This window comes from Engystomops pustulosus, chromosome 9, assembly GCF_040894005.1.
Source record: "Engystomops pustulosus chromosome 9, aEngPut4.maternal, whole genome shotgun sequence".
NCBI classification, from domain to species: Eukaryota; Metazoa; Chordata; class Amphibia; order Anura; family Leptodactylidae; genus Engystomops; species Engystomops pustulosus.
In genome coordinates, this window is record NC_092419.1 from 7993429 (window position 1) to 8113273 (window position 119845).

A 119845-nucleotide genomic window follows, 5' to 3' on the forward strand; every position below is an offset into this window, starting at 1 on the left:
TGGTGGTATGGATAAATACCTCTTCCATTTTGATGAGGAAGCTGTCAATGAAATGTCTGGGTGAGCTGGGATCCAGAGACTTCTGGCTGACCTTCACCCTCTCATGGATAAATTCAGCCAATTCCTCACAAAGTTGGATAATCCTATGATGAGGTCCAGGAATGTGGTCCATTAATGAAGGGAGAATGCTCTGCAGCTTTAGAGATGTGAAAAAGACAAAAGCAGATACAAACAGTAAGAAAGTTTTGGTATCTAGCAAATAAGGAACAATTTACCTAATCAAAGGGGTTCAATTGACCAAAAATCCTAAAACATTTTGCCTATATGTATTCACTTTGATGTCCCTTTGACCAGACTCCACCACACGCAGGATGACAAATAGGGTTTCCCTATTCTGAATTGATATCATCCATCACTCATCACCTGAGAATACGCGGTGCGTGGAGGCTCAATCGCGTAGGATCTGCAGATAACACTGCTAAAGATAGTTACCTGTCCCCAGGTAGAGCTTGCAAGTTGGAAACATTCAGCCACAATGTCAAGTAGCTTGGCGAACCGCTCATCCTTGTACTCAAAACGATTCCCAAATATAATCGAACAAAGAACATTAGAAAAGGCATCCATCAGCTTCTTGGTTGGATCTAAGGGGTGACCTGCATCAGAATTTGGTATTTAGTTGACTCACTTCACATTCCATAAGGAAAATAAGTGAAACTGGTCCTAAGTGACTATTTCCTGCCTTGTTTTATCATCTCTGTAGGCTTTATCATCAAGGCATAGACAGTGGCGTAACTAGAAGCTGATGGGACCCAGTGCAAAGTCTGTGCCGGGCCCCCGACTATAATGTAATGTTTATAGTAATAGTCTTCTCATATGGGAAAGTGACACCATAAGGGCTCCCTAAACCTCTTGGGCCCTGGTGCGACCGCAACCTCTGCACCCCCCTCAAGTTATGCCCCTGGGCTTAGACTTGTACACATTACAAAATTGTTTTGTGGTCCTTTTTCCGCCCCCATAACCAATCTAAGGTCAATGTTAAAGATCGGGGAGCCTCTGAATGGTGTTATTTCCAGGTATTAACTTCTCTCTAAGAATCAGTGCTTTGTCATGTAATATAAGTATATTTGATTAGAATAATCTATGGTTGAAAACCCCGATCTGTCTTAGCACTTGACAATTAGTAGTGTAGTCCCATAAAAGTGTATGGACTAATGTAATGTATTTTGTATTTTTTTTAATTTTGTCTTTTTGTTGCCTTACCATCAAACTTTCTAAATTCCTCCACAATGCACTGAGCTTCCTTTTGTATTTTCCACTCATTGCTTTTCTTCCCAAATCCAAAACTCTTGAGTGTTTTCACTGTGAAGATTCGCATGATTTTCCACCTTTCACCATTCGCCAGACTAAGTCCTACAAAAGAAATTCACATACACCTGAGCCAAATGGGAAACCAAATACCGTATACAGACGGTCCCCTACTTAAGGACACCCGACTTACAGACGGCCCATAGTTACAGACGGACCCCTCTGCCCCCTGTGACCTCTGGTGACCTCTCTGGATGTTACTATAGTCCTAGACTGCAATGCTGAGCTGTAAGGTGTCTGTAATTAAGCTTTATTGATAATCCTTGGTCCCATTACAGCACAAAATTTCGAAACACCAATTGTTACTGGGGCAAAAAGATTTTTTATCTGGATCTACAATTATAAAATATACAGTTTCGACTTCCATACAAATTCAACTTAAGAAAAAACCTATGGAAAGTATGTTGTACATAACTCGGGGACTGCCGGTATTGCAATGTTTACTATTATAAACTGCAATATTCTCTCTTGAAATTTGTTTTTTTTTTAATAAAAAATAGCTTCGAAAAGTTAGTCACACTTTATAACAGTAGGCAGATTCACCAAAAATTTCTTAGACAATGGGGCTCATTTTGGGGTCCAAATCGCGCATTTTTGTTGGGTTTCCCGAATATTTCCAATTTCCACCGAATTGCCCTGGGATTTTGGCGCACGCGATCGGATTTTGCCGCATCGGCACCGACTTTCACGTGTCAGAAATCGGGGTTGTGGCCTTCAGAAAACCCGACAGATTCGGGTTCAGCACTCACATGCACCAGGAAGAAGAAGGTGAACTCTGGCGGACCTCGGCGCAGCAGCGACACATGCAGGATATCGGGTGTACGGACCTTAGTGAATCCCGGCAGACCCGAATCCTCATCGGAGAATGCGCCGCTGGATCGCGACTGGACCTGGTAAGTTAATGTGCCCCATTAAGTCTGATTTTGCTTATGGAATATTGGAGTATTCTGAGGATACTTTAAAGTATCTAAAACAATGGCTGAATGATTGACAATGGTACAAGGACCCCTCCCCTGGGGGGTGATTTCCATGGTCTCTCTCTTTATAGGTTTTTAAACTGTAGTAAAATTAATGGGGGTGGGGGCATATAATAGTTTGGTCTGGACGTCTATATACATGACCTTACTTTGTGCAGTGAATAAACTTCTTCCTTACCGTAGCCTTGAGTAAATCTCTCCAGAACAGGAAACCGACCTCTGGCCCCAAATTCTTCCCCTCGATCGATAAGAGCTTCCTTTACAGTCTCATATCCACAGAGAACGACCACTGGTCGTGAGCCAAAGTATAAGGTATATACCGACCCATACTGATCCCAAAGCTGAAACACAGGGTACAAGTAGGGATGAGCGGATCCGTTTCAGGCTCGAGCAGGCCACCACTTTCCTGAGGAATGTCTCTCCCAGTGACTTTTTCGAGGAGCGACGTTCCTCGGTAAGATGGTGGTGCTCACACCAAGGCTTTGAATCTGGTAACACCTTTTTTTAAACTCCGCCTATGTAAATTTCTTCCTCCTCTATATTGCTGAACATAAATGAATTGTAAACAATTTCAGCTCATATCTGTATTATGTAGTTATTACAGAAAAAGTCATTTTTTAATTTCAAAGTCACTTTCCAGTGATTTATTTACGTGTATAAATTACGTTCTTTGGGCCCACAAGATGAAAATAGTTAAAAATAGACCTATTGAAGTTTTCATATATTTGGGCCTGTATGGGGCACATTTACTTACCTGGTCCTGCGCGATCCCCGAGGTGCGTTCTCTGACGATGATGAAGTCCGGCGCAATTCTTCAACAGCATGCGCCCGAGATCCTGCATGTGTCGCTTCTGCGCCGAGGTCTGCCGGAGTTCACCTTCTTCTTCCCGGTGCATGTGAGTGCTTGCCTTGTGACACAATTTGATTTTTAAATTCTGTGGTTTGTCCAAATGCGTCGAGTTGTCCGACGGCCACGCACCCCGATTTGTTTCGCATGCAAGTCAGCGCAAGATTGCGCCAAAATCCGATCGCATGCGCCAAAAACCCCACTTAAATGCGGCACAAATCGGAAATAACCCGACAAAAAAGCGCCTTTTGGACCCTTAGTAAATGTGCCCCATTGTGTCCTTCTCGGCTGTGGCCAAAAATTTTTTTAAATGGAGGAAGATACAAGAGCACAGGACAGGCTTTAGATCTGAGTTTTTTTGCAGTTTGAGTAATGGACATTCCTTAGGATGAGTGTTTTATGGGCTGAGACCTAGGACCCAGTTTCCTTTTGGGAAAAGTTTTAGGAGTAAGAAGTCTAATAGGTCATGAAGCCCTCACCTGGAAAGGGAATGCAAATTAGCACCGGAGTTTTCCTCTATTTTTCATTTTTAAATATTTACTAGCCCCCGGCATTGGCCGCGATAGCAGTTAAATGCTATTAGATAGGACTAAATAGAAGAGGTCAACAACAAATATTTTATCTCTCTCTATCTTTATCTATATCTCTATTTATCTGCATCTCTTTCTGTATCTGTACCGCTCTGTATATCTCTATCTGTATCTCTATCTATCTGTATCGGTCTATCTTTTTACTCTCTATCTGTATCTCTATATATCTATATACAGGCCGGCCCCGGGTTACGTACACGAAAGGGTCTATCGGTTTGTTCTTAAGTTGAATTTGTATGTAAGTCGAAACTGTATTATTTTATAATTGTAGATCCAGACGATTTTTTTTTTGCCCCAGTGACAATTAGATTTTCAAAATTTTTTGCTGTAATTGGACCAAGGATTATCAATAAATCTTCATTACAGACACCTTACAGCTGATCATTGCAGCCTGGGACTATAGTAACATCCAGAGAGGTCACCAGAGCTCACAGGGGTAGAGGGGTCCGTCTGTAACTAGGGGTCGTCTGTAAGTTGGGTGTACTTAAGTAGGGGACCGCCTGTATCTCTATCTGTATCTCTCTCTCTCTGTCTGCCTATGTGTTTCTGTATATCTCTCTGTATCTCTCTACTTGTATCTCTATCTGTCTATCTGTATCTCTCTCTATCTGTATTTCTTTATCTATCTGTATCTATACTATAAAAAACAAAATACAGGGAGACAAACAAGAAGACCACAGAGCACAACCACAAACTGAAGAATAGTCTATGTTATACTCATCTCAGAGCTGAAAAACAGGTGATCCACGTGATTCCTCAAACTATAGAGATAAAACCCACATTCATATGTTTATCTTCTGACGCAACGAGTAATGGAGGTGACTGACCTTCATGAGAGACTCCACCAGCCTTCCCCTTGTTATATGCAGCAATGTTCCTATGAGAGGCAGCGGAGTAGGACCAGGGGGAAGGTTACGGTTTCTGTAAAAGTTGTCCCACGTTGAGTAGATGAAGAGGAATAAGAGGATCAGGATCCCCATCCATGTGATATCCATGTCTGCTCCCGGCACAGAGATAATAAGAGAATAGCAGATGAAGCTTCTGCAAATGAGAAAAAATTAAATATTACATATACATGACTGGGAGGAGGCGACTGGGTCATGAGTCTACCAGAGATTAGTTTTACGTCACCCTGTGATTCTGCGCACCTCTGATACTTAAAGGGGTATTCTGGGAATATGAACGTCTGATACAAAAACCCATGATGCTATAAATAAATGAATATAACAAAACTCAATGTCATTAGTCATAAAATAGAGGTTAAATAGTTAGATTTTTTTTGATTCACAAAATTTTAAAGTAGGTGGAGTTATTACCAAGATGGCCACCACTGGAAACTACAAGTCCCATGATCCTTTAGTTCTCAGTAACAGCTCCTCCCTCTTATTTTCTACCCCCAGTGATGATGTAACAGACTGTCCTGCTCTGTTACCATAGTAATGATGCGTAACTGCCATCCCTGCACATCACCACAACACTAGCCATAGTGGATAAACTGCAACCAACCGACTACAGCCAAACGTAGTGGTGATCACATGACTTGCCCAGGTGATGTGCACATGTGACCAACGGCATCTTCTGTCCTGAGTCTTCTTCGCACAGAGGAAATTAACGGACTGATTAAAGGGCCAGTAGCATTTTAACTCTTCATTGTAGTCTATAGTCAGCAGCATGTTTCTGCTAAAGGGAGCAAAATTTTAAATAACAAACCAATTAAATTTTTATGAAATATGCTGATTCTTGGAATACCCCTTTAATGATGCACGCTTCCATCTTTGTTGCGATCCTCCTCCTTGAACCGAGAGACAGTGATATCAGTCAGCTCTCGGCACTTCTCGTGCATGTGCGGTCAGTGAATCTCGCGCAGCTGCAAAGATTCAGTGACAGCCCATGTACGGATACCCATAAGTATTGCCGCGGCTGTGCTTACCTGTGACACATTGTGGCTTCTCGAGATTCAGTGACCACGCATGCGCAAGAAGTGTCGAGAGCCGAGTGACATCACTGGCTCTCGGTCCAAGGAGGAGGAGAAACGCAATGAAGATGGAGGCGTGCATAATTAAGTATTGGAGGTGTGCGGAATAACCAGGGTGACGTAAGTGGAGCCCTAAGCCTGATTTGCATAGATTATAAAATATTTTTTTTTGGCTATACTATCGGTTTTTGTCCCTAAACAAAATATGTCTTGGGATCAGTGATACAGAGCCCAGAGGGTAGTGTGAGGAGGTAATTTCGGCCAGGATCCAATGGTAAATTGTACACATAAGCAATGGAGGTCTCCTATTTTATATCACAATGCAAAGAAAAATAGACAGTTACGGTAGTTTAGGCGCTTCAGACTCTACTTGAGTCCTTAATCATAACAAAGCCGTAAAAAATATTCAAAATAACACTTAGCCAATCACAAAGCAGTGGTGGGTCTCTTGGATACCCACCACTGAAAATTGGAACTAAATGAGACCTTCATTTCTGGATTTATTCTACTACTTTCTGTATCCATTACACCGGCCCGGTGCTCCCTGACACAAGATCTTCTTTGCACATACGGTTACTCTACTGAGATGTCAGCTGGATCTCATGTGTTTTCTGTCTTCGTGTGCTTAAAATTTACATTGTTTGCCTTTTGTCTCATATCTATATAGTGAGCAGACATCACATGCAGCCACATGATTACGAGGAAAGCTTCAGGTCCCGTATTTTTGAACTGAAACCATCCAGATACTGTAGTGGCCTCCCCAATCTTCGACCATCAGTTGATTTGTTTGATTGGCATATAGGTTCATAGCCAGTGTATTAGAAGATGTTTTTTTCCCATCTCACCCCTAAACAATCTCAACTCACGGGAGCATTAATCAATTACATTACAAAACTGATATCACATGTGATGTAATCTTTGATGGGGAAAATGTTTGCCCGTGTGTAGAAGGGAAAATTTACCAAAATTTACTGTGCACCAACATTCTGAGAAGAGATAAATGTTCCCATCCATACAAAGGCGAACAGTTTCCCTTTAAAGAACACTTAACTTGTGATATCAGTGTTGCATTGTAACTGAGTCAGTGGGGCAGATTTACTTACCCGGCCCATTCGCGATCCAGCGGCGCGTTCTCTGCACAGGATTCGGGTCCGGACGGGATTTATGAAGGTAGTTCCTCCGCCGTCCACCAGTTGGCGCTGCTGCGCTGAAAAGCATCTGAACGCACCGGAATACACCGAGCTGGACCAGGTGAAAGTAATCGCTTCCCAAGCGACACATTTTCGGTTTTTAAATGCGGCGGTTTTTCCGAATACGTTGGGTTTTCGTTCGGCCACGCCCCCCGATTTCCGTCGCGTGCATGCCGGCGCCGATGCGCCACAATGCAATCGCGTGCGCCACAATCCCGGGGCAATTCAGGTACAATCGGCGCAAATCGGAAATATTCGGGTAACACGTCGGGAAAACGCAAATCGGGCCCTTAGTAAATGACCCCAGTGTAGTATATCGATCGGCGGTGAAGCAGCACTCCGTTTAGTAGAGAGAAGATATTTGGTGGAATTAAAATATGAGTGCTGCTTCACCGCCGATCGATATTGTACCTTGGGGTTTGTGTTGGACCCTATAAGAAGACCTGCACCCGACCATTCTATTTACACGGTGCTGCTCCACATCTACCTTTTATGGATTACTGTAGTGTCAGTGCAGTGTAATTCCCCTGCGGTTTGATATACATGGGAGAAATGACCCAAAAAGCTACAAACTGTATTGTCCGGACCAATAACCTGTTACTAACTCTTCCAGTGCCCCTCCCTTAATGTGCAGTAAGGTTCCTATAAAAAGGCAGGGGTGTAGGTCCTGGTGGAAGGTGACGTCTTTTGTAAAGTCAAAGAATTTTTTTTTAACCGCGCTCCAGATAATTATACCATAAATAGCATCTACTGTAATCCTTATAGCGGCATTGGCCGGGATTACCTGAAGTCCTTTATCTTCGGATAGCACGTTCATATCCCGTTGTGGTGATATTTTTGAATTTTCCTCTCGATGCAAAGTATCCTTAGTCCAATAGGTTCCTCTTTCTGGGTACTGGTATAGCCCCGGCCGGTGACTATTTCCGAACGCCAACAAAAAATGTGAGTAGCGATGCAGTATCCACTAGTGATTACGTCACCTGCTCAACTACGGAGAAATTTGGATTGTTATTGTAGTTTCCCGCCAAAGTCCCCTTAACAGGATGAATCACGGCTTCGGAGAAGGGCCTACAATGATAATCAAGCTCTGTCCACACCTCCTTGATTCAGGTCTTGAGTCCTGAATAGCAACCTTTGTGTGGGGTGATGGCCTGGGTGCCCAAAGATAGGGCTCAGAGTGCCACCGTGCCATAGGTTCACCACCACTGATCTAGGATAATGAAGCAGACCCTGGTTGTCTATCCTACTATATCTCTGGAGGACCAGGTTGAAGGTTTGCTTCTCAGGTTTACAAGTGTTACAAAGGGATTTAAATCTTCCTTTCTGGTAGTTAAAGGGGTCGTCCACTTTCAACAAATATTTGATATGGTTTGTGTAAGGAAAAGTTATACAATTTTCCAAAATAAACAAAGTAAACAAAGAAGCTTTCTATCGAAGGACAGCAAGCAGAGATCTAGAAAACCATGATGAATTAATGCAGAAAGTATATTGGAAAACTGGATAACTTTTCCTTACACAAACCATATCAAATATTTCCTGAAAGTGGACGACCCCTTTAAGGACATTTAGGGCCTTACAGGTTATAATGCTAGTATCCCTGGTCGTGAAGAATAGTAGTGGTAGGGGGTTCCCTCTTCCATTTTATGATGTAATTTTACTGATCTGGAAGGAGTTGGATTTATGTTGCACATTGTATATGTGTTTGAGATAGTTGAACAGTCGCTATGAGATAAGGTGTTACTTGTAACATTGCGTATCTTATGAAAAATCTTAACACTACACAAATTGTAAATGTTCTCAAGCTTTGGACATTTCCCAAGACTTGTAACCGTCACAGATCTAATCTCAAGGAATTAGATATTACATTGTATATTAATTTAATTAATTACAGTGGTTCCACATGTAAAAGCAGATTTGTGGTTGGAAATGTTTTCTTGGATGGATTCCTGGAAAGATTCTAGGCAACAAGCCAAAGGCTGTCAGTAACCGGATTGCTGCCTGCAGGATCATTGACAATGGTCTACTGAACTGGAAATCACATGAAGGTCACTTAACATCAGGAACAGAACCTTTGACCAAATGTCTAATAGATTCTTAATAGAGATGAGCGAGCACTAAAATGCTCGAGTGCTCGTTTCAAATAACGAACCCCATTGAAGTCAATGGGAGACTCGAGCATTTTCCAAGGGGACCAAGGCTCTGCAATAAAATGTGTAATTTTATTGAGAAATAAGTAGAGATGAGCGAACATGCTCGTCCGAGCTTGATGCTCGGTCGAGCATTAGGGTACTCGAAACTGCTCGTTACTCGGACGAATACTTCGCCCGCTCGAGAAAATGGCAGCTCCCGCCGTTTTGCTTTTTGGCGGCCAGAAACAGAGCCAATCACAAGCCAGGAGACTCTGCACTCCACCCAGCATGACGTGGTACCCTTACACGTCGATAGCAGTGGTTGGCTGGCCAGATCAGGTGACCCTGGGATAGACTAGCCGCTGGCCGCGCTGCTCGGATCATTCTGTCTCTGGATGCCGCTAGGGAGAGAGCTGCTGCTGGTCAGGGAAAGCGTTAGGGTGTTCTATTAGCTTACTGTTAGGCAGGAGTGATTCTCAAAGAACCCAACAGCCCTTCTTAGGGCTACAATAACGTTCTACTTTTTTTATTTTAATTTGCATCTTTTACCATTTTGTGAGGAATTAGCAGGGGGACTTGCTACCGTTGTGTTTAGCTCTTAGTGGCACACATATCCATAGCAAAGACCGAAGTGGGAAAATTCAGTAGGGGTTGGATTTCTATTAGGCAATAACTCAGTGTCATCTCATCTGGCATAGTAGTGTGCTTCCTTTGATACTTGGCTAGAAAATAGCCATAGGAGAATACAAACAGCTTCTTGAAGCCTACAGTAGCGTTCTATATATTTGATTTCTGGTTGATCTGCTGGTGGCTGTAGTTTCTGCAGTGCATGTACTTGCCAATTCTGAGCAATTTGTAGTGAGACTTGCGACCGCTGTGTTCTGCGCTTAGTGGCGCACATATCCATAGCAAAGGCCGAAGTGGCAAAATTCAGTAGGGGTTGGATTTCTATTAGGCAATAACTCAGTGTCATCTCATCTGGCATAGTACTGTGCTTCCTTTGATACTTGGCTAGAAAATAGCCATAGGAGAATACAAACAGCTTCTTGAAGCCTACAGTAGCGTTCTATATATTTGATTTCTGGTTGATCTGCTGGTGGCTGTAGTTTCTGCAGTGCATGTACTTGCCAATTCTGAGCAATTTGTAGTGAGACTTGCGACCGCTGTGTTCTGCGCTTAGTGGCGCACATATCCATAGCAAAGGCCGAAGTGGCAAAATTCAGTAGGGGTTGGATTTCTATTAGGCAATAACTCAGTGTCATCTCATCTGGCATAGTAGTGTGCTTCCTTTGATACTTGGCTAGAAAATAGCCATAGGAGAATACAAACAGCTTCTTGAAGCCTACAGTAGCGTTCTATATATTTGATTTCTGGTTGATCTGCTGGTGGCTGTAGTTTCTGCAGTGCATGTACTTGCCAATTCTGAGCAATTTGTAGTGAGACTTGCGACCGCTGTGTTCTGCGCTTAGTGGCGCACATATCCATAGCAAAGGCCGAAGTGGCAAAATTCAGTAGGGGTTGGATTTCTATTAGGCAATAACTCAGTGTCATCTCATCTGGCATAGTAGTGTGCTTCCTTTGATACTTGGCTAGAAAATAGCCATAGCAATAGGATAGGATTGTTTGGTTTTAAAAACTCAAAAAAAAACAAAAAACACAAAAAAAAAAAAAACACACAAAAAAACACCAAAAAAAACAAAAAGAAGTAAAAAAAAAAAAAAGTTATAACTCTCATTTTAAAAATGTTTAACCCGAGGGCTAGGGGTAGAGGACGAGGGCGGGGACGTGGGCGTCCAACTACTGCAGGGGTCAGAGGCCGTGGTCCTGGGCGGGGTGAGACACCACCTGCTGATGAGGGAGCAGGGGAACGCCGCAGAGCTACACTCCCTAGGTTCATGTCTGAAGTTACTGGGACTCGTGGTAGAGCACTGTTGAGGCCAGAACAGTGCGAACAGGTGATGTCGTGGATTGCTGACAATGCTTCGAGCAATTTGTCCACCACCAGTCAGTCTTCCACGCAGTCCACCCATGTCACCGAAATCCCCACTCCTCCAGCTCCTGCACCTCAGCCTCCTCCCCCCCAGTCTGCCCCCTCCCAGGAAAATTTGGCATTTGAACCGGCATACTCTGAGGAACTGTTTTCTGGACCCTTCCCACAGTCACAAACCACTTGTCCGGTTGCTGCTGAGCAATTTTCCGATGCCCAGGTTTTCCACCAGTCACAGTCTGTGGGTGATGATGACCTTCTTGACGTAGTGGAAGTGTGTAAAGAGGTGTCCGACGATGAGGAGACACGGTTGTCAGACAGTGGGGAAGTTGTTGTCAGGGCAGGAAGTCCGAGGGGGGAGCAGACTGAGGGATCGGAGGATGATGAGGTGACAGACCCAAGCTGGGTTGAGAGGCCGGGTGAACACAGTGCTTCTGAGATGGAGGAGAGTCCTCGACCTGAACAGGTTGGAAGAGGCAGTGGTGGGGCCAGACGGAGAGGCAGGGCCAGAGCTGGTGCATCAGCGCCACTGTCAACTAGTGAAGCTCCCGTGGTGAGGGCTCTTGCGGCGAGGGCTAGATCTTCAGAAGTGTGGAGGTTCTTTAAGGAAACACCGGATGACCGACGGACTGTGGTGTGCAACATTTGCCAAACCAGGCTCAGCAGGGGTTCCACCACTACTAGCTTAACTACCACCAGTATGCGCAGGCATATGAATGCTAAGCACCCCACTCAGTGGCAACAAGCCCGTTCACCTCCGGCCGTGCACACCACTGCTCCTTCCCCTGTGTCAGCTGCTAGTCAGCCCCCTGCCCAGGACCCTGGCACAAAAACCCCATCGTCGCCTCCACGATCCTCCACAGCATCCACCAGCGTTCAGCTCTCCATACCCCAGACGCTGGAGCGGAAACGCAAATATAGTGCAACCCACCCGCACGCCCAAGCCCTTAATGTGCACATCTCCAGATTGCTTAGCCTGGAGATGCTGCCCTATAGGCTAGTAGAGACAGAGGCCTTTCGCAACCTCATGGCGGCGGCCGCCCCTCGGTATTCGGTCCCCAGCCGCCACTACTTTTCCCGATGTGCCGTCCCAGCCCTGCACCAGCACGTGTCAGACAACATCATCCGTGCCCTGACCAACGCCGTTTCTGACAAGGTCCACCTGACCACGGACACGTGGACGAGTGCTGCCGGGCAGGGCCACTATATATCGCTGACGGCACATTGGGTTAACTTGGTGGAGGCTGGGACCGAGTCTGACCCTGGGGCTGCTCATATACTGCCGACGCCGAGGATTGCGGGGCCTACCTCGGTCCAGGTGTTTCAGGCCTACTATGCCTCCTCCTCCTCCCACCCCTCCTCCACCTCCTCCTCCGAACTACCATCCGTGGGCACGGCGCCATCAGTCGGTAGCTCTAGGCACAGCAGCAGTGCCGTCGCTAAGCGACAGCAGGCGGTGCTCAAACTGCTGAGCCTAGGCGACAAAAGGCACACCGCCCAAGAGCTATTACAGGGCATCACGGCGCAGACTGATCTGTGGCTGGCACCGCTGAACCTCAAGCCGGGAATGGTTGTGTGTGACAACGGCCGTAACCTGGTGGCGGCTCTGCAACTCGGCAGACTGACACATGTGCCATGCCTGGCCCATGTGTTAAATCTGATAGTGCAGCGTTTCCTCAAGACATACCCCAATCTGTCTGATTTGCTCACGAAGGTGCGCCGCATCTGTGCGCATTTCAGGAAGTCCAGCCCAGATGCTGCCACTCTCAGGGCAGCGCAGCGCCGCCTCCAACTGCCCGCTCACCGACTGTTGTGCGACGTGCCCACGAGGTGGAATTCAACACTGACCATGTTATCCAGAGTTTACCAGCAGCGCAGAGCGATTGTAGACTGCCAGATGTCAACTTCCACCAGAACTGGTAGTCAGGTCAGTCAGCTTCCTCAAGTCTACAATGAGGAGTGGACGTGGATGTCTGATATCTGTCAGGTGCTGAGTAACTTTGAGGAGTCAACACAGATGGTCAGTGGCGATGCCGCCATCATCAGCCTCACCATCCCGCTGCTTGGCCTGTTGAAAAACTCTCTGGTCAGCATGAAGTCGGAAGCTTTGCGCTCGTCACAAGAGACGGGGGAAGAATATTCCCTTGTTGATAGCCAAAGCACCCTGAGGTCTGTTTCTCAGCGCATATCGGAGGAGGTGGAGGTGGAGGAGGATGAGGAGGAAGAGGAGGAGAATGTTGGCGAGACACAAGAGGGGACCATTGTTGAGTCCTTCACTGTTCAGCGTGTATGGGCAGAAGAAGAGGAGTTGGAGGAGTTGGAGGAGGAGGAAATGGACAGTCAGGCCAGTGAGGGGAGTGAATTCTTACGCGTTGGTACTCTGGCGCATATGGCAGATTTCATGCTAGGCTGCCTATCCCGTGACCCTCGCGTTCAAAGAATTTATTCCAGCACCGATTACTGGGTGTTCACTCTCCTGGACCCACGGTACAAGCAAAATCTTCCCACTCTCATCCCTGGAGAGGAAAGGAGTGTGAGAATGCATGAATACCAGCAGGCCCTGGTGCACAAGCTGAAACAGTATTTCCCTTCTGACAGCGCTAGCGGCAGAGTGCGTAGTTCTGCGGGACAAGTAGCGAGGGAGAGTAGGCGAGCAGGCAGCTTGTCCAGCACTGGCAAGGGTACGCTTTACAAGGCTTTTGCCAGCTTTATGTCACCCCAGCAAGACACTGTCACCTGTCCCCAGTCTCGGCAGAGTAGGGCTGATCTTTACAGAAAGATGGTGAGGGAGTACGTAGCTGACCATACCATCGTCCTAAATGATCACACAGCTCCCTACAACTACTGGGTTTCAAAGCTGGACATGTGGCACGAACTGGCGCTGTACGCCTTGGAGGTTCTTGCCTGCCCTGCCGCTAGCGTCTTGTCCGAGCGGGTTTTCAGTGCAGCTGGTGGCATCATCACCGATAAGCGTACACGCCTGTCGACTGACAGCGCTGACAGGCTGACGCTTATTAAAATGAATAAAGGCTGGATTTCTCAGAATTTCCAATCTCCACCAGGTGAAGGAAGCTCAACCTGAATAATTGATCCACTCCTCCTCCTCCTCCTCATTTTCCTCCTTCTCCTCCTCTTTGTACAGTAAAGCAGAGGAAACTGGCTATTTTTTGACAGGGCCCACTGGCTCTTGCTATAGTACTTCATGCATTTAATTTTTCTGGAGGGCCACCTACCCGGTCCTCTGTTTGAAACAATTTTTGTGAGTGCCACATACAGGCACTCAATCTATTCCATTTTTCTGGAGGGCCACCTACCCGGTCCTCTGTTTTAAAAAATTTTTGGGACTGCCACATACAGGCACTCAATCTATTCCATTTTACTGCAGGGCCACCTACCTGCTCCTCTGGTTTGAACAATTTTTGGGACTGCCACATACAGGCACTCAATCTATTCCATTTTACTGGAGGGCCACCTACCTGCTCCTCTGGTTTGAAACATTTTTGGGACTGCCACATACAGGCACTCAATCTATTCCATTTTACTGCAGGGCCACCTACCTGCTCCTCTGGTTTGAACAATTTTTGGGACTGCCACATACAGGCACTCAATCTATTCCATTTTACTGCAGGGCCACCTACCTGCTCCTCTGGTTTGAAACATTTTTGGGACTGCCACATACAGGCACTCAATCTATTCCATTTTACTGCAGGGCCACCTACCTGCTCCTCTGGTTTGAACAATTTTTGGGACTGCCACATACAGGCACTCAATCTATTCCATTTTACTGCAGGGCCACCTACCTGCTCCTCTGGTTTGAACAATTTTTGGGACTGCCACATACAGGCACTCAATCTATTCCATTTTACTGGAGGGCCACCTACCTGCTCCTCTGGTTTGAAACATTTTTGGGACTGCCACATACAGGCACTCAATCTATTCCATTTTACTGCAGGGCCACCTACCTGCTCCTCTGGTTTGAACAATTTTTGGGACTGCCACATACAGGCACTCAATCTATTCCATTTTACTGCAGGGCCACCTACCTGCTCCTCTGGTTTGAAACATTTTTGGGACTGCCACATACAGGCACTCAATCTATTCCATTTTACTGCAGGGCCACCTACCTGCTCCTCTGGTTTGAACAATTTTTGGGACTGCCACATACAGGCACTCAATCTATTCCATTTTACTGCAGGGCCACCTACCTGCTCCTCTGGTTTGAACAATTTTTGGGACTGCCACATACAGGCACTCAATCTATTCCATTTTACTGGAGGGCCACCTACCTGCTCCTCTGGTTTGAAACATTTTTGGGACTGCCACATACAGGCACTCAATCTATCCCATTTTACTGGAGGGCCACCTACCTGCTCCTCTGGTTTGAAACATTTTTGGGACTGCCACATACAGGCACTCAATCTATTCCATTTTACTGCAGGGCCACCTACCTGCTCCTCTGGTTTGAACAATTTTTGGGACTGCCACATACAGGCACTCAATCTATTCCATTTTACTGCAGGGCCACCTACCTGCTCCTCTGGTTTGAACAATTTTTGGGACTGCCACATACAGGCACTCAATCTATTCCATTTTACTGGAGGGCCACCTACCTGCTCCTCTGGTTTGAAACATTTTTGGGACTGCCACATACAGGCACTCAATCTATCCCATTTTACTGGAGGGCCACCTACCTGCTCCTCTGGTTTGAAAAATGTTTGGGACTGCCACATACAGGCACTATCCAAATTAAATTGTCTCCATAGCAGCCTCCACACGTTGTCTCCATTGCTACCTCCAAAAGTCGTCCATATAGCTGCCTCCATACATCGTCCCTTTATCAAACGAGGTGTGTCAGGCAGAAATTTGGGTTGTTTTCATGGATTCCACATCAAAGTTGTTAACTTTGTCGCCACCCTGCTGTGTTATCCACAAAATATACTGGCAAACTTTTACCATTTAGGGATATTATTTCAGCGCTTCTTGCGCATCTGTTTACATTCCCCTCACCCGGCATATCCTAAACTTATAAGAACGCTACTACACTTGATCTTATACAAAAGGTTCTTAGAAGTGCTGTTTGGGGAGTAGCCTAGAGACAGGGGCTTGGATTGGCGAAAGCTCGCCTGGCAGCGGAACGCCAGCTCCATGCGCATCATGCGCTTCTTGCGCATCTGTTTACATTCCCCTCACCCGCCATATCCCAAACTTATGAGAACGCTACTACACTTAACTTGGTGCAGGCTGGGACCGAGTCTGACCCTGGGGCTGGTCATATACTGCCGACGCAGAGAATTGCGGGGCCTACCTCGGTCCAGGTCTCAAAGGCCTACTATACCTCCTCCCACCCCTCCTCCACCTCCTCCTCCTCCGAATTACCATCCGTGGGCATGGCGCCATCAGTCGGTAGCTCTAGGCACAGCAGCAGTGCCGTCGCTAAGCGACAGCAGGCGGTGCTGAAACTGCTGAGCCTAGGCGATAAAAGGCACACCGCCCAAGAGCTATTACAGGGCATTCCACATCAAAGTTGTTAACTTTGTCGCCACCCTGCTGTGTAATCCCCAAAATATACTTGCAAACTTTTACCATTTAGGGATATTATTTCAGCGCTTCTTGCGCATCTGTTTACATTCCCCTCACCCGGCATATCCTAAACTTATAAGAACGCTACTACACTTGATCTTATACAAAAGGTTCTTAGAAGTGCTGTTTGGGGAGTAGCCTAGAGACAGGGGCTTGGATTGGCGAAAGCTCGCCTGGCAGCGGAGCGCCAGCTCCATGCCAAGATCCAACTAACATAGTTTTAACTGCAGCACCTTTAATCTACTACTAGTTCACTGCCTCCATACATCGTCCCCTTATCAAACGAGCTGTGTCAGGCAGAATTTTGGGTTGTTTTCATGGCTTCCATGTTAACTTTGTCGCCACCCTGCTGTGTAATCCACAAAATATACTGGCAAACTTTTATCATGTACCGATATTATTTGAGCGCTTCTTGCTCACCTCCTTTGGTTCCTCTCTGCCACCCATTGGTTTGAAGCCTGAGTCCATTTAGGGTATGTCGCCATGACACTCTCTAGCCTGCTGCCGCTGCCTCTGCATGCCGTCCCCTATAGTGTCAGGGTCAATTATTGGATGTTTTAGATGCTATCTAGCTTCATTCTGTCACTCTGTCATGGCCATGCTGTTGCCCATAATTTTGGCATAATGGTGCGATTATGCAGCCTCAGAGGCATCCATGCATGCTGCCCCTGCTGTTTCCTGTCCATTTCCGTGGTGTTTCCATCCTTTTCTGAGGTTCCCAGGTGTTTGGCCAAGCTTCCCTGTGCAGAGCCTTGGTCCCCTTGAAAAATGCTCGAGTCTCCCATTGACTTCAATGGGGTTCGTTATTCGAGACGAGCACTCGAGCATCGGGAAAAGTTCGTCTCGAATAACGAGTACCCGAGCATTTTAGTGTTCGCTCATCTCTAGAAATAAGGTAGTCAGTCCTGTTTCTTCATTTTTTTTTATTCAATGGAATATTCGTGGAACTTCAAAAAGGAGAATGACCCGTGTTAAACATCTGCAATGTGTTCTTCACACATATTGTTCTTCACATACTATTGTGAAGAACACCTTTCTGTACTCATGTCTTCTGATAAGTTAGCAGATGTACGGAAACATCTGCAATGTGCTCTTCACTGTGTTCTTCACTTAAAGAGAACCCGTCATGCAAAATAACCCCCCCAAACTAAATATATTTTCATAAACTGCCATTAGAGAGCATTGCCTCTATCTCTTCATTGTCCCTCTACATGCCTGTAACCCTAAGCAATGAGGTCCTAAAGCTGTATGCAAATGACCTGTGAAATGTCCAATGAAGCATTAGCATATTCAAGCTGTCCACTCTATTCATGAGTGGGAGGCACAGCCACACCCCCAGTGCTTGACTGACAGCCTGTATAATGATGTGAGGCTGTATAATGATGTGCTTCCTGGTGCTGGTGCTGACGCCCCCTGCAGCCTGTGTGTGCATGTGTGTGTATAGGAGAGATACAGCAGCTCCATGCAGCCATGTTATAGCAGAACATGTCAGATTCATGTGTAGCTGATGTCTGTGTCTCTCACCTGTATATTAGGAGGATGTAGCATGTCAGCAGATGCAGCACACACACTAGCCATGCTTTACTATACATTACACACAGACATGAGCAGGGGGAGGAGAGGGGAGGGGGAACAGGGGTGACATCACTGCCTCTGACCATGTGACCAGCCTCATTTACATGATAAAGAATAGATGATTTTACAATGAATAATGTATGAAATAACTAGATAAAGGCTGGGATGGGATCCATGTGATCTGCTCCAACAGGTAGTGGTGACAGGACAAGTGACACAGACCTGATGACAGGTGTCCTTTAAATGATCCTGTGTTCACTGTTTTCACTGTGTTCTTCACTGTTCTTCACTGTATTTCTTTAAAGGGAACCTGTCACCAGGAGAGCCATTTTTAGCACTCCCCCAGTCCCCACAGAGCATGGTACATGCACTGCCAAAGTGTTTTTGTATTAAAAATTGGTTTTACAGAAAAAAAGCTATGTTATATTGTCCCTTTCATTAGCATCTGCTGTGTGACTAGGCAGTTGCCTTTTGGGAGGGGCTGGAAAGGAGCAGTTCCCCCCCACCCTTGGGGAACAGCTTCTCCATGTGACCTTTTCAAATATATGAAAACACCCATCACTTGGCTTAGCGACGCCCCCTGCTCCTCTACAGCCAATCCCGAGTGAGGGGAGTTATTCATATATTTGCAAAGGTCACATGTTTCCCAAGTGTTGGGAAGGGGACTGCTCCTTTCCAGACCCTCCTTTTTGGCAACTGCCTAGTCACACAGCAGATGCTAATGAAAGGTACAACATAACAGATCTTTTTTTCTGTAAAACCTTTTTTTTATACAAAAACACTTTGGCAGTGTATGTACTATGCTCTGTGGGGGCTGGGGGAGTGCTAAAAATGGGCCTCCTGGTGACAGGTTCCCTTTAAGTTAAAGCTCGTTCTCGAGCTGGCGAAATACTCGTCCGAGCAACGAGCTGTTTAGAATACACTAATACGTGAACGAGCATCAAGCTCGGACGAGTATGCTCGCTCATCTCTCATTCTTAATCAAGGAACTACAGCTCCAAAAGTTATGGAGACCACCTGGAGGACTCTTTCTTTTTTTATCTGCATTTTACAGGTCTTTATTGTGTGTGATATGGCCTGACCACCACATTCTTATGAATGTGTTTCTTACAGACCATCTGGCCACTTTTGGGTTAATCAAAGTTGAGGAACGGCACTCATCTAGAGCAGTGAGAGGTGCAGTTATCACCAGCAAACTGCACAGGTTAAGTGCTGGATGTCAAATAAATGCACTTCAAAGAATGGTGTTGTATTTGTCCACTCATCAATGATCGTTTTAGGACGTCCACCACCACCCCTGCTAATGCCAATGCTAGTTACCTGTGGTCAATGCTGTACAGATGCACTCACCAAATTTTCCAACCAAAAAATCAAAAGATGTAAATGATCCTGAGGCTGCACAGGATGATTGTTTCTCCCAAGAAAACCACTCTAGGTCTTCACTCTCTGGCAATCCTCGTTGAGCACAGTCCTTCATGTCCTCTCTCCTTTTATGTTTTTTGGTGCTAGTCCTTACCTGCATGAAATAATGCTGTGTACGTGAAGCTTAATACATGTCCATTGAGCAGGTATCTGTCTCTTAAAAACAGGGCATACAATTACCCGCTCTATGGGGGTAATTGACAAAGGGCCCGATTCGCGTTTTCCCGACGTGTTACCAGAATATTTCCGATTTGCGCCGATTTCCCCTGTATTGCCCCGGGATTTTGGCGCACACGATCGGATTGTGGCGCATCGGCGCCGGCATGCGCACAATGGAAACCGGGGGGCGTGGCCGAACGAAAACCCGACGTATTCGGAAAAACCGCCGCATTTAAAAACGGAAAATGTGTCGCTCGGGACGCGCTTACCTTCACACAGCCGGCCTCGGTGAATTCCACCGCGTTCAGATGCTTTTCAGCGCAGCAGCGCCACCTGGTGGACGGCGGAGGAACTACTTTAATAAATCCCGGCCGGACCCGAATCCAGCGCAGAGAACGCGCCACTGGATCGCGAATGGACCGGGTAAGTAAATCTGCCCCAATGTGCATTGGTAAAAAATTGAGGCAGCCATTTTAAAAAATATATTTTTGGAATAATGTTGGGTTTGCAGGAGGAACCGATTGGCGGGATTAAGGCTTTACTTGACTTAAATTGGCAAAAAAAAACACTCATTACAGTTTGGGACTAAGAGTACATTTCATAGCTCTCTGATGCCACTATAGGAAGTCAATGGCCACCAAAGTGGCACCTGGCAGTTTAACAAAGTTCACAAAAAAATGTATCTTTTGCATAAAAATCCTGTCTTGAAGTCTCATAAGGTAATCCACATCCTGATAACAGATAATTCTATTTTTTACAATATTTTGTCTGGATGTCAGACAAGGCAAAGCTTAACCCCCCCTTCTTCCCACTCTTCATCCTTCACGGTGTCGGACAAGCTCTATTGTCTGTAAGTTGTAGTGGGATGTACCTTTTCTATTGTAGTTTATTGTGTGCTGCTCCATAGACTTCCTATGGCTCATGAAAGTTTATTGTAATAAAGGTGTTTCCCTGAATCAAAAGATTTAGAAGGTGTCAGTTTCACGACCCATTTATAATGTTAACAAGATCGTTAAATCTTATATAACAGAAGTTGTTGAGAACTGTTGGTGGTAAAACATTTCCAAGGCTTTGACAGTTTCCAAATCTGATGATTAATGGTGTAAGATCTTCCCTGAAGATAAGGAATCAAAGTGTGTTGATATGTCTTGTTGGAAAAGCATTGAAACCTTCCCTATCAAACTCTCTGAATTCGGTGCCAAACAATTGTGTTTTTTCTTAAAGGGAACCTACCTCCCCGATTCTACCTATAAAGGTAGAAGGGGTGGTAGGTGGATGAATGGGATGTGAGGATATCCCTTTTTTGGGCTAATCCTCACGTCCCGGGTGTCTTTTACAAAACTTTAATGGAGGCATATGTAAATTTTTTTATGCGGCTACTGGGGCGTGGAGTAGCCGGACATGAGTCTACTAGTCGCGGCTACTCCACGCCCCAGTAGCCACGTTACTCTGCCTACCATTTAATCTTCGGTCTGGTCCCCTGCGTTTTGCGCATGCGCAGAATTCAGGCCTTCGGCTGCGCGGCCGCGGCTCCGGGGCCGGAGCTACTGCGCATGCGCAGAAGGCCGCAGATGCCGGGGGACCAGGATGAGGGCGTGTGAACTCCGGTGGACTTCAGCGCAGCAGCGAAACCTGGGCACGACCTTAGTGAATCCCGGCAGAACCCGAATACTCTTCGGAGAATGCACCGCTGGATCGCGACTGGACCGGGTAAGTATATGTGCCCCAATATTCGATTTGTGATGTGACGTACCTTGTCTGTAACAATTTATTGTGTGTTGCTCCATAGCCTTCCCTGTATCACAGTAATTTGTATCAGTGTTTATGAAGGTTTATGTTAATAAAGGTGCGGCCTTTCAAGCAAAAGATTAAGAAGCTATCAGTGTCATCTCCCAGGTATGATTATAATCGGAGCACTAAATCTTATATGACACAACTTGTTAAGAACCTCAGGTTGTAAATGTTTCCAAGGTTTAGACGTCTTCCAACTGAATGATGATTCCTGGTGCAAGATCTTCCCCCGAGGACAAGGAATAACTTTCTATAGATAAAAATATTAAAGTGGATCCAACTAGGAACAGAAAATTGTATCAATATGTCTTGTTACGTAAATATTTGTAAAACATGTTTAAAGGAACGCTCCAAGTTAAAGGAATTTCCTACTTAAAGGGGAGATACAAGGTTATCATATGTTTCACTGTGCAACATACTCATCCCCTAATGCTTGACTACAGGGTCAGACTGGCACACTGATGTACCAGTAAGTACACTGGTGGACCCAGACACCCATAGACTCCACCCTTATTACTCCCATTGCCACTCCCATTGTCACTGACCCCACCCCCGCTGACTCAGGACACGGATTCAGATGTTGCAGAGAGCTGTCAGCTCCCCACAGAATCAAAGGGCAGAAGAGAAGGAGGAATGCTGGTGAACACGGAAAAGTATATATTGTTAATTATAGTGGTAATTATTTTTTCCCTGCTAAGAGGAGAGAGAACCACAACTGAACGGGAAGAAAGAGGGGCCACAATAAGAGGGGGAGATAAGGGAGACACAATGGGAGGGAAAGCGGAAAGGGAGGGTACCCTCAATAAGGAGGGAAAGAGGAAAGGGAGGGGACACTCAATAAGAAGGGAAAGAGGAAAGGGAGGGGACACTCAATAAGGAGGGAAAGAGGAGAGGGAGGGGACACTCAATAAGGAGGGAAAGAGGAGAGGGAGGAGACACTCAATAAGGAGGGAAAGAGGAAAGGGAGGGGACACTCAATAAGGAGGGAAAGAGGAAAGGGAGGGGACACTCAATAAGGAGGGAAAGAGGAGAGGGAGGGGACACTCAATAAGGAGGGAAAGAGGAGAGGGAGGAGACACTCAATAAGGAGGGAAAGAGGAAAGGGAGGGGACACTCAATAAGGAGGGAAAGAGGAAAGGGAGCGGACACTCAAAAAAGAGGGAAAGAGGAAAAAGAGGGGACACTCAATAAGGAGGGAAAGAGGAAAGGGAGGGGACACTCAATAAGAAGGGAAAGAGGAGAGGGAGGGGACACTCAATAAGGAGGGAAAGAGGAGAGGGAGGGGACACTCAATAAGGAGGGAAAGAGGAGAGGGAGGAGACACTCAATAAGGAGGGAAAGAGGAAAGGGAGGGGATACTCAATAAGGAGGGAAAGAGGAAAGGGAGGGGACACTCAATAAGGAGGGAAAGAGGAAAGGGAGGGGACACTCAATAAGGAGGGAAAGAGGAAAAAGAGGGGACACTCAATAAGGAGGGAAAGAGGAAAGGGAGGGGACACTCAATAAGAAGGGAAAGAGGAAAGGGAGGGGACACTCAATAAGGAGGGAAAGAGGAGAGGGAGGGGACACTCAATAAAGAGGGAAAGAGGAGAGGGAGGAGACACTCAATAAGGAGGGAAAGAGGAGAGGGAGGGGACACTCAATAAAGAGGGAAAGAGGAGAGGGAGGAGGCACTCAATAAGGAGGGAAAGAGGAAAGGGAGGGGACACTCAATAAGGAGGGAAAGAGGAAAGGGAGGGGACACTCAATAAGGAGGGAAAGAGGAAAGGGAGGGGACACTCAATAAGAAGGGAAAGAGGAAAGGGAGGGGACACTCAATAAGGAGGGAAAGAGGAAAGGGAGGGGACACTTAATAAGGAGGGAAAGAGGAAAGGGAGGGGACACTCAATAAGGAGGGAAAGAGGAAAGGGAGGGGACACTCAATAAGAAGGGAAAGAGGAAAGGGAGGGTACCCTCAATAAGGAGGAAAAGAGGAAAGGGAGGGTACACTCAATAAGGAGGGAAAGAGGAAAGGGAGGGTACCCTCAATAAGGAGGGAAAGAGGAGAGGGAGGGGACACTCAATAAGGAGGGAAAGAGGAAAGGGAGGGGACACTCAATAAGGAGGGAAAGAGGAAAGGGAGGGTACCCTCAATAAGGATGGAAAGAGAAAAGGGAGGGTACACTCAATAAGGAGGGAAAGAGGAAAGGGAGGGGACACTCAATAAGGAGGGAAAGAGGAAAGGGAGGGTACCCTCAATAAGGAGGGAAAGAGGAAAGGGAGGGGACACTCAATAACAGGTGGTGCTTTTTTGGACCTTAAAGGAAATCTCCCATCAAAATCAAGAATGGGTAAACCAGGGACACTTATTCATACTGTGGAATACACCTCCCTGCTATGTTTGAATTGCGTTTTTAGCAACATTTAAAAAGTTATGCCTACAGTACAGTACGTTCTTTTATTTTGGTAATTCAATTTCTATAATCCCAATATTTAACCCTTTGCAGGGGGATGGTATCAAAAGAGCCCTGAAATTTTGATGCATTGTGCAACCCTACTAACTACTAACGTTCATTATTTTCTGTGTAGCAGCTTTTAAAAAAATAGGGCCAAAAATATCCTTCTATTTAACAGATGGCCCCATCTCCTACAGCTTCTAAGTGATGACATCAGTTATTATCTACATGTTCCACCTACCAACTCATTGACACATCATTGGCCTCTGGGTTCCGAACAGACGGCATAAAATACTTTCATGAGATGTGTCCGGAACACTCTACCTTATATGTCCTATAAATCATAAAACAAGGGGCCATTTTATTAACTCTTTGTCTTCTATATCTATTGTCGAGGGACAAAACGTAACTTAAAAGGAAGAGGAGTAATGTCAATGTCTGAAGGGTCCTCGTCTGATTCCAACTTAAAATTCTGCAGTATGAAGGTGAGAAACAGAAAGATCTCCATTTTTGCCATTCCTTCTCCCAGGCAGATCCTCCGTCCTACAGAAAAAGGCAAAATCAGATCATTGTCCTAAAGAACAAATATTGAAAGAGAAAATTGAATAATATTTTCTGTATGAATTCCTGAATGATACCTGTTGAAAACGGTAAGAAAGCTTCGCTCTTCTGAAATTCTCCCTTTTCATTCAAAAAATGCCCTGGGTCAAATTTTTGGGGGTTTTTGAAGTATTTGGGGTCTTTCAGTACTGAGGTTAGAAAAGGGAACACTGTGGTACCCTAAAAAGTAATAATGAAAGAAAACACACAATAAGAAGATCAGCAGAAATGTGTAACCACTAAGTGTATTTTGTTATCTCAAGGGGACATTATGTTAAAGGGGTTTTCCCACGAATCATCCACAGGATACTTGCTGATCGGTGGGGCCTCAGTGCTGAGACTCCTACAGATTATGAAAATGAGGGGTCCGATGGGGTCCCAGATACCTCAGTCGGACCCCTCGTCGCTCTGGGAGAGTAATGGAGCAGACAGCTGCGCATGACCGTTCCGCTCCATTCATCTCTATGGAGCTGACGGAGATCATTAAGCAGGAACCCGATGAGGCGATAAAGAGGACACAGGGAGTCAGCGCCAGAGGATGAGAACTAACTTTTATTTTTTTATATACCCTTGTATAAACCGAGTGTGGCTTTTTCAAAAATCTAAAAAGAATCTTAGCTTATACTTGAGTATGTCTCTGTTTGTTATGGTCTATGTCTGCTCATTTTGGACTCATGCTCCTTTTTTGGTCCCTCTATATCGGGTCCTGCAAGACCAATCCTTATATGCATTATTCAATGTGTACCTTGTATCTCCCTGTTCCCCTTAATAAAGTTTATTGTTATTTTAGGAAAAAAAGGTCATACAGTCTCAACTGCACATTGAAAGTTTTGAAAAAAAAGCTGATCAGAATATGGCACAACTGATCCAATCACGTTTGGATTTTTTTCCAGCTTCCCAGTACATGGCACAGAATATGAAATTGTTCCACTAGAAAACACAATGGGGCAGATTTACTTACCCGGTCCATTTGCGATCCGGCACGTTCTCTGCGCTGGATTCGGGTCCGGCCGGGATTCATTAAGGTAGTTCCTCCGCCGTCCACCAGGTGGCGCTGCTGCGCTGAAAAGCATTGGAACGCACTGGAGTTCACTGAGCCGGGCTGAGTGAAGGTAAGTGCAAGCTCCGCGACAGATTTTTTTTTAAATTCGGCGCTTTTTCCGAATCCGTTGGGTTTTCGTTCGGCCACGCCCCCCGATTTCCGTCGTGTGCATGCCAGCGCCGATGCACCACAATCCGATCGCATGCGCCAAAATCCCGGGGCAATTCAGGGGAAATCGGCGCAAATCGGAAATATTCGGGTAACGCGTCGGGAAAACGCGAATCGGGCCCTTAGTAAATGACCCCCAATTTGTCTCACACATAACACACCCTCATATAACTTTGTAAGCAAAAAATGTTACAGCTTGTGAAAGGAGCAGAGTATTAAACTATTTATCTCAAGACTGTACACATTAGGCCACGTGTATCTAATTTTTCCTTGGCTTTTTCTTCATTTACAAATGACACTTGTCCACTTTTGAAATTTCTTTTGAGCAAATCACGCTTTAGAGTGTGAAAGCTGTGACATTTTTACAAAGATGCAAAAAGTTGGAAATTTTAGCACAGAACTGCACCTGCTCCACACCAGAAGTAAGAAATTGCTTACAGCTGTTTGCAACTTTTTGTGACTTTTGGCAACAAACTCGCGAATTCACTAAACTCCTCAAATGCCACATGTATTATAAAGGAAAAACCATTAGGAAACAACCGACCTGCAGAAGCGCCAAACAAGAAAAAAAAAGCAGGCGCACAAAGAAAGACTTAAAACATGTGCTTCACTTTATCTCAGAATTGTAGTGTACGGAGGGTGGAACAGGGAGAACAGTGAGCCCTAAGTTTAGCTCCCAAAAGCTGTCACCTTCCTACTTTCCTTTCGTATCCTAAGTCGATATGGGACAACCATGGAGACAGTCCCTCTCTAAGCCACCGTGCAGATACAAAACAAGACAACCCAACATATAACACACAAGAATTACGAGCGGTCCAGGTCACAACAAGATAGCAGGCACAGTACAGAATCCGAGTCCAAGAGGGATAGTCGAAGGTACAACAAAGGTACAATAGTCTAGCAATAGCATAATAACACAGACAAGATACAGAGCTAAGATAGAGTACTATAACCAGCAAGGTGTGATGGAACTGGTCAGGTATATAAGGCAGCTCAAGCTTCAGACTAGAGCACCTGCCTATCTCGCTAGTAACTAGAGATGAGCGAGCACTAAAATGCTCGGGTACTCGTTATTCGAGACAAACTTTTCCCGATGCTCGAGTGCTCGTCTCGAATAACGAACCCCATTGAAGTCAATGGGAGACTCGAGCATTTTTCAAGGGGACCAAGGCTCTGCACAGGGAAGCTTGGCCAAACACCTGGAAACCTCAGAAAAGGATGGAAACACCAAGGAAATGGACAGGAAACAGCAGGGGCAGCATGCATGGATGCCTCTGAGGCTGCTTAATCATACCATTATGCCAAAATTATGGGCAACAGCATGGCCATGACAGAGTGACCGAATGAGGCTAGATAGCATCTAAAACATCCAATAATTGACCCTGACACTATAGGGGACGGCATGCAGAGGCAGCGGCAGCAGCGGCAGGCTAGAGAGTGGCATGGCGACATACCCTAAATGGACTCAGGCTTCAAACCAATGGGTGGCAGAGAGGAACCAAAGGAGGTGAGCAAGAAGCGCTCAAATAATATCGGTACATGATAAAAGTTTGCCAGTATATTTTGTGGATTACACAGCAGGGTGTCGACAAAGTTAACAAGTTTGATGTGGAAGCCATGAAAACAACTCAAAATTCTGCCTGACACAGCTCGTTTGATAAGGGGACCATGTATGGAGGCAGTGAACTAGTAGTAGATTAAAGGTGCTGCAGTTAAAACTATGTTAGTTGGATCTTGACATGGAGCTGGCGCTCCGCTGCCAGGCGGGCTTTCGCCAATCCAAGCCCCTGTCTCTAGGCTACTCCCCAAACAGCACTTCTAAGAACCTTTTGTATAAGATCAAGTGTAGTAGTGTTCTTATAAGTTTAGGATATGGCGGGTGAGGGGAATGTAAACAGATCCGCAAGAAGCGCTGAAATAATATTGGTAAATGATAAAAGTTTGCCAGTATATTTTGTGGATTACACAGCAGGGTGGCAACAAAGTTAACAAGTTTGATGTGGAATGCCCTGTAATAGCTCTTGGGCGGTGTGCCTTTTATCGCCTAGGCTCAGCAGTTTGAGCACCGCCTGCTGTCGCTTAGCGACGGCACTGCTGCTGTGCCTAGAGCTACCGACTGATGGCGCCATGCCCACGGATGGTAATTCGGAGGAGGAGGAGGTGGAGGAGGGGTGGGAGGAGGAGGAGGTATAGTAGGCCTTTGAGACCTGGACCGAGGTAGGCCCCGCAATCCTCTGCGTCGGCAGTATATGACCAGCCCCAGGGTCAGACTCGGTCCCAGCCTGCACCAAGTTAAGTGTAGTAGCGTTCTTATAAGTTTGGTATATGGCGGCCGAGGGGAATGTAAACAGATGCGCAAGAAGCGCTGAAATAATATCCGTAAATGGTAAAAGTTTGCCAGCATATTTTGTGGATAACACAGCAGGGTGGCGACAAAGTTAACAACTTTGATGTGGAATCCATGAAAACAACCCAAATTTCTGCCTGACACACCTCGTTTGATAAGGGGACGATGTATGGAGGCAGCTATATGGACGACTTTTGGAGGTAGCAATGGAGACAACAGATGGAGGCTGCCATGGAGACAATTTAATTTGGATAGTGCCTGTATGTGGCAGTCCAAAAAAGTTTTCAAACCAGAGGAGCAGGTAGGTGGCCCTCCAGAAAAATGAAATAGATTGAGTGCCTGTATGTGGCAGTCCAAAAAAGTTTTCAAACCAGAGGAGCAGGTAGGTGGCCCTCCAGAAAAATGGAATAGATTGAGTGCCTGTATGTGGCAGTCCAAAAAAGTTTTCAAACCAGAGGAGCAGGTAGGTGGCCCTCCAGAAAAATTGAATAGATTGAGTGCCTGTATGTGGCACTCCCAAAAATTGTTTAAAACAGAGGACCGGGTAGGTGGCCCTCCAGAAAAATTAAATGCATAAAGTACTATAGCTAGAGCCAGTGGGCCCTGTCAAAAAATAGCCAGTTTCCTCTGCTTTAGTGTACAAAGAGGAGGAGAAGGAGGAAAATGAGGAGGAGGAGGAGTGCATAAATTATTCAGGTTGAGCTTCCTTCACCTGGTGGAGATTGGAAATTATGAGAAATCCAGGCTTTATTCATCTTAATAAGCGTCAGCCTGTCAGCGCTGTCAGTCGACAGGCGTGTACGCTTATCGGTGAAGATGCCACCAGCTGCACTGAAAACCCGCTCGGACAACACGCTAGCGGCAGGGCAGGCAAGAACCTCCAAGGCGTACAGCGCCAGTTCGTGCCACATGTCCAGCTTTGAAACCCAGTAGTTGTAGGGAGCTGTGTGATCATTTAGGACGATGGTATGGTCAACTACGTACTCCCTCACCATCTTTCTGTAAAGATCAGCCCTACTCTGCCGAGACTGGGGACAGGTGACAGTGTCTTGCTGGGGTGACATAAAGCTGGCAAAAGCCTTGTAAAGCGTACCCTTGTCAGTGCTGGACAAGCTGCCTGCTCACCTACTCTCCCTCGCTACTTGTCCCGCAGAACTACGCCCTCTGCCGCTAGCGCTGTCAGAAGGGAAATACTGTTTCAGCTTGTGCAACAGGGCCTGCTGGTATTCATGCATTCTCACACTCCTTTCCTCTCCAGGAATGAGAGTGGAAAGATTTTGCTTGTACCGTGGGTCCAGGAGAGTGAATACCCAGTAATCGGTGCTGGAATAAATTCTTTGAACGCGAGGGTCACGGGATAGGCAGCCTAGCATGAAATCTGCCATATGCGCCAGAGTACCAACGCGTAAGAATTCACTCCCCTCACTGGCCTGACTGTCCATTTCCTCCTCCTCCAACTCCTCCAACTCCTCTTCTTCTGCCCATACACGCTGAACAGTGAAGGACTGAACAATGGTCCCCTCTTGTGTCTCGCCAACATTCTCCTCCTCTTCCTCCTCATCCTCCTCCACCTCCTCCGATATGCGCTGAGAAACAGACCTAAGGGTGCTTTGGCTATCAACAAGGGAATCTTCTTCCCCCGACAGATTGGGGTATGTCTTGAGGAAACGCTGAATTATCAGATTTAACACATGGGCCAGGCATGGCACATGTGTCAGTCTGCCGAGTTGCAGAGCCGCCACCAGGTTACGGCCGTTGTCACACACAACCATGCCTGGCTTCAGGTTCAGCGGTGCCAGCCACAGATCAGTCTGCGCCGTGATGCCCTGTAATAGTTCTTGGGCGGTGTGCCTTTTATCGCCTAGGCTCAGCAGTTTGAGCACTGCCTGCTGTCGCTTAGCGACGGCACTGCTGCTGTGCCTAGAGCTAGCGACTGATGGCGCCATGCCCAAGGATGGTAGTTCGGAGGAGGAGGTGGAGGAGGGGTGGGAGGAGGAGGAGGCATAGTAGGCCTGAAAGACCTGGACCGAGGTAGGCCCCGCAATCCTCGGCGCCGGCAGTATATGACCAGCCGCAGGGTCAGACTCGGTCCCAGCCTCCACCAAGTTAACCCAATGTGCCGTCAGCGATATATAGTGGCCCTGCCCGGCAGCACTCGTCCACGTGTCCGTGGTCAGAGGGACCTTGTCAGAAACGGCGTTGGTCAGGGCACGGATGATGTTGTCTGACACGTGCTGGTGCAGGGCTGGGACGGCACATCGGGAAAAGTAGTGGTGGAACCCCTGCTGATCCTGGTTTGGCAAAGGTTGCATACCACAGTCCGTCGGTCATCCGGTGTTTCCTTAAAGAACCTCCAGACTTCTGAAAATCTAGCCCTCGCCGCGGGAGCCCTCGCCACGGGAGCTTCACTACGTGACACATTTGGCGCTGATGCACCTGCTCTGGCCCTGCCTCTCCGTCTGGCCCCACCACTGCCTCTTCCAACCTGTTCTGGTCGAGGACTCTCCTCCGTCTCAGAAGCACTGTGTTCACCCGGCCTCTCAACCCAGCTTGGGTCTGTCACCTCATCATCCTCCGATCCCTCAGTCTGCTCCCCCCTCGGACTTCCTGCCCTGACAACAACTTCAGCACTATCTGACAACCGTGTCTCCTCATCGTCGGACACCTCTTTACACACTTCTTCCACTACGTCAAGAAGGTCATCATCACCCACAGACTGCGACTGGTGGAAAACCTGGGCATCGGACAAGTGGTTTGTGACTGTGGGAAGGGTCCAGAAAACAGTTTCTCAGAGTATGCCGGTTCAAATGCCAAATTTTCCTGGGAGGGGGCAGACTGGGGGGGGGGAGGCTGAGGTGCAGGAGCTGGAGGAGTGCCAATTTCGGTGACATCGACGACATCACCTGTTCGCACTGTTCTGGCCTCAACAGTGCTCTACCACGAGTCCCAGTAACTTCAGACATGAACCTAGGGAGTGTAGCTCTGCGGCGTTCCCCTGCTCCCTCATCAGCAGGTGGTGTCTCACCCCGCCCAGGACCACGGCCTCTGACCCCTGCAGTAGTTGGACGCCCACGTCCCCGCCCTCGTCCTCTACCCCTAGCCCTCGGGTTAAACATTTTGAAAATGAAAGTTATAACTTTAATTTTTTTTTAACTTTTTTTTGTGTTTTTTTGTGTTTTTTTTTTTTTTTGTGTTTTTTAGTTTTTAAAACCAAACGATGCTATCCTATTGCTATGGCTATTTTCTAGCCAAGTATGAAAGCACACTGCTATGCCAGATGAGATGACGCTAAGTTATGAAAAAATAAACGTAAAATAAAAAGGAAATGGCAGACTGTGCCTAATTGAAATCAAACCCCTAATAAATTTTCCCACTTCGGTCTTTGCGATGGATATGTGCGTCACTAAGCGCTAAACACAAAGGTCGCAAGTCTCACTACAAATTCCTCACAATTTGGTAGTAGATGCACTGCAGCAAGTACAGCCACCAGCAGATCAACCAGAAATAAAATATATATAACGCTATTGTAGGCGTAAGTAAGCCGTTTGGATTCTCCTTTGGCTATTTTCTAGCCAAGTATGAAAGCACACTACTATGCCAGATGAGATGACGCTGAGTTATGAAAAAATAAACGTAAAATAAAAAGTAAATGGCAGACTGTGCCTAATTGAAATCAAACCCCTAATAAATTTTCCCACTTTGGTGTTTGAGGTGGATATGTGTGTCACTAAGAGCTAAACACAACAGTAGCAAGTCCCCCTGCAAATTCCTCACAATATGGTACTAGCTGCAAATTAAAAAAAAAAAAAAGTATAACGTTATTGTAGCCCTAAGAAGGGCTGTTGGGTTCTTGTAGAATCACTCCTGCCTAACACTATTCTAATAGAACAGCCTAACGCTTTCCCTGACCAGCAGCAGCTCTCTCCCTAGCGGCATCCAGACACAGAATGATCCGAGCAGCGCAGGCAGGGGCTAGTCTATTCCAGGGTCACCTGATCTGGCCAGCCAACCACTGCTATCGAAGTGTAAGGGTACCACGTCATGCTGGGTGGAGTACAGAGTCTCCTGGCTTGTGATTGGCTCTGTTTCTGGCCGCCAAAAAGCAAAACGGCGGGAGCTGCCATTTTCTCGTGCGGGCAAAGTATTCGTCCGAGCAATGAGCAGTTTCGAGTACGCTAATGCTCGAACGAGCATCAAGCTCGGACGAGTATGTTCGCTCATCTCTATCCATAACGTATCTGGTGAAACACCCGAAAAATGAGCTTGACACAGCTGTTTTGATAAGGGGATGACATGTGGAGGCAGCCATGGAGACGACTTCCATGATTAAGAGCGACAGTATGGGGCATTCATATTGCGCTGCTATGATTGCAACTTCAGGTCTCCAGCATGGTGACAGATGGGCCGAGTTCCACTATGTATCTGGTGAAACACCTGAAAATTCTGCCTGACACAGCTCGTTTGATAAGGGGATGATGTGCTGCATATCCTCTCGTGCTCCAGCATCTGTGGTATAGACAGTTGAAAGTTGCACATGGAGACATTGGTGGACGCTGTGGAGGATCGTGAAGGCGAAATGGACAGGAAACAGCAGGGGCAGCATGCATGGATGCCTCTGAGGCTGCCTAATCTTGGGATGGAGCTGGCGGTCCGCTGCCAGGCGAGCTTTTGCCTGTCCAAGCCCCTGTCTCTCGGCTCCTCCCCACCCAAAATGGGCCTGGGGGCCAGAAGCGTTTACTTTGAAAAAATTATAATTTTCAAAGCAGGCCGGGTCGTTTGAATATTTCACCTAGGAATAATGGAATAGCATAGTGGTTCTATTTTTAATTGTTTTTCGGGAAATGGTTCCATGATTAAGAGCGACAGTATGGGGCATCCATATTGCGCTGCTATGATTGCAACTTCAGGTCTCCAGCATGGCGGCGACAGATGGGCCGCGTTCCACTATGTATCTGGTGAAACACCTGAAAATTCTGCCTGACACAGCTCGTTTGATAAGGGGACCATGTATGGAGGCAGTGAACTAGTAGTAGATTAAAGGTGCTGCAGTTAAAACTATGTTAGTTGGATCTTGGGATGGAGCTGGCGCTCCGCTTCCAGGCGAGCTTTCGCCAATCCAAGCCCCTGTCTCTAGGCTACTCCCCAAACAGCACTTCTAAGAACCTTTTGTATAAGATCAAGTGTAGTAGCGTTCTTATAAGTTTAGGATATGGCGGGTGAGGGGAATGTAAACAGATGCGCAAGAAGCGCTGAAATAATATCGGTAAATGATAAAAGTTTGCCAGTATATTTTGTGGATTACACAGCAGGGTGGCGACAAAGTTAACAAGTTTGATGTGGAATCCATGAAAACAACCCAAAATTCTGCCTGACACAGCTCGTTTGATAAGGGGACCATGTATGGAGGCAGCTATATGGACGACTTTTGGAGGCAGCTATGGCGATGACATGGGGAGGTAGCAATGGAGACAACGTGTGGAGCCAGCTAAAAAGACGACATGTGGAGGCTGCTATGGAGACAATTTAATTTGGATAGTGCCTGTATGTGGCAGTCCAAAAAAGTTTTCAAACCAGAGGAGCAGGTAGGTGGTCCTCCAGAAAAATTAAATAAATTGAGTGCCTGTATGTGGCAGTCCAAAAAAGTTTTCAAACCAGAGGAGCAGGTAGGTGGTCCGCCAGAAAAATTAAATAGATGGAGTGCCTGTATGTGGCAGTCGAAAAAAGTTTTCAAACCAGAGGAGCAGGTAGGTGGTCCTCCAGAAAAATTTAAAAAATTGAGTGCCTGTATGTGGCAGCCCAAAAAAGTTTTCAAACCAGAGGAGCAGGTAGGTGGTCCTCCAGAAAAATTAAATAGATTGAGTGCCTGTATGTGGCACTCCCAAAAATTGCTTAAAACAGAGGACCGGGTAGGTGGCCCTCCAGAAAAATTAAATACATAGAGTACTATAGCTAAAGCCAGTTGGCCCTGGCAAAAAATAGCCAGTTTCCTATGCTTTAGTGTACAAAGAGGAGGAGAAGGAGGACAATGAGGAGGAGGAGGAGGAGTGTATACATTATTCAGGTTGAGCTTCTTTCACCTGGTGGAGAATGAAAATCCAGAGAAATCCAGGCTTTATTCATCTTGATAAGCATCAGCCTGTCAGCGCTGTCAGTCGACAGGCGTGTACGCTTATCGGTGATGATGCCACCAGCCCACGGCAGGGCAGGCAAGAACCTCCAAGGTGTACAGCGCCAGTTCGTGCCACATGTCCAGCTTTGAAACCCAGTAGTTGTAGGGAGCTGTGTGATCATTTAGGACGATGGTATGGTCAGCTACGTACTCCCTCACCATCTTTCTGTAAAGATCAGCCCTACTCTGCCGAGACTGGGGACAGGTGACAGTGTCTTGCTGGGGTGCCATAAAACTGGCAAAGGCCTTGTAAAGCGTACCCCTGCCAGTGCTGGACAAGCTGCCTGCTCGCCTACTCTCCCTCGCTACTTGTCCCGCAGAAGTACGCCCACTGCCGCTAGCGCTGTCAGAAGGGAAATACTGTTTCAGCTTGTGCACCAGGGCCTGCTGGTATTCATGCATTCTCACACTCCTTTCCTCTCCAGGGATGAGAGTGGAAAGATTTTGCTTGTACCGTGGGTCCAGGAGAGTGAATACCCAGTAATCGGTGCTGGAATAAATTCTTTGAATGCGAGGGTCACGGGATAGGCAGCTTAGCATGAAATCTACCATATGCGCCAGAGTCCCAACGCGCAAGAATTCACTCCCCTCACTGGCCTGACTGCCCATTTCCTCCTCCTCCAACTCCTCTTCTTCTGCCCATACACGCTGAACAGTGAAGGACTGAACAATGGTCCCCTCTTCTGTCTCGCCAACATTCTCCTCCTCTTCCTCCTCATCCTCCTCCACCTCCTCCGATATGCGCTGAGAAACAGACCTAAGGGTGCTTTGGCTATCAACAAGGGAATCTTCTTCCCCCGTCTCTTGTGACGAGCGCAAAGCTTCCGACTTCATGCTGACCAGAGAGTTTTTCAACAGGCCAAGCAGCGGGATGGTGAGGCTGATGATGGCGGCATCACCACTGACCATCTGTGTTGACTCCTCAAAGTTACTCAGCACCTGACAGATATCAGACATCCACGTCCACTCCTCATTGTAGACTTGAGGAAGCTGACTGACCTGACTACCAGTTCTGGTGGAAGCTGACATCTGGCAGTCTACAATCTCTCTGCGCTGCTGGTAAACTCTGGATAACATGGTTAGTGTTGAATTCCACCTCGTGGGCACGTCGCACAACAGTCGGTGAGCGGGCAGTTGGAGGTGGCGCTGCGCTGCCCTGAGAGTGGCAGCATCTGTGCTGGACTTCCTGAAATGCGCACAGATGCGACGCACCTTCGTGAGCAAAACAGACAGATTGGGGTATGTCTTGAGGAAACGTTGAACTATGAGATTTAACACATGGGCCAGGCATGGCACATGTGTCAGTGTGCTGAGTTGCAGAGCTGCCACCAGGTTACGGCCGTTGTCACACACAACCATGCCTGGCTTCAGGTTCAGCGGTGCCAGCCACAGATCAGTCTGCGCCGTGATGCCCTGTAATAACTCTTGGGCGGTGTGCCTTTTATCGCCTAGGCTCAGCAGTTTGAGCACCGCCTGCTGTCGCTTAGCGATGGCACTGCTGCTGTGCCTAGAGCTACCGACTGATGGCGCCATGCCCACGGATGGTAATTCAGTGGAGGAGGTGGAGGAGGGGTGAGAGGAGGAGGAGGCATAGTAGGCCTTTGAGAACTGGACCGAGGTAGGCCCCGCAATCCTCTGCGTCGGCAGTATATGACCAGCCCCAGGGTCAGACTCGGTCCCAGCCTCCACCAAGTTAACCCAATGTGCCGTCAGTGATATATAGTGGCCCTGCCCGGCAGCACTCGTCCACGTGTCCGTGGTCAGGTGGACCTTGTCAGAAACGGCGTTGGTCAGGGCACGGATGATGTTCTCTGACACGTGCTTGTGCAGGGCTGGCACGGCACATCGGGAAAAGTAGTGGCGGCTGGGGACCGAACACCGAGGGGCGGCCGCCGCCATGAGGTTTCGAAAGGCCTCGGTCTCTACCAGCCTATAGGGCAGCATCTCCAGGCTAAGCACCTTGGAGATGTGGACGTTGAGGGCTTGGGCGTGTGGGTCGGTTGCGCTATACCTCCTTTTGCGCTCCAGCGTCTGGGGTATGGAGAGCTGAACGCTGGTGGATGCTGTGGAGGATCGTGGAGGCGAAGATGGGGTTTTCGCACGGGAGGTGTTTGGGCCGGGGTCCTGGGCAGGGGGCTGACTAGCAGATGACACAGGGGAAGGAGCAGTGGTGTGCCCGGCCGGAGGTGAACGGGCTTGGCGCCATTGAATGGGGTGTTTAGCATTCAGATGCCTGCGCATACTGGTGGTAGTTAAGCTAGTAGTGGTGGAACCCCTGCTGATCCTGGTTTGGCAAAGGTTGCACACCACAGTCCGTCGGTCATCCGGTGTTACTTTAAAGAACCTCCAGACTTCTGAAAATCTAGCCCTCGCCACGGGAGCTTGACATACTGGCAACATTTGGCGCTGATGCACCAGCTCTGGCCCTGCCTCTCCGTCTGGCCCCACCACTGCCTCTTCCAACCTGTTCTGCTATAGGACTCGCCTCCGTCCCAGAAGCACTGTGTTCACCCGGCCTATCAACCCAGCTTGGGTCTGTCACCTCATCATCCTCCGATCCTTCAGTCTGCTCCCCCCTCGGACTTCCTGCCCTGACAACAACTTCACCACTGTCTGAGAGCCGTGTCTCCTCATCGTCCGACACCTCTTTACACACTTCTTCCACTACGTGAATAATGTCATCATCACCCACAGACTGCGACTGGTGGAAAACCTGGACATCGGAAAATTGCTCAGCAGCAACCGGACAAGTGGTTTGTGACTGTGGGAAGGGTCCAGAAAACAGTTCCTCAGAGTATGCCGGTTCAAATGCCAAATTTTGCTGGGAGGGGGCAGACTGGGGGGAAGGAGGCTGAGGTGGAGGAGCTGGAGGAGTGCTGATTTCGGTGACATGGGTGGACTGCGTGGAAGACTGACTGGTGGACAAATGGCTAGAAGCATTGTCCGCAAGCCACGACATCACCTCTTCGCACTGTTCTGGCCTCAACAGTGCTCTACCACGAGTCCCAGTAACTTGAGACATGATGAACCTAGGGAGTGTAGCTCTGCGGCGTTCCCCTGCTCCCTCATCAGCAGGTGGTGTCTCACCCCGCCCAGGACCACGGCCTCTGACCCCTGCAGTAGTTGGACGCCCACGTCCACGCCCTCGTCCTCTACCCCTAGCCCTCGGGTTAAACATTGTCCAAATTAAAGTGTAAACTTTTAATTTTTTTTTTTTTGTGTTTATTTATTTATTTTTTTTAACAAAATGATGCTATCCTATTGCTATGGCTAGTTTCTAACCTACACTGACAGCACACAACTGGATTTTGTGCTGTGCCTGATGACTTTGAGCTATAAAATGAAATAAAGGTAAAAAAATAAATACATCAGCAGACTGTGCCTAATTCTAATCAAACCCCTAATAAATTGTCCCACTTCGGTGTTTGAGGTGGATATGCAAGTCACTAAGAGCTAAACACAACGGTAGCAAGTCCCCCTGCAAATTCCTCACAATATGGTACTAGCTGCACTACAAGTGCCAGCAAGCCCAGCCACAAGCAAATAAAAAAAAAAAAAGTATAACGTTATTGTAGCCCTAAGAAGGGCTGTTGGGTTCTTGTAGAATCACTCCTGCCTAACACTATTCTAATAGAACAGCCTAACGCTTTCCCTGACCAGCAGCAGCTCTCTCCCTAGCGGCATCCAGACACAGAATGATCCGAGCAGCGCGGGCAGGGGCTAGTCTATTCCAGGGTGACCTGATCTGGCCAGCCAACCACTGCTATCGACGTGTAAGGGTACCACGTTATGCTGGGTGGAGTGCAGAGTCTCCTGGCTTGTGATTGGCTCTGTTTCTGGCCGCCAAAAAGCAGAACGTCGGGAGATGCCATTTTCTCGAGCGGGCAAAGTATTCGTCCAAGCAACGAGCAGTTTCGAGTACGCTAATGCTCAAACGAGCATCAAGCTCGGACGAGTATGTTCGCTCATCTCTACTAGTAACCCTTTGCTGGACAGAGCTGAATTGAACAGGGTGCGGCTCAATCAACCCAAACACAGAAGAAACCTTAACCACAGTTCACGCACAGTTCACACAAACAAAAATCAGCGCCTCCTGATCTGCCATCCACGGACACAGGAAGATCAAGGAATGGATGTTACAGCTATCTTTACTTTTTTCAAAAATATCCAAATATATATAAAAAAAATGTAAATAGCTGCTTGTATTCTAAGAATGAGTATTTTTATGTCACTAACCCAATAACAAGTTAGAGCTTTGGCCATTAAAAAATAGACGAGTGGGCGTCCTTGTCCATGTCTGTTCCTTGTTTGCCTTTCTAGCAGCTTTCATCTCTGCATTGTCTATGAATTTGCAGTCTTTTTGGTGCAGGTAGGTGGTGACCTCGCTGCTGTGACTCACTGACCCCCTCCCTGCTCCATAGAACTTACATGCACTGGGAAACCTCAGTAACCTTATATTTGGTTGCTAAAAAATGGAATTCAGTAAAAGCAGACAAAGAGGGAAGGAAGGAGAATGATAAGATCCTGAGTACAGAAGAAGGACTTGTTGCTTAAAAGTATAAATGTGAACATTTCCTCAGACCTTAGGGATCGTGTATCCTCGGAAGATGGTGGTCTCGGTAGTTGCATGAGGCAAACCCAGTGGGACAATGTCTGAGTATCTCTGGATCTCATGAATCACAGCTTCTGTATATGGCATCTTGCTCCGATCCTCTATAGACGGACAACGATCTGGACCAACCACTGCATCAATTTCCTTCTGCACTTTGTCTGTAAAGGAAGAAATCAGTGTAAGTGTTTATTAGCAAAATGAATGTGAAGAAGGACCCTACATATAGCTCCTGCGGCATTACACTGCATGCTATGGACTGATGCGGGTGTGTTTTAGCTATGACCAGTAGTGGATTATAATTTAGATCAGTGATTTTCAACCTTTTTTGAGCCGCGGCACACTTTTTATACTTAGAAAATCCTGGGGCACACCACCAACCAAAATAGCACAAAATGACACTAAAACAGTCATAAAAGGTCTCCCTTTACTAATAAAAAGGCCCTAGCTGCCTCCCTTTACTAATAAAAACCTCTAGCGGCCTCCCTTTACTAATCAAAAGCCCCTAGCGGCCTCCCTTTACTAATAAAAAGCCCCTAGCTGCCTCCCTTTACTAATAAAAAGCCCCTAGCGGCCTCCCTTTACTAATAAAAAGCCCCTAGCGGCCTCCCTTTACTAATAAAAAGCCCCTAGCGGCCTCCCTTTACTAATAAAAACCTCTAGCGGCCTCCCTTTACTAATAAAAAGCCCCTAGCGGCCTCCCTTTACTAATAAAAAGCCCCTGGCGGCCTCCCTTTACTAATAAAAAGCCCCTAGCTGCCTCCCTTTACTAATAAAAAGCCCCTAGCTGCCTCCCTTTACTAATAAAAAGCCCCTAGCGGCCTCCCTTTACTAATAAAAAGCCCCTAGCGGCCTCCCTTTACTAATAAAAAGCCCCTAGCGGCCTCCCTTTACTAATAAAAACCTCTAGCGGCCTCCCTTTACTAATAAAAAGCCCCTAGCGGCCTCCCTTTACTAATAAAAAGCCCCTAGCGGCCTCCCTTTACTAATAAAAAGGCCCTAGCTGCCTCCCTTTACTAATTAAAAGACCCTAGCGGCCTCCCTTTACTAATAAAAAGCCCCTAGCGGCCTCCCTTTACTAATAAAAAGCCCCTAGCGGCCTCCCTTTACTAATAAAAAGGCCCTAGCTGCCTCCCTTTACTAATACAAAAGCCCCTAGCGGCCTCCCTTTACTAATAAAAAGCCCCTAGCGGCCTCCCTTTACTAATAAAAAGGCCCTAGCGGCCTCCCTTTACTAATAAAAAGCCCCTAGCGGCCTCCCTTTACTAATAAAAAGCCCCTAGCGGCCTCCCTTTACTAATAAAAAGCCCCTAGCGGCCTCCCTTTACTAATAAAAAGCCCCTAGCGGCCTCCCTTTACTAATAAAAAGCCCCTAGCGGCCTCCCTTTACTAATTAAAAGCCCCTAGCGGCCTCCCTTTACTAATTAAAAGCCCCTAGCGGCCTCCCTTTACTAATAAAAACCTCTAGCTGCCTCCCTTTACTAATAAAAAGCCCCTAGCGGCCTCCCTTTACTAATAAAAAGGCCCTAGCTGCCTCCCTTTACTAATAAAAAGCCCCTAGCGGCCTCCCTTTACTAATAAAAAGCCCCTAGCGGCCTCCCTTTACTAATTAAAAGACCCTAGCGGCCTCCCTTTACTAATAAAAAGGCCCTAGCGGCCTCCCTTTACTAATAAAAAGGCCCTAGCTGCCTCCCTTTACTAATAAAAACCTCTAGCGGCCTCCCTTTACTAATTAAAAGACCCTAGCGGTCTCCCTTTACAAATTAAGAGCCCCTAGCGGCCTCCCTTTACTAATAAAAAGGCCCTAGCTGCCTCCCTTTACTAATTAAAAGCCCCTAGCGGCCTCCCTTTACTAATTAAAAGACCCTAGCGGCCTCCCTTTACTAATAAAAAGGCCCTAGCTGCCTCCCTTTACTAATAAAAAGGCCCTAGCTGCCTCCCTTTACTAATAAAAACCTCTAGCGGCCTCCCTTTACTAATTAAAAGACCCTAGCGGTCTCCCTTTACAAATTAAGAGCCCCTAGCGGCCTCCCTTTACTAATTAAGAGTCCGTAGCGGCCTCTCTTTACTAGTTAAAAGGCCCTAGAGCCCCCCCTTTACTAATTAAAAGGCCCTAGAGCCCCCCCCCTTACTAATTAAAAGGCCCTAGAGCCCCCCCTTTACTAATTAAAAGGCCCTAGAGCCCCCCCTTTACTAATTAAAAGGCCCTAGAGGCCTCCCTTAACAAATAAAAAGCCCCAGCCTACCTTTACTAATAAAAAAAAAAACCCTAGCTGCCTTCCCCATACAAATGATAACCCTATATACTTACCCTTGATGTCTTCTTCCGCGTACCTTCACTCCTAATGGCGATCCGCTCACCTTCTGTAGCTCCTGCACCGCGCGCCTCTGGTCACGTGACTTACGCGACCTGACGTCAGGTCGCGTCAGTCACGTGACATGGGCCGCACGGTACAGGAGCTACAGAAGATGGGCGGATCGCCAACGCGGGGCTTGGAGGTAAGTATGGGCGCAGAAATACGGGGGCGCGGCGGCAGCTTGACACCGGGGCAGCTTAGTTCGGGGAACTTTCCCCCGCGGCACACTCAACCTTGTGTCGCGGCACACTAGTGTGCCGCGGCACACAGGTTGAAAATCACTGATATAGAGGCAGGTTGGCTTGTAGTCCAGGGCCCAAGCCTTCTAAGGGGCCCATGGCCACCCAAACCACCAACCAAAATTTTACATTGAGAAGGACTTTCACCCATAAAATCCTTGTATATCTGTTTGTCCTCTCAATACACATGTACACAAGAGCCATTTCAGGACCTTTGATAGTCCTCCAAAGGTACTGAAACCGCAGATTGAAAGCCGGCAGAAGGGAGGCATCATCCATTCCCCAACAAGCTTGATTCTAGTACCAGATGTAGGAAGTGAATTCCAGTAGAGTTAGAGTAGAAGTAGAGGTTATAATAGAGAACTATAAACAGAGCTTCCAAATTCCCATAAGGAGTCTTCCTACTTCCCGAACCTAGTTGTAAGCCTCTCACTGAGCTAAACCAGTTCCCTACACTGTACTGATGAGATGAAACCCCATTGAAACAGCGCTGTCTACAGTTGAGAATCTATTCCTTGTAGAATAGATACACGGGTTTGGCTTTTTATCCCGCATCATATCATTAGGTTTTCTAAAAAAGTGATGTTTAATGTTATGGGGGCTGCCTTACAATGTAGTCAAGAGGCAATGTTTTTCTTGTCACATCCTGGAAAACATATTTGCATATTTCCCAGAATTCCCCAGTGGAATTCACAGGTATTTGTAATTCACAAAAAACCTGCAGAGGCTTCTTACTTCCTCATCCTGTTTACTGCTTCATGCACGCAACTCATAGGCCCACACCAGGTAGGTTAAGACCCACTAATAGGCTACATTCATATGATGTATGCTCGCCGTACTGTAGTATAGCCAGCATACATCGGTGCTGGGGAGAGGAGGAGGGGATAAGCGCTGCTCCTCCCCGCCCTTCTCCAAAGCGATAGACGGCTGCAGTGTCATTTTGGGGAAAGATAGGACATGTCCTATCTTTCTTGTGGCTACGGAACGGTACAGTGCCGCCGTAGGGAGCCGTGAGCCCATTGCCGTGTATAAGGGATGTATATACACCATTAGAGATAAGCGAGCACTAAAATGCTCGAGTGCTTGTTACTTGAGTCAAACTTTTCCCGATGCTCGAGTGCTAGTTTCGAATAATGAACCCCATTGAAGTCAACGGGAGACTCGAGCATTTTTCAAGGGGACCAATAAAATGTGTCATTTTATTGAGAAATAAGGAAGTCAGTCGTGTTTCTTCATTTTTTTTATTCAATGGAATATTCGTGGAACTTCAATATTGGGGCAGATTTACTTACCCGGTCCATTCGCGATCCAGCGGCGCGTTCTCTGCGGTGGATTCGGGTCCGGCCGGGATTCATTATGGCAGTTCCTCCGACGTCCACCAGGTGGAGCTGCTGCGCTGCAGTTCCTCGGAATGCACTCAAGTTCACCGGCCTATACCTAGTGAAGGTAAGCGCGAGCCCTGCGACACTTTTTTTTTTTTTAAATGCGGCGGTTTTTCCGAATCCGTCGGGTTTTCGTTCGGCCACGCCCCCCAATTTCCTTCGCGTGCATGCCAGCACCGATGCGCCACAATCCGATCGCGTGCGCCAAAATCCCGGGGCAATACAGGGAAAATCGGCGCAAATCGGAAATATTCGGGTAACACATCGGGAAAACGCGAATCGGGCCCTTAGTAAATGACCCCCATTGTTCTTCACATACTATTGTGAAGAACACCTTTCTGTACTCATGTCTTCTGATAAGTTAGCAGATGTATGGAAACATCTGCAATGTGTTCTTCACTTAAATGATCCTTAAATGATCCTGTGTTCACTGTGTTCTTCACTGTTCTTCACTGTGTCTCCTTAAGTGAAAGCTCGTTCTCAAGCAGGCGAAATACTCGTCCGAGCAACGAGTACGCTAATACTTGAACGAGCATCAAGCTCGGGCGAGTATGCTCGCTCTTCTCTATACGCCATATATACATCGGCCATATATACGCCCCCCTATACTTTTGTGTGAATATATTGTAATAAAAATGCTCAGAAAATGGACAATGTAGGCGGAATGGGCAATATGTGAAAAAGAGGTCCCTGGTGACAGGTTTCGTTTAAAGGGGTTTTGCCACGACGCAAGTTAGGCCCTATCCTATGGGTAGGCTTAACTTGATGATCGGTGGAGGTCTCACTGTTGAGACCTCTGCAGATCACGAGAACAAGGGGTCTGATGGGGTCTCTGGTTGCTCTGTCGGATGCCTCGTTGCTCCTCAAGAGTATTGGAGCTGACGACCCGCATCTCTCTGGAGCTGACAGAGATTGCCGAGCTTGGTACAGCCATTTGCTCCACTCATCTGTGCGAGGAACAAGGGGTCCAATGGAGGTACCTGAGGTACCACTGGTACTCCCAATGATCAGCAAGTTAGACCCTATCCTGTGGATAGGGCCTAACTTGCGTCGTGGCAAAACCCCTTTAAGGCACATTGCAAATACCTCTAAACTATCCTATTGAATACTACTTCTGGGACAGGCCATCAGCAAGCCGTCCTAGAAGTCCTAAGAAATTCATTGGTGTGCAGGACAACGTCTTGTCAATAGGTGAAGAAGAAACAGTGGAGAGTACGAAGTGATCAGATACATGTGATGTATCCTATCATTGGCCTAACTCTTAAAGTGCTTAATACATAAAAAAAATTCTCACTAATCTGTCTACATAAAAATGCTATTAATATGTACCTTGTACGTCAGGACACTTCAGCAGGAGTCTTAAGCTGTGTCTCAGTGTTGTGCTTGTTGTTTCTGTTCCAGCAAAGAAGAGGTTCAAGACCGAGACAAACAAGTTGTCAAAGAAGAATTCTGTATTAGGGTTTCCCTTCTCCTGGGAAATAAAGAAGGAGCTTAAAAGCATAAAAGAAGTAATTCCAGTAATAATCACTTATCAACAATAATGGGACGCATACGGTATAGTCCAGAATCTGATCCCATTTGGTTTTGGGCTCACTTTATTTTCTGGTGGGGTTGTAAACAAAATGAGAACCAGGAAAGGCTAAAAGTATCAAAGGCGCAAAGACACATGTACATAGAGAGACATGTCTCATGGAAGATATCTAGTGTTCAACCCCTTTAATATCTCTTTTAATAATATCAAATGAATAATTATATAATGATAATTTATAATTCTATTTTTCTCACCTCCTCCATCTTGATAAGGAAACAATCTATATAATCTCTGGGACAGTTCTGGTCAAGTGTCTCTTGATGTTCCTTCACTTTGTCCAATACAAATGATTTTAGATCTGCAAGATTTTTGAATATCTTCTGATGTTTTCCAGGGATTTTTGTCATGAGTTTGGGGAAGGAGTTAATTAGCTTTGAGAAAGTAAAAGAAAATACTTAAAGATTTCACCAGATATAACCAGAACCGTTCCCAACAGTCTTCCCAAAATCCATGTTTCAGGATTCATCCTTCTAGATTCTTTAGGAGGGATTTACCAGAGCTTGTTCAACAGTTTATGGATTGAAATTGCGACCTTTTTCCCCACTTCCACCCCCTCCACTCAACCATTGATTTGTCAGACAGCACTGGGTATATCAAGAAGCCGCAGGCTCTGGAGATATCTGGTGTGATGGGAGGGGTGAGAACCGGTCCAGGTTCGACAATTAGTGCAGGAGTAGAAGAAACTGCAGAATAGTTTCAATCGGACAGGATTGAGTATTCTCCTCCCTTGCATGTCCCTGTCTGTTGTCTCAATGAGAGGAATCTAATTAATGCAGCTGCAGAATTAGGACAGAGGGTTCTTAGGCCCAACAGGAACATTCTGGGTAAATTAAATCGCCACATCTGATATTGCTGGGGCCGGATTGTAGGGTGGGCAAGCAGGGCGTGCGCCCCGGGGCCCCCACCACTTTGTCTTTAAATAGGTCCCCACCACTTTGTCTTTAAATTAAGTTATTGCCCAGGGGCCGCCACCGCCTTTAACCGCCCCTGGATATGGCTGTGTGTACAAGTCTGTGTATTTCCTCCCTTCCTGCTGATGAAACCTTCATGAGTTGCAGCTTAGATGGATGGAGCCTGAATGTAACTTAACTACACTGGAGCCATAAGGAAAAGCATTTTTAAAGAAGCTTGGCCCTCTTTCAGAGACTCTGGGGCACATTTACTAAGGGCTTTGTGCTGCTCTTTTGTCTGCGCTTGGATTGTGGCACGACTGCGCTGCTCCATGCGACACAAATTAGGGGACGTGTCATCAAACTATCTGACTTACTTGGACTAAGAGCCGAATTTAACATGCAAATTGTGTTGCCCCCAATGTTAAAGGTGCACCACAAAAAAGATGGTGAACTCCATCTGACCTAATCGGGGAAACGACACCTGCAGGATATGGAGCGCACGATCGTAGTGAACCGCCGCACGGTACATTGTACACGGACAACGCACTTTTAGTGCCCCAGTATGTTATGCAGATGTAGTCTTTGAACATCACATTTTGCACCTCAAAAACAATGAAACTGAAATATATTACAATGTATTATGTCAGGAAGAAAAGATATAACGGAGAAACGTTTACCTGACCAGACTTGGAGTTTACTAAACTGAAATTTTCTTTTAACAAGGCGAGAAGTCGGAGGAATTCCTTGTCTTCATATTCAAAGCGTTCACCAAAAACAATGGAACAGATCATGTTGGAAACCGCCAAGCTCAAAAAGTAGGTTGGATCACAAAGAATCCCTGGAAATCATGAAATAATTATTGTTCTATTGATGGAAGGAAGCTTTTTTTGCATTGTGTTTCATCACACAAAAGCTAAAATACTGTTAAATAATTTTAAGGAATTCTAAGTTAATTGGGGCAGATTTACTTACCCATTCTCTGCGGAGGATTCGGGTTCTTCCGGGATTCACTAAGGTAGTTCCTCCGACGTTCCTCCGACGTCGCTGCTGCGCTGAAGTTCATTGGAATGCACTGAACTTCACCAAGCCGGGCTGGGTGCAGGTAAGCGCGTGTCCAGCAACACTTTTTTTTTTTTAAATGCAGCGATTTTTCCGAATCCGTCGGGTTTTCATATGGCCACACCCCCCGATTTCCGTCACGTGCATGCCGGTGCCAATGCGCCACAATCCGGTCGCGTGCACCAAAATCCCGGGGCAATACAGGGAGAATCGGCGCAAAACGGAAAAATTTGCATGACCCGCCGGAAAAACACGATTCGGGCCCTTAGTAAATGACCCCCATTGTGTTAGGCATACTTGCAGGGATTTTACAGGAACCTCTCTGGAGCTCCAGCTTGAAGGCTCCGGCACCACTGCTACCAACCCACTGCCTCCTCCGATTCCTTCCCCTTCAGCCCTCTCTAGCCGGGGAGTTTCCTGCCTGCATGTCTAAGGAGAAGCCGGCCGGGAACAGACAGAGAGCTGATGAATGAAAGGGAATGAGGCAGAGGAGGTGGCTTGGGGGTTCTGCCTTACTACTATAGTCTTACACCTACAAGCCAAAGGGGCTCATTTACTAAGGGTCTGAACGCCGCGCTTTCATCGGGTCTCCCGAAATATTTCCGCTTTGCGCCGAATTGCTCCGGGATTTTGGCGCATGTGACGGATTCGGAAAAATCATTTGTGCCGCAAGATCACGCACCATGCACCAGGAAGAAGGTGAACTCCGGCAGAGTTCGGCGCAGCAGCGACACCTGCTGGATATCGGGCGCACGACCTTAGTGAATCCCAGCAGACCCCAATCCTTGTCGGACAACACGCCGCAGGATCGCGACTGGACCGGGTAAGTAATATCAGATTTTAAATTCTATGTAACTGTATGGGGGTCTTTGTTTTTTCATTGGCTAAACACTTTTTACGGTACATATTTACTGTAACTTATTACTTGTTTTTGTAATTGAGAGGGGGGGGGGTCATTGTAAAAAATCTTTTTGTATAGCTTTTTCCTTTTCTATTTCAGTCTAAACGCAAACACATTTGATTCCATTTTTGGATGGAGAGAAACAATAAACCACAATTCTGCAGTTGTTTTTTTAATTTACTACTATGCTCACCTGTTTCTTGAAACATTTACTGTTGCAGGTTGTTTAGAGTTAAGTCCCTCGACTACGATCCCCTGTTACTCCCCTCTTCATCCAGGCTCCCAGGCTCCCTCTCCTCCAGCTCCAGCACTGGGCATACCTGGGTAAGTGCCGGGGACCACAGCTGCTGGGGGGGGCCACATAAGGCTGTACATAAGGAATTCGTGTTGGTAAGAGGGGCTGTATCTAATGAATCCATAGAGTATGAGGGGGGCTTATAAATAATAACCATGAGGGGGCTGTTTGGTATGATAAACTAGGGAATATTTTAGGACAGGAAACTTTTTTTAGTTTACGAATTCCAAATGCTGCCAGGTGAGTTCACTGCAAAGAGGCCCACAGAGGTTCTGTCACACAGGGGCCCACTGAAACCTGGAGCCCACCCTGCTCATAGGGTATGGGCAAAAGCTCTCTGTGCCTCTAGTGTGTGCACCAGTTTGTGTGTGCTCGTCTGAATCTATACAACCCAACTTGCCCCCTTGCCCAATGCTTGACCTTAGGTTCCTAGTAGCACTTGTCCTGTGCTGTGGTATTCTTTACTCTGCTAATAACACATTTTTTGACCCTTATCTTGTTTCTTGACTATGCTCCATATCTGTAAACACCTAGTTTCTGATCCAATACTACCTCTCCCTGCTATGTGACATTGCAAGTACATTGCCTGCCCTAACTACGAACTGTCCTTGACCATTGTCTTGAATGATCCCTTGGTGTCATGCATTGTTGTGTCTGTGCCCACTCCTGTCCTCAACAGGACCACCACAAGATGAAGCGACCTTGTGGTCTCTCCACAGCGAAGTCCAGATGCCCGGATGCCGTTGAGATCCAGGGACAATACTGATATTCACTGTAACAAATATGAGTAGTTGAACGTCCTACATATCACATCATTCTTTCACTGAAGTTAATCGTAGTCATATATAGATTATAAAACGTTTTATAATCTACAAACATCTACAATAGACTTCAGTGATAGTGGGGGGGGGGGGTATAATATCCTTAGTATGTGGCCCAAAGTCAAATCAGTAGTGAAGCACAGTGGGTCCAGTCGGTGCTTTCATAAGGTCATATTTTGGAGGCGTAAACATCCCAAATGTTTCTTCTTACCTTTCCTTTTATTAAACTCCTCCCTTAGGTATCGAGCTTCATGTTGAATCATTTCCTCAAGACTTCTTTTCCCCATTCCAAAATTTCTCAGGGTGGTGAGGGAAAATCTCCGAAGTTGCTTCCAACGTTCTCCATTGCTTAAAATGATTCCTATTAACACAAGAGATTATGACTACGAATCCCAAGAAACAATAGCTCTCATAACTTTAGAGACGAAGGAAGGAGGACCCATAGGTGGTGCTTACCAAAATCTTTAAACAAAATCTCAGCAAAGGGCACTTTCCCTCGATCGCTGAAGACATGAGCATTGTCAATCAAGGCCTCCTTAACAGTGTCACATCCATGTAAGACGACCACTGGCCTGGGGCCCAAGTGAAATGTGAATACGTCACCATATGTTTTAGCAAGCTAAATCAAGAGAAAGATAAATATGTTTATCCCTACCATCTTTCTTATTGTCTATCTAATATCTATATCCATTTCCATATATCCTGTATCCATCTATCATCCTCTTCCTACTATATTCAGCGTTCCGAGTAACCAACCAACACTTGGATGTAAGTGAGGTTCATCTATGTATGTGCAAGTGTATGTAAGATATTCTGCCACCCCCACCAAGCCAAGCCGGTAATAATGCTACCGCCACCAACAACTGCCCAACTATTACCCCCTCTAGGTCGCTACACATCTATCCAGTATAATTATTGCTAAACAATCAGCTATAGGTGAAACATTCTTACTTCTATTAATGATTGAGGCAGTTCCTTCATGTTAAGCTGTAGGACGTTTCCTAAAAATGGGAGCGGCGTTGGTCCTGGAGGCATATTTTTCCGTCGACTGTTCCCTGACCACATGAAGAGAAGAATAAGGCACGTCACACAAAAAACAAGTATCATTGATGCAGGCCCTCCAAAATCCATTGCCACGGGTAAAGTAGTTGTCACTAAAAACACAAAGAGGGAAAACAGTTCAGGTTAATTAAATGAGTTACTGGTTTTTCTATATTGTTTAGGTTCTATTGTAAAAAAAAGTAGTATGTAGTGTAACAAAATAGGAACTTTCGCCTCAAATTTGGCAGTGCTTACCCACTGACTCTGCTTCTTCAACAAGCCATGGGAGCAGCGCAGAGGCATCGGGGAGCAGCGCAGAGGCATCGGGGAGCAGCGCAGAGGCATCGGGGAGCAGCGCAGAGGCATCGGGGAGCAGCACGGAGACATCGGGGAGCAGCACGGAGACATCGGGGAGACTTCAGTGGAAGAAGAGGAGCGGATCCCGGGACAGCCGAACATCTGCAATCTATTCTTCACTGTGTTTTTCACTGCGTTTTTCACTTAAATGATCCTGTGTTCACTGTGTTCACTGTTTTTATTCTATTCTTCACTGTTCTTCACATCTGCTAACTTGTCAGGAGATAATATACGCGCGGAACAGTGAAGAATAGATTGCAGATGTTTGCAACTTATCAGAAGACATTCTTTTTCAGTTAAATAACACATTTTATTCCCAAACCATGGTCCCTTTGAAAAATGCTCAGGTCTCCCATTGACTTCAATGGGGCTCGTTATTTGAGACGAGCACTCGAGCATCTGGAAAAGTTCGTCTCGATAACGAGCACCCGAGCATTTTAGTTCTCGCTCATCTCTAGTAGTGATATTGATGTTGAATAGAGTAGCAGCATCCATGCTTGTCCTGCCGCTCCACCCATTAGAGAGAACAGGAAGCCCGTTCTCAAGATACGTTGTGTTCACAGCAGTTAGACCCTCATTGGTAGGGATCCCTAGGGATCCATTTACAGCAGACTGACCGCTATGGAATCACCATTGTCTTATCCACTAAAAGTAAGTACCTGCAATTGCGGATGCTGCCCAGGTCTCACCGGATTTGGGTTGGCAATTGCTGCAACGCACACAGAGGGAGATACTTATCATTAGACCAGCTCCTTGGGAGAGTTCTATGTCTATTTTTGGAGCTTCGCTGCTCATCACATTCATTAAAGTGGTCTTGTTCCTTTAATAAATAATGTTATGTCTATTTTTGTGATTTTATTTTCAAAAAGTCCCAAAAAAGTCTCAAAATCATAAAAAGTCTCAGCACACAGACCGGCAGGGTGCTGGAGTAACTGGAGACGTTTTATGAGACTTTTTGCAAAAGTCTCAGGTCATGACTCTGGCTTTGCACTGTGTTGCCCTAGCGGCAGTTTTATGTTTACACCAGATTAATGAAGAGATGTATATATAGTCATGTGAGACTTTTTAGCAGGGAAAAGTCTCAAAAGACCTCAAGGCAACTAATTTGAGACTTTTTTACACCGTAAAAGTGCAGAAAAATAATGATAAATAACCCCCATCACCTGAATCCAGATGTGAAAGTTGTGATTTTTTATCAAAGTCTCAAAAAAGTCACAAAATTTGTGCGAAAATCTACGGCTGCCCCTGACCAGTCGGAGAGATTACCTGGAGTACTGTTTAGGACTTTTGGAGACTTTTTTAAAATTTATTTAAAAAGTCACAAATTCACTACAGACCAGAAGCCACATGTATCAATAAAGAAAAACCAATAAGATACATCTGACCGGCAGGAAAGACAAGAAAAGTCTCAAAAGTCACAAAGCCAGACATATGATACATGTGCCCCGATAACTGCAAAAAACTAGACAATGGCGAACTTTGATGGGAGAAAGTTTTAGGTGTAAAAAAAAGTCGCAAATGAGCACAAGCCCCATGAAAAGTCTCAAAAATTCAATTAAAATGCAAGCCAAAAGTCTGATACATGTGTTAGCAGCACTATCTGAGCTCACCTTCTGTGTGTGCTGGTCTGCTCTGTGCAGGAGATCTGCAGAATTCCAGGAGTAGACAACATGTGATATTGTTTTGCTAGACTTCCCGATCCCCGCCCATGCAATGTCGGACCTTTAACCTAATAACCAGCAGTGGGAGGGGGAGTTTGTAGTTTTTGAAGCCATAATAAGACCTGGATTGTAATAAAAAAAAAATCTAAAGTATAATTTGCTTATTGTGTTTTTTACCTGTTTAGGATCTATTACAATATTAGCATTAATAATACAAAAACACTAAATGTAGAAATACACCCTGCAGCCTAGCTTACTTTATTTAAGAGTTTTTTACATGTAGATAGAGAACGTTGTGCAAAAATGCTGAGTCAGAGTTGGCTGTATCTTATAAGACTCATAACGTTAGAATAACTTGAACATTTAGACATTTCCTACCGCCCACAACAGGGACCATGGACATATTCTTGACATGTGCAAATAATACAACTAAAATAATAAAATAAATGATGTTTGTTTTATTCTTGTTGATATGAAAATTTTAGACCTAGTTGAAAAAAAATATACACCATATATACTCGAGTATAAGCCTAGTTTTTAAGCACAAAAAATGTGCTGAAAACCAAAACTCGGCTTATACACGAGTAAAGAAAAATATATCAAAACTCACCTTCCCAGCTTCCCCTGCTGCTGGCTATATACTATGGGGCAGGGTCAGGCAGGCTATGTAATGGGGAAGCTGTGACCAATACATTTCCCAACCTTGGCTTATACTCGAGTCAATAGGTTTTCCCGTGTTTTTGTGGTAAAATTTGGGGTCTCGGCTTATACTTGGGTCGGCTTATACTCGAGTACTTACAATGTGCATACAAAAACAATCCGTTCATACTAGTGCATTTTCTAGAAGTAGACACCTAGATTATCAGAGGATCTACTGATAGGTCCCCTACTTAAGGATACACGACTTACAGATGGCCCCTAGTTACAGACAGACCCCCCTGCCCACTGTGACCTCTAGTGACCTCTCTGGATGCTTTATTTCACCCCCAGACCACATTGATCATCTGTAAGATGTCTTTAATTAAGCTTTATTGGTCCTATTAGAGGAAAAAAAATTGTACTTCAATAGTCACTGGGGCAAAGAAAAACATTGTCTGGAGCTACAATTATAAAATATACAGTTTTGACTTACAAATTCAACTTAAGAACAAACTTATGGAACCTATCCTGTACATAACCCGGGGACTGCCTTGTACATACAAAAACAATGGGGGTCATTTACTTACCCGCTCCTGTCGCGATCCAGCGGTGCGTTCTCCGACAAGGATTCGGGTCTTCTGGCGATTCACTAAGGTTGTCAGCCCGATATCCACCAGGTTTCGCTGCTGCGCCGAGGTCCACCGGAGTTCACCTGGTTCTTCCCGGTGCATGTGAGTGTTTGATTTTGTGACACACTTCGTTTTTTAAATTCTGCGGTTTTTCCGAATCCATCGGGTTTTCCGTCGGCCACGCCCCCTGATTTCTGTCGCACCGAAATCCAATCGCGTGCACCAAAATCCTGTGGCAATTTGGCGCAAAACAGAAGAATAGTACTGGTACTGCAATCCAAAGTACCAAGGAAGGATTAACTCATCCATACACAATGCAATGGTTTGACATTGGGATCCGAGACCTATTTTGAACTAATGGTACGTCAACCTGTGTCATTGACCAATCATTCGGAATATTGAGTGGCCACAAAATGTTTTCTTGTGCTGCATGGACAACCCTTACACTTCAGTAGAACCTTTATATAGCAGTAGTTAACATGTGTCCAAATTGATGTGTATCTGTAGGGTGCGTGATTGTCCTCCAACGACTTGATAATCAACTAGAATATAAAATAAGGAGGGCAACTCCAAGTGTTTTTTTCTGCTCATATTTAGCAGTGTGGTCTGTTTAGCAATTTGGGGCCAAGGATCCAAAATGCAGGTAGGTAATGTTCTATATTTACCAGTGTAGCTTTCTCAGACAAGTTTCATCATTCATTTTTCTGGGCTTTTTTAAAGTAAAAAAGTTGCAAAAATGGCATATCAGTTGGCTAATGCAAAGCCATGTAAGGCCAGGTTTATAAACTATAGTATCTCCAGTCCCTTCATGTTCAGCACATGAGACTTTTTATCTATTTTGTGACTATTTATGGAGCTTTATGAGTCAACAGTGCAGCTCACCCCAACCTATGGATGGCCATCCTCCACTGGTTTCAGCTGCTGCCTGGTAATAGTCCCAAAGCCAAGGACTCCACAATATCCACAAAGAATATGCAACTGGTATTCAATGAACATGACATAGAATTGGGGATATCTTGCCCACACGTTTCCACTCTACTGAGTCTTAATCAGGGTCCTCACAGCAAATATAGAAGTGGGAATGACTGACCCACAGGCTTCATAATCATGGTCCTCACAGCAACCCTACTGAGTCTTACTTGTCCATGATTAAGACTCACTAGAGTTGAAACCCATCAGTAAAATATTCCCACACCTGGGTTTGGTGTGTTTTCATGCTATTAATAAAGAAAACATAATTTTTAACCCTTCTATGGACTACCTGACCATCAAGTGCTGGTTGTATCTTCTTTTTGAGCGAAAAGTCCCACAAAGAGCCACCAGTGGAGAAGATCACTGTAGACATGTATATTAAAAGACCAAAGCAGCTTTAATAAATGGCGCAGCACCAAAGCCAGTTCAGAATTGTCCCTAGGAACCTGCCTAACCATAAATAACCCCCTTTGTGTCTATGTGTGCTATGTATAATTTTTAGTTCTGGAAATACATATTGGGGCAAATATACTTACCAGGTCCTATCAAAATCCCCAATTCGGATAGATTGAGAAAGATGAAGTCCGGCTCGATTCACGAAGCTTGTGCACCGGAGTTCCTGCATCCATTGCTTCCCCGCCGCAGTCGCCGGAGTTCACCTTCTTCTTCCCGGTGTATGTAAGTGTGAGTCTTGCGACACAATTCGAAATGTTAAATCCCGCGCGTAGTCCGAATCCGTCGGGTTGTCTGATGGTCTACCACCCCCCGATTTGTGTCACGTGCAAGCCGGCGCCGATGCGGCAAAATCCAAACACGTGTGCCAAAATCCCTTGTTAAATGCGGCACAAAATGGGATTCGTTGGGAAACCCGACGAAAATGCGCTCCGTGGACCGTTAGTAAATGTCCCCCATTGTCTGGGATTAGATTAACATTGCCCCTTTCTACCAGAAACAGTGTTGTCCCTGTCAATAGGTTGTATCAGATATTGAAACTAAATTCCATTGAAGTTAGTAGGACAGAAGTGCAGGGTTTCACAGAACCGTTGGACCATTGTGGCACAGCTATGTGTTTTCTTAACCTGTGCAGCACCTAAAACATTGGCCAACATTTATCAAAATGAAGTGCAGTCTACCTATGGAGTGTGCAGAGTGCGCCAGATTCATGAAAAGATTCATTGATCTGGTGCCCCAGCACTGCTCGGCAAGTGGGCATCAACTTTTTTTTGGTGCACCTTTAACATAGCATGCAATACAATTCTGTTGAGCACCGGAGTACAGAATTTTGTGTCGCGTCGGCCATAGTTCAAGTGCTTTAGCAGTTTGCGCATTCAGAAAACTGGCACAAACACTTTAATAAATGTGGGGCCACTATGCAACATTGGAAGTATATTACTTATAACTTAACCAAAACATATAATTGGCAACACAATAAAAAGCAATAGACCCAAAAGTATAAATAGTAAAAATAACTTTATGTAGGGTTTGGTGTCACAGTGGACGAACACTTATAAAGAGCGGAGTCATTGACCAACAACCCAGTCACCTAATGATTCTATCTGGATTGAGCTCAATGGGAAAGCGGTGGAAAAGATTCCAGAAGATACAATGTAGAAAATAAGGGATTCTTCAAAATAACGGCACAATTTTGTACAGTCACGATCACTCAGTATTGTGTGTTTGTACTTTACTCGCTGCTGTACTTTGGTCGCGTAATAAACCGGTATTGACTTTTTTTTTCTCTTGTAAAAGTCCTTGTTTTTCCGAGAGACGAATTAAACCTCCGAACACAATATAATAGTCTGCATAATGTACTGGGGAACTGTCGTAAGTTTTAAATTGTATATATACGATTATATAAAATTTATTTTGTTTTTTTCTTTAAGGTTTTTTTTTTAACTCTTTTATTGACTCCTATTTTTGGGTGCAATGACAAATTTATATATACACTCACCGGCCACTTTATTAGGTCCACCTGTTAAACTGCTTGTTAACACTTAATTTCTAATCAGCCAATCACATGGCGGCAGTGCATTTAGGCATGTAGACATGGTCAAGACAATCTCCTGCAGTTCAAACCGAGCATCAGTATGGGGAAGAAAGGTGATTTGTGGCCTGTGAACGTGGCATGGTTGTTGGTGCCAGAAGGGCTGGTCTGAGTATTTCAGAAACTGCTGATCTACTGGGATTTTCACGCAAAACCATCTCTAGGGTTTACAGAGAATGGTCCGAAAAAGAAAAAACATCCAGTGAGCGGCAGTTCTGTGGGCGGAAATGCCTTGTTGATGCCAGAGGTCAGAGGAGAATGGGCAGACTGGTTTGAACTGATAGAAAGGCAACAGTGACTTAAATCGCCACCCGTTACAACCAAGGTAGGCAGAAGAGCATCTCTGAACGCACAGTATGTCGAACTTTGAGGCAGATGGGCTACAGCAGCAGAAGACCACACCGGGTGCCACTCCTTTCAGCTAAGAACAGGACACTGAGGCTACAATTTGCACAAGCTCATCGAAATTGGACAGTAGAAGATTGGAAAAATGTTGCCTGGTCTGATGAGTCTCGATTTCTGCTGCGACATTCGGATGGTAGGGTCAGAATTTGGCGTCAACAACATGAAAGCATGGATCCATCCTGCCTTGTATCAGCGGCTCAGGCTGGTGGTGGTGGTGTCATGGTGTCTTTGGGCCCCTTGGTACAACGCCAAAGCCTACCTGAGTATTGTTGCTGCCCATGTCCATCCCTTTATGAGCACAATGTACCCTGTAACATCTGATGGCTACTTTCAGCAGGATAATGCGCCATGTCATAAAGCTGGAACATCTCAGACTGGTTTCTTGAACATGACAATGAGGTCACTGGACACAAATGGCCTCCACAGTCACCAGATCTCAATCCAATAGAGCATCTTTGGGATGTGGTAGAACGGGAGATTTGCATCATGGATGCGCAGCCGACAAATCTGCGGCAACTGTGTGATGCCATCATGTCAATATGGAGCAAAATCTCGGAGGAGCTTTCAGCACCTTGTTGTATCTATGCCACGAAGAATTGAGGCAGTTCTGAAGGCAAAAGGGGGTCCAACCCATTACTAGCATGGTGGACCTAATAAAGTGGCCGGTGAGTGTATATATATATGTTTGCAAAAAGGGGCATTTGAAAATGTAAAAATATTTTCAAAACTTTTAAATCTTGATTGCTTTAATACTATTGGCGTAACTACAGCCGTAACAGCAGCTATGGGTCCCACAGTGTCAGGGGGCCCCGTCATCTGATCTGACACACTAAAGCACACTTAAGTGCTGCACATCTCACAACAAATATCTACATAGCAGAGCACATCTTCCTCACTATACAGCATGAATAAGTAGCTAAGATAAAAAATTTCAGGGGGAGAGGGAGGGGGAAACAGAAAGTCAGAACTAGGCATCTGTTATTTCTAATTCCTGCCTTGTACTTTCCCCATTTGATCAGCATTGTGTATACATGTATATATCAGTGCATTAATGTGTACGCAAAAGTGTATAAGTGTATACAGATATGTATATTTTCTGAGGGTGTAGGGCTCCCATTCAGAAGTCTGCTATGGGGCCCTTGTTCTACTTGTTTCGCCCCTGTGTAATACATCTATATAGCAGTTTTTATTAATATTACATGCTGTTAGGGATGAGCGGACCCACATAGCAACTTCAACCATAATTTCTGGTTTGGAATTTAGGCTCATCTACCTTAGCAACACCCCCAGTGGGGGCTAACAAAGCCACTGGCAACATTTAAAGGGCTAACTAATCGTGGGTGTTATTAGTGATGAGTGGACTGCTTCATTGGTATTTAAATGCCGATCGGGGCTTTGTCATTGCCATTAAAAATGTTAACACCCACAATTGATGCCGGCTCAGATCACAGGTATTTGAACTTTTAGTTGAGATTTGTCTGAACTGGGAATAGGTCTGGTTATCACTGCTCATCGTCTGTGAGCCTTCAGAAGGAATCCAGCTGCCATTGTAAAGGAACAGTTACTGTAATGATTTTCTTCTAAATAAATGTAAAAAGTGTGCCTCATGGGAAGACATAATGGGGCAGATTTACTTAGCCGGTGATCCCGCGGTGCGTTGCCCGATGAGGATTCGGGTCTGCGCTCGTGCGCCTGAGTTCCTGCATGTGTGGCTTCCGCGCTGAGGTCCGCTGGAGTTCACCTTCTTCTTCCCGGTGCATGTGAGTGATCTTGAGACACAATTCCTTTTTTAAATCCCGCGGTCTGTTCGAATCCTTCGGGTTGTCCGACGGCCCGCTCCCTGATTTCTGGTGTGTGCAAGCTGGCACCGATGCGCCAAAATCCAATCGCGCACGCCAAAATCCCAGGGCAATTCGGCGCAAACCGGAAATCTGATATCTCCCAAAATATGAATCCCTTTTCAGAAGGTCCTGCTCTATTTAGGTTTTATTAGGACACCTTACAGAACTGTCCCATTGGTAAAAAATGTTAATTTTTTTACTCCTCTTTCTCATCATTCAGAAAAGGGCCCAGATCCCATTATATTGGGTTGTGACAGGGAATGGACTTCTTTAAGACAATGGTCAGAAGATACAACATGATGGAACTCTCTACAGAGATAATGATATAAATACACACTGATCCATACACCGAGGATATAGGAAGGAGGACTATGGGGGACAAGGAGGATGGAGCCGCCTGCAGTGCAGATAAAAAACTGTAGCATGAGGGGAGGAAAGGAAGCCTTCTCAATGCCCACTAACAGGCAGCTTATTACCGATAAAAGTCATTATAGCCCCTTAGGCAGTGGTCACCACCACCTCCCCTCCCCCACACATACCGATTAGTCATTACAGCACATTTCATCAAGTCATAAAAGTTGAAAAAAAACAAGGGCAAATGTCACAAGTGGAAAATTAAGTCATAATTCTAGGATTCCAAATGCCCTGATTGTAATTGTCTATTTTATGGCCCAATATGGAGCATGACTAAGGGAAAAGTTGGAATCATTGAGATATTTCATCTGATAAGTTTCATTGATTATTAACCATACGTAAGACATGTTTTGTAAACAGTTTAAATCCCTGAACCTATTTTAGGAGTATTCCCATCTTGGACATCTGAGACTGTAGGCAAGGATAGGTACAGGGCCGGCGTCAGCACTTGGTATACCGGGCAATTGGTAGGGCTCAGGGCTGCTGGGGGGGGGGGGCCCACATGAGGCTTTACATAAGGAATCCATAGGGTGTGCGGGGGGCTGTATCTAATGAATCTAACAATTTTGTTAACTCAAATACCTTCCAAGACCACCAAGGATGTTGGCTTTAACATTTATTCCACCAAGGTTCTCTCAAAACCCAGGGTTACCAATAAACACCTCCTGCCCCATCGCTTCTACCCTTCTACGAGGAATGTTCTGACCATCCGTGGAAGTTTTTGAAGATGAGATATGAAACGATAAGGATCCATAGGATAAGTCATCGCTGTCATCGGACCCTTCCAATAAGCTGTTCCAAATGCATAGATGACAGAGATAGAGGTCAGGTTTATTCACTTTAGTAGTTTAACTGCATTTTCTGCATCTGCCCACTATACAGAGAACAGATTTAGATTTCTGGTTCCATTCTCTGTGTGCATGGAACATCTGTACAGCAGGTTCACATGTCAGAGAACCACCTATCTTATATTATTTATCCAATGAATAGGTCAACACTACCTCAAAATTATACAACCCAAAGGAGCATAGAACTGCTCCACGACGTTGTAAGTGACAGCTGCAGCTGTTACTCAGAGCAAAGCATTTGGGAGATACTCCTTCAATAAGTATACTGTTCTTGGAACTGCACCCTAGAGCCTTGGTTTTTGGGAACACCGCAGCACTGAATCATTGAACCAAAAAGCACAGGAAGAACCGATTGGTCTGAGTGTTGGACCCACACTTATCTGAGACTATAAGATAGCCTATGCTGTGGAAAGGTCAGTGTGAAAAATCCTGAGGAACCAGACAACAAATTTATGGTTACATTTTCATTGAACTGTATGTACAATTGGAATTTTTACATTTCATTTTTGCTTCATATGTCTTCTGATATTTACAGTATAAGATATTGCAAGCTGATTCATGGTGCTCCAGAACACGAAGAGTCAAAATTCCTGGGATAAAGAGAAGTCCTTATGTCAAATATTGCATTTATCAATTAGGCAGGTCACAGTCCACACCGGAACCAGTTCTCTAGTCCATAAAGTTGGATGGCCATTTGCTGACATTTCCTTCCACATCATATATTAAACCTAAACTCTATCTGATGGTTCCTACTTGTTCCTTCTTGCCCGTGTGATAATTGCTTCCTTCAGGAAAAGTTGTCTGATTGTTATAGATTTACCGTATTTAATCCATATATGGCCATGGGTCATCTGGTCGTTCAGTTCTCAGCTTTGTAAAGCCCACATAATGGTGACCTGGAGTAACCATAATTTTGATGGCATAATAGCAGAGTTTACTTGTGGAAGGCCAATGCCAAATAATTGTACAATTCATTACACTATTACCAGAGAGGTAGTTATAGGAATGCACAGGTTACACATTGTCCCCAAATGCTAAGTGCGGGCATTCCACATAGATAAGATGCTAGTGATTTAAGATACAAAGGTCAACGAGGCACCAATTGTATGTTATAAGGCCGACGGACCACACCATTTGTATTAGGTAGAGGGGAGAGGTCAATAGAAGAAGGGTCTTCATCTGACTTCAGATTGAAATTCTGCAATATGAAGGTGAGGAACAGAAAGATCTCCATTCTTGCCATTCCTTCTCCAAGGCAGATTCTCTTTCCTGTAGGATAAAGAGGAAAATAGGCCATAGGTTTTGGTAGCTTTCAAAGAAGTACAAGACATATTTGATATCTGCTACACTTGCTACAGGTTTCAGACCTTTAAGGCTTCTATTTGGATTAAAGTTGGACTTTGAAGGTTTTGGTGGCATTGGCCAACATTTGTACCTGGTTAGGAGCCTCCTAACTATCCTCCAACAGAGATAAACTTGGAGATAAAATTGTTGGGGTGTCTTAAGTTTCAATATCCAATAATCCTTCTCTTTGTGAAGGTAAGTGACCACCAGAGGTGACTGATGGAGTCTTACTTCCCAATCCCTTCACTATCTTGGCCTTTTCCCTACTACTTTTGGCTTGTCGATACCTGTTGAAAATGGCATAAATGCTTCAGACTTCTGGAACCCTCCTGTGTCATCCAAAAAGCGACTTGGATCAAACTTCTCTGGGTTTTGAAAGTATTTGGGATCTTTCAGCACTGAGGTCAAGAGAGCAAACACAGTGGTGTTCTGTAAGAGGAAAATAGAAAGGACAGATAAAAAACGGAAACAAGTAAACCATATAACAGAATAATGTAATATCTGAGGGTCCATGCTCAAGGTCTTTTTTGTACAAACATGGTGGATCTAATGGAGTAACCATAATTTTGATGGCATAATAGCAGAGTTTACTTGTGGAAGGCCAATGCCAAATAATTGTACAATTCATTACACTATTACCAGAGAGGTAGTTATAGGAATGCACAGGTTACACATTGTCCCCAAATGCTAAGTGCGGGCATTCCACATAGATAAGATGCTAGTGATTTAAGATACAAAGGTCAACGAGGCACCAATTGTATGTTATAAGGCCGACGGACCACACCATTTGTATTAGGTAGAGGGGAGAGGTCAATAGAAGAAGGGTCTTCATCTGACTTCAGATTGAAATTCTGCAATATGAAGGTGAGGAACAGAAAGATCTCCATTCTTGCCATTCCTTCTCCAAGGCAGATTCTCTTTCCTGTAGGATAAAGAGGAAAATAGGCCATAGGTTTTGGTAGCTTTCAAAGAAGTACAAGACATATTTGATATCTGCTACACTTGCTACAGGTTTCAGACCTTTAAGGCTTCTATTTGGATTAAAGTTGGACTTTGAAGGTTTTGGTGGCATTGGCCAACATTTGTACCTGGTTAGGAGCCTCCTAACTATCCTCCAACAGAGATAAACTTGGAGATAAAATTGTTGGGGTGTCTTAAGTTTCAATATCCAATAATCCTTCTCTTTGTGAAGGTAAGTGACCACCAGAGGTGACTGATGGAGTCTTACTTCCCAATCCCTTCACTATCTTGGCCTTTTCCCTACTACTTTTGGCTTGTCGATACCTGTTGAAAATGGCATAAATGCTTCAGACTTCTGGAACCCTCCTGTGTCATCCAAAAAGCGACTTGGATCAAACTTCTCTGGGTTTTGAAAGTATTTGGGATCTTTCAGCACTGAGGTCAAGAGAGCAAACACAGTGGTGTTCTGTAAGAGGAAAATAGAAAGGACAGATAAAAAACGGAAACAAGTAAACCATATAACAGAATAATGTAATATCTGAGGGTCCATGCTCAAGGTCTTTTTTGTACAAACATGGTGGATCTAATGGAGCCATATTTTATCTTACATATTGTGTGTTGTATGTTGCACTAGATATTTTGCCCCAATTCCCTTAAAAGGGACTTTCTAGTTTAAGAGGACTTGTCAGGTCATTAATACACTATAGCTGTTCATACGAAAGTAAGTAGCTCCCTCACCCACCCCCCAGTAGTAGTGTTAAATCGTTAGCTTTATCAAAACATACCAATAACTAGGAAACAATGCCCTACGTAGCAGTCCGTAGCTTACAGCAATCTGATGTATTCATGAGGGGGCGGTCCAAGGTGCTCCCCTCTTCTCAGCTTTTTCTTTGGACTGCCACTCCCACACCATATGCCGGAGGTGACTGCCAGGCTTGATGCAACCAGCCCCGTGGACTTCCTCCCTTATGTATACACTGGACCCTGGTAATCTAGGTCTGATTATTGGACCGTAGCGCATTGTTACCTAGATTATAGGTATGTTCCAATAAGGTTAGACATATAACTGAGGGAGGGCTAGGGAGCTGCTTACTTTTGTATGAGCAGCTAAAGTGATTAAGTGACCTGACAGGTCCTCTTTAAATCAGTTCTTCCACAGGATTTTTTTTAACAATCAATAAATCAATAAATATTCTTATGTTACGTAAATAATATCTAAAAATGGTCACAACATCTTGGGCTCTTTTAGATCTTGTCATGCTATTAAACATAATTAATACTCATTTCTTCCAACCTTTGGGATTGTGTATCCTCTGAAGATGGCGGTTTCAGATGTTGCATGCGGAGCACCTAAAGGCAAGATGTCCCCAAATCTCTGTATCTCATGAAAGACAGCATCTGTATAAGGCATCTTACTGCGGTCCTCCACCGATGGACAACGGCTTTGGCCAACCACATTGTCAATTTCTTTATGGACTTTAGCTGAGAAGAATTAAAGTAAGTGACATGTCAATAAATTTCTAAAACCCATAGAGACTGCCAATTTTCCTTATTTGTAAAAAGTCAGAGGAGGGAGTGCATCACTGTGAGTTTTCCCACAAAACAAGTTAGGCCCTATCCACAGATCACGAGAATGAGGCGTCCGATGGGGTCCCAGGTTCCTCTGTCGGACCCCTTGTCGCTCCCCAAGACTCATTGAGTAGACGGCTGCGCATGACCGTTTGCTCTATGAAGCATGCTTTGTGGGAAAACCCTTTTAAGCTTTCCTTACCTCAGTACATCCACTCTGTTGTAATAAATATAATTTACAATACTTCAGGAGAGCCAATTGTGATGTCACATGAAGCAGGACTCTAATTTAGTGAATTGGGCAAAAGAGAAAAACTTCACTTCAGTCCTAGACTTCCAGCCTTTACACAACCAATTTACATCTCTACTTTAAAGTTGATTTTCTGTATGATGCCACAACCGCTGGTCATGAAAGAAACATGAACTGGAAGGTGTTAATCTATTTGACAGCAGTGGTAGTGTTTTTTATGTCAAGCTTTCTTTTACTCTCCCTTATAATTTAAAGGGGTTGTCCGAGTTTTGAAAAAAAAATAAATATGTGGCCGGGAGCGGGCTGCCTAAAACAATAAAGCTGTAGTTACCTTCCGGTGCCCTCCCGTATCCAGCGCTGCTGTCGCTCTGGTCCGGGCGCCATGTAAACAAACATGGCCGCCGGAGCAGCGCTGGACTCAGCTTCCGGCCGGACCCGACAACCTTCCGGCCCCCATACACAATGCTGTGTATAGGGACGGATAGGCGTATCCGGCCACGGCCGGCCGGAAGCTGAATGTAGCGCTGCTCCGGCCGCCATGTTTGTTTACATGGCGCCCGGACCGGAGCGACAGCAGCGCTGGATACGGGAGGGCACCGGAAGGTAAGTACAGCTTTATTGTTTTAGGCAGCCCGCTCCCGGCCACATATATATATATTTTTTTAAACTCGGACAACTCCTTTAAGGTCAAAATAATTGATCTGGTTTGAGGGACCAGGGAGCAACGCCTCCAACCTTGGTCACATGGCCTTACTCTTTATTAAACACATCCAGCCCAGTCACAGCAGCGTAAATCACTTAGCAGAGATTCGTAATTCGTCTTAGCAAAAAGAAAGTGGGGAATTGGAAGAACCACGAAATTACTTCTATGCAGTGGAGTAGGTAGCTGAAATCAAATCTAAACAGGTCTGACCTGGGGGAGAACGCTACCGGATCTCCTAAGAGGCCAGAGCAGATGAGGGAAGTATTAGGACTGGTGTTCAAAATACCAGTCTTCATAGATTTACTCCTGTATCTTTTTGCACCGAAATACAAAAATGTAAAATAAAGAGTCTATAAAGATTTTTACTTTTGATAGAATTTCTTGATATAATATATAATATTTCTGCAAATATTTACTTAATAACATTCTAAAACGTATCATAAACTCTACCAAGAACTTCTGGATACTTGAGTAAAATTCTTAGACCGATCCGTAAAGTTGTGCTTGTTGTTTCCGTCCCCGCAAAGAAAAGGTTCATCACGGTCACAAATAAATTGTCAAAGTGGAATTCTGTGTTAGGGTTTTCCTTGTCCTGGGAGTAGAAGGTGACATTATATTAAACAGTTTTTCTAATTACACAATTCTACATGATATGATACAATGGATACAATAGTTGGTGTTGTTGGACTGGAGTTCCTTGGATCATCTCCAGCTATAAAGAACCTGAGTAGAAACACTTACCAATAATTGCATTGTTAATGGGGTCATCATCTGCCGGATCGTTGTGGTCTACTTAAAGGGATTTTCTATAATTGTGCTTGGTCCCCTTATTATATATTGCTAAACTACATGGGACTTCTTGTATAAGATAAAGACAATACAATAAAACCCTTCAATTATGCCAGAAGCTATGCCTATGGATATGGTATTCAGGTAAATCCATGGTAGATTTGGCAAAATTGTTGGCAAAATTTTTTGGCAGTGTCTTTCTCATTCTGTAAATCCTCCGAAAACACAAATAACTTTGTGAGTGGAAGCATATGAACATGAGATGACCATAGCATTTTTCTACAGTTTCACTTACCTCCTCCATTTTTATGAGAAAACAGTCTATGTAATCTCTGGGGCAGTTCCGATCCAACGTCTCCTGGTGTTCCTTCAGTTTTTCCATCACAAACAGCTTAAGAGACATGATTTTCTTTAAAGCTTCCTGATGTGGCCCAGGCAAATGGCGGACAACTCCCGGGAAGGCGTTAAGCAACTAAGAGGTAAGAACATTTTTAGATATAAAATATCAAATAAACATTTCTGGATGGACAAACTAAAGAAAATACAGTACACAACGGGAAGTTAAAGGCTTTGCATTGGGAAACTTGAGCTTGTTATCTCCACAATGCCGGCTTCCTATGTTTTTAACTAGTTTGGTCAATAATTGGAGGTCACATCTACAGAAGCTCTCACCCCTCACCATGTGAAATGTCGAAGACATTTATTACCTGTCCAGCTGATGAGTTTACTATCTTGAAGGTTTCTTTTAACATAGTCAATAATCTAAGAAATTTTTCATCTTCGTACTCAAAACGCTCCCCAAAGACAATCGAACAAATCACATTGGAGACCGCCAAAGTCAGCAGGTAAGTGGGGTCGAAAGAAGAACCTGACAAGATTAGTGAGACAATCATTAAATTAGATTACTTCTTTGTTTCCATGTTGTGTGTATACAAGGATCTATGAGGTTCTTCTTGACTATGGTGAACTTTATTTGAGCAGAATTCAAACTTAACACATACACGAGTATATACAGTATGTTGCAGCAGAGTTTTTTAGAACAAAATAATGTGCTGAAAAACTTCGCCTCAGCAATAAAAAAACCCCCAAACTTACTCACCCTCCGGTGTCAGGATCCTTGGCACGGCTCCCAATCCTGGTGGTTCCCCCTCTTTCTTCTTTCTTCCCTAGCCTGCAGAGTCACGTCCATCTGCCGGTGAGCGCACACTATGCATCCGCTGGCAGATCGCATGGACATGACTCTGCCGGCTAGAGAAGGAAGAAGAAAGAAGAAAGAAGAGGAGCCACCAGGACCCGCGCAGAGTATTGTGGGTGAGTATCGCTGGAGGGTGAGTATTACATTTTTTTTAATGTGCTTGGCATACAGGGGGCAGGCTGGCTGTATAATATATGGGGCTGGCTGTATACAACAGGGAACTGGATGGCTGTATACTACTTGGTGCTGGCTGTATACTACTTGGGGCTGGCTGTATACTACAGGGGGATGGATGGCTATATACTACTTGGGGCTGGCTGTATACTACAGAGGGATGGCTGGCTATATACTACTTGGGGCTGGCTGTATACTACTTGGGGCTAGCTGTATACTACAGGGGGATGGATGGCTATATACTACTTGGGGCTGGCTGTATACTACAGGGGGGTGTCTGGCTATATACTATGGGGGGATTGCTGGCTGTATACTACAGGGTATAACTGGCTGTAAACTACAGCTAGATGGCTGGCTGTATACTACAGCGGGATGGCTGGCTGTATACTAAAGGGGATGGCTGGCTGTATACTACAGGGGGATTGCTGGCAGTATATTACAGGGGGGCTGGCTGTATACTACAGGGGTGGCTGGCTGTATACTACATGGTGGTGGCTGGCTGTATACTAAATGGGGGCTTGCTGTATACTACACCCTTGGCTTATACTCGAGTCAATAGGTTTTCACAGTTTTTTGTGGTAAAATTAGGGGTCTCGGCTTATACTCGGGTCGGCTTATACTCAAGTGTATACGGTTTATGGGTTGGAGGAAGTACCAAAAGTTTGTTTTACAACTAACTTAGGTGGAATTTACATTTGCTCATGTTTTCTTGCTTCCTACCCAGAATACACTCTTTGACTTGGTTTTTCACAAACTAACCTGTATGTTTCCTAAGCTCATCTCTCAGGCAACGTGACTCCTCTTGGATCCGTTCCTCCACACTTCTCTTACCCATGCCAAAATTTCTCAAGGTGGTAAGGGAAAAACGACGGAGTTGCTTCCAGCGTTCTCCATTACTGAGAAATATACCTGTAGGAAAAAATAATATATCATAAACGCAACACCTGTTCTTTCACCATTGTCCTCTTGCCCAAGCGCTCATAGGGTTACACTGTATAATTTCTGTGAGTATTTTTAATAAGCGTGTACCCTCACCTGGGGTAGTTATGATAAGCGTCATCAGTAGATGACTTGAATCCACCTCGTGATTGCTGGATTCCACCGGGCTTTGGTGTCCAATGTCATCTTACATTGGAGATGTGACTTATCTGTAGTTTTTCACTTTAGTATGAAGATCTTTCAGATGCTACTACACATAATTCTGGCAGTATTGGATACTTTGTAGAGTAACTGTGGCTTCTATTACCAAATTGTTTCAGTATTTTTCCTTTCTCAGTTGCAGTAATATTAGATATCATAACAATGGGGGTCATTTACTAAGGGCCCGATTCGCGTTTTCCCGACGTGTTACCCGAATATTTCCGTTTTGCGCCGATTTTCCCTTTGTTGCCCCGGGATTTTGGCGTACGCAATCGGATTGTGGCGCATCGGCGCTGGCATGCACGCAACGGAAATCGGGGGCCGTGGCCGAACGGAAACCCAACGGATTCGGAAAAACCGCAGCATTTAAAAAAAAAAAGGGTCACCTTCACTAGGAATAGGCCGGTGAACTTGAGTGCGTTCCGAAGCTCTTCAGCACAGCAGCGCCACCTGGTGGACGTCGGAGGAACTGCCTTAATGAATCCACCGCAGAGAACGCGCCGCTGGATCGCGAATCGACCGGGTAAGTAAATCTGCCCCAATATCTTTTTATTACTATTTATTGTCTCTCAAAATAACCAAGATTATGGAGTAAGTTACTTACCATAGCCCTTGAAGATTATGTCCGCTACAGGAACTTTCGCTCTGTTGCTGAAGACATCAGCTCTGTCCACTAGAGCTTCCTTCACCGCGTCATATCCATGAAGGACAACGACCGCTCTCGTCCCAAGGTGAGCAGTGAAAACATCTCCATAAGTTTTTGCAAGCTGTGGGGTGTAAGCAGACAAGCATTTACATAGTTGTTTAAGGTCCAGTCTATACTGGTTGACTAATCTTAAGAAAACAAGGCAAGTTCCTTCCCAAAATAGACCCATGCCTGTCTACAAGGTGATACCTGGTGTTGGAACCCAACTCAATTGAAGCGAATGAGGTTGAGCTTCTATGTTAGATACAATGAATGACTTGCTATTTGGAATAAGCCGCCATGTTATCCTATTGCTGCTCCTTTACCCAGTCATGCCGAACCGTTTATCGATTCGAAGAAAACTTTGGTCAAACTGCTTCGAAGAAAAGCGGATAATGTGGTAGCATCAATTTGGTCTTTCTCACCTTTGTGAATGATTGATGTAGTTCTTTCATGTTCAGCTGTAGGATATTTCCCAGAAGGGGGAGGGGGGTTGGTCCAGGAGGCATCTCCTTCCGCTTCCCATTTCCTGACCACATCATGAGAAGAATGAGACACGTGACACAAAGAACCAAGATAACGGTCCCGGCTCCAGTGATGTCCATTGTCCCCAGTGAAACTACAATGAAGGAATAATACATTTAGCCACCGGACGACACCAGACGTTGCTGGAACACTAATGCAAATTCTGTACCAAGGCCCCGCCTATTATGAGGTATAGTCATAGACTTCACACTTTCTTAAAGGATAACTTGATGTACAGTATATATCATTATTCGTGTTGAGTGGACATGAATCACAAAGTTTGCGTTCATACTAAACTTTGTGGGTTTGGGTCTCCTAACTCCTACTTCATTGGAAGTTGGGTCTGGGTTCGGATCAACCACCCTGCCATTTACAATAATGGTTGTTGCTGGAGCTGGTGTTAACTCTTCAGATGCTGCTGGGCAGCTGCATTGCGTGACGGCGCTGCATGATGCCATTTTGGGAATGATTGTTTCTCCTCAATAATGTCACTGGGATCGATGACTCCTACTAAGATGCTGGTGTGTAGCGCTACAGCAGTAACTTAATTACTATACAACAGCACTGGGTGCCAGCACAGATTACCGGTGTTACTGGTAGTACTTTGGGTTCAAAGCATATTTTTTTTTCAAAATTAGGGATCAGCCGAACTCGCGCAAACCCAAATTTTAACCAGTCCACTCATCACTAATCACTATTATTTAGCCTTAATGGAGCTAGTACCCTGCCCATGAGGCCTCAAAATCTATACGGGAGGGAAGGTGGAGACACGAGGTGAGGGAGCAGAGCAGTGCAGCTATTGTGTATTGTAGCTGATCCTCTATGGGTGGGTTTTCCGTTATGTTTGCGGGTTTGGAGGTAGACAACCTGACATTTGGGAAGAGAGTTCTAGAGTATGGGGGAAGCACGGGAGAAGCCCTGAAGGCAATTGTGTTAAGAGCGGATAGTAATATAATGAAGCAGAAGGTCCTGTGAGGAACAGAGATTACGTGTGGGGCGGTATTGGCTGATAAGGTCAGAGATATATGGAGAGGACAGGTTAAGTCATGGTTAATATTTTGAACTGAATTTGTTGTACAATGTGTAACCAAAGGAGAAATTGGCAGAGAAGAGAAGCAGAGGAGAAGTGAGTAGACAGAGGGATGAGCCGGGCAGCAGAGAGGAGAAGCCAGAAGACAGAGGGATGAGCCGGGCAGCAGAGAAGAGAAGCCAGGAGACAGAGGGATGAGCCGGCAGCAAAGAGGAGAAGCAGAGGAAAAGAGGAGGAGACAGAGGGATGAGCCGGGCAGCAGAGAGGAGAAGCCAGAAGACAGAGGGATGAGCCGGGCAGCAGAGAAGAGAAGCCAGGAGACAGAGGGAAGAGCCGGGCAGCAGAGAGGAGAAGCAGAGGAGAAGCCAGGAGACAGAGGGATGAGCTGGGCAGCAGAGAGGAGAAGCAGAGGAGAAGCCAGGAGACAGAGGGATGAGCTGGGCAGCAGAGAGGAGAAGCAGAGGAGAAGCAGGAGACAGAGGGATGAGCCGGGCAGCAGAGAGGAGAAGCAGAGGAGAAGCCAGGAGACGGAGGGATGAGCCGGGCAGCAGAGAGGAGAGGCAGAGGAGACAGAGGGATGAGCCGGCAGCAGAGAGGAGAAGCAGAGGAGAAGCCAGGAGACAGAGGGATGAGCCGGGCAGCAGAGAGGAGAGGCAGAGGAGACAGATGGATGAGCAAGGCAGCAGAGAGGAGAAGCCAGGAGACAGAGGGATGAGCCGGGCAGCAGAGAGGAGAAGCAGAGGAGAAGCCAGGAGACAGAGGGATGAGCCAGGCAGCAGAGAGGAGAGGCAGAGGAGAAGCCAGGCGACAGATGGATGAGCCGGGCAGCAGAGAGGAGAAGCAGAGGAGAAGCCAGGAGACAGAGGAGAAGCCAGGAGACAGAGGGATGAGCCGGGCAGCAGAGAGGAGAAGCAGGAGACAGAGGGATGAGCCGGGCAGCAGAGAGGAGAGGCAGAGGAGAAGCCAGGAGACAGAGGGATGAGCCGGGCAGCAGAGAGGAGAGGCAGAGGAGACAGAGGGATGAGCCGGGCAGCAGAGAGGAGAGGCAGAGGAGACAGAGGGATGAGCCGGGCAGCAGAGAGGAGAAGCAGAGGAGAAGCCAGGAGACAGAGGGATGAGCCGGGCAGCAGAGAGGAGAGGGAGAGGAGAAGCCAGGAGACAGAGGGATGAGCCGGGCAGCAGAGAGGAGAAGCAGAGGAGAAGCCAGGAGACAGAGGGATGAGCCGGGCAGCAGAGAGGAGAGGCAGAGGAGACAGATGGATGAGCAAGGCAGCAGAGAGGAGAAGCCAGGAGACAGAGGGATGAGCCGGGCAGCAGAGAGGAGAAGCAGAGGAGAAGCCAGGAGACAGAGGGATGAGCCAGGCAGCAGAGAGGAGAGGCAGAGGAGAAGCCAGGCGACAGATGGATGAGCCGGGCAGCAGAGAGGAGAAGCAGAGGAGAAGCCAGGAGACAGAGGAGAAGCCAGGAGACAGAGGGATGAGCCGGGCAGCAGAGAGGAGAAGCAGGAGACAGAGGGATGAGCCGGGCAGCAGAGAGGAGAGGCAGAGGAGAAGCCAGGAGACAGAGGGATGAGCCGGGCAGCAGAGAGGAGAGGCAGAGGAGACAGAGGGATGAGCCGGGCAGCAGAGAGGAGAAGCAGAGGAGAAGTGAGGAGACAGATGGACTAGTCGGGCAGTAGAGTTGGCCGACCTTGGTTCCAAATATAGTCACAAATTGTTTGCAAAAGTCCAAAGAGATGTTTATTTAGACGCAAAGAACGAGATGTATGATTTGTGCAGCACAAAATTCCTACCACCAAAAAAAATCATTCAAATCATGATACAAGCCACAATTCTGTCTAATGTCTCTATCGGGCCAGACCTGACTACACTGCGCTCCACCGCACCAATGTCCTCCATGTTATTTGTATGTTCTCCTTTTTCTCTATAACAGAACAGGCAGTCCCCAGGTCACATACAAGATTGGTACCATAGGTTTGTTCTTAAGTTGAATTTAAGTCAAAACTGTATATTTTATAATTGTAGATCCAGACAAAAATAATTTTTTGCCACAGTGACATTTGGAGTTTCAAAATTTTTTGCTGTAATGGGACCAAGGATTATGAATAAAGCTTCATTACAGACACCTTACAGATGATCAGTGCAGCCCTAGACTATGGGAAAGCATCCAGAGAGGTCACCAGAGGGTGGAAGGGTCCGTTTGTAACAAGGGGTCGTCTGTAAGTCGGGTGTCCTTAAGTAGGGGACCGCCTGTATATACTATATCTAGTGTACTTTGTATTTTAGATTACAGCAGGTTTATTAATCAGCGATCCGCTGTGCTCTAGTGAACAGAATTTATCTTTTTTAAATTTTCCAATCCAATGATAGTTACAGAGAATCTCTTTAAATGGACCTTAGAGACACAAACTGCGCTCATCTCATTTAGGAGAAAAGGTTTTTATGGATTACACAGTAAGATTAGAAGACCTTGAATTTGACTCCAGAAACAGCGCCCCCCCTGGTCTATGGACTGTGTCTGGTAATGCAGTTCTGATTCTCTTCCTACAATGTTCTGATTATTTAATACATTTTTTGGAAAAGATTAAGGATCAAGGACCAACTGTTACATGTCTTGGTCTTCAGCCGCAGTTGGGCATTTGGGGACAAGACCGTAGAATTTTTAATGCATAGAAGTCAGGATTGGAGAATAGCTTTATCTCATGCTATCATCTTACATATATGTTACCTGCACTTTAAAGCAGACTTATATCCTTGTCTGTATTACTTACCTTCTCCACTGACTTGTGTACTGTAACCTGCTTATTATCACTGTCTACTATGTAGCATACAGCAAACCTGCACCTCCCCCTGTATAAAGGCGTCCAATGTAATATTGAGTAATAGACATCCAGCACCTCCTCCTTTTATTCCACAGCTCAGCAGGTCATTGCATGTAACAAGGATTCACACTTTGGATCGCTACAGTTACCAGTGAGAACCTTGTTGGACCCTATTAGGCAGAATCCCGGTGGACCGCCCCTGTGAAACCACCTTTCCAGTAGTGTCAGGGTTACTGGCACAGTCACAATACATAAAGACCTAACACAGCGAAGAAATACTCACACAGCACGAACGCCCTGGCAGCTGACTGTTTCCTCCTCCCTCACTGTCTCCTCCCTGATTCTATTAGTTGTGTATTTCCCACACAGACCGGTTGGCTCTACACTATCCGCCTCTGTGTAGAGGTGAGGACTGGATTGTCTGGTTCTGATATTAGATAATGAGGTGGTCAGGGCAGAGGTGGTTATGGCTGCACGGACATTACTGCTCAGGTGATAGAACTGGTAAAACTGCTGCTATCCTCCATGGGACAGGAATTCAGTTTACGAGCGAGGGTTCATGAATGTATACGTGAGAGTGCGTATAGACGTATATACATGTAGAAATGTGCATGGACATACATACAGTATGAGTGTAGAAGAATGAAATGTATGTACTTGTATATGTATATATGTGTGTGTATGACTATGTATTGCAGTATGGCGGTTGTTGAAGCAGCACATTTATAACAGAAAAAGGACTTTGCATTTTTTTTGTAGAGGACAGGAGAGAAAACACAAGTAATGACCCAAACACGAAGTTTGAGTTTGTACCAAATGTTGCGGGTTCAGGTCCTCAGGACCCAACCACGGGCTTCATTAGAAGTTCAGGTTCAGCTCAAACTCCTTTGATGTTAACGGCCATGACTGCCGCTTGTACCGATCGCCAGTCTTAACTCTTTAAATACCGCTGGCATTCAAATGGCTGAACCCCACATGATGGCAGAAGCAGCTGACGCCATACGGTGCAGCGATTTTGGGGAGGTCCCGAATGATTTTGGGGATGTTGGTTCCCAATTACGCCATCGGTAGTCATGATCCTTCCCAAAATGGTGGTGGGCAGCGCTCATGGCATATCAGCCACCAGAGTAATTTAAACGTCAATGGCTTGATAGGTGGATTTTAACGTTCTGACTGGTCTGCTCATTTTGACACAAGATAATGAGCATTAATTAGTTTGATACAATTTTCAAGCAGATTTTCCATAATGGCTTCAACCTGGTGAAAAATATCCTGGACCTAGTGGACTGCAAATCATGTAATTGTTTTGCTGCATAGTAGTAGACCAGCACCTGGTGAGGTAGGAGACCTCTTTTTGGTAAGTTCCAGAGAGGCTTAGGCTTTATATCACTTTTTGTTCATTTTATAAATGTTCCTAATTCTGCCAAATAAAACTAATATCAGTTGTACCCAAGTTGCATGAGGTGGTCTATCAATTTTCTTTTGTGCCTTCCCAAATGTACCCATCCACTCCAGGCAGGGTCAACTCCAGGTTTCAGTAGGCCCCTGAGTGACACAGCCTATTCTATTGTAGATACCTGAAGATTTCCAGCTACAAACTTGGTCCTCGATTCTTGGGTCCAACCCCATGTCTTATAAGCTTCATCTTCCTCCCACCATGCGCATGCCGAACTCCTTTTACGTCTCTCTTCTTAAGCCAGTTGTCTTAAACCTCTTCTCCCTACAATTCATAGAATGGACCTAGCACAACCCGCAAGAATAAGAGATATGTCGACACACAATATATTAAGCTCAAATACACAATAGAAGAAAGAAGTGTGTCACATGACAATTCAGTAAACAAAATACAAAAATTCTTTATTAAAGTCAGACAACTACAGAAAATATCACCCGACAAACGATGGCAGACATGATAAAACCAATTAAAAGTGTACAAAATACACAGAATATGTACAGCTAGTCAGGACAACCATGTGAGGTTGGCCGACTAAACACCTCCTCCTTTATATAGTACATATGTAAACGTCAAGAGCAGCGCATTATAGAGGTCATTCAGAAGTTAGGTGGAGGGCTCCCCACGCGTTCCGTCACCTATTGGAGACTTCCTCAGGGATAGAAGTCAAAACTCTTTTCCCTGCAACTACCTCCTCCTGCTCCTGAGGCTGATTCCACTGATGTCTTTGAGGTAAAAGAGGTCCTGGATATGAAGTTGGTCAGAGGGAAGTGGTTCTTTCTCATCGACTGGAAGGGGTTCGGGCCGGAGGAGAGGTCTTGGATGCCCAAGGACAACGCTCCCTAGTGCAGATAAGCGTGATTCCTTCTAGAGGGTGCTCATGGTATGGTGAAAATAATTGTGCTCACCTTTGCTTGTTGTGCAGGCAGGCACAACATTGTCGATGCATATCACGGGTGCTTCCACGTCCTTGCCGGTGAGAGTGTCTCCGAGTAGTACAAAGATAAAAGAGCTGTGGATCTGGAAGTGAGAGGAGCCTAATTTCCCTAACCAACACCAGACAAAAAATACTGGACTGTGGTCCTCTGCAGAAGTTCCTCCAGATCAAGAAGAGGGGGAGGCTGGAGGTGGCGGTTACTGTCACGGGTACCCCTGCAACCCAAGTCCCGGGTTGCAGGCACATCCATGCACCCCTCTCTCTCCAAGCGCGGCGGGTCTCCACTTTGCCTCCGGCTGCCCAGCGCATGTGTTCCTGTCTCCTAGGGCCACCGTGTGGCAGCTTTCTATCTCTTCATTACTGATTGGTGTCATCCGCCCCGGTAATTTAATAAAAAGCTGGCCCCTTCCTGCATACCCTGCCAAATCTTTGTGCCTCATGCCATAGAGAATGTTTGTTACTATGTCCTGCGCTTGTATTGTGATTTCCCATTGTGACCCCGGTTCCGTTCCTGAATACGTTCCTCTGCAGCCAGCCCTGACCTTCTGCTTTTCCTTTGACTTTGATCCTGTGGTGCCTGTCTTGACCTCCTGTCTTTCCCTGGCCACTATTCTGCCTCACAATTCTGTTCCCCGCCTTGGCCGCCACTGTGAGGAAACTCACGCCTGTGGAGCAACCTGGTGGTATCCCGCTGCAGCAAGTCCAACCCTCTTTGCGGCGGGGTCTCGTGAAAACCGGGTGCCATTTAGACTCTGCTTACAGGTGTCGGCTTACGTCATTGCTTGCGGTGCTACAGTGGGTCCACTACCCCTGAATCCTGACAACCACCATTTATTTTTTTACAGGCCAATGACCCCAAAAACATCTACACCCTGTGTAAGGGCTATTTGGCCAAGAAGGAGAGTGATGGGGTGCTATGACCTGGCCTCCACAGTCACCAGACCTGAACTCAATTGAGATTGTTTGGGGTGAGCTGGACTGCAGAGTGAAGGCAAAAGTTCTCAGCATCTCTGGAAACTCCTTGAAGACAGTTGGGAGATTATTCCAGGTGATTACCTCTTGAAGCTCATCCAGAGAATGAATCAGTAATAATAATCATCGTTCTGAGAGCCACAATCAAAGGATCAAGGGTAAAGATATACCCCATCTTATGGTGGGAATGAGCTTTGGCTGCCTGACCCAGAGAATTTGCCAATCTGGCAAACTGATGGCCCTAGCTACTAGCCATGGCCAATCATAGCAGCTAACAGCTGTTCAACTGCTAAACCTGCAATATGTCCTGGTCAGGCATCCTAACCCGAATGCCAAATCAAATATCTTCCTGGATTCACCTACATCCATCCGGCTTCATATTGACCTGGCGGAGATTTCAGAGATAAATTTTGTAGACTATAATAAAAACAGCGGGCTGGGTTTTTCATGCTCCAGATCCACTTCCTTCTTTAAAGAGTGGAAAATATCACAAATATGGCTTTTTAGATTCTTTCTCCGCCACAAAATAGGACAAGGCGTGTTTAATTCACCCTACTGGGCTAACAGCTCATCAACATTTTTGTTTCCTGACTTCAACTCATCATCCCCATGACTCATCAAGATGAGTAAAGAGACCCACAACACATCTTGCAACCAAGTACACACATCTGGGCCCATTGCCTCTTCTGGGCTAATCACATTAAATAATTTATGGCACTTACCAAAGATTCAATTAAAAGGCACTCAATTTGTGCTTATTGGCCACCAGTAAAATCAGTAATTGGGCCCACCAAGGTGTGTTTTACCTGACAACCATTCTCCAATTCATTAAACATGAATATTACTTTCAGTACTTTGCTTTCTAACCCTTGTGTTTAACTGTTATAGTAAATTAAGATAGACAAGAGGGTGGTGCTTACCAACATAAGACATAGGAGCAGAACTCTTTATTTCAGTAACTTGCATGTACAGTAGTACCAACATTTGGGTGAAAATATACTTAAAAAGTCAGCGTGGAATGAACTGTATTTTGTAAGGACGATGGATCACACCATTAGTATTGGGTAGAGGGGAGAGGTCAATAGATGAAGGGTCTTCCTCCGACTTCAAATCGAAATTCTGCAGTATAAAAGTGAGGAAGAGAAAGAGCTGCATCCTTGCCATTCCTTCCCCAAGGCACATTCTTTTTCCTATAGGGTAGAGAAGGGAAGTGTTGGAGGTTTTTGTAATGTTTGGGCAGTTCTTTTGTAAGGTAGAAAGATATTGATGGAATAAATGCATCGGCTGATAACAAAGACACAGTCATCACTTGTTGTACTTAAAGAGACCTGAAAGACCCCACCCACATATCTATATTCTGAGACCTTTGGTAAATGGGTGGAAATGGGTTGATACATAGAGAAAAATGGGTGAAACAAGTCATATTAGAGTTTACATAACAGGACACTTGACGGCAAATTGGCAATATCTTTGACATATCCGGCAAAGCCATGAGGTTTGGATATTTTCAAGGTTCAATGTCCAAAATTGGACTTGAGGTTAACCACATCAGAATAACGTCAGAGCCATCTACTTTCTTGATTTGTAATATAGTAATCAGCAATTCTGAGAAAACCTAAGAACACAATGTCAGTGCCAGTGTGTCCTCTACTCGGCCACAGACAAGCATTGTCTTCTAGTGTTTTCCAATCACAATAACAGATCACATTTTACAGTTATTCCTAAGGCCAAGATAATTTTGTACCATTGTGCAGTTGGTGGACTAGATGACATTACTGAGAGACCTATTCACGAATTAGGCCAAAACCTGCTGATTGTTGAGGCTGGGGAGGGGGGGGGGGGAAGGGGCGGTGTTTGCATTTCTGCTACATTGATTCTCTATTAAACTTATTGCAATTCACTTTTTACCAGAGCCTCAGCCGAACCGGCAGCAAAACTACCTTGGATGTCAGCATAGATGAAATCCAAGGGGCTACAAATTACCGGACCAAGAAAAAGATGGATGCTTGAATGTTTTAAGAGCCAGAGCCTTTCAGACATCCATTTTGATCCTGGTCCACATCAGCCGATTCGTAGCCCAAGGATCACAGGAACTGTGAGTGTTCGGGTTCCAGGATTCAGACCACCACCAATCGGTAGGTAGTTTCTGTGGATAGGTCATAACTTGATTTGCCAGAACCACCCTCTAAGGACTGCTTACTTTATGTAGTTTGTTCCCATGCTATTTTGGTAAGCCTGGCTCATTATCTATTGTATGTGAGACTTCCCAACCGTCATCTTGCTCAGCTAGACCAGTCCTTCATGTGTTTGTTAGGAGTCATAGAAGATGGATATAGAAGGAATGGACAACATTAGATACATTTCACATTGACCACACCGATGGTATAGTGAGACATAAACTGAGGTCGTGATTGATTAACCATTTCCCAAATACCTCAATATTCCAGTCTCCTATGAATGGTCGTATAGAGATTTTCCAACAGTCTTAGGAGTCATTTCCATAAACATTTATATCAGATGTATTTTTTACACCTAGCACACGTCCTTGTTCACTTTATATTTACCCATGCACAAGGCTGTGGATTGTGTGTGACCATTGTTTGCATCCCATATAATGGCACCTGCTATGTGCATGAAGCCTTAACCTCAGTCCTCGAAGCTCCATCAAAACTTTTGATGTCTACTTTTTCTATCTTCTAAGTACCTGTTGAAAATGGTAGAAATGCTTCCGTCTTCTTGAACTGGCCCATGTCATCCAAAAAATGACCAGGATCAAACTTCTCTGGGTTTTGAAAGTATTTAGGATCCTTCAACACTGAGGTCAAGCAAGGAAACACAGTGGTGCCCTTTAAGGAGATGGACAGAAAATGGGAACATGTTAAAGGGACTGCACTTATCTATCACTGAACTGTTGCCACCTTTAGAGTTTTTTTTCAATGTCGTAAGGACACTCCTTAAATCTCTATATTTTGCAGCCCTGCTACCATATATCAAAATTTCTTATCTATGTGTTTTAAACCTTCATTCAAGACTCATTTATGATGATTGTTCATATGGTTTTATGGTTTTCCAACCTTGGGTATAGTGTATCCTCTGAAGACGGTGGTTTCAGCTGTTGCATGTGGAACACTAAAAGGTAAGATATCCGCAAATCTCTGTATCTCATGAATTACAGCATCTGTGAAAGGCATTTTACTCCGATCCTCCACAGACGGACAGCGGTTGTTGCCAATGTTGAGGTCAATTTCTTTTTTGACTTTATCTAAGAAGAAGAAAGTTCCCTGTTAAAAGTGTTCTTCTATCACAAGATACCTGACCAGGATACCAGGTCAACATTATTAACTCTTACTGCATTTGGATGTTCCTGAACATCCTGTCACGGAAGGTGGAGTATGGAGAGAGCTAGGGATCTGAGCACTTTTGATACTCACCAGGTGTTTGCTGCATTGTGCTGCAAACACCCATCCTTACACTCAGGATCGGTGCTGGCGTTGGAGTTAAACACTTAAATGCTGCTAGGCAAAGGTGACAGGGGCATTTAAATGTCGACGGTGCTTGGGCACTGCTATCTTGGTTTCAATCAGCGTGCCATGTGACGTTCAGGGCATGACGATGAGTTGCCATGTCAAACTTCCAGGCCTGTCTTTAGGCAGCATCTGTAATGGTCTGTGAGTACTGCAAAATCCCCATATACTGCAATACAACAGTATTGCAGTATATAGTGGGATTGATTAGACACCCTAGGGTTCAAGTACCCTAGGGGGGTCTAAAAATACCAAAAAAATAAAATACCTTTTTACATAGCTCTGTACGCCAGTGAAAGAGTTATTATTGTCAGAATTGGAAAAAATCTGGATTTTGTTCTTGTACAAATGGTTTTGATTTTTTAAAATCAATGACAATATAATAAAACCTTTATAAATGTGGTATCGGTACCTAAACCAAGAATACATTTGAGGTGTCTTTTGGAGCACACAGTTAACGTAAAAACAGAGCAACAGAGCAAGAAAATTACGCAAATATGTTTTTTTTTTTTCCAATTTCACCACATTTGTAATTTTTTTTCCAGCTTTCCAGTACATGCCACAGAATACTAAATACCATCACTAGGAAGGAAAATTAGTTGCATAGAAAACAAGCTCTTATACAGCTCTGTACAAAGAAAAATAAAAAAAGTTATGGATTTTTGAGGGTGAGGAACAAAAAATGGAAACTGAATAACGAAAAAGGGCAGTGGCGTTAAGGAGTCAAAAGGGGTATTCTGGTAACAGAAAATTGTCCCCTATTCATTGGATAAGAGATAACTGCTCGATCATTAGGGGTTTTACTGTTTGGACCCCCAACTGATGACAAAACATTAATTTCTAGGGAAATACTGAAGAGAAGTCCCATAACTGAAGAGATGTGCACCCCAGCAGATAGACCTCTATGGGGCTTATTTACTCAGGGTCCCGCGGATCGCACTTTTGTCAATTTTAGAAATTTTCTGCATTTGCGCCGCTGTGACAGCTATTTAGAAGGGGATTGTGTTGCACGCGATCATATTTTGATGCAGTGGCCGCAGCTTCCATGCGTCAGAAATTAGGGGGTGGGCCGTCGGACGATCGGACTGATATTCAAATTGTGTCACTACCAATTCACTTATATACACCGGGAAGAAGATGGGGAAGCAACAGATGCAGGAAATCGGGCGCACAATCTTTGTGAATCGGGCCGGACTGCATGATCATCGGTCACTCCGTATTTCAGGAACTCCGTCGGCCGGGTAAGTAAATGTACCCCAATAAGTTATCCCAGATAAAGTAGATAGAGAATAAGTTGACGTAATCAGAAAACCACTTTAGTTTAGGGTAATTCAAATCTACTGCCCCTACTTGTAGATCATAGTAGGACATTCTCACCAGTAGAAGAGTGAGAACTTTCATACAGTTCTCTCTTTGTAGGTTCGAAAGACATGTCCAATCTTCCATGGTCTTGTACAGTCATGTATGGTCTTCCATGGGCAGTATAGAGATGAACATGCAGGAACTCAGAGGCCCATAGTTATTAAAGTGTTAACGCCAGTTTTCTGTCTGACTTTGTATTGAAAAGAAAGTACAAATTGAACTGAAATCCTCCATGATATCAAAAATAATTGTCTGACTGGCAGTAACTACCCCTTTTACGAAAAAAAACCTTTCGTAAGTTCAACTCACCATAACAAGTGTCATGATTCCGACCCTGGATACTCCGGCATGGACAACCTCGGCCACAGGTGCAAATGAATCGGACACAGCGCAGTCACAAAAGAAAACTGGCGCAGGCGTTTCATACACACATGTAGAAGCAGTTTGCACCGTCTTTACAGTGCAAAGTCAGACAGAAAAAGTTTCCAGTTTACAAAAAGTTTCCACTTGTAAAATTAGGACGGTCAATGTTAAATATAAAATTTTGTCTTATTTCTGACCCTCAATTTCAACAGAAAGCCACAAAACATACTTTTTCTTAAAAGCTGGAAAAACCTCTGGAATAGCAGTTATGTCGATGGTTGTACCTACCTAAAACTTCTGGATACTTCAGTAAAATCCTCAGACCGATCCGTAAAGTCATGCTCGTGGTTTCTGTCCCAGCAAAGAAAAGATTCATCACGGAAACATATAAGTTATCGAAGTGGAATTCTGTGTTTGGGGTCTCCTTGTCCTGGAAAGAGACGTTAGGTAGGTACACGACGTAACCGAGACATGATACTATCTAACCACCTAACTGTGGATGACCATGAACACGATACATAAAAAAATAATTGTTTTTCCAAGGTTTTAAAAACTCATTCATCTCACTTACCTCCTCCATCTTTATAAGAAAGCAATCTATGAAATCTCTGGGGCAGTTCTTGTCCAACGTCTGCTGATGTTCCTTCACTTTGTCCAGCACAAACATCTTTATGGAAGAGAAATTCTTGAAAACTTTATGGTGTGGTCCAGGGATATAAAGAAAAAGTTTTGGGAAGGAGTTGAGCAGCTAAAAATAAAAATAAGATAAAAGCAGATGATGATGAAATGGATCGCTGGAGAGTTATACCTCAATTCCAATAGAAGGGTAAATTGTGTAATGCCCTGCCTGGATCAGAGGAGCATTCGACTTTGGCCATTGCAATATTTCTTCTATGCAAACTAATGGACATTGCGTGAAATTTCTGACTGTGTATCAGGAAGTCAGTAATTTTCCGGCTATAGTGGAAGTAGAATAAAACCAGATTTGTTTACCGGACGAGCCGGCAGCTTGACCTTTGGAATGACAGGTCCTGTGTGGAAAATTGTTTACACTTTAAAACCATAGAGTATTGTTAAGACTCGGATTGGCTCTATGGGAAAGCACCTTTGCATTGTTTATGTGCTGGGATGTGGCTACTCTTCTCCTGGTGTATGGGGAGAGTAGTCCGGGTCCTTATTGTCTGCAGGTAGGGGGCAGAGCTTGAAGAAGAAGACTGCTAGTCTACCTGAGCAACCAGAAGAAGCTGAGAGGTGGATACGCTGCCATAGTCTCTGGGCACCTAGCCTGTGACCAGGGTATTCGCCTTCTGAGAAAGAAAGGGACAGCTAGTTCAGGCCTTTCCTCAGCATTCATCCTTCTTGTGACAAGGAGCAGATTGGAGAAGTCAGTCCTTTGCTTTGCTTGTCTTGGTTTGCACCTGAATTTCTTCAGTAAAGAAGGAAACGTTTCACTGCAGACCCTGACACTCCGAACTTATTTCTCAATGGGGCGAACCACACCTTACCATCCCTTCCAGAGAGCAGCAACACTTGGTGACACATAAATGGTTTCTGGCAGACCCAGCGAGGCCACCCCTAACCTGGGCAATGCAATTGGGCTCTTGTACTCGGAACTTTAACTTCCATCATTAGAAATTTATTTTAAAAATGTATCTTTACTAGAGATGAGCGAGCACTAAAATGCTCGGGTACTCGTTATTCGAGACGAACTTTTCCCGATGCTTGAGTGCTCGTCTCGAATAACGAGCCCCATTGAAGTCAATGGGAGACTCGAGCATTTTTCAAGGGGACCAAGGCTCTGCACAGGGAAGCTTGGCCAAACACCTGGGAACCTCAGAAAAGGATGGAAACACCACGGAAATGGACAGGAAACAGCAGGGGCAGCATGCATGGATGCCTCTGAGGCTGCTTAATCGCACCATTATGCCAAAATTATGGGCAACAGCATGGCCATGACAGAGTAACAGAATGAAGCTAGATAGCATCTAAAACATCCAATAATTGACCCTGACACTATAGGGGACGGCATGCAGAGGCAGCGGCAGCAGCGGCAGGCTAGAGAGTGGCATGGCGACATACCCTAAATGGACTCAGGCTTCAAACCAATGGGTGGCAGAGAGGAACCAAAGGAGGTGAGCAAGAAGCGCTCAAATAATATCGGTACATGATAAAAGTTTGCCAGTATATTTTGTGGATTACACAGCAGGGTGGCGACAAAGTTAACATGGAAGCCATGAAAACAACCCAAAATTCTGCCTGACACAGCTCGTTTGATAAGGGGACCATGTATGGAGGCAGTGAACTAGTAGTAGATTAAAGGTGCTGCAGTTAAAACTATGTTAGTTGGATCTTGGCATGGAGCTGGCGCTCCGCTGCCAGGCGAGCTTTCGCCAATCCAAGCCCCTGTGTCTAGGCTACTCCCCAAACAGCACTTCTAAGAACCTTTTGTATAAGATCAAGTGTAATAGCGTTCTTATAAGTTTAGGATATGGCGGGTGAGGGGAATGGAAACAGATGCGCAAGAAGCGCTGAAATAATATTGGTAAATGATAAAAGTTTGCCAGTATATTTTGTGCAGGGTGGCGACAAAGTTAACAAGTTTGTTGTGGAAGCCATGAAAACAACCCAAAATTCTGCCTGACACAGCTCGTTTGATAAGGGGACCATGTATGCCTACAGTTCATGCCAGTCGCTGCTCTGGCTGCCAGTCTCCTTTCGAATACAGTTTAAAATAATAACCCTCATCCATAAAGCTCTGTATAATGCTGCACCCCCCTACCTCTCCTCTCTTATCTCAGTCTATCGCCCAACCCGTGCTCTTAGATCCGCCAGTGATCTTAGATCAACCTCTACCATAGTGCGGACCTCCCACTCGCGTCTCCAAGACTTCTCTAGAGCTGCACCAATTCTATGGAATGCTCTGCCCCGGACTATCAGACTAATACCTAACCTCCAAAGTTTCAAACGTGCTCTTAAAACCCATTTCTTTAGGCAAGCCTATAACACTCATTAACTGCATGAAGTTTTAACTCTTCTACTATCCCGTCCTGTGTCGTCCTCCCATCTGTTATCCAGCAACCAACAGGCACCAGACTTCTATGCAGTCCCATTCACCCTGGACCTGGTGACGGCTGAGTGGTTCAAGCGACAGCAATTCCATTTATTATATTTTGTTCTATTCCCTAAGAAGAATGGCTTGACCATTAAAAATTCTTTTACCTCGTGTTACCCCATCATCTTCATAAACCGTAAGCTCTGGCGAGCAGGGACCTCACTCCTGTTGTTCCATACAAATGTTGTGCTCTGTTACATTACATTTGTATTTGTTTCCTATGATTTGTAAAGCGCTACGGAATATGATGGCGCTATATAAATAAAGATTATTATTATTATTATTATTATGGAGGCAGTGAACTAGTAGTAGATTAAAGGTGCTGCACTTAAAACTATGTTAGTTGTATCTTGGGATGGAGCTGGCGCTCCGCTTCCAGGCGAGCTTTCGCCAATCCAAGCCCCTGTCTCTAGGCTACTCCCCAAACAGCACTTCTAAGAACCTTTTGTATAAGATCAAGTGTAGTAGCGTTCTTATAAGTTTGGGATATGGCGAGAGAGGGGAATGTAAACAGATGCGCAAGAAGCGCTGAAATAATATCGGTAAATGATAAAAGTTTGCCAGTATCTTTTGTGGATTACACAGCAGGGTGGTGAGAAAGTTAACAAGTTTGATGTGGAATGCCCTGTAATAGCTCTTGGGCGGTGTGCCTTTTATCGGCTAGGCTCAGCAGTTTGAGCACCGCCTGCTGTCGCTTAGCGACGGCACTGCTGCTGTGCCTAGAGCTACCGACTGATGGCGCCATGGCCACGGATGGTAATTCGGAGGAGGAGGAGGTGGAGGAGGGGTGGGAGGAGGAGGAAGTATAGTAGGCCTTTGAGACCTGGACCGAGGTAGGCCCCGCAATCCTCTGCGTCGGCAGTATATCACCAGCCCCAGGGTCAGACTCGGTCCCAGCGTCCACCAAGTTAAGTGTAGTAGCGTTCTTATAAGTTTGGGATATGGCGGGTGAGGGGAATGTAAACAGATGCGCAAGAAGCACTGAAATAATATTGGTAAATGATAAAAGTTTGCCAGTATATTTTGTGTATAACACAGCAGGGTGGCGACAAAGTTAACAAGTTTGTTGTGGAAGCCATGAAAACAACCCAAAATTCTGCCTGACAAAGCTCGTTTGATAAGGGGACCATGTATGGAGGCAGTGAACTAGTAGTAGATTAAAGGTGCTGCAGTTAAAACTATGTTAGTTGGATCTTGTCATGGAGCTGGCGCTCCGCTGCCAGGCGAGCTTTCGCCAATCCAAGCCCGTGTCTCTAGGCTACTCCCCAAACAGCACTTCTAAGAACCTTTTGTATAAGATCAAGTGTAGTAGCGTTCTTATAAGTTTAGGATATGGCGGGTGAGGGGAATGTAAACAGAAGCGCAAGAAGCGCTGAAATAATATTGGTAAATGATAAAAGTTTGCCAGTATATTTTGTGGATAACACAGCTGGGTGGCGACAAAGTTAACAACTTTGATGTGGAATCCATGAAAACAACCCAAATTTCTGCCTGACACACCTCGTTTGATAAAGGGACGATGTATGGAGGCAGCTATATGGACGACTTTTGGAGGTAGCAATGGAGACAACGTATGGAGGCTGCTATGGAGACAATTTAATTTGGATAGTGCCTGTATGTGGCAGTCCAAAAAAGTTTTCAAACCAGAGGAGCAGGTAGGTGGCCCTCCAGAAAAATGGAATAGATTGAGTGCCTGTATGTGGCAGTCCAAAAAAGTTTTCAAACCAGAGGAGCAGGTAGGTGGCCCTCCAGAAAAATGGAATAGATTGAGTGCCTGTATGTGGCAGTCCAAAAAAGTTTTCAAACCAGAGGAGCAGGTAGGTGGCCCTCCAGAAAAATGGAATAGATTGAGTGCCTGTATGTGGCAGTCCAAAAAAGTTTTCAAACCAGAAGAGCAGGTAGGTGGCCCTCCAGAAAAATGGAATAGATTGAGTGCCTGTATGTGGCAGTCCAAAAAAGTTTTCAAACCAGAGGAGCAGGTAGGTGGCCCTCCAGAAAAATTGAATAGATTGAGTGCCTGTATGTGGCACTCCCAAAAATTGTTTAAAACAGAGGACCGGGTCGGTGGCCCTCCAGAAAAATTAAATGCATAAAGTACTATAGCTAGAGCCAGTGGGCCCTGTCAAAAAATAGCCAGTTTCCTCTGCTTTACTGTACAAAGAGGAGGTGAAGGAGGAAAATGAGGAGGAGGATGAGTGGATAAATTATTCAGGTTGAGCTTCCTTCACCTGGTGGAGATTGGAAATTATGAGAAATCCAGGCTTTATTCATCTTAATAAGCGTCAGCCTGTCAGCGCTGTCAGTCGACAGGCGTGTACGCTTATTGGTGATGATGCCACCAGCTGCACTGAAAACCCGCTCGGACAAGACGCTAGCGGCAGGGCAGGCAAGAACCTCAAAGGCGTACAGCGCCAGTTCGTGCCACATGTCCAGCTTTGAAACCCAGTAGTTGTAGGGAGCTGTGTGATCATTTAGGACGATGGTATGGTCAGCTACGTACTCCCTCACCATCTTTCTGTAAAGATCAGCCCTACTCTGCCGAGACTGGGGACAGGTGACAGTGTCTTGCTGGGGTGACATAAAGCTGGCAAAAGCCTTGTAAAGCGTACCCTTGCCAGTGCTGGACAAGCTGCCTGCTCGCCTACTCTCCCTCGCTACTTGTCCCGCAGAACTACGCACTCTGCCGCTAGCGCTGTCAGAAGGGAAATACTGTTTCAGCTTGTGCACCAGGGCCTGCTGGTATTCATGCATTCTCACACTCCTTTCCTCTCCAGGGATGAGAGTGGAAAGATTTTGCTTGTACCGTGGGTCCAGGAGAGTGAACACCCAGTAATCGGTGCTGGAATAAATTCTTTGAACGCGAGGGTCACGGGATAGGCAGCCTAGCATGAAATCTGCCATATGCGCCAGAGTACCAACGCGTAAGAATTCACTCCCCTCACTGGCCTGACTGTCCATTTCCTCCTCCTCCAACTCCTCCAACTCCTCTTCTTCTGCCCATGCACGCTGAACAGTGAAGGACTCAACAATGGTCCCCTCTTGTGTCTCGCCAACATTCTCCTCCTCTTCCTCCTCATCCTCCTCCACCTCCACCTCCTCCGATATGCGCTGAGAAACAGACCTAAGGGTGCTTTGGCTATCAACAAGGGAATCTTCTTCCCCCGTCTCTTGTGACGAGCGCAAAGCTTCCGACTTCATGCTGATCAGAGATTTTTTCAACAGGCCAAGCAGCGGGATGGTGAGGCTGATGATGGCGGCATCGCCACTGACCATCTGTGTTGACTCCTCAAAGTTACTCAGCACCTGACAGATATCAAACATCCACGTCCACTTCTCATTGTAGACTTGAGGAAGCTGACTGACCTGACTACCAGTTCTGGTGGAAGTTGACATCTGGCAGTCTACAATCGCTCGGCGCTGCTGGTAAACTCTGGATAACATGGTCAGTGTTGAATTCCACCTCGTGGGTACGTCGCACAACAGTCGGTGAGCGGGCAGTTGGAGGCGGCGCTGCGCTGCCCTGAGAGTGGCAGCATCTGTGCTGGACTTCCTGAAATGCGCACAGATGCGGCGCACCTTCGTGAGCAAATCAGACAGATTGGGGTATGTCTTGAGGAAACGCTGAACTATCAGATTTAACACATGGGCCAGGCATGGCACATGTGTCAGTCTGCCGAGTTGCAGAGCCGCCACCAGGTTACGGCCATTGTCACACACAACCATGCCTGGCTTCAGGTTCAGCGATGCCAGCCACAGATCAGTCTGCGCCGTGATGCCCTGTAATAGTTCTTGGGCGGTGTGCCTTTTATCGCCTAGGCTCAGCAGTTTGAGCACCGCCTGCTGTCGCTTAGCGACGGCACTGCTGCTGTGCCTAGAGCTACCGACTGATGGCGCCATGCCCACGGATGGTAGTTCGGAGGAGGAGAAGGAGGAGGGGTGGGAGGAGGAGGAGGCATAGTAGGCCTGAAACACCTGGACCGAGGTAGGCCCCGCAATCCTTGGCGTCGGCAGTATATGACCAGCCACAGGGTCAGACTCGGTCCCAGCCTCCACCAAGTTAACCCAATGTGCCATCAGCGATATATAGTGGCCCTGCCCGGCAGCACTCGTCCACGTGTCCGTGGTCAGGTGGACCTTGTCAGAAACGGCGTTGGTCAGGGCACGGATGATGTTGTCTGACACGTGCTGGTGCAGGGCTGGGACGGCACATCGGGAAAAGTAGTGGCGGCTGGGGACCGAATACCGAGGGGCGGCCGCCGCCATGAGGTTGCGAAAGGCCTCGGTCTCTACTAGCCTATAGGGCAGCATCTCCAGGCTGAGCAATCTGGAGATGTGGACATTAAGGGCTTGGGCGTGCAGGTGGGTTGCACTATATTTGCGTTTCCGCTCCAGCGTCTGGGGTATGGAGAGCTGAACGCTGGTGGATGCTGTGGAGGATCGTGGAGGCGACGATGGGGTTTTTGTGGCAGGGTCCTGGGCAGGGGGCTGACTATCAGCTGACACAGGGGAAGGAGCAGTGGTGTGCACGGCCGGAGGTGAACGGGCTTGTTGCCACTGAGTGGGGTGTTTAGCATTCATATGCCTGCGCATACTGGTGGTAGTTAAGCTATTAGTGGTGGAACCCCTGCTGATCCTGGTTTGGCAAATGTTGCACACCACAGTCCGTCGGTCATCCGGTGTTTCCTTAAAGAACCTCCAGACTTCTGAAAATCTAGCCCTCGCCGCAGGAGCCCTCGCCTTGGTAGCTTCACTAGTTGACACATTTGGCGCTGGTGCACCAGCTCTGGCCTTGCCTCTCCGTCTGGCCCCACTACTGCCTCTTCCAACCTGTTCTGGTCGAGGACTCTCCTCCGTCTCAGAAGCACTGTGTTCACACGGCCTATCAACCCAGCTTGGGTCTGTCACCTCATCATCCTCCGATCCCTCAGTCTGCTCCCCCCTCGGACTTCCTGCCCTGACAACAACTTCACCACTGTCTGACAACCGTGTCTCCTCATCGTCGGACACCTCTTTACACACTTCTTCCACTACGTCAAGAAGGTCATCATCACCCACAGACTGCGACTGGTGGAAAACCTGGGCATCGGAAAATTGCTCAGCAGCAACCGGACAAGTGGTTTGTGACTGTGGGAAGGGTCCAGAAAACAGTTCCTCAGAGTATGCCGGTTCAAATGCCAAATTTTCCTGGGAGGGGGCAGACTGGGGGGGGAGGAGGCTGAGGTGCAGGAGCTGAAGGAGTGCCGATTTCGGTGACATGGGTGGACTGCGTGGAAGACTGACTGGTGGACAAATTGCTCGAAGCATTGTCGGCAATCCACGACATCACCTGTTCGCACTGTTCTGGCCTCAACAGTGCTCTACCACGAGTCCCAGTAACTTCAGACATGAACCTAGGGAGTGTAGCTCTGCGGCGTTCCCCTGCTCCCTCATCAGCAGGTGGTGTCTCACCCCGCCCAGGACCACGGCTTCTGATTCCTGCAGTAGTTGGACGCCCACGTCCCCGCCCTCGTCCTCTACCCCTAGCCCTCAGGTTAAACATTTTGAAAATGAAAGTTATAACTTTAATTTTTTTTTAACTTTTTTTTGTGTTTTTTTGTGTTTTTTAGTTTTTTTTTGTGTTTTTTAGTTTTTAAAACCAAACAATGCTATCCTATTGCTATGGCTATTTTCTAGCCAAGTATGAAAGCACACTGCTATGCCAGATGAGATGACGCTGAGTTATGAAAAAATAAACGTAAAATAAAAAGGAAATGGCAGACTGTGCCTAATTGAAATCCAACCCCTAATAAATTTTCCCACTTCGGTCTTTGCGATGGATATGTGCGTCACTAAGCGCTAAACACCGCGGTCGCAAGTCTCACTCCAAATTCCTGACAATTGGCTAGTATATGCACTGCAACAAGGACAGCCACCAGCAGATCAACCAGAAATAAAATATATATAACGCTATTGTAGGCGTAAGTAAGCCGTTTGGATTCTCCTTTGGCTATTTTCTAGCCAAGTATTACAGCACACTACTATGCCAGATGAGATGACGCTGAGTTATGAAAAAATAAACGTAAAATAAAAAGAAACTGCCAGACTGTGCCTAATTGAAATCCAACCCCTAATAAATTTTCCCACTTCGGTCTTTGCGATGGATATGTGCGTCACTAAGCGCAAAACACAGCGGTCGCAAGTCTCACTACAAATTGCTCACAATTTGCTAGTAGATGCACTGCAGCAAGGACAGCCACCAGCAGATCAACCAGAAATCAAATATATATAACGCTACTGTAGGCGTAAGTAAGCCGTTTTCTAGCCAAGTATGAAAGCACACTGCTATGCCAGATGAGATGACGCTGAGTTATTAAAAAAATAAACGTAAAATAAAAAAGGAAATGGCAGACTGTGCCTAATTGAAATCCAACCCATAATAAATTTTCCCACTTCGGTCTTTGCGATGGATATGTGCGTCACTAAGCGCAAAACACAGTGGTCGCAACTCTCACTACAAATTGCTCACAATTTCCTAGTAGATGCACTGCAGCAAGGACAGCCACCAGCAGATCAACCAGAAATCAAATATATATAACGCTACTGTAGGCGTAAGTAAGCCGTTTGGATTCTCCTATGGCTATTTTCTAGCCAAGTATGAAAGCACACTACTATGCCAGATGAGATGACGCTGAGTTATGAAAAAATAAACGTAAAATAAAAAGTAAATGGCAGACTGTGCCTAATTGAAATCAAACCCCTAATAAATTTTCCCACTTTGGTGTTTGAGGTGGATATGTGCGTCACTAAGAGCTAAACACAACGGTAGCAAGTCCCCCTGCAAATTCCTCACAATATGGTACTAGCTGCACTACTAGTGCCAGCAAGCCCAGCCACAAGCAAACAAAAAAAAAAAAGTATAACGTTATTGTAGCCCTAAGAAGGGCTGTTGGGTTCTTGTTGAATCACTCCAGCCTAACACTATTCTAATAGAACAGCCTAACGCTTTCCCTGACCAGCAGCAGCTCTCTCCCTAGTGGCATCCAGACAGAGAATGATCCGAGCAGCGCGGGCAGCGGCTAGTCTATCCCAGGGTCACCTGATCTGGCCAGCCAACCACTGCTATCGACGTGTAAGGGTACCACGTCATGCTGGGTGGAGTGCAGAGTCTCCTGGCTTGTGATTGGCTCTGTTTCTGGCCGCCAAAAAGCAAAACGGCGGGAGCTGCCATTTTCTCGAGCGGGCGAAGTATTCGTCCGAGCAACGAGCAGTTTCGAGTACGCTAATGCTCGAACGAGCATCAAGCTCGGACGAGTATGTTCGCTCATCTCTAATCTTTACGATTCACAGAACATAGATTTAATTTGGACTGGCTGCTGTCTGTTTGGACACTGGTATCCAAAAGGACCTTATTTTAGGCCAAATCAGTGGAGGGGAGTTCTCTACCAAAATGTTGGGTACAATGTTGGGTTCTAGGTTCTTCTATTATTCGTCCTGTGGTTAGCTCTATGACATTTTGCGCAGATAATATGGAAGTGAATAATCTCAACATAAAATAAATACTATTGGTATTGTTGGTGGGAACCTATGATAGATGTCACATGAGACCAACAAATTTAGTTTAATTTAGTTCTAATTTTAGTTTAGGGGAATTCTGGTGCAAAATTCTGCACTAGTATTCAGCTAATTGTTCAGTGTAGCATCACACAATTTTGACTTGGACTTGACTTGAGATGGAAAGTGGCTTAGTTGTAAACACAGTGGGGCACATTTACTTACGCATCCGAAGGAGTTCACCTAAAGTGCATAATGCACTTTGCCGAGATTCACTAAAATCGTGCACCCGATATCCTGCATGTGTCGCCTCCCCGTTCAGGTCCCCGGAGTTCACCTTCTTCTTCCTGGTGCATGTAAGTGTTTGGACTTGCAACACAATTTGAATCAGTCCGAATCAGTCGGAACGTCCCCGATCAGTCAGATGGCCCGACCCCCGATCTTTGTTGCATGAAAGCCAGCGCAGCTGCAGCAAAATTCAATCACGTGCAACACAATCCCCTGCTAAATACCTGACAGCCGTGCAATCCTCGAAAACTACGGAAAATCTGACTAAAGTAAATAAGCCCCAAAATAGGTGCCAAAATTCCACCAAATGTTGATACAGAATTATGACGAAAAATGAGCTAACTAAAAGAGGGTATACACATAGTCAGCTTAAAGGGCTTTCCTGAAGTTCTTGCTTTACGGCATTGGGGCAGTTAGGCCATTTATTGGCTACTGACAATTCCGTAACCATACTTCAAGCCCAGCCAGGTATGTTGGTCAATGAGAAGCAGGAGAAATGCATGAACAAGGAGTTGACACAGGGTAAGAACATTTTTTTCCTTACCCTTGCCGTGGCCTCCTTGGGGTTTGTTTGTCTCACCTGCCCAACTGATGAGTTTCTTATCGTGAAGGCCTCTTTCAACATGGCTAACAAATTGAGGAATGTTTCATCTTCATACTTAAAGCGTTCACCAAAGACGATAGAACAAATCACATTGGAAATCGACAAAGTCAGTAGATACGTGGGATCGAAAAAAGAACCTTAAAAATATAAGTTTAAAATTGAGACATATTTATTAAATGGAAATACTTCTTTGTCATGATCTTTTTCATATTATAGTTCAGGAAGAGCAATTAAGAATTTTAAATGAACCAAAAAAATCATTTGATCCCTTCAATGTTGTCCCCAAGGTTAACAAATTGAGCAACTCCATGTAATTGAAGCAGGCAGCTGGACACTTACGTGGCTGGTCCTGTTATGACAGATATACTCAAATGTATGGCCTATATCTAAGACAATGGGGGTCATTTACTAAGGGTCCGATTCATGCATTTTCGTCGGTTTTCCCGAATATTACCGATTTGCCCCGATTTTTCCTGAATTGCCCCAGGATTTTGGCACACGCGATCGGATTGTGACGCATCGGCCCCGGCATGCACGCAATGGCAAACGGGGGCGTGGCCATAAAAAAACCTGACGGATTGGAAAAAACGGCGCATTTTTTTAAAAAAAGTGTCGCTCTCCTGCACCCAGGGGAGGACGGTGAACTCTGATGCAATCTGATGGTCTTCAGCGCAGCAGCGACAACTGGTGGACATCGGAGGAAGTGCCTTAGTGAATCCCGGCCGGACCCGAATCCACCACAGAGAACGTGCCGCTGGATCGCGAATGGACCGGGTAAGTAAATCTGCCCCAATGATGTTATATTATGCTAAAAACTCAAGCAAACAACAAATAGGGAATGGAAAAAGTGATGTCCACCCTATTTGTCAAACCATATACAGGCGGTCCCCTACTTAAGAACACCCGACTTACAGTCTGCAATTAAGCTTTATTAATCCAACATTTAATTCAACATTTTTAAAATCCAATTGTTACAGAGACCAAAAATATTCTGGCTGGAGTTACAATTATAAAATATACAGTTACGACTTACATACAGATTCAACTTAAGAACAAACCTACAGAACCTTAGTACTGCCTGTATTCCGTGGAGATCTCAATGGGTCCTGATCTTTTATCTCTTGTGTATCATAAGTTGGATATACACTCACCGGCCACTTTATTAGGTACACCTGTCCAACTGCCCGTTAACACTTAATTTCTAATCAGCCAATCACATGGCGGCAACTCAGTGCATTTAGGCATGTAGACATGGTCAAGACAATCTCCTGCAGTTCTCCCGAGCATCAGTATGGGGAAGAAAGGTGATTTGAGTGCCTTTGAACGTGGCATGGTTGTTGGTGCCAGAAGGGCTGGTCTGAGTATTTCAGAAACTGCTGATCTACCGGGATTTTCACGCACAACCATCTCTAGGGTTTACAGAGAATTGTCCGAAAAAGAAAAAACATCCAGTGAGCGGCAGTTCTGTGGGCGGAAATGCCATGTTGATGTCAGAGGAGAATGGGCAGACTGGTTTGAGCTGATAGAAAGGCAACAGTGACTCAAATCGCCACCCGTTACAACCAAGGTAGGCAGAAGAGCATCTCTGAACGCACAGTACGTCGAACTTTGAGGCAGGTGGGCTACAGCAGCAGAAGACCACACCGGGTGCCACTCCTTTCAGCTAAGAACAGGAAACTGAGGCTACAATTTGCACAAGCTCATTGAAATTGGACAGTAGAAGATTGGAAAAACGTTGCCTGGTCTGATGAGTCTCGATTTCTGCTGCGACATTCGGATGGTAAGGTCAGAATTTGGCGTCAACAACATGAAAGCATGGATCCATCCTGCCTTGTATCAACGGTTCAGGCTGGTGGTGGTGGTGTCATGGTGTGGGGAATATTTTCTTGGCACTCTTTGGGCCCCTTGGTACCAATTGAGCATCGTTGCAACGCCACAGCCTACCTGAGTATTGTTGCTGCCCATGTCCATCCCTTTATGAGCACAATGTACCCTGTAACATCTGATGGCTACTTTCAGCAGGATAATGCGCCATGTCATAAAGCTGGAATCATCTCAGACTGGTTTCTTGAACATGACAATGAGGTCACTGGACACAAATGGCCTCCACAGTCACCAGATCTCAATCCAATAGAGCATCTTTGGGATGTGGTGGAACGGGAGATTCGAATCATGGATGTGCAGCCGACAAATCTGCGGCAACTGTGTGATGCCATCCCCGTTACTAGCATGGTGTACCTAATAAAGTGGCCGGTGAGTGTATATCATATCCATAAAGCTGTTCATGTGACTTGGTTTCTTACCATTCAGTTTTCTAAATTCATCTCCTAGGCAACGTGACTCCTCTAGGATTCGCTCTTCTATACTTTTCTTACCCATGCCAAAATTTCTCAATGTGGTTAGAGAGAACCGACGGAGCTGCTTCCAGCGTTCTCCATTACTAAGAAGAATCCCTGAAGACATAAATCATACATTTACCCTGAGCTCTGTGTTACGACACCCATAAAGGTTAAAACGTTGAGACCATTAATTATTTCTAAACACAATTCATGTATCTTTATACAATTATCTCAGTCATTGAGTGATTCTAACCTTCTATGGGGGGAGACTTGGGTCACCTACCGTAGCCCTTAAAGACAAGTTCTGCTCCAGGAACCTTCGCTCTGTTACTGAAGACATCAGCATTGTCCACTAGGGCCTCCTTCACTGCACCATATCCATGTAGGACCACCACCGTTCTTGGCCCAAGGTGTACAGTGAAAACATCTCCATAATCCTTTGCAAGCTGTGGGGGGTAAGCAGACAAGCATTTATTAGATGTATTAGGTCTGTATTAAAGATTTGGAGAAAGCTCCACTGTTCTTAAAAATATACAGCTTGTATCCATGGGTGGTTTCTTATCATCTACAGTTCATCTTCATTGAAGTTTAATGCGGTGGAGTTGCAATACCATGTGACATATTAATGCACTAGTTTTGAAACAACCATTTAAACCAAACCAACTTAAAGGGGTTTTCCCATCTGGGCATTCACATTTAATTAAATTCATTTGCCATATGTAAACCTTTCTTCAAATTGTATTTTTTTTTTAAATTTTCCTGTGTGAAGATAATTTCTCATAAATGTAGCTATGTTGACCCTTAGAAATGAGATGGCTTCCTTGGATACGACCACCTCACATTTTGGCAGCAGTGGCCAGACATGCGCTATTGAGCCCTCCCAGACCATGTGGATTCAGCGATCCTTACCACAGGATGTCTGCAGGACCTGCAGTAACTCCCGGACATTTAATTTTCAGAAACGTTTTGTTTCCTTGTGCAATCCCTCCAGCAGAGGTGGTCGTGTATCCAAGGACATAGTCTTGTGTCTAAGGGACCATATCACTACATTTATGAGAAATTATCTTTACACAGGAACATTTTTTTAATAACATTTGATTGAAGAAACGTTTAGATATGGCATATTAATGAAACTGAATGTGAGTGTCCAGATGAGAGGAGAATACCCTTTTAAGGAACTCTTTTGGTGCGATTCCCAATCTGGAGTGTCCGACGAGGATGAAATCTGCTGCGATTCACAAAGATCGTGCGTCCGATATCCTGCATGTGTCGCTTCCCCGCTCAGGTCCCGGAGTTCACCTTGTTCTTCCTGGTGCATGTAAGTGCATTGTCCGTGTATAATGCGCTGTGCGGGGAGTCACTAAGATCGTGCGCCCGATATCCTGCATGTGTCGCTTCCCCGCTCAGGTCCCCGGAGTTCACCTTCTTCTGCCTGGTGCATGTAAGTGCACTGTCCGTGTATAATGCGCTGTGCGGGGAGTCACTAAGATCGTGCGCCCGATATCCTGCATGTGTCGCTTCTCTGTTCAGGTCCCTGGAGTTCACCTTCTTCTTCCTGGTGCATGTAAGTGCATTGTCTGTGTATAATGCGCTGTGCGGGGAGTCACAAAGATCGTGCGTCCGATATCCTGCATCTGTCGCTTCCCCGCTCAGGTCCCCGGAGTTCACCTTCTTCTTCCTGGTGCATGTAAGTGCATTGTCCGTGTATAATGCGCTGTGCGGGGAGTCACAAAGATCGTGCGTCCGATATCCTGCATCTGTCGCTTCCCCGCTCAGGTCCCTGGAGTTCACCTTCTTCTTCCTGGTGCATGTAAGTGCATTGTCTGTGTATAATGCGCTGTGCGGGGAGTCACTAAGATCCTGCGCCTGATATCCTGCATGTGTCGCTTCCCCGCTCAGGTCCCCGGAGTTCACCTTCTTCTTCCTGGTGCATGTAAGTGCATTGTCCGTGTATAATGCGCTGTGCGGGGAGTCACTAAGATCCTGCACCTGATATCCTGCATGTGTCGCTTCCCCGCTCAGGTCCCTGGAGTTCACCTTCTTCTTCCTGGTGCATGTAAGTGCACTGTCCGTGTATAATGCGCTGTGCAAGGAGTCACAAAGATCGTGCGTCCGATATCCTGCATCTGTCGCTTCCCCGCTCAGGTCCCTGGAGTTCACCTTCTTCCTTCCAGTGCATGTAAGTACTTGGCTTGCGATTTAAAGTTAAATCCCGCAGTGTGTCCGAATCTGTTGGATCGTTTGATGGCCCGCCCCCCAATTTTTGTCGCATGAAAGCCGGCGTGATTGCGACAAAATCCGATCTCGTGTGACACAATCCTCTTCTAAATCCCTGTCCCCGATCCCCGAAAAGTCAGAAAACCCGATAGAAATGCGGCCGCGTGACCCTTAGTAAATAATCCCCTCTGTATCTTGCCATGCTTGTGGCCATGGGGGATGCTGTACAACTAAATACCTCCATCATCCACGATGGGTCATTTATTTGTTGAAGGAACTATCCGGCATTTACGGTGTATCAGAAGTCGAGAAAATAGAGTTTCCATACAAAAGAGCAGAGTATTTAGACCAAGTCTGCACACTGGGAGGACACCGGAAGAGACAGTGGACGCATGTCATTGTAAGGCCACAAATTGTCTTCTCGGGAATAGGGATATCACATCTCCAGAACTTGCGGTACTTGCCCAAATTTCTTTACTGTATGGACTTTACTGAATCAAAACTCCAACCCTGGGCTTGGCATGTCCACATCCAGGTTGGTTTTGACAAACAAACAATAGGGCATGTCACCCTAAAAAAACCTACTAGGATCTGCTTACTAAAGTCGGAAGGTGCCAATACAGCTAGAAGTTTAGCACTGCTAATAATGGGATAGGGCTGGGAGCTATGTCCTCTTTAAGTTGATGGAAGGCCCATATAATTTTAATATTCTGACCTTCATGATGGACTGAGGCAGTTCCTTCATGTTCAGCTGTAGGATGTTTCCTAGAATAGGGAGCGGAGTTGGTCCAGGAGGCATCTCCTTATTGTGCCCCGACCGCATGATGAGAAGAATGAGACATATGACACAAACAGTCAAGATGAGGGTCCCAGCACCTGTGATGTCCATTTTCCTACAATTATAAATCAGCAATGGTACAATCAGCCACAGACCAATCCCTTCATGGATCATGGAGAACAGTGTGTAGAGAATATCCATATTAAAGTAAAATTTAGAGATCAGACAATGATTGAAAATTAAAGGGAACCTGTCACCAGGAATGTCATTTTTAGATGGTGACAGATTCCATTAGTATATGCTATGCAGATTTTAAAAATACAATGGGCATAGGGAGCATCGAGACTGAGACACTGGCTACTACAATCACATCGTTTCCCACCAGTTAAACAACCAGGTAATATGAAATAAAGTTTCAAGGCATTTTTAAAATCAGCATAGCATAGGCTATTGGAACCTGTCATCAGCTAAACATAACATTCCTGGTAACAGGTTCCCTTTAAATTTGCCAATATTTAGCACTTTGAACTTAGCTTAATCCGTGTCCAACAAACATGATATCTTTAAACACCATAGTCTAATTTTGTAAGACTAAATACAAAAATGCAAGATTTTATGTATTTCTAAATCTATCAACATCAGGAGAGGTACAGGAACTTGTTACGTATTGTATTTATGGTAAAATGTGCCTTCTATTCCAACACTAGTCACAAGCACAATGGGGCACATTTACTTACCCGGTCCGTGAAAGTGCAATGTCCAATGATAATGCACATCAGCCGCGATTCACTAAGATCGTGCGTCCGATATCCTGCATGTGTCTCTTCCCCGCTCAGGTCCCCGGAGTTCACCTTCTTCTTCCTGGTGCATGTAAGTGCATTGTCCGTGTATAATGCGCTGTGTGGTGAGTCACTAAGATCCTGCGCCCGATATCCTGCATGTGTCTCTTCCCCGCTCAGGTCCCCGGAGTTCACCTTCTTCTTCCTGGTGCATGTAAGTGCTTGGTCTTGCGACACAATTTGAAAGTTAAATCCCGTGCTTAGTCCGAGTCAGTCAGATCATCTGAAGGCAGTTTGTGTAGGATGGATGTGGCTGTGCCAAAAAACAATCGCGTGTGACAAAATCCCAGCGCAGACACCAGTTGAATACCTGTCAAAGCCGAGAAATCCCTGAAAACGGTGCAAAGTCCGGCGAAAGTGCGATCCATGACCCTTAGTAAATAATCCCCTTTATATCTGCCAACTATTTCTCAATAGTGGGATTTTACATTGGTTGTATAAGAATACAAGAACATTACCTATTTCCTACAAAAACAGTGCAACTTTTGTCAATGAATTGTATCCAGTAGTGCCATTTAGGGTAAAGTACAATATATAATTCACAGGTAACTTCCAGTTGCTATGGATACAGTTACTTTGCCTCTGTTCCTTATTAAAAATGTCCCCAATGTATAAAAAAATACAATAATTCATAGATAACCCCGATGTCGGCTGAGCCCTCTCCATAGCCAGTAAGTCTTTGCTGCATATTGCAGCAAACACCCACCGATACCACCCGGGATTGGTTCTAGTACCGTTTGCAGGTATTAACTCGTTAATCGCCGATGGCACGTAGGCACCACCATCTTGGCTCAAATCTTTGCTTCCCTTGACATCATCGGGTAGCAGTAATCCGTTGCTATGGCAGCCTCAGGCTTCGTACCATTTATTACAATGTGGCATTTGCACATTATAATAGATGATGTGGAATATCCCCATATACTGTAGCATGAAAGTATATGGTCAGATCACTCAGACAACCTACATTGAAGTATAAAAACGTTATTAGCGCCAGAACATGGCAAAATGAAGAATTTTATTTTTGTACAGGAGGTTTTAATTTTTTGTAAATATATGAAAACGTTATAAAACCTGCATAAATTTGGTATCTCTGTGATTGTACAGAACCAGAGAATAAAGTAGAGTAGTGGGGGCGTAAAATCCAGGCCCACAAGAAAACAGGGCAAATGCGTTTTTTCACCAATGTCACAACATTTGGAATGTTTTCCTGCTTCCCAGTACATGGCAGGAATATTAAATACCGTCACTATAAAGTGTGATTTGTAACACAGAAAACAAGTCCTCACACAGCTCTGTAAATGGAAAAATACAAAAGTTATGGATTTTTGAAGGTGGAGAGCAAAAAATAATAATGCAAAACCAAAAAGTGCCTGGTTGTTAAGGGGTAGATACCAATTGTTGGTAAATAATAATGAGTCATAATAATAAGGACCAACAATAGAATCTCCACGGTGTTTCTGTGCATTAAAGAAAGAACATCAACACAACCAATAACCAAAACCCACATATTTTTCGCAAAGTGCCGATGCAACAATTTAAGCAGTAACTTATTACTCCCTGCTCTTTCAGAGGTATAAATTGTATAGGCACCTGAGGACACCAATACGGTAGAAAGAAGGAGAAGAAGTTTGTATTATCATTGTAGCTTCCTTCTAGGGTCCTGGGCTGCCTGGGACTGCAAGAGGTCTTGAGTCCTGTCTGGTGAACTCTGCGTTGCCACCTCTGGCACCCGTGCCATAGGTTCGCCACCACTGCCCTATGTAGAAGCCCATAAAACATGAAAAAACATAATTACCAGAGTTCTTCCTGGCCTACACAAATGCTCATTCCAGACCACTATTACCCTTCTATCTCACCTTAATAATCCCTCTAGAGAGGTCGCTGAAGATCCTTCAGTGCCGGCTTACAGATCTACAACAAAGAGCTCCACTCAGGGATTCTCTCGTCTCAGGGCTCCCAGACCTCTCCCCATTGACCAAACCTCAGGTACTTTCTATCCTTTTTGCCACTTCCCTGCTTTCAGATTAAATTGACTTGATCTACTTGTGTTCGTCAAGGGTCCTGCTGGTTCTCCCTTATTTGCACATTGAAAGCTAATCACACCGACTGAGTGGACAACTTGAGAGCTGAGTGGACTGACTGTTCTCTGGAAGTTATTGTTACGCTTAGTATCTGCTCAACTTGTTTAGACTGCATAAGAATCTCCATCTCACCCGTTTAGAATATCTATGGCCTCCGCTAACATTATCTGTCCTAATCTTTCTGATCACAGGAGCTGCATGTAGGTCATTGGTTATATTATTGACTCTTAAATTTCTCTTTAAATACATACAGACCAAGGGTGAGGGGGGCGCTGCAGGTCCTGGCTGGGGTCAGTGTATTACACAGGCTGCAGGCAGAGGCTGCACAGGGGGCGCTGTGGTGCTGACATCACTGCTGTATCTATGTATACATACAGACCAGGAGTAATGGGGGGCACAGCACTGGACCAAAGCACCAGTGGGGGATAAGTACAACTGCTTTCTTGTTAGATATGCACTGTATATGTACTGTTATAGGTATGTAGATAATGTACTGTTATAGATATGTACTGTATATATCTATATACACACATGTAAGCAGTGTTCTGGTTGGACAAGTGCTTGCCACCTCATAAGGGGGAGTTGATAAAACCCCTTGTTGGTGGGAGTACATGGTTTTAGTTAAAAGGTCTTTGACTTGGAGGTCAGAAGTGTTCGTGTTCCAGACCAGGAAGCAGAGGTGTCACAGGCAAGCTCCCCGACACCTTGGCCAATCAGATGACATTAGGCCCTGAGGACAGAGATCCACCATCAGGACATTGTTCCATCTCTACCAGCCCAGCCTGAAACTATTATCCAGTCTGTGAACAACCATCTTCCTGCGGACCTGCACTACGACCAGCTATCTCCTTCCAGCTGAAGTTCTGCTGCTGTTAAAGGCCGTTGTTTGCTGTTCCAATAAAGAAGTTATTCTGCACCAACATGCCTCCGAGGGATCCCTGGTTTAGGCTATTCACCATCACGGGGTGCCCATGCTCCATTATTAGGGATCTGTATCTACACATCGAGGTCAGCCCAGGGAGAAGCCTATTCTATCAGCCTCTCCCTCCATTTTCTTGCAAACACCACCTGCTGGAGACCTGCCAGGCTCTGGACAAGGCCTACGTTCCCATATACCAAGTACCGTAACCATTGCCTGCCTAAGGCCACAACAGCCAGCCACTCAGGTATTCCAGGTCCCCGCTTCATCCAGGCCATGAGAAAGGTTAGGTCCCAATAGGGGATATTGCACCAGCACTTAATGTAAATCCAGCAACTCACACATGGCGTCTCTGGTCGGAGGATGTTTCGGCTACTAGATGGGAACTTGGCTCTGACGATTTAGAAACATAAAAAGCCATGCCTGCACCGCATGGTCCCGCCATGTCAACATTACATCCACGTCACCCTGCACCCCTGCAAAACATCCATGTCACACTGCACCCCACATTACATCATGTCACACTGCAACCTATACCCCCCCCCCTCCCTAAAACCCACATTCTCACCCAACCCTTGCTCAGGCTGCTTTTGCTTCACTTCCCATATGTTGTCCCATATCTTCCTGTACTGCTACTCCCACATAAAAGTCACATGGTCATGATCACATCAAAGGTCCTTTAGACCACATGTACTGCAGGTAATATAAAGTTACTGCTTCTCCACCAGTTCGTGCTGCTCCACCAGCACCCACCACCGACCGGCACCTGGAGCCTCCCTCCACTCTCCCCCAACAGGCCCAGCCGCCCCAAGGCACCTTGTCCCCAATGCCCTGGCATAAATACGGCCCTGACTGCACTACATAAGTAAATAGAGTTTTAGGTAAAAACAAAAAAACTATAATGTATAAAAAAAAAAAAAACTGAAAGTCACACTAATTTTGTATTTCCACATCTGTGCCAACCTAAGCTGAAAACACTTTTTAAAAAAAGGGAAAAAAATATATTAAAGGCTTTATGGACCCCATGTGTGTACAAATAAAAACTACAGGTCTTTATCCAAAAAATCAGCCCTTACCCAGCCACAAGGACAAAATATTTTAAAAGTTATGGCTCTTGTGAGGTGATAATGGAAAGGATTCCATTATGCAAATAAAAGTATTTTTTTTTTTTTTTTTTAAAAAGGAAACTAAGGCAAACTGACTACTAAGGCGAACCCTGCCTTTTTAATTACTATGAGGGGCACCCTACCTTATTACTAAAGGAGAACCTGCCTAATTTATGACTAAGGGGTCGACCCTATGACTAAAGGGGAGACCCTGCCTATTACATCAATGTTATATGTGTACCCTGGCTGGGCTACAGTCATTGGGAGCATCCACCAGATTTTGCGAAGAAGGGTCCCCCGGCCCCCGCCAACCATAATCTGCTCCTGGTTGTGACTTCCAACAAGTTCTAGGAAATACTGGAAAGTACAAACCCTACCCACTGCAAGTCACTGTACAGACTACACATGTCAATGTTGCAGTTTGTGTGTGTAGTGTGGTACAGGGAAACATATAAAATATGACCTATGAACATTCTAGACTCAGCTCAACTGATTCTGCATAATAATATAAAAATATTTTAGAAATGTACTTGTACCTGTGACTCCTCTCGTGCCCGGTGGCTCATGTGCTCCTATTTGTTTTCCAGGACCGTCCTGTGATAAATATTCTGTGTAATAGGTCTGTACCTCCCCCACTGTGTAAAGGTCTTCATTCCAGTGACCAGCCATCCAAATATCCTGCACCTCCTCAATCCTCTCACTCCAGAGCTCAAGTTTAAGACTTATATAAATAATTACTTATAATTAATAATAATAATAAACTTATTATAAATACTTCTTCTTCTGCAACTTCATCAGTCTTCATGGTGGCATCTTAGGGAGATCTCGTCTTTGAAGGCGATGAAGTTGGGACAAGAAGTGTAACTTCAGGGGGTGCGGAGGGTGCACTCGCAACTGAGCCAAGAGGCTTGGGGGCCCCCTAGTATTACAAACAATACATTATAATTGTGGGTCCGGTAGACATTTGGCTTTAAGATCTGCCACTGTTGGGGACTATATGGGCACTGTATGTATTGTCCTAAAAGATTTTATCATACGTATCATTCGTCTCTTTGATTTGTCATAAAAAAAATTTTATAAAAATATTTTTGTATAAAAACATTTTGTTCAAAACGGATAATCTCGAATTAAAATATTTAGACCTAAAAAAACAAAAAAACAATCAATCCAACCTGTAATAAAAATTGGAAGTTTTCCTCATCTGTAGCTCTTACACTGGTTATATAAGTAGCTACTCAAAAATGCCGACATGAAAAATTTTTAATAATGTACTGTGCACTTTGATTAGCAATGGTTATATAATTACTTCAAATTATCTTCGTAAAGTCATAGGGAAAACAGGTTTTTAACCTGTAAAGTACCGTATATATACTAGAGTATAAGCCGAGGTACTGAATTTTACCACCAAAAATACTGGTAAAACGTATTGACCTAATGAAATGTCTCCCCTCATCAATAAAATGTCCAGTAGAATGCCCAAATGAGTATAATGTCCACTAGAATGCCCCATTAACATAATGCACATCACAGAATGCCCCAATTATTATAATGTCCAGTAGATTACCCAAATGAATATAATGAAAAGTAGAATGCCCCATTAACATAATGCACATCACAGAATGCCCCAATTATTATAATGTCCAGTAGATTACCCAAATGAATATAATGACCAGTAGAATGCCCCATTAACATAATGCACATCACAGAATGCCCCAATTATTATAATGTCCAGTAGATTACCCAAATGAATATAATGACCAGTAGAATGCCCCATTAACATAATGCACATCACAGAATGCCCCAATTATTATAATGTCCAGTAGAGTGCCCAAATGAATATAATGACCAGTAGAATGCCCCATTAACATAATGCACATCACAGAATGCCCCAATTATTATAATGTCCAGTAGAGTGCCCAAATGAATATAATGTCCAGTAGAATGCCCCATTAACATAATGCACATCACAGAATGCCCCAATTAATGTAATGCCCAGTAGAGTGCCCCTATTAACATAATGCTCATCGCAGAATGCCCCAATTATCATAATTCCCATAACAGAGAGCCCCCTTCAAAAAATGAAGTAATTACTCACTCCTCCGCGCTGACCCCCAGCAGTCCGTCTTTGGGTTCCCGGCCAGCCTTGCAGATGCACGTTTATGCGATCTGCCAGAACACAAACTTATGGCAATGTCGTCATAGCCACGTCATAGTTTCTGTCCCAGCAGATTGAATTGACGCGCATCTGCCTGGCCGGCCGGAAACCCAAGGACGTGCTCTAGGGAGAGAAGGATGCAGGGGGTCAGCCCCAGAGGGTGAGTACTAATTTTTTTTAATATATAACAGTATAAAAAGTTGGGCTTTTTCAGCACAAAAAGTGTGCTTAGAAACTTGGCTTATACGTGAGTAAATACTGTAAGTCTCACTAAAGATGTAGCAGGCGGAGCAGCTCCAAGGGTATTACTGAGGATTGCACTTGGTGATATCACAATCCACCTCTCAAATTATTTTTTTTTTTAGACCAACCGGTTGAAAATTCATGTCATCCTCTTTCAATGGGGTCTTTAGGAACACCTTTGCATCTTTTTCGATCTCCTTCACACAAATTCTTAGCAAGGACATGCATTAGGCCACTTTGACTCTTTGCAGCTTAAGTTGCCACCTGATATATCAGTTACACAACCCCTCACCACCAAACCCCACCACATCACTCATATTTCGTTTGCCTTGAGTCCAATGTCAGAGGACAAGTTCAAACACAACCTCATGGAGACGTTCACATATTCTAAGCCTTGGAAGTCCTGGTTAGTATTTTACACTGAATTTGTTGTACAATGTGTGACCAGTGGAGACACCGGCAGAGAGGAGAAGCAAGTAGACAGATGGATTAGTCGGGCAGCAGAGTTCGCCAACCTCGGTTGCAAAAATAGTCACAACTTGTTTGCCAAAGTCCAAAGAGAAGTTTATTTACATGCCACCCTGGTCTATGGACTGGGTCTGGTAATGCAGTTCTAATTATCTTCCAACAATTTTCTGATTTTATAAATTTTTTTAAGAAGGTTCAGTGATCACAGCCTGAGGTCAAGTGTTCCATGCATTGGTCTTGAGCCACAGTCGGGCATTTGATGACTACTTTACTGGAGGATTTTTAATGCATAGAAGTCGGGATTGGAGAATAGCTCTACGTATTCCATGCTATCATCTTACATATATGTTACTTACCTTCTCCACCGAGTTGCGTACTGTAACCTGCCAATATTACTGTCCTACTATATAGCATCCAACAAATCTGCACCTCCCCCCCCAAATAAAGGTGTTCAATGTAATATTGAGTGATACAGACATCCAGGATCTCCACCCTTTAATTCCAGAGCTCAGCATGTCATTGCATGTAATAAGGATTCACACTTTGGATCGCTACAGTTAACAGTAAGAACCTTGGTTGGACCTTACTAGGCAAAATCACGGTGGACCGCCCCTGTGAAACCAACTTTCCAGTAGCTCCAGGGTTGCTGGCACAGTTACACGGTTGTTTCCTCCTCCCTCCCGGTCTCCACCCTGAAAGCTGCAATGCTTCCATCAGTTATGTATTTTCCACATAGACCGGTTGGCTCTATTCACAGGAATTCAGTGAGGGCACATGAATGTACACGCGAGTGTCCGTATACACGTATATACATGTAGAAATGTGCATGAACGTATGAACAGTATGTGTGTAGATTTATAAATATGGGGGTTTGTGTATGAATATATAAATGTGTGTTTTTGACTGTATGCAATGGACAGTAGTGGAAAATAAAGTAGATGGTAGCTCGGGGCTCAAGCCTTCTAGGGGACCACAAACTCCATACCCTACCCTAGGCTACAGAAGGCAGACTTGTCTCTCTGACACAATCACTAACTGTATACTGTTACCAAGATAACAATGTCCCATAATAGTTACAGCCAGCCAAACTGATTGGGAAAGGATCCGATGCGGTGCATGATGACCACATCTGATGGGGGACAAGTGTTTGGGCCCACTATTGGATTCTCTGGTCCGACCCTTACCTCTGTATAGATAACAGTAAACCATCATTATATCACTACTGACTATAGATTATATCAGAGCTGATCACCTCCACCTCCCTGCACAATGTCCACAATATAGAAACCACCACTGACCCATCATTACATCACTAGCGGCAATAAATGATCAGGAAATAACAAGTTATTAAAAGTTATTTATTTATCAAAGTTAAATGAGTCAAAACAAAAATCAGCAACACATTCCCTTCATCAGTCGCACATAAATGTGTCCTATAAAACTTGGACCTCTGGTAGGCCTAAGGCAACCCAGTCCAAAAACTGGTGAGAGCCATCAGAGTCTTCTGCCAACAATGTAGCCACAGTGATGCAGGTTCTAAGAACTATTTCTTTCAGATAACCGTTACCCTGCCCTGACCTGAGGTAGGTCATCTAAATGGAGTTTTGGGAAGCGGCTAACAATCCATTACACATTTATAGGGACAAGAGAAGCAATGGAGGAAGAGTATAATGACGAAGCATATCCTTCTCATCTCTGGTCCATTGTCAATCTGATACCATAACATGTTCAGAAGTAATTAGTACCTACCATGCGGCATGCTTGGAAGGACATTTCAATGAGTTAACAGCTGGTATTACATGGGGGTTGACTATGTGTATTTACAATGGTAAATTTAGCCCAATTCCATCTTTGTTTACTAGTTCTCCTAGTTCTCCAATAACATGTCGTCCATGTGATTAATTTTCTTTGGGTACTCTAAACTGCCAATTTTGAGTTGTCCGGTCTTCTAATTCACAGTATAGCAAGCATTGAGGCTCCCCGTTACCACCAAAATATATTTCCATAAATTTTGACAATGTAATTGCAGCATTTACTCATGAGACATCAAGCAAAGCTAATTCATTGCAGTAGGTTACTTCTAAAGTCTAAGCGTGGACAACTACACCCCATGAGGAGACCAGTGCTGCAACTATAATTGGTGAACTTTGGAAAAGATGAGAGGATTTTGCTCTGGAGTCCAGGTACTTTAAGACACGCTACAAGGTCAACGTGGAACCAATTGTATGTTATAAGGGCGGTGGACTACGCCATTAGTGTTAGGGAGAGGGGAGAGGTCAATAGAAGAAGGGTCTTCATCTGACTTCAGATTGAAATTCTGCAGTATAAAGGTGAGGAACAGAAAGATCTCCATTCTTGCCATTCCTTCTCCAAGGCAGATTCTCTTTCCTGCAAGATAAAGAAAAAAAACAGGGATTTTAGTAGATTTTTACCCAATTCCAAAACATGATTTGATATATATCTCATTTACTACAGTCAATATCAGTCCTCAAAAGCTTTTCATATACATTAGATTAAAGGTGGCCAAACCTAAGTTTTTTTTTGCAAACCTGAAATTTTTATATCCCATTTGCCCTTAAGGGAAAAAGTTGTCACCAGTGGTATATCTGCCAACCCCTTGGCTATCAGCATGGTCCAATTTTTCATGACTTGTCAGTACCTGTTGAAAATGGAATGAATGCTTCCGTCTTCCGGAGCACTCCACTGTCATCCAAAAAGCGACTTGGATCAAACTTCTCCGGGTTTTTAAAATATTTGGGATCTTTCAGCACCGAGGTCAATAGAGGAAACACAGTGGTGTCCTGCAAGTAAATGGAAAAGACAGAGTAAAAACATGTTGACATGTTTAATTGGCTGTTGATCAGGAAGATCATGCTCAAAGATGAAATTTGTTTTTGTTGTAGTGGCAATCAATGGAGCCATGTTGTAGGTCGTTATGTAGCATGACCTTAAAGGGACATTCTAGATAAATCAGGTTCCCATTCCTTATATAAAGGAAGAGGAATAACTCACTATCCAGACAAGTGATAAGACCACCAGGAAGCACAACAAATTATCACAAATTATATACATTACATAGAGATTATAATCAGACTAAACTAAATTATATCTGAAAATGTCCCAATGTGTCATTACAAAGCAATCACAGTCCAAGTAGTTCCATTATTCTCCAAATACTACGGTACTTGAAAATCCTGACGACCATCTATATTGTCTATATAAGTTGAAAAGATTTAAGGTCCCAACTCCATTAAAAATAAAAACTTTCCTCATCAGAAGATATTAAAAAAGAGCGACATGACTATCTGTACTCAACAGCTAACGCGTTTTGGCCAAAAGAAATTCACACGCCCTTAGCTATTGTCAGGGTTCGGGGTCAGTGAACCCCCTGGACCACTGCAGGAGGTGGAACTAGCCGACACCTGGGACTGGAGTCTAAGTGGCACCTGGTATTCACCAGAGCCCGCTGCAAAGCGGGATGGACTTGCTGCAGCAGGGTGCCACCAGGTTGTCCCACAGGTGCGACCAGCCTGATGTGGCAGCTAAGGTCGAGGGCAAAGTAGCTCAAAGATCTGGCAGGGGAATGATGGGAGCCTCCGGTCTATATGGAAACCCAGAAGTGGCCAGCAGCAATCAGCGGTGCACTGGCCTTTTAAAGCTTCGAGTGCCGGCCGAGCCTGGACGGGAGCAGGGTCATGGAGAGGTAAGTGAGTGCCATCCAAAACATGGACCTGTGACAGATATGACTAAGAGCATGTGATTTCTTTCTTTTGAAGAAACGAGCCAGCTGTTTAGTACAGTTTTTGTATGTTCTAATAAAGAAAGTTTTTATTTTTAATGGAGCTGGATTTTTGGCTGTGATCCAAGCAGTCTGGTCTTGAGCAGTGGCTGAGCTGTGAAGAGCTTCTACAAAATAGCATTTTGGCCGTACTGTTACAGATATAGTCATACTATTATTAATATCTTCCAACCTTTGGGATTGTGTATCCTCTGAAGACAGTAGTTTCTGCTGCAGCATGTGGAGCACCCAAAGGCAAGATGTCTGCAAATCTCTGAATTTCATGAATAACTGCATCTGTATAAGGCATCTTACTGCGGTCCTCCACCGACGGACAACGGTTCTGGCCAACTACAATGTCAATTTCTTTTTGGGCTTTAGCTGAGAAGAATTAAGTCATAAGTCAATATTTTTCATGGACTTCACAGGGACTTTTACAGGCAGGCTCCCTACAGGGTGCAGATGGTGCTTAGTTGTATACCCATAGATATTGGGGCACATTTTCTTACTCAGCCACAGGCGTTCCCAAGTTCCCGAGTGTCCGATGATAATGCACTCCGGCACGATTCACAAAGATCGTGCGCCCGATATCCTGCATGTGTCGCTTCCCCGATCAGGAACTCTGCTGGAGTTCACCAGCTTCCTCCAAGTGTATGTAAGTGCTTGGATTGCGACACAATTTTTAAGTTAAATCTCCAGGTTTGTCCGAATCCGTCTGATAGTCTGTCGGATTGCTTCACAATCCGCTTCTAAGTACCTGTCTCGGCGACGCGATCCCCGAAAAGTCAGAAAACCCGACAAATGCGGTCGGGGGACCCTTAGTACATAAGCCCCATTGTTACCAAATGGAGGCACTTCCATTTAGTATCAGTTACAATTGACTAGCATTTATAGAAGGCCATCTTCTGTCAGGCTTACGGTATTTCCATTTAGTATCAGAATTTACTTTCATTATTCTCTTAAGCCGAAGAAAACGATGGAAAGTAATAATGGTGAAGCAAACTTGGACTTCGTCTACTCTGTTTATAACTCGTTTTACTTTTGGCTAAACTATGGGAATCTTGTAGCTACCTTTAAATGATAGTTGAATGTACTAACGACCATCAAAAATGGGCAATGCAACACTGGACTAAGGTTGCATTCTTGCCAGGACCCTTAATGTTAGGGGGAAAAACATACATGCGAAATAGGAGCAACATAAACGCTGCCATAGAGGAGAGAAAGAGGTCCAGACTTTAGGTTTCATCTTTTGGGTTATCAGTGATCATTTTACTTCAAAGCAAAACATAAAACCCCAAAAATGATGGGATTCTAATTTTTCAATTATTGTTAAAAAAAAATGAAATCTGTTCACTTCCATTTCTATAGGAAATTAAAACAAATAGTTATTTTAAAATTAACAAATTCCAGTTATGTCACACGTACCTAGAGCCTCTGGATACTTGAGTAAAATCCTTAGACCGATCCGTAATGTTGAGCTTGTTGTTTCCGTCCCAGCAAAGAAAAGGTTCATCACGGTTACAAATAAATTGTCGAAGTGGAATTCTGTGTTAAGGATTTCCTTGTCCTGGAGGTGACAATAAGGTAACATTTTATTGAATTATTGTTTCCATATATAGAAGTTTACTTGACATGATGCGATGGTGAGACTTCAGCAGGAGAAGGATATAAACTACTTTTTAAGAATTCTAAATTCCTCCATCTTACTTACCTCCTCCATTTTTATGAGAAAACAATCTATGAAATCTCTGGGGCAGTTTAGGTCCAATGTTTCCTGATGTTCCTTCACTTTGTCCCGCACAAACCCTTTTAGGGATAAAATATTCCTGAAAGCTTTCTGGTGTGGTCCAGGCATATGTTGGATAACTCGTGGGAAAGCATTGAGCAGCTACAATTAAAAAAAAATATATATAGTTTTAAAAGAAGATCAATCTTTAATGGGAAAATCCACCCCTTAGAATAGTTGTGTCCATAGCCCAACTGTTGAAGGCTATGCACACCTTTGACAACAAAACAAGGCTAATCTTTGTACCTATAGATATGTATTCAAGAAATCTGCATTAATGACTATACACAGCTTCCCAGCCACCAGGATCCACATTGTTAACTGCTTTCCCCTCATGCTGCAAGCTCTACCAAGTCATGCTTCTCAACTCCTTCAGTCATGGCCCTTCCTCTGCCACGCCCCTTCCTGTCTCACAGCAGACTGCTCAGCCTGATACAGAAAGTTCTGCACACCACCTTACTCGGCCACTCTTTCTTTATGTACAACATAATCATTGCTCAGTCTTTCCGCTCACAACTCTAAGTAATGTCAAAAGAGACAGATACATTTCAATGACTGGGGAGTGGGTAAAGACATTGACATAGAGCTGTGCCATTTCATTTAAGCAGACAGAAGATTACATATGACCAGTGATGGAGAAGATCCACCAGCCAAAACTATGAATGTAAAAAAGCCTGCATTTCGAAAATTATGATTTAGGAATGTATTACAAGATGGCAATTTACTACAAGAACTTAGTTTTATGTGTATTTATTGATTGCTATTTTACTAAGATGTCCATAGCTTTTAAAGGAAATCCATAATCACAATGAAACATGATAAACCAGGGACACTCACTCAAATCCAGGCATCGTGACTGTGGTAATTTTCCTATATTTGTCATCCAATATGCCTTCTAAAATCAACATGCAAAATTATGATAATGAGTTAGAAGGGCACTGGGGGGCATTACCAGAGCTCCTCCATGCGACATCTTCATAGGTGGCAACACCCACAGGCTGGTCTCACTCTTCCCCTGCTCACGCTCATGTTATCATCGGCAGCAGTAGTTTCAGCACACACAGCAACAACCCTCAGAGCCCTTCTGGCTAATTAGCATAATTTTAAAGGTTGATTTTAGAAGGGAGGAGCCAATGGATAAGAAATATAAGACCAGTGTCACAGTGCCTAGATCTAGGAGTACATGACCCTGGTTTGTTGTGCTGGACTTTGATGGGAGATTTGCTTCAATGCAATGTATTCTCTAAAATTACACTTTTCAAATTTTTCTTTTGACTGGGCTTTACATCTACTCTTGCAGACATTTATTACCTGTCCAGCTGAAGAGTTTATTATTTTGAAGGTTTCTTTCAATTTGCTCAGTAGTCCAAGAAATTTTTCATCCTTATACTCAAAACGCTCACCGAAGACAATTGAACAAATCACATTGGAAACCGCCAAAGTCAGTAGGTAGGTGGGGTCGAAATAAGAACCTTCACAAAATAAGACATTTATTGAACCTCGACTACCATACAGAAGAAAATAATCAACCAATAAGCTTAAGAAGAACTTCCATCGTGCTTCCAATATGATTTAACTTTAGTATCTGAATTTACTTTCCAATCTCCTCAACCAAAGGGAACAATGGAGAGTAACAATGGTGACTATTGAAGAATGCACCTGAATCTTCAAAGCCAGACTTTAGTCAGAAGTTCAGGCCCCCTCCCATGATATTTAACTCCCAATCAGTTCTGATGTAAACTATTAAATATTCCGGGCCATTTTACCAAGGATCGCCACTCCCTGTGACATCATCAAGTGATCATCCTTGGCAAAATTGTGGCACCAATAGCAGGTGTTACTGGGGAATTTTGGGGTTCAGTTTCGGAAAACCTTCAATGGGTTCGCTCATCCCTAATGGTGACAAACTTAAACTTCACAGAAGACAAGATACAAAGAAAATGCAGCCAATGGACCTGAGGGAAGTCACCTTTATCATTGTGGACGGCTTCCCAAGCTTATGAGAAGTAGATCTGGTTGTGGTAACTTTATATTACTCTACCGACCACCTAATATCCACATTATGATTTGTTTTTCTTATACTTACCTTTATGTTTCCTAAGCTCATCTCTAAGACAGCGTGACTCCTCTTGGATCCGCTCTTCCACACTTCTCTTACCCATGCCAAAATTTCTCATTGTGGTAAGGGAAAATCGACGGAGTTGCCTCCAACGTTCTCCATTACTGAGAATAACTCCTGAAAGCAATAAACATGTACTCTGACCATATAGTTACATCCACGAGAGGGTATTGAGCATGACTACTACTCTTAGTAAATTATAGCAGCCATAATGATGGAGTAAATTACTTACCATAGCCCTTAAAGATTATGTCCGCTACAGGAACTTTTGCTCTGTTGCTGAAGACATCAGCTCTGTCCACTAGAGCTTCCTTCACCGCATCATATCCATGAAGGACGACAACCGTTCTCGTCCCAAGGTGAACGGTGAAAACATCTCCATAATCCTTTGCAAGCTGTGGGACGTGTGCAGACAAGTAGTTGGATGAGGTCCATATTAAAGACGTTACTTAATGTTAGAAACCCACTTTTTTAGAAACAGCCTCATGACCTGGAGTAAGGACTAATGTTCATTTAAATGGAACCTTTCACAATTATTCATATATGCAGTAAGTGATGGGTTCCCATAGATCGCTATTAACTGACTCCGTTCTTTTAGCCAAAAATTATTTCCCTTGCATCACCTTTAAATCAACTTTGTTATCTTATCTGGCACAGAGCCAGATCCTGAGCAAGGTAAAGGGGGCTTGTCCTCCCTTCCTCACTTCTTCGCCCCATGCCTTCTCACCATTCAGCATTTTATGTCATTTGACCTGGGTGTTGTAATCGAAGGTCTTTTACCCACTAACATTTGCTAAATCTATGCATGTATGTATCCTTCCATGGCTCCATGGAGGCATGCTGTGATTTCATGTGATCAGATACATACATGGGGTAGATTTTGCAAATGTAAGTGAGTAAGTGACCCTAGATGACATCACCCTGTTCATGTGACATAAAGTGCCGAATGGTGAGAAGGAGGTGATTAAGGATGGGAGAACATCTCCCTCTGACTCAGGATCTGGCTGTACACTAGGTATGACAACAAAAACGAAAGAAAAATGAAGCTCCGCACCAGTGTAGATTAAAATCTTTCCGTCTTCTATGAAGCTTTATTTAATTTTCAAAAATTCATTTACAGTCCATAGAAATCAGCAGACATTTTCTTACAATGCCCACACGAGGAGAAATAGCCTACGCTCGGGTTGATTCCGCTCCCTTGCTTCACCTGTCCAAGGTACGAGGTGATTGCATGGGAGTGGTATTTATCCTTGCACTCCAGATATGGAATTAGCCATGACTAAGGGTGCATAGCGCACCTGAAACGCGTAGGCTATTTCTCCTCGTGAGTGCATAGTAAGCAAATGTCTGCTGATTTCTATGGACGCTAAATGGATTTTTGAAAATTAAATAAAGCTTCATAGAAGACAGAAAGATTTTAATCTACACTGGTGCGGAGCTTCATTTTTCTTTCGTTCCGATTATATATTTTTCTCTCTACAATAATGACAAAAAACAAGATTTTTTTTTTGTTTTTAAGAAAACAATTTTTAGCTAAAAGAAAGGTGCTATTTAGTTAAATGAGGCTCTATGGGAACCTGCTGTTTTTGTGAAAAATGTGGCTACTAGATCCCTTTAAAAGAATGAGTCTGAGCTCCTATACCATGCATCTCCGGAATGGCATGGTTTTGAAATAAAACAGCCTTTCTTCTCCTTAAAGTAGTCAAGCTGAAACACAGATAAGGTTTGTTTTTATGCATTATGAACCAAACATAGCTTCAGAATGTTGTAGCTACAGTGATGCAGAAACATATCTTGTTTAATCCCTGAATTGAGTGGCTTTACTGAAAAAAAAATATAAAATCATGATAATGAGGCACTTCTCCTCACACTAATTATGCACTGCACCAGCCTTGTCCTGCCCAGAATAAGCCAAGAATATGTCATCACTGTGTTATCCCTGGCAGGCAGAAGTAATCAATTGCTGCACAATTTCTCAGCTCCTGTGTATGAATCATCCAGCTCAGGTTGATTAGTCCTGTCTAGACAGTTCAGGAACCTCTGTGTGTAATGTATTTATGAATGGTAACCCAGCTTTCCCAATGTCCTGAACTTTAGAATTGTTTTATGAGCAAAACCACTTGGTTCAGGGATTAAACAAGATATGTTTCTGCATCAGTGTTGCTACAGAATTCTCAAGGTATGTTTGGTTCACAATGCATAAAAATAGTAGATTTCCTTTAAAGTTAAACAGTCAAAAAACATTTGTTGGTGTATTTACTGTGGGGTGTCATTTATCTTAGTATTTTCTCTTTTTTTGCAGCTTTTTTCACACATTTGATATGTTTTTGCCTAAATTCGCTACGTTTCCACTTGTCTAGCAAAGTGTTGCGCCTGAAATATCTTTAAATATGTAAACATATGAAAAAGTTGCCATTTTGGCACAAATCATGGTTTAAAAAGTCTCAAATAAACTGCAGTCCTGACCAGACGTAGGAAAAACTTTGGAAGCACTTGCAGAAGAGTTTGAGACTTTAGTGTGACACTTTAATAAAAAGTCGCAAAAACCCCATAGGCTCAGCTGCCTGATAGATTAACCTCAAAGATAAATCAAAAAAGTAAAAAAAACCCATAAAAACAGAAAAGACACACAAAAAAATCCTGACTAAAGATAAATGACCCCCTCCAAGAGATGTTATCTTTTTTTTTTATTCTCACCTTCATGAATGATTGATGTAGCTCTTTCATGTTCAGCTGTAGGATATTTCCCAGAAGGGGGAGGGGGGTTGGTCCAGGAGGCATCTCCTTCCGCTTCCCATTTCCTGACCACATCATGAGAAGAATGAGACACGTGACACAAAGAACCAAGATAACGGTCCCAACTCCAGTGATGTCCATTGTCCCCAGTGAAACTACAATGAAGATATATAGAAATCTTACAATCAGACATAGTCCATCACCGAAGGCAGAACGTGAAGCTTCTGAACCCCGATGTAAAGTCTGGACCAAACCCCCATCAATAGTAGATGGTTATTAGTAGTGGTCGATCATATGGGACATCTTCTGGTCCCGCTAGAGCTCGGGAGCCTGGCAATGACCAGACACACCCAAAATACCCTAAAATCTTAGAGGTCATGAAAACAGCAGTATCTAAAACCGGAAACTGGCAACGTTTCCAACTAAAGACCTTCATCAGGCCAGATATATATACACGGACGATCCGCCCCTTTTAGAAAGCTGTGTTACCTTCTGTCTCCTTGCCAGTATATTTTGGTTCCCGTCCATATCTGGTGGACTTTGTACTAATTAGTGATTTGTTTCATTTATTTGTACATACTTATACTCTACTCGACTTCTGGAAGCCATTTCTGATATATTTATATTAGATTGTATACGCGAGTTGGAAAACATTTATATTTTACATGTTATGGAGAAAATCCTTATTTACACTAGTCACGGGTAGAGCTGATGGTGGCCCGGATCCAAATGATCTGCCCATGATTTTAAAAGAAAAGGCTTAATGCTTATAACATTAAGGGTGCGTTCACACATGGCGTTTCCAGTGCGTTTACCAACACAATCCAAATGCCAGGGGGTGGGGCTTGGCAAGATCGCATCTACACCTCCAGTGAAAGGCATGTGATTGGCTGCAAAAACCAGTGGGTTCGACATTAATCCTAAGGGTATATTAACACAGCCCGTTGGAGAGGAGATGGAGGAGGTGACCCATCACCCACTCCAAAGAGAAAAGCGGCCACGGCCGCATACACGGGGAAGAGAGCATGCTCTATCTTTTCCCCGTGTACGGCACAGATCGGTGTCACACAAGTGTGGCGATGTACCACCGCCGGACCAGTGTTGCCGTCTATGGGAACCTATATGCGGCTGCGGCTATATGCTGGTCCGATTTATCTTCGTGGTTGATAAATGAGTCATGTGAGTGTTCATTTTTTTGAGACTTGTCACACAAAAGTCTCACATTTTTAAGAAACCCCTTGTCAACACCTGCTCTGGAGGTTGTTGTGGCAAAAATTGTGACTTTTTCACTGCAATTGTGTAAAAATGTCAGGTTTGTTTTTTAACTTAACCCCTGATTTTCCTGCTTGTTCATTTCTTTTCTCTTCTTTCCTTTGTTCACGCTCAAAATCATAATATATTTTTTGGATCTTTTTTAAGGGGGAGCATTTTAACTGGTTCACTACTGAAAAGAGGTGCGGAGCTGCGGAGATGAACTGCGGCACTAGGGGGCGGCACAAGTTCAAACTTCTGAGCCGCCTTGTTTTGCAGAATTTCTATGCTACATAATCCCGAATTAAGTGAACTTCACTGTATCCACGGAAAGTAATAAGAGACTTGAAGGGGATTTTCTTCCCTAGAACATTTTTGATGCACTCTGATACTAAACCTCTGAAGAAACCTGTAGAACATCATATACAGAGGCGTCAAGCAAAGCAAAGTCTCTCCGAGGTCTCCTGACTACAGCATATTGCAAATAGTACTGGTCTCCTTGTATACGTCTGGGCCCCAGGCCCCCTGAGGCCCCTGAGCGCCCGTCGTGTTATACCCCTGAACATATGGGGCCTATTAGTTAAGGCTCATTGCATACAGGGAACAACATTCAAGAGGGTATTTATTCATAGAAGGCAGGACTTAAAGAACAGCAAAAGTAATCCAACTTTTACCTTGAGCATTCTCCCCCTCCCCCCCTAGGCTCCTCTCAGGGTCACTTACCTTGAGGCACACCCAGGTTCCTCTCAGGGTCGCTTGCCTTGAGCCCCCCCCCCCCAGGTTCCTCCTCTCAGTGTCACCCACCTTGAGGCACACCCAGGTTCCTCTCAGGGTCACTTACCTTGTCCGCTGGCCTGGATGCCACAACCTGTTTATGGACACCACAATACAGCGTCCAGCCCAGTTACACCTCCCCCACCGTGTAAAGGTCTACAACACAACGTCCATCTCCTCCCCTTCCATACAATCTGCAGCATTGTGATACTTATTTGCTGTGTCATAGGTCGGCCTGTGGAAAATATATGCTACAGTTAACCCCTGAGTTGCTCAGAGTAAAAAAGAGACGGCACATGTGTCTCCCAACTTTTAATTGGGTCGAGTCAGATAAATGTATTTGTGAGACGAGAGACACATCTCCAGGAATTGTGATGTCACCTGGTTTCTTCACCGTTTCCGTCTCTTCCCTTCTTTCCGATCGGGTCAGATCAATCAGGTGTATATGCTCTGGGAAAGCTGGTTGTAAAGTGCCAGATTTACTTACCTGGTCCCGTCGCGATTCCGCGATGTGTTGTCCGATGAGGATTCGGGTCCAGCTCGATTACCTAACCTTGTGCGGCCGAGTTCCTGCAGGAGTCGCTGCTACGCCGAGGTCCGCTGGAGTTCACCTTCTTCTTCCCGGTGCATGTAAGTGCTGATCTTGGGACTCATTTCCTTTTTAAAATTCTTCCGAATCCGTTGGGTTGTCCGACGGCAACCCCCCCAATTTCTGTCGTGATCGAGCCAGTGCTGATGCGCCACAATCCGATCACGCGCGCCAAAAACCCGGGACAATTCGGCGCAAAACGGAAACCCGGCTAAAGTGCGGCGGTCGGACACTTAGTAAATTAACCCCAATGTGTTTTAGCAAATGCAGTATTTACCAAGGGTCCCGCAAACACATTTTCGACGGTTTTGCCGACTTTTCCGGGATCGCGCCGGGGATTGTGTCGCACGCGATTGTTTTGTGACGCAATTGCGCCAGCTTTCACGCGACACAAATCGGGGGGCGGGCTGTCGGACAATACGAAAGATTTGGACTATGCGTGGGATTTAACATTTAAATTTGTGTCGCATCCAATGCACTTACATGCACATGGAGAAAGACGGTGAACTCTGGGGACCTAAACGGGAAAGCGACACATGTAGGATATCCGGCGAACGATCTTCATGAATCGCGGCAGACTTCATCCACGTCGGACAGTCCGGATCGAGGATCGCGCAGGGACCGGATAAGTAAATGTGCCCCAATATTACTTCAATATGTGATCAAGGTTGAAGCCTTTGGAATGCGTAAAAAACGCATAAAAAAAGGTGATGCAACGTATCGTGTGGATGCACACTCAAAGGTTTCCAATTAGGTTTTATGGAGGAAAACGTTGTGATGTCGGGAAGAGGTCTTCATCGGGCCTCATAACTTTCAATTCATGAAATTTCAAAACGCCTTGTAGGTCATTTCACTTTATTTTTTTCATGTCTTTTTGAGACTTTTTTGGCGCATTGCAATTTTTGTGCCTTTTTGGCGAATTTTTAAAAAGTGAATTGAAGTCTGCCAGACGTAAGTAATCATCAGTAAGACATATTTATCTTCTATTCCA

The 119845-nt window shown here is 45.0% G+C and overlaps 4 protein-coding genes across 8 annotated transcripts in view; all 4 read right to left on the reverse strand.

Annotated features, from left to right (window-relative positions):
* LOC140077757 (cytochrome P450 2G1-like) overlaps nucleotides 1–4817 on the reverse strand; it is an 18264-nt gene extending 13447 nt beyond the window's left edge. Inside the window, exons 1-5 of the mRNA XM_072125199.1 lie at nucleotides 4607–4817; nucleotides 2521–2683; nucleotides 1261–1410; nucleotides 493–653; nucleotides 20–196 (exon numbers count right to left, since the gene is read on the reverse strand). Of these exons, the coding sequence (XP_071981300.1) occupies nucleotides 20–196; nucleotides 493–653; nucleotides 1261–1410; nucleotides 2521–2683; nucleotides 4607–4774 (819 nt within the window). The 5' untranslated portion in view covers nucleotides 4775–4817. The remainder of the gene's footprint in view (nucleotides 1–19; nucleotides 197–492; nucleotides 654–1260; nucleotides 1411–2520; nucleotides 2684–4606) is intronic.
* Nucleotides 4818–24359: 19542 nt separating this feature from the next.
* Nucleotides 24360–49645, reverse strand: LOC140077758 (cytochrome P450 2C19-like). The gene is made up of 9 exons (XM_072125200.1): nucleotides 49447–49645; nucleotides 48952–49114; nucleotides 48707–48856; nucleotides 46097–46257; nucleotides 44721–44897; nucleotides 44265–44406; nucleotides 38931–39118; nucleotides 24661–24802; nucleotides 24360–24565 (listed from the first exon to the last, which is right to left on the reverse strand). Exons 1-9 carry the CDS (start codon nucleotides 49624–49626, stop codon nucleotides 24408–24410), a joined length of 1461 nt encoding a protein of 486 aa, XP_071981301.1. The 5' UTR covers nucleotides 49627–49645; the 3' UTR covers nucleotides 24360–24407.
* An 11701-nt stretch (nucleotides 49646–61346) lies between these two features.
* On the reverse strand, nucleotides 61347–118470 carry LOC140077749 (cytochrome P450 2C18-like). Of its 5 annotated transcripts, none has more exons than XM_072125189.1 (10): nucleotides 118333–118470; nucleotides 116202–116395; nucleotides 113737–113899; nucleotides 67090–67239; nucleotides 65669–65829; nucleotides 65257–65433; nucleotides 64623–64764; nucleotides 62945–63132; nucleotides 61975–62116; nucleotides 61347–61612 (listed from the first exon to the last, which is right to left on the reverse strand). In XM_072125189.1, the coding sequence occupies exons 2-10, from the start codon at nucleotides 116379–116381 to the stop codon at nucleotides 61431–61433; spliced, it is 1485 nt and encodes a 494-aa protein (XP_071981290.1). In that variant the 5' UTR covers nucleotides 116382–116395; nucleotides 118333–118470; the 3' UTR covers nucleotides 61347–61430. The 5 variants fall into 5 exon arrangements, with proteins under 5 accessions (XP_071981290.1, XP_071981291.1, XP_071981286.1 ...); XM_072125185.1 differs by lacking the exons at nucleotides 61347–61612; nucleotides 61975–62116; nucleotides 62945–63132; ... (2 more) ...; nucleotides 65669–65829; nucleotides 67090–67239 and adding exons at nucleotides 107192–108209; nucleotides 108481–108622; nucleotides 109793–109980; ... (2 more) ...; nucleotides 112697–112857; nucleotides 113472–113621; XM_072125188.1 differs by lacking the exons at nucleotides 61347–61612; nucleotides 61975–62116; nucleotides 62945–63132; ... (3 more) ...; nucleotides 67090–67239; nucleotides 118333–118470 and adding exons at nucleotides 107192–108209; nucleotides 108481–108622; nucleotides 109793–109980; ... (3 more) ...; nucleotides 113472–113621; nucleotides 118296–118332.
* Nucleotides 76812–103543, reverse strand: LOC140077756 (cytochrome P450 2C18-like). The gene is made up of 10 exons (XM_072125198.1): nucleotides 103492–103543; nucleotides 97948–98125; nucleotides 95299–95461; nucleotides 94980–95129; nucleotides 92653–92813; nucleotides 81714–81890; nucleotides 81431–81572; nucleotides 78968–79155; nucleotides 78598–78739; nucleotides 76812–77083 (listed from the first exon to the last, which is right to left on the reverse strand). Exons 2-10 carry the CDS (start codon nucleotides 98119–98121, stop codon nucleotides 76902–76904), a joined length of 1479 nt encoding a protein of 492 aa, XP_071981299.1. The 5' UTR covers nucleotides 98122–98125; nucleotides 103492–103543; the 3' UTR covers nucleotides 76812–76901.
* Nucleotides 118471–119845: the final 1375 nt, after the last annotated feature.

Coding starts and splice junctions, on each gene's coding strand:
- LOC140077756 (XM_072125198.1), bottom strand. CDS start 98,121: ATGGACATCACAGGTGCTGGGACCCTCATCTTGACTGTTTGTGTCATA. Junction 95,462..97,947: donor TGCCTCAGTCCATCATGAAG/GTCAGAATATTA, acceptor TACCCCCCACAG/CTTGCAAAGGATTATGGAGA. Junction 92,814..94,979: donor TGAATTTAGAAAACTGAATG/GTAAGAAACCAA, acceptor TATATTTTTAAG/GTTCTTTTTTCGATCCCACG.
- LOC140077758 (XM_072125200.1), bottom strand. CDS start 49,626: ATGGATTTTGGAGGGCCTGCATCAATGATACTTGTTTTTTGTGTGACG. Junction 48,857..48,951: donor GATTTTGTTTAAAGATTTTG/GTAAGCACCACC, acceptor TTGTGTTAATAG/GAATCATTTTAAGCAATGGA. Junction 24,803..38,930: donor GAGGATACACGATCCCTAAG/GTCTGAGGAAAT, acceptor ATTACTTTTTAG/GGTACCACAGTGTTCCCTTT.
- LOC140077749 (XM_072125189.1), bottom strand. CDS start 116,381: ATGGACATCACTGGAGTTGGGACCGTTATCTTGGTTCTTTGTGTCACG. Junction 64,765..65,256: donor TTCTCATAAAAATGGAGGAG/GTAAGTGAAACT, acceptor TTCTACTCCCAG/GACAAGGAAAACCCTAACAC. Junction 63,133..64,622: donor CAAGTATCCAGAAGTTCTTG/GTAGAGTTTATG, acceptor AATTCTTCTCAG/CTAAAGTCCATAAAGAAATT.